Consider the following 144,179-nt stretch of genomic DNA (forward strand, 5'->3'; position numbering starts at 1 on the left):
CAGCAAACACCTTGACAGCTTTCAGCTACTCATTTTTGGTGAATAGTATGCCCTCCACCATGTAAAGTATTACCAGCCTTTCAGAATGGCCATGTTGCCTAACAAAGCAACTATGAGGGAGGGAGTCCTTTGCATGAAACTTTTGTTGAAGCAAAATATCGTTTCAAAGACTTCCATAGCCCCGGTAGACATCACTATAGTATCGTCCAGTATTACATTGGACTTTCAGCTTCTAAAATCTGAAAAGACTTACAAAATGTTTGGCACACTGAAATCTACTGCTACAAGTTTTCAAACATTTTCTGTTTCCCAACTTGTAAATTCTGCCAAGATAGAAGTTTAGAAAAGGTAAAATATTTCATTTGTTTTTTTTTCTAGTTCTTTTATTGATTAATCATGGTGTGCATCTAAATTGTTTCTTGTAAAATATCTAGCTTTATTACTCCAAATTGCTATTTTGTTATTTTCAGAGGAAAGTGGTAACAATTCCAGAAGATGATACTGGAGATGACTTTGCTTTTGACATTTATCAGATAGTTTATACTGCAAGGTATCAGTATGCAAAGGATATGTTGCTCCCTTATCTTTTACCTAATATTACTGAATAAATTTTGGGCTGGTTATTGGAAATTGGTGAATGCTAACAAGATAAAACTTCAACCCAATGGAGACAAATAATACATTCATTTCTTAATCTTTCACAAAGGAGTTAGGGGTTTTCCTGGACCACAATGCAGGCATCATTGATGACCAAGAATACATTTTCCATCTTTAATTGACTCACTAGTTTTCATCTTCTCTGGAGAACACATCTTGCTTCGGTAGCTATATCATCATCATCATCATCATCATTTTTTTTTGGTCACTTACCAACAAAGTTACATTCAATGTTAAAATTAAAATCATTCTTTTTGCCAATGATCTAATCTACATATTACAGGAATTAATAAAATTAAAATTCTAGGTGCTATCACAAATATAAAAAGCAATACTTTTAAGATTATATATGGGTATTCTTCAACTTACAATCATAACTGAGTCCAAAATTTCCAGTGTTACACAAGACAGTTGTTAAATGAATTCTGCCCCATTTTATAACCTTTCTTGCAACAATTAAGTAAATCATTGTAATTGTTAAGTTAGTAACATTGTTAAGTGAATCTGGCTCCACCGTTGACTTTGTCAGAAGGTCACAAGAGATTATCATATGACATCGAAACACTGCAACTGTTATAAATACATGCCAGTTGCCAAGTATCCAAATTTTGATCATGTGACTATAGGGATGCTGCAATGGTCATGCGAAAAATGATCATCAATCATTTTGCTGGTCTCTAAACAAATGGTTGTAAGTGAAGAACTACCAGTAACCGGGATTACAAAAATATACCTAGTGACTATATCTGAACTAGATTGCTATAAACACTCAATATGAAACTGCCTTAAGATAATTAGGGGACTGGAGGCTAAAACATATAAAGAACATTTGCTGGAATTGGGTACGTCTCATTTAATGAAAAGAAGGATTAGGAGGTGACATGATAGCAGTGTTACAATATCTCAGGGTTTGCCACAAAGAAGAGGGAGTCAAACTATTCTCCAAAGTACCTGAGGGCAGGACAAAAAGCAATGGATGGAAACTAATCAAAGAGAGAAGCAACCTAGAACTAAGAAGAAATTTCCTAGTAGTTAGAACAAACTTGCCTCCAGAAGTTGTGAATGCTCCAGCACTGGAAGCTTTTAAGAACAGACTGGACAACCATTTGACAATTATTTGAAATGGTATAGGGATTGGAATAGAAGACCTCCAAGGTCTATTCCAACTCTGTTATTCTGTTCTAAATTTCAAACAATCCAAATATGATAGCAAGAATACTCAAGGGTATAATATCAATTATCTTCTTGTAATGAAGACTCCCTGTTTATTTCTCCACATATGATAAAACATTTATCTTTGGCTTTGCAGGCCTTAATAATGAAGCATTTCCATGAAATGCATGAACATTTGTTTATTACATCTTGATCAAAATGCATTGTTCATTTAAAGTTGTGTAATATGCATATTAAATTGATTGTTTTCTTATACATTCTACATATTTTAGTGGCAGTTGCTCTGAAAGTAGCTTAACCCTTTTAATTAAAAATAAATAAAATGAATACATGTATATAATGTTCAGGTAAATTGCTAATTTGCTTCAATTAATGGAAAAATAGTCCACAGGCAGCACAATTGCCTACAACTCTGGCATTGGGTAGATTTGCCCCTTTGAGAAAATAAAATGAAACTTGACCAACAGTATAAAATGAATACCATTGTTTGAATGTTTATTTCTAAACATTTATGTATAAGAAATATAACCAGTCCCATTTTGTACAAAAATACCTGAAGGATAACAATTAAGTTCACTAGTCAAAAAAACAAAACAAAACTATTTACAATATGAAGCAATGCATATTGAATAAGAGGTTGTGTCCCTTAAGTTAATAATTTTTGCATTCCCTGATAAGTTTTATTTCATTTTACAGACACAATAAAGTCTTGTGGTATGATAATATAGTTTATGCTAAGCAAGTCTTGCCACTGGAAAGGTGCATTGATTGGTCAAAATAGTCAGGTACTTAGTGCAGAAAAGTTAAGACAAAACAATCTAAAAATAGAGGCACATTTTTCTTCAAGATTAATACAACAAATAAAAAGCTGTACTTTTAAAAAACACAAATAATATAATGTATCTATTTTTTTAAAAAAAATTACCAAATGGTTTGGCATTTTCCTTCTTAACACATTACAAGATGCTATATGACATATTTTATTTACAAAACAATCACAGGCAAAAATAAAATAAAATCAACAGGCTCCAGAAACAACCCTGAGCATCCCTCTTTACATTCATGTCATTTAAATATTTTTTTAATCAAATTTCCTTCAACCCTTATTTCCTAAATTGTCAGATAGCTGTATCTGTTAGTACTTTTAAGATGGATTAGATTGTACATTTCTAACAAAGGGAAGAAATGCAATATGTGCTCAAGTAATTCTGAAGATAGTACAAAACAGTCTGCCCTCTTCATTCAAATTTATAATAAGAACTTATATTGTCAAATTCAATTAAATGCATTTTTATAACATGAAACTATTACTAAGAAACTGAATGATTGGAGCCAAGATACTGAAAAATAACTTAATTTCTAATAAACTCAAACAACTTCACTTAAATTTGAAAATCAGTATTTTGGCGAGGAAATCTGTTTAAATCCATTTTAGGAAAATGCAATACTAAGTAAACTCATATTACTTTACCTATAGATGTTTACAAAATATGTAAAATGTAATAATCAAAATATGTCTAACAAAAATCAAGTTTCTTCATTGTATATATAGAAATTTCATGGAAAAACCCCTATTAGATTTGTTCTGTAAACTAAAATACAGTGTTTTTATCTGCTATAGATACTCAAGCTGGTTATATTGATTTAAGCTATTCTCAACAGTATATGATTACCTTGTGAATAAATAACTGTACTCAATTTCAACTTTTCAGATTGCTATTAGTCACATGCAATAATTAATATTAATTAGTATCAATATAAAGGTTCAAGATTCCCGGAGCAAGTGAGAAAATATTTCACTTGCAAGTAATTCTGAACATTCATAGGCTGGAACATACTTCTTGATACATAAAGCAAAAAGCACTTCCTATATGCACTTAACCATCATCCCTAAAACTCGATAATCGTAATCATTGACCTTATTTAAGTGCAAGCTATCAATGAAAGAAACGTTGCTATGGAAACATGAAAAGCTGAAATATTAAGAAGCATTGCCTTGATTCCACTATTATTAAGTTGTCCACATGGTATATCTCTATGCACACAGTTATGCAGAATTAGAAAACATGAGTCAGTATCATTACATTGACAGATATCTCACTTTTGTGACATATAATTTTATTTGCCACATTGAGAGCTAGAAAGCTGTGCCTTTCAAGAGAAATAAAACATTATTTGTTCTGCATAGCTATGTACAAATTAACATTCTATGTCTTTGCTTTTAGGAAGCCTAAACCAGGACTCATAGTATGATGATGAACTAGGACTTGAAGCAAGGTTTCTCTAATTGCTACAGATACTGGCATGCAAATTTTAGTGCACAAATCCCAACTAAATCAATTGTCTGAACTGTCAATGGCATGTCTTTCGGTGGCAGAGACAGCTGAGCATATAATTTCCAAATAAAAATGATTTATCCAGTTATTACACTGCTGCATATATATTGCTATCTTTTACAGCTAGACTGAAATAGATGGAGAGAATGTGAAGCAATGCTTCGGGACGATTTCCACAGTTTGACCAAGTTTTGACCAGCAGCATGTAATCAGACTGCATTTCTCACATTTACTTTACTGAAAATCTTATTTATCATGTCCTCATTTAGGAAAAGTCTATTCATGCTGCTGAAGGACTCCTCAATATCTAGCTGTTATTAGAAGATCAAGAATGCTACACAAACACTTCTCTTTGTTTTCACTTTTGATTCTTTCTATTTATAATTTGTGTAAGCCCAACAATAGTATTTTCATTAAGCAAAGAAACATAAAATCAGAATTGTGCTTCGGTTATTAGAAAATACACATCCAGAAAAAAAAAATTGGAAGGAAAATGCAGACTTACAGAGCACTCTTAAAGTCCTAACCATGGTTAGAAGACTAGGCAGTGTTATATGTGCAATGGAGCTATAGCATACATTCTGAAGAGTGAAGGAAATAATGCTAAAAATAGCAAACACTGATTTGTTTTATACCAAATATACTACATAAATGACAATCTATTCACTCCCAATTAAAACATAATAATAAGAAAAGCCAGATGATTCCAAATACATATATTATCATTCGACTGCGAAACTGGCTAATGACAGTGGATTTTCCCCTGGCATCTGTGCAGAAAGAGGACCTCCAGCAGATTGGGAAGGAGAGGGATAATCAAAACAATTCAAACCATCTGTGCATAGAAGGAGAATCCTCTTTCAGATACACAGTCATTACATTAAAAAGCATACACTAGTGGGATATTTTTCCTTCCCAGAATTGTTCTCCATGTTGTTTCTTCAAAACAAATGGTGGACCACTTAATTTCAAAAGGGAGAAGCTATTTTTTGATTTCAGATTATAATAAGACTGAAGTAAATTACTCAATATATGATTTAGAACATCCAAATCAGGTATCAATTTAAAAACCATATCATCTAGTATAGGATAAATATAATTTTCAAAACGAGTGCAAAAAAAGAGGGAGGAGGAAGGAGGGGGAAGGAGAAATATAAAGAAAGCAAACAATAAAAAAAGAAAATATTCAGTTTTAAATTGTCAAGATTTATCCAGGGCAAGAGTTCATTTCAATAATTTTGCTTCACAAACCCGACTCTGTTACATGGCAAGCCAAGGGACAATTTCCAGTTTTGTTTAGTGTTTTTACATAATTTTTCCCAGTTTTGGGGGAGGGGCAGTTGCTGGGACACTCAGCAGAATCAAGCATAGGATTTAGACAAAAGAGCCAAATCTTGGACTGTTGGCACCAGCTCAAGCATCCCTTTCCAAGTCCCCTAATTTTAATGATACATTTTGTTCCTCAAAAACAACTACAAGTTGGCTTAATGTCCCAGGGTCAACTTTCTTCAACAAAATTTCTCTTCCATCTCCAGTCTTGGAACAAACCAGTCATCTGCATGGACTGGTACAGAGGTCACAAGGCCACCCGGATGCAGTGATGTTTGAGTTTACAAGGCAAAACTCCCTTGTTTAATTGATAGAATTCAACAAGTTGTATTAGGTCAGTGAATTTGGTGCTGCCATCATCTAGACTGAAAAATATCTGTCCGTCATCTTCACACTTGAAAAATGAAAATGAAACAAAAATAAAATACTAAAGACAGAAAACAAATTATTCAAAAAGGAGTGTTAAAATATCTCATCCAGTATGTGTATCCTCCTATTCATTTCATTACCTTTACCTCCTAGCTTTCTTTCCTACATAGTGCAGGCCCTGACGCTACATGAATTCCACAATTCTCAGATTTCTGTGGAATTACAGTTAAGTCAGACAAATCAGAGTTCTCAATCAAGGCACACTTGACCAGACTCAAACTGACCTACTTTGAACACGTTATGCAAAGATCTATGAAATTTCAAATCCTTTTTTTTTTTTAAATTATGATGAAAAAGTTCAACCTCAATCTCATCAGCCCACGGCACAATTGTCTAGAGAAGACTCTTATGCTGGGAAAGGTGGAAAGAAAGAGAAGTAGAGGATGAACAGCAGCCAGGTAGAAGGATTCAGTTACAGCAACAGTGGGTGCCTTCTTGGAACACTTGGAAGAACCACGTTAAGAAAAGATCATCATGGAGAAAATCCATCTGTGTGGACACTGAGAGTTGACAGTAAGTTGATGGCACAAAATCAATTAAAATGATATATTTCCAAAGTATTAACAGATTAAGCAATTTAAGATTAAAAAGTTCTAGTAAAGGGCCATCAATGTAGCATTTAAAGTTAAGAAATAAAAGACATCCCCTGATAAAATGCCAGGTTTTTGAACTGTAAGAAAGATTAAGGTAAATCACTTCAGAATTCTTTCCACCTTTAATATACCAAATAAATTGTGCAATTCATTTGAAAAACGAACTGAAAGATCTGAAAGGAAAAATTAACAATAAAAACTTACAATAATGAGGTTGCATAAGTGTGTATACCCTTACATTAACACTTTGCTGAAGCACCTTTTCATTTTATGACACATTCAGCCTTTGTGAGAAGGAGCCTATCACAGCATGGCACAGCTTGCCTTAGGAATTTTTGCCCATGCTTCCTTGCAAAAGTGCTTCAAAACTGTCAGATTGCAAAGGCACCTTCTGTGCTCAGATTTCTTCAGGTCAGCCCACAGATTTTCCATTGGACTGAGACCTGGACTCTGGCTGGGCCATTCTGGAACTTTGATCTTCTTCTGGTGAAGTTGTGTTGGAAGGTGAAATTCCTCTTTATCTTCAGCATTTTAGCAGAGGCTTGAAGGTTTTGGGCCAAAATTGACTGATATTTGGAACTGATTACAATATGCTCCAGCTTAATTAAAGCCCCATTTCTAGCTGAAGAAATGCAGCCCTAAAGCATAATGCTGCCATCAACATGCTTCACAGTGGGTTCATAGTATTGTTTTTGCACAAAACATACTTTTTGGAATTATGTTGAAAAAGCTCAAGCTCAGTCTCATCAGACCACATTTTCCCACATGCCTTTGTCAGATTTAATGTACATTTTTGCAAAATGAAACCAGGATGGGGTATAATATATTGAAGACAGGTCAATAATTTACAAATAGATTTATAGTTTAAAAAATTTGGGAGGGCGTGTTTCGCATGGGAGGGGGAGAACTAACATCACAGTAATGTATTGATCAGTATTCAATTAGAGGTGTGTGTTTGTGTTGGTCATAGCCCTGACATACGATCAATACAGGAGATTATTGTCACACATAGTACACAACCTATATCTGACATATTTTCTCCACTTGTTTATGAGTTTGTTCCATGGCTTAGAAATTGCTTTGTATCCTTTTTCTGACTGATACTTTCCAAGAGTGATATCCCTTTGATGCTCTGAAAGCTCTCTGCAGACCATGGCTGTTGTTGTAAAAGGCAACTAAGTAAATAACCAGAAAAATCCTACCTGAACTTCATGTGGGCTTGATCAGAGTCAATTTAATTAAGGACAAGTATGTACAGACTACTATTCACCATACATTTGAATGTGATTGGTTAATTCTAAAAACAACCACATCCCCACTTATAAGAAGAGAGTAGAAACACTTATGCAGCCACATTATTCTAGTTTTTTTTAATCCCTCACTAAACATTTAACTTTGCTTTTCAATATCTATTGTATACACTGATATAAGAAATTGTACAGCATAAACACACACACGTGTATGTGTGAGTGTGTATATATATATATATATACACACACACATAAATATGAACACACACATATGCATACACACACACGTGTGTGTGTGTGTGTGTGTGTGTCTGTGTCTGTGTCCGTGTCCGTGTCCGTGTCTGTGTCCCTGTCCGTTATACAATTTCTTTTATCAGCATATTGTCAGGCTACAGAACTTTTCCCATTCACTCAACTAAAAGGAACTTCTGAAAACGTATCCAAACTTATCACAAAGGAATTCTTTATTGAGATGAGATAATTCCTGTAGGAGTTCAAAGCAGCGTATGAGGTCTCTCAGGCATTCAGGGATACATAAGGGAGTTTAGAACCCTTCCCCTTATCTCGATGTGTATTTAGTGAAACAAAAGCCAGTATGTTAATTCCTCCCCACCCCTCTTGTAAGGAACGATCTTTTCACAGTTTCCCAGGGCATACCTAATTCCCCCCCCCCCATCCTCTTTTTAGAACAAACTATTTATGACCTTCTCATCTCCTGGTTGTGCCTCTCAGAGGTGATAGTTCTGGCCATCTGGCTTTTCTCCCTCCATCGTATCATGTGTAGGTTATACAAATTCGATATAAGATTAAATATATTCAGGTTACATCAAGAAAGGATTTCTTTATCAGCCTCCCCCGCCCTGCCCTTTTCTTCTTCCACTGAAGAAATGACAGATACACGGATCTGACACATATACAGTGCAGGGGTCTCCAACTTTAGCAACTTTAAGACTTGTGGATTTCAACTCCCAGAATTCCTCAACCAGCTTTGCTGGGAATTGAAGTCCACAAGTCTTAAAGTTGCCAAGGTTGGAGATTCCTGATACAGTGGATATTGAAAAGCAAAGTTAAAAAAATATGTTTTGTACAGAATAAATCATATATCTGAGACTGTCAATCCTACACTTAAGTAGGCAATTTTCAATTTAATACTTTAGAAAAATTAAGGGAACAGAAATAAATGCACATTCTGAAAGATAACACCACCCAGTACTGCCTGGGTGGAATATTATACTTACTGGTAAAATCTGAAAATGTTTAATTTTTTGATGATGACACAATGTAAGTACAAATGCCTTTGGATTACTCTGGCTGTCCCGAAGAAGAAATAATCTATAAAATAACATTGTATGTTACTACCAGATTGATTATATATTTCTTATAAACAAACAATTCTACTGTTTTATGATATCATAACATACTTCATGTCTATACATAAATAATCTGATATTTCATTGATGCTAATAATAATATAAAGAATAACTATATGTAAGATGCTGATATTCTATGTATGTCAATGTTACAATATTAACTATTTGATTTCTTGGGATCTGAGCATTAAAGTGATTTTTGAGTATTCCAACTGAATAAGCAAGCACATGGTTCATGCAAAGGGCTTAGTTTCAGTCTTGAAACCTGTGGTATAAAAGATCTGAATTGGCAAAGGACAGTTATTACTATTTGTTTTTCCAAGTACCTATCCTATAGGCATCTCAAGATGAGAATTATATGAATTTATTAGCGCACTCATTTCAGGGCTTCTACCAGGATTTATAGGCCATAGAATAAATAGTACATGATTAAAAAATACATACCCATCCACAAGACCTTGTTGTTTAATAATCCTGTGTGATTCTTCTCTTGAAATCCTGCCATGAAACCAGTGTTGTGTCCTATGAATAACTGATGAAAAAATGAATGGTTACAGCTAATGTATTAAAATATGTGTGCATAAAACCAGTATAGGTTTTATCATCATTTATTATGTTCCTAACTGCAAGATTCAAACTATGATTTCTGATCGTATATACTACAAAAACAGAACAAGACAAAAACATAGCATTAATAAAATAAAATTAAAAAATATCACAATGCAGTAATACAAGGTTCCAAATTGCTTCTGAACAATGAAGCTGTTCATTTAACTTTAGAGGGAGAGTATTCTCAAATGTGAGGCACTGTAACTCAGGAACAAACCTTTTGAACTTTAGAACCTCTGGCATCATTGGCTCAGATGTCATTAGCTGATGATGGTGGGCAATAAGTTCTTGGAAGTTTTTTTGTATAGGAAAAGTAGTCCTCTAGTTACTTTGCCTGCCAAGCCACAAATGACTTGTGAAAATGTAATCTATAATGAATTGCATTGAAATGTGTCTCTAACTTGCATATATATAACATGTGTTTTGCAGAGTTACTTTCAGTGAGATGGTGATTATATAAATTTGACAGATAGATACACAAATAGAACAGATATGAGAATCACATAACATCTTTAATCCCATCTCCCACTTAACCACTGTTCTTGTTATGTTCTTCTGGCCTACCCTGTTTTATACTTTTAGAAGTACTATGTATCTTTTTCTAAGTGTCAAAAATGTATGTATTTAAGGAATTTAAATGATTGACCAATTCAAACTTTGCAAATACAGGTGGCATGCCACAGACTAAAAACAAAACAAAACAAAACAAACAATTTCAATTGATTTTTGAATTGATTTTTGTTTTAATTTATATTAATTTTCTTTAATATAAGTGGAGTTTTGCACATCTTCATTTATTTGTTTTATTTATTTATCTAGTCAATCTGCTGGTCTCACCACTGTAATAAAGATGGAATATAACAGATTTTTTTCTAAAATGACATGAAATAATTCAGAAATACTTCCACATAAGGAAGGTTTCTGTATTTGGATCTGTTGAATCTGACCAAGGTAAAAATCATAAGCCAGAAAGTATAAGTTTCAGCAGAACAAATAACTATGTAAATGATGGATATCAAATGCAACAGGCTCTTATAAATTAATGTTTCTATGTAATTTTTTAAAATGAAGTAACATTTTTCTTCTTAGTACATAACCATAAGCCAACATGATGAATTACTCCGGGTGTTTTTTCTGTCCATAACCTTAGCATTTTAAGAACCATTAAAAGGAGAACTGAAATCAAGACAAGATCTAAAAGAACAAGGGGTGGAACTGGATTGGTGGACCTATCTACAAGTCCAATCAAGATATGGAAAAGACATGAAAAAAATGGGGGATCAGTAGACAGGCAATGACACTAAATGAAATATTACTTGGATAAGAGGATAAATTGATAAGAAAAAATTACAGATTTTTATTGGACTACAAATTAGATGAGGAATAGGTAAAAGAAACGATGTTGGTGTAGGCTAAAAATTTTGGACATGATATTAATCTGGATAAATGACAAACTTTATGGGAGAGAAATAAAAAAATAGCATTGGCCACATTGTATAAGGAAAACCTATATAAAATGTATCTCCGGCAGCAAAATTGGCCAAAATCACCCAACTGCTGGAAATGTACTCAGGAATATGGATCATATTATCACACATGGTGGAAATGTAGAAAAACCCAGGAGTTTTGGCATAGGATCCAGAGGGAGTGAGAGGAGATGGTTGGGCATAAAACGGAGTATAAACCGGAATTTTTCTTACTCAGAATTATAACAGAAAGATACAAAAAAGAGATGATTTATTTAATAATACATGTGATCATGGCAGCACTTGTAAGCTGTAACAATCATGGCAGTATTTGTAAGCTGAATTTGTAAGCTGTAACAGTTTTATCATATAATATTGTATAAGTAAAATTGAATGTTTTGCTCAAAAATGGAAAGACAAAGAAATTCCTGGAATTGGAAGGACAAAGAAATTCCTGATGAAATGGAAAGACAAAGAAATTCCTGATGAAATTTTCCTGATGAAAATTTTTTGCTCAAAAATGGAAAGACAAAGAAATTCCTGATGAAAGCGAAGTAATAAAAAAGATATGCGCTGAGATGGATAAATTAACTTTGGAAATGAAAAACAATGATGAGACAGAATATTATAAAGTGTGGGGGGGAAAGGAAGGATCCAGAATCAAAATAAAGCAACGTTGGCAGAACGAATGATTATAAATATAAAATATTGTATAAATGTATACAAAACATGAATTCTATGATATAATATGTATGACAAACAGGAATGTCAGGACGATCACACCATGTCCAATGTTTTTAACACTTTATTCAATAAAACTTAATAAAAATAAAAACATAAAAAAGAATCATTAAAATTACACACACACATACAAAATATAAAGCACGGTATATCATTAAACAGAATAAAACCTGTTTAGTAATCAACCCGACCAGAACCTAAAGCCTTAAAGTTGGAAAAGCCATTTAGTGTATATAGGTAGTCCCCAGTTTAAGAACAAGTTCTCTTCCCAAAACCTGTCCTTAATTGAATTTGTAAGCTGTAACCATTTTATCATATAATACTGTATAAGTAAAATTGAATTCAAACCATTGTGTATTTAACTCAAATTTTGCTACAATAGATATTCTTAATTATGGGTCATCCTTACATCGGAGTATTCTTAACTCAGGAATTTGCCCTACTATCATGTTTACTATTGATTCATGAGGCTAAGTTTAGATTAGTCAGGTGTAAAGTAAATTTACTGATAGTCAGTTAAAATATAAAGGTGTCCTCAATACCTGGTGATTATGTTACCCTATCTATGTAATCTTCTTGACAATAAGGTTGAAATAGTTGGTCACCACCTTTTTGCAGATGTTTCAACATCTCAGTGTAGCTTGTTATCCTTAGATTTTGTGGTGTCTATGATCCAATCTCCTGCTTAGTTTTTTTGTTAGCAGACTGCACATTGAAAATTAAGGACACTGTATGCACAATTATTAGGCAAATAATGATTTCAACCATATCATCAATTTTATGCATATTTTCCACCTCCAAGTTGTATAGTGGTATAAACATAGCTGTATTTGGGTAATAAGGGAGGGTGTGGCCCAAGGAGATCAACACCTTATATTAAGATGTGCATAATTATTAGGCAGCTTCTTTTCCTCAAATTGGGGGCAAAATTTTGCTGGACCAGATGGATGAACCCATGGCTGCACCAGGAAGGTGCACAGAGCTCCACTTCGACTCAGATGCCAGCAAACTGAAGGTACTGATATGGGCTGGTATTATTGAAGATGAGCTAGTTGGACCTTTTCAGGTTGAAGATGGACTCAAAATCAACTCCAAAGCTTACTGCCAGTTTTTAGAAAACATTTTCTGCAAGTAGTGATACAGGAAAAAGTCTGCATGTTTCAAGAAACCCATGATTTTTATGGGGGACAATGCTACATCACATGCATTGAAGTACACTACTGTGTGGCTATCCAGTAAAGGTCTTAAAGATGAAAAAATAATGACATGGCCCCCTACCTCACCTGACCTACAACCTATTGAGAACTTGTAAACCCTTCTTAAATGGGAGATTTATGGTGAAGAAAAACAATACACTTTTCTGATCAGTGTCTGGGAGGCTGTGGTTGCTGCTGCACAAAAAGTTGATCATCAACAGATCAAGAAATTGACAGACTCTATGAATGGAAAGCTTATGACTATTATTGACAAAAATGGTGGCTATATTGGTCACCATTTTTTGAAATATCAGAAATGTTTATTTGTAAATTTTGAATTGTTTATTATTCTCACTTTAACAGATGAGTGTGATAGGCAAATTTTCATTTTTCATTTAGCTGCATAATTCTGCACATTAATAATTGCCCAATAATACATACATACATAGATAGCACACACAGATATTCTCCTAAGAAAGCCAAAACTTCACTTTTACTTTCTTTAATATCCAGGTTTGAGGTTTATTAACGTTTTTGATTGACTGGGAGCATTGTAGTTGTTCAATAATAAAATTAATCCTCCAAAATATAACTTGCCTAATAATTGTGCATGCAGTGTAATTTACATTAAATTACTTAAAAGTCAGTTGATTTTGGTGGGTATACCCTATGTTTAAAAAGTGAATATTAGGTCTACAATGTAAAGAACTTAAAGCTCAAACATTGCCTGCTAGGAATTACCTCTTTTTGAATGGGAGGGGGAGGCAAATAATAAAGATGATCTATCTGACTTTAACAGCACAATTATTGGTTTGAGTCAAGTTAAATGTGAAACCAAAATGCAGGGACTCAACTTTCACATCAAAATAAAAAGTTTAAACTTAGTAGTTGCCATTCTTCTTACTTGTGCTCAGCAAGGAAGGATGAAGTGGGCTTTGATTCCCCAAAATGTTCATTCTTGTGCTACGTTTCTGCAGAACAAAGCATACAATTATTAAGTATTAGCAGCTGTACGGAGCACAAAAGCACAAAGTCTGACTTGGTTCCCTTGAGTGGAAAAAGAAACCCAGGTGCAAACCTATGAAGCTCACTGAAGTGGGATGTGGACCACGAACAACATCCTGAGGACTCTGGCAGGATAAAACCAACAATATTATTTTGAATATCCATTGTATGAATTGTGAAAATGGTGATTCTGCAATTATTTATAGGAAAAATAGTGTATGAGGCAATTTTCACAATATATATATATGTGAAAATATTTATATTTCATATATAACACCTAAGTATGTTGATATATAAGATTATATTATACATTAATTAATAATTTAAGAGTAAATTTGGTTTAATGATAAAAGTGCTGTCCCAGAAACCTGTTCTAGGCCTGCCTGAGGCAAACTTTCTCAACCCAATTCACAAGATCGATGTAGAGAAAATGTGAGAAAGGAGTATAAGGTGTATTTCTGCATTGAGCTGATCAAAAATAAATATATAAAAAGTCAGGACAATACAATAATTTTCTCCCATTCCCAAAATCTGTCTATTGTTTCACTAAGAAACCAAGGAGCAGAGCATTAGACATTCACTAACTAAGAATGGAGATATGGTAAGTAGGTTGAAAAAAAAGCCTCTCAACGATATAATCAATGAATGAAGAACAGAATAAAAATATCTGTACCTATCTGTATCTATTGCCCCTTCATTCAATTAATGCATGTCATCTCATCCTTAGATAGTAGATTCAGCCCACATATATCTTCTTAACATGAAAACTTTGAATGAAAGGCATGTGTAAAATGCCACTCAAATGACTGTGATGATTTTCCTAATAAACATTCCCACATCAGAGGAATCTCATCCTGAAATGTCATTACCATCCCATTACTAATGGACATTTGAAGAACATTTGTCATTAACAATGACATAGCAAATAATGTATTTTTTCAATCAAATTTCAAATTCCTTTAAAAACATGACAGCAGCACCTGTCCCATAGCCAATAACTACATTTTTAAATTAAATTTGTTCTCCACTTATTTTGCAGTGCCATGACTTGGGACTGCTTATAATCTGAGATATAAGAGATGTTATAAGAGATTAAAACAACAATGAAGTGCTCATCTAACCTGTGGTTACAGAGAAAGATTTGGCAATTGGCAAAGCAGAATGCAATCTCTTACCCTCCATGCATGGCCTTCTTCCAAAGCTGCACACTGTGCTTCTTCTGGATTTTCAATCACTCTTCCTATTTGTCCAGAAAAATCCATTGCTACTAATGAATTTTCAGAAACACTTCTCTGAAAGATGTTTGAAAGGATTATTAAACTAAAAATAAAATCAAAACTGAAATCCTAGAAAAATAACACCTGGGCAGAATACATAAAATAACTGCTGATATGACCGCTATCACTCAATTAAAGGAAAATTTGATGAAATAATTCAAGCAGATATTAAACCATGGATATGGGAACTATGGTTTCCAATGGCCCCAACACCATGTCATGGTGAGGTATGTTGGGTCCCTGTAATTCAGAACAGAGTTGAGTCCAACTTAATTTAAAATAAATTCCAAAGGACAACAAATGGAACAGTGTTTCTCAATCTCAGAACTTAGTTATATGGACTTTTAACTCTCAAAATTCTCTAGCCAAATATACTGAAATGAAACCCTGTCCTAATCACTCTCTGACAAGACACAATAAAATTCTGAGATAAATAGCAGAGTAGAACTTCCAGCGATCTCATTTATTAGTATATAACTGAGTAGTAGTTAGGATTTACATTACAACCCCATCCTTTAGTGAATTTTGCATATTATTTCATTTATCAAATTAGTGATATTCTTTTTTTACTTTTTTGGTTTCCTTATGATTAAAATTACTGAGAGTGCAATTTTCATTCTGACTCTATAAGAATAAAGAGAGTGTTTCTCAACCTTGGCAATGTTATGATGAGTGAATTTCAATTTCATGCCGGCTGGGCAACACTGGGAATTGAAATCCAGACACTCTGAAATCCACACATCCTAATATTGCCACGGTTGAGGAAAAAAATGGTGTAGGGAATGTCAGAACTGAGTAGTTAAAAGCTAATTTCTATCATTCAATGAGCTATTTCAACTCCTGGTTATATATTAGAGCTACTTGAACTCCTGGTTATATATTAGACGAATAATCTTTGTACTTCAATTAACTTACCGCAGGAGTGGCAAAGTGAGGAAGCAGATTGTTCCTCTGTTGTGGAATTCTGTAATTTTGGTACAGCAACATCCCATACTGAAAAGTTGAAGAGAGAAAAATTCAAATTGTTGTTGTTGTTGTTATCATCATCATCATCATCATCATCATCATCATCATCATCATCATCTTGGTTTGGGTTGGCTTAAATCAGTGGCCCCAAACCTTTTTTGTGCCACAGCCCGGTACCGGCATCACAAAATGATCCGCGGCCCGGTACCGGCATCAGCACGCATGACAAGGCAAGGCGAGCCGAGCAACCGGCCAGCCAGCCATCCCCCGCTTCTCCCCGCCACCTACAACTCCTCCTTTGTACCTTTGTCAATGGGCTTCGCTTCGGGACGGCTTCGGGATGGTCGCTCAGCTCGCCTTGCTTTGGGTGCTGAAAGAATCCTCACGCCTTAGTTTCGTTCAAAGCCCCCCGCCTTCGATTAAACTAAGGCACAAGGATTCTTTCAGCACCCAAATGCCACTTTCCAACCAGAAAAGCTCACCCGGAAGCACTTTCTTGTCAAACAAGATGGCGGTACCCAGCAAACCGGTGGCCCGGTAGGAAATGTTCCACAGACCGGTACCGGTCCACGGCCTGGTGGTTGGGGACCCCTGCCTTAAATAACAGACTTTGGCTTAAGAATTCTGTTCCACTTTCATTTTCTTCTGAGCAAGGCAACTGCAGTAAAAGAATAACCCTTCTATTTCTACAGAGGTAGCAGAGTAGAGCATTCATGCTGAAATCTGCAGTATTTTACACTGAATACATAGAAAATCATTCTAGCATAGAAAAAACACCCTACTATATTTATTAGATTTATAGAACTTAAACAGTGAGGCATATAACAAAATAAATAACTACAAACAAACAAAAACAAGTATATAATTTTTTAAAAATACCCACTATCTAAAATACAACATGGCTACCAAACATAATAACAATCAAAAGTGGACTCCATTCACTTAGAACCAAATGCTTGAGTATTCTCAATTATTCTCTTTTGTGACAGTGTATAAAGTTCATAAATTGGAATAGACATGGTAACAGGTCAGCCAATGGGAACTGTTTGGTGACTAAGAAACAGCACCTGTTGTGAGCCAGACAGCTTGGAGATTGGGCATGGCTTAGGGTTACTGGTCTGTATATAAGAGTTAGTTTGTCCTTGGATCTTTGCTCCTCTGTATGATATTGCTTCTGTGATTATTGATTCTGTACTTCTGGGTTCTGAGTTCTGGTTCTGGCTTCTGCTGTGTGGTATTGTATATAAAGAAGTTTCTTATATAAATGAATCGTGCTGAATTAGTTACATGTGTGCTGATTGGATTGCTGCAAACTCTAACGTTTTGTTTCTAGCTCTTGTCTTTTGTTTAAAAGATTTGCAGTTCCAAAATTAAACCAATCAGTTGAATGGCTTGCCATAAGAAGTTATAGATGCTCTGTCAGCAGAGACTTTTAAGAAGAGACTGGAGAGCCATTTGTCTGGATTGGTATAGGGCAAGTGTTGGCAACCCGCAGCTCCAGAGTCATATGCAGCTCTTTGGGCCCACTGCTACGGCTCCCTGTCCCATAAATGACTGGCCCCACCCCTCACACTCCCCTCCCTTGCCTGGCCTCAGAAGGTAAGGGCGATGGCGGGGGATGGAGAAGTGGCCGGAGCTGATTCTCTAGCACCTCACTCTTGCTGGAGCTTGTTCCGGCCCTTGTTAGTGCTGGACATACTTCGGTTGCTTGGGGCAACACGCAACCTGCTCTCCACCCCGAGACACTTCTTGGATGAAAAGAGAAACATTTTCTTTTTCTTCGTCAAGGAAATACAGTCCAATTGCTTTTTGAAAAAGTACATTTGAGACAACTCTGACCTAGATAACTGAGAATCTCCACAGACATTTTGTGACAAATATTTTTTCTTTTCACTCTGTTAGGCCTTTTAATGTATTATTTAAATTTAAATTTTTCCCCTGAGCAGACCATTTGTCAATTAACAAGGACAATTTCAGTGCTAAAACTCTGCAATTTGATTGAAACAGTTCTGGAGAATAAACTTCAATGCACAAAACTTGCTGTCCACTACTTTCATAAATATTTTGACCAAAATGGGAATACGCATAATAGAGCATCTGCTCTGAACTATCTCTAGATCTTTAGAACCCACACTAACCTTTTGAAGCCATTCTACACTGAAGCATCTTGCATCCCCTAAATTGATTGAATAAACTCCCTCCACTTGATCTACAGCAAGGATGGTTCTTCAATGATATACAGCTTTGGCTAGACTGCTGCAGGCATCCTGGAAATTGTTCGTTCTTGTTCCAGTTGTTTTGTAACTATTATTTATAATTCTACCAGTTTCACTTCTGTCATCCTTATTTTAGAATAAGGGAACTTCATTTGATCCAACCCCTGGATTTTTCCTACCTGCCGGCCCTTTATTGCAAAGATAATAATTTATTAAATCTAAATAAATAAAGAAAATGGTTTCTTAAAAAGAACCTTAATTCACACACAGGCTACCATAAATATGAACTAGCCTCATCGTTATTCAGTACCTTGAGCAGTCTAAAGGCAGTCATCCAACATGTTCTGCTTTGTTCATCCTCAGCACACAGCAATCTTAATTCTTTAATTTCATTCCTTATTCTGTTGGGCTAAAGAAGAAACCACAAAATATTAATTCTGTCTTTGATCCAAAAATTAATTTATAGTTTAAGTGCGATATACAAATCCTAAGCATTTGCTATATTGTAGAACATTTCGGAGTGCTCATATAAATTGAAAATTTCTGAATAGGCATATATAGGCATTCTCTCCTTAAAAAAATATAAAATCCAGGCAAAATCTGAAAGAACAACAGGTAGTCTAATGAATTTACTGCTTTGGTAAAAATGTAAAATTATGTCAATTTAATAGCTAATAACTGCCTGCCACACCCATTTGACAGGAGTCAATTTTGAATTGTTTTTCTCTATCTGTAATAGAATTTAGCATAAAATTAAAATCAATTATTTTAAATATGATATAAAAATCTGTAAATTTAATATCATAAACCACAAATCTTGTAAGATTTAAAGCTGTTACCTTTATACAAAAGCCATAGTCAGTCGGTGCACTGTACATTTTTTTGCATGCTATTAATGAAAAGATATTGCTGTCCTCAAGATCAGCTAGCAATTGCAGGTGTCTTGGTTCCTGGGGAAATAGAGTTGTAATAATTAAACAAAAGTATTAAACCATTATTTTATATTATCTAAAAATAAAAGGAAGAACCACTAAAGGGCAATAAAAGCTCACTAAAAAATTCTTAACTATTACCTCTAGCAGTAATAAATTTGATTAGTAATACTATCTTCCATATATTCAAAATCCTAGTATGTGCTTAAAGACATAGGATTTCTTCTATATCAAATGTTAAAATTCCTATCAAATACTTTTAAAAATTGACTAATCCCACACAATTTCAATTTATATTTGGGAACACGTTTTTCTGATTAACTTTTTAGAACATTCAATCATGCTCCTCTACATGTTCAAGGTTTCAGGGAAGACTTCAAACTGATGGCAAATGGGAGGAAGGTAAGCTTCATTACAAAATGCTCATCTTTTAATAAAAAGACAATGGCAAAATCAGTTTAATTATATTTCAGATCTTCTTATGGGTTTGCTCTGTCATATTTCTGCAGATACTTTGTATTTCCATGCTGTTTTGCTCTTATAAACCTATTTCTTTAAATAACTTCCAAGCCTATTTTGAATCATAGAATCATATGGTTGAAAAGGACTCTGGAGGACTTCTAATCCTAAAGCAGGAATTCTTATTCTATCCTGACAAATGCCTGTTCAATCTTTTCTTGAAGACCTCCAATAATGGAGCACCCTCAATTCCAGGAATCAAATTGATGTTGACCTTTATTCTACCTTAACTGCCTTTTAAACTAGTCTTTCTGACATAGCAAATTTGCTTGCACAGTAGGGAAGCAAAAAAAAAAAAAACTTAGAGAAGAGACCAATTATTGACTGAATTATCTCACCTACACCTCCTATACATGAAAGACAAATATGCTGCATATTGCCCAGCATTCAAAATGTCATATATACTATCTGATTGGAATCGTATAACATACATGAAGTTTTTAAATATTTGGAATTGGTCATTTTGTGAAGGTATTTTTTTTAATTTGCAACTGAGAATGCTCAAAGAGACACTGCTATTTTCTTGTGCAAAGGGAAAGACAATACAGATGATCAGCCACAGGATTTTTCATGTGAAGTTATAACTCAATAATGGTACTCAACACTGTAATTATAAAGATCACAACTCATTAGAAGGATCTAATCTAAATCTCAAGAACCCCTTTACTGGCATTAAATTATGCTCCAAAACTAAACTTACAATGAAATCCAGAGCACAGAGTAATTGAAATTTATACTCTAACATATTACTGACAATGATATCAGTGCCTTCAAAGTCTTATTGGTTATCTTTATTAAACTAGTCTAACTAACAAGTACCTTTGAAGACCCTTTTGTAGAGCAATAAAGTCCAGATTTCCTCAGACAACCATACAGCTTCTTCCATGATTTTCTTCCCAATTCTTTCACATGTAAAAACCCCTGAATTTCTGGACAACTATTTGAATTTAAAAATTTCTGTTGAAGATAAATGGAAATGTTGAATTCTACAATTACAAAGAAATAGGTACATGCAAGAGCTATTACTTACTAATTGGTTATTGTACGAGTGCAAATATTCATGCTGAAATGTTTTTAAAAATTATGCCACTTAACATGACTACCAGATACTTCAACAGAGAAGAGGTTTTTCAATTTATTTCCCCAGCAAAATACTATCATATAATAAATAATTCTAAAATCTACTGATAATAAAATCACCATATTATAATCAGAAGCTACTTGGGTTGTAAGTATAGGGGCATAATACCATTCCAGAGATGGCCAATGACATAACTCCCTAGAATGGAAACAATAGTAGCAAGTTGTTATTCTATAATGAGCAAATCTATATAATCTATGTTAATCCCATTTCTTCCTCATTTTCTTTTTTTTAAAGCAACAAACATGTTGACAAGGCATGTACTGTTCATACATCATTAGCTTCCCCAGCCTTATGTCTACAAGTATTACTAACATTTAATCTCCAAAATATCTAGTACACAAATAAAACTATCTAGAAATTCTGAGAGTTCTATATCTTGGCAGAACCAGACTTGAAAAAGCTAAACTTTGCTAGGGTTCACAAAAAAACATGTATATGAGACTTTGAACAGTCTCATATTAACATTTCCACAGGGTTACTGAGAACCAGTTTGATGTAGTTATCAGGCATCTGATTAGAATCTGAAATATCGTGAGTTCTAATCCCACTTTGGGCACCCACAGTGGGTGACCTTGGACCAATTAGTTTTCTCAACCATAAGAAGGAGGCAATGGCAAATCACTTCCAACAGACCTGGAAAAAAACCCTCCACCTCCGAAAACTGGACACCATTGAGCGCACAGGTGCGCATGCACATACACATACACATGAGCCACTTTTAAGACATGAGGCTAGAAATTGGGAAACTGTGAGTTCTAATCCTGCCTTAGGCACCAATTCAGCTGGTAACCTTGTGCCACTTACTCTCTCTCACTGCCTTTGAAGGGAGGCAATAGCAAACCACTTCTGAAACTAGAACTAAAAGTGGATGCCAGGAGGCACCAAAAATACAGAGGACAGAATATCAAACATATGTAATATAGCAAATATTTAATTATTTTTTTAATTTGTAAATTGTAAAAAAAAAACGTACATATACATTCATATATATATACATACCCATTTTATCTATATTGTTACCAATTTTTCCCCAAGGAAAACATTATTTTACACAATTTATATAATTTCTTCTTATAGAATTTCTTCTTTTAGAATTCATTCTGGGAATGAATTAAAGATATGATAATTGTATCTTTTTAACTGAAATTTTATTAGCTGACATGTAGTTTATTCTTCTTTGCAAAGTCTTAGACTTAGAGAAAAGAGTAACATCTCACAATTAAAAGTAGCTTTCAACAACATTTTCCTTTTACTCTTTTTTCCAATGGATATGTCCTGCTTTAACAACTTTACTTTGAATGAGATGGCACTGTTTCTGAAGAAGAAGCTTCATTGCCAGGAAAAGGTTTCACCCTGATTCATTGGTGTACCAAATTGCCTTCATTTCTTGCCAACCATTACTCCTGCACATATTACTTCACAGCTAGATTAATGCAATCTGTTTTATGCAAGGCTACTCTTGAAGACAATTTAGAATTTATAGCTGGTACAAAAAAATGCAGATACATAATACTAACTAGTTGACACCTATATAGTGTCATATGTTCCTAACTGGGTACATGAAAAGAGTCCTCTTGAAAAGTACAATTAAAATGAAACCTTCAGTAGTCAGCCATACCGCAGTTAACACTGGAAATACTACCAGTGGCAAATTCTTCCAGTGGTACAGTCAAATTAAAGTGCTTTTCTTTGTATCTTCTATAAGAAAAATAATATTTGGCTACAAATTGTACATTGAAAAGCCACAAAGTATTTTAAATCAAAATTCAGAAAGCTTGTGCTATAATAATTTAAACTGAACACTATGCTAGTTCAGTGCTTGCCTATAGTCTAAATATACTCCTTTTATTCAATCTATTCTGTCATGTACTGATTAATATATTTGTTATCTCCTTTGCTCAATTGGAAGACAACTGCATTCTCTTAAAGGCTTACCTGTAAAAGTTGTGATTGTGGAATAGAACCATTTGATTGCTGACACCAAGCAATCATCTGTTCCGGAAAAAAATTCTGGAACGGAGAGAAACAGAAATATCTGTTGGCAAAAATTTGCTGTTAACATACATTTAGCACATAATTCTAGATATTAACTTTTTCTGAGTTATTTTTATTGTTTGATATATACTTTGCCATTGTGTTCTAATAAGCACTCGAAACAGCTAATGCAGATGTATATTTTCAATCATAGTAGCATGGTCCATTTGTACATATCTTTCTTTTTACTTTTATTTTTAATTTACTTTTATTTTTAATTGTATCGAGTCACATATTTATTTTGCGGATAATAATAAATATGTTAAACCTTCCTGGTTGCCACCTTAGCTTTAGATCCTCTAACTACATCTTTTCCATCAAACACATTTGAAAAACTATTTATTGATATAAAGTGCAATACATATCTTTCTAAAAATAAGCTGTCTAGTTGAAACTAAACTGAACAAGCCATATCTTGGGTATCATGAAAATGGTTTTGAAACACATCACCAGAGCAATAACATAGGTTGAGTCATGATGTACACATTTAATACGAGAGAATCTACAACAGACACTGTAATCATATGCAAATGGGATGATTTAGATACAGATTAAGTCAATTTGCTTTCCACTTTTGAAGTACAGTAATAAGTTACTGGGTAATTTTTAAGGATGAGATACTATTTCTTTTCATTTTATTAAGGGAAATTTTATTGCATCTTTTAACAGACACTTCATTCACTGTGAACCATATATTCTTAGAGATCTGGTGCAACTATTTAAATTTCTTGCACAGTATATTCTAATTGCTAAGGTTCTTTAAATGTTCCTAGCCATTATTAACTAAACTTAAATAGAAACCCCCAAGATGTACAATCTAAGAGTATACAGCTCTATAAAATAGTAATGATCTCTTCTCCAAATGGATACTTGTTGGTAAGACTGGCTTATAGTTAATATATCAACTGAAGGCAAAGGGTTTCTGCAAAAAATGGGAAGTAACTATCTTTCAAAAGCAAATCTTTTTTTAGGTTAGCAAATTGCGACTACATAAAGGGAAATTATAGAATGCTTACCACAGGATTCTTAAAGAATTCATATTTTGCATAGTTCTTCCTGAATAAAAATTTACTTTCATTTCCCATGGTAGACTCAACTTGAACAATCAATTCATGATCTTCCAGACATCTCTCTATAGACAGAAGATAAAACAGATATTTTTCATTATCTTCATTACCAAATATATCATATTTTTCGGGGTATAAGATGCACTCCCTCCCCTGGAAAAAAGTGGGTGGAAAAGTCTGTGCATCTTATAGGCCTAATGTTGCTGAAGCCCCACCCATCCACCATCACTCAGATTTCGACCTGTTTCCCAGCAATTTACCTCCTACAAACAGCCTGGTCAGTTTCAGCACTGCCTAATTTAGCACGAGCAGCTGATTGGTGATTGGATCGGCCTACCAGAATACGATCAGTTGTTCCAGGCTGCAGGGATCACCATCGCTATTGCCGCCTCCACACACCCCATTTTCAGCCTCCACGTGCTCCGTTTTCGGTCTCCACACTCCTCATTTTCAGCCCATTCCAGGCAGTGGGGCTAGGCAGCGCCAGCAATCCCCACCACCTGGAATGGGCCAAAAACAGGATGTGTGGAGGCTGAAAATGGCATGCGTGGAGGCAGAGATAGGCAATGGTGATCCCTACAGCCTGGAACAGCTGATTGTTGATATGCACAGAGGCAGATACAACCGCCAATCAGCTGCTAGTGTTAAATCAGGCTGTGCTGAAGCTGACCAGGCTGTTTGCTGCAAGAAGGCAAATTGCTGGGAGGCAGAGGCAGATTTTTTTTTCTTGTTTTCCTTCCTAAAAGCCTTATAATTCAGAGCGTCTTATAGTCTGAAAAATACAGCAATATATATTCCATATATATTGGAATATATAAATACATAGAATATAGGATAACAGGGTTAGAAAGGGCCTTGGAGGTCTTCTAATCTAACCCCCAACTGAAATAAAGACCCTTTCCTCTTCTCGACAAATGGTTATCCAATCTCTTTCTCAAAGTCTCCAATGATGAAGCATCCACAACTTCTAAAGGTAAACCATCCCACTGATTAATTGTTCTCATTGTTGATAAATTTCTCCTTAGTTCTAGGTTGGATCATTTGTTAATGATCTTCCACCTGTTACTTCTTGTCCTACCCTCAGGTGCTTTGGAGAACAGCTTCCAAATATTAGAAGACTATCAAGTCACCCCAGTCCTTCTCTTTGTTAGACCAGACATACCTCCATACTACAACCATTCATTGTATGGTTTATCCTCTAAACCAGGAGTGTCAAACTCATGTTGTCACAGCAGTATCACATGACATATTGGGATGTTTTTTCCCCTTTGCTAAACTGGACATGGGAGTGGCCAGTGTGTGATACATCCAGCCTACAGCAACACTACTCTAGACCCTTATCAGCTTTGTTGCTGTTCTCTGTACTCTTTCTAGACTCTCAGCAATTTTTTGTATTGTGTTGACCAGAACTGGACACAGTATTCCAAGTGTGATTTCACAAGTACAGTATAAAGCGGCATTAATACTTCATATGATCTTGACACTATCCCTCTGTTGATGCAGCTAAGAACTGCATTGGTTTTTTGACAGCTGCAGCACACTGCTGGCTCATATTTAAGGATAAGTCCCCGCTAGGACACCTAGTTTCTCAGCCATTTCTGCTGAGTCCTGTACCACTTATTCTATACTACTGCATTTGTTTTTTCCTGCCTTAATCTAAGGCTTTACTTTTCTAACAACCAGATTTATTTTTGTTGGATAGGGCCCAGAGTACCAGTCTACCAAGACCCTTCTGTATCTCGAATCTATCTCCCTATCTATCCTCCTTCTATTTTCCTGTCTGTCTGTCTGTCTGTCTGTCTATCTATCATCATTAGCAACTCTCCCAGCTTCGTGTTGCCAGGAAATCTGATATATTTTCCACCCATCCCCTTTCTTCCATTCCCATCTTTTATGAAGATGTCAAAGAGTACTGGGCCTAAGACAGAGCCTTGGCGTACCAGGTTGCATTCTTCCCTTCATTTAGAGGTGGTTCCATTGAAGAATTACATCTTGAGTACAGTTACTTTACTTTCTTGTCATTGCACTTCATAGAACGAAATTAAATACCATCTTCAGTGTACAATTTATGACTATGAAAATAAACATAAACACACATCCCTCATACTCCACCCATTGAATTGAAAATCCCTGATATTGCATTAATATTGCACTATACAGTAGAATTCAACAGAGTTACTGCCCTGGGATAGAAGCTGTTTTTCAGCCTATTTATCATTGTTTTTATTATCCTGTACCATCTGCCAGATGGTAGTAGTTCAAAAAAAGGGTGCCCAGGATGAGCTGGATCTTTGAGAATGTTTTGAACTTTCTTAAGGCAGCAGGAGTTATAAAGCGATTCCAAAGAGGGGAGAGGGCAACCAATGATCTTCTGGGCAATGATGTTAAACTACTGGAGTGCTATTCTATCTGCTACCGTGCAACTGGCAAACCATATAGTACTGCAGTAAGTTAAAATACTTTATATGGTGCAGTGGTAGAAGGTCAACAGCAGTTTTTCATTCAGTTGTTTTCTGAGAAGTCTCAGGTAGCATAATCTCTGCTGGGCCCTTTTGACCAGTGCTGCAATGTGAGTACCCCAAGTCAGGTCCTTCTTTATGGTGACACCCAGAAACTTAAAACTGGCCACTTGCTCCACTCAATTTCCATTGATAAGCAAGGCTGGATGTCTGAACTCTTGATCAGCAAGTTGAATCCATCTGTGGTAATGCTATCTATCCATATTGTGGTCTACTTTTAGACTTATTGAAGTCTAAGTAAATTATGCCTACAGCATTTCCCTGATCCATTGCTTTAGTCACTTTGTCAAAGAGGGCAATAAGTTTGTTTGGCATGATCTGTTTTTAACAAACCCATGTTACTTCAAGTAATCAATTTGATTATTTCTAGCTGAAAAGCTACTGCTTGGCTATCTTTTCCAGGATTTTCCCAGATATTGATATCAAACTGATTGTATTTTCCAGGAACTATAAAAAAAAAGTACATTCTCAATTGCTTTGAGCCGTTGCAAAGCAGTTTCTTGTTTTTAACAGTATTTCTAATTCTAATTTAGTGGTCTCTATGTGCCTTCTTTCTTTTAAAATTTTTAAAAGATTTAGAAATTTTTTAAAAAGAAATTGAAGAAAAAAAAGTCTCTCAGCTCATAGTTATAGTAAAAGGATATATACAAATAGTAAGTTCTCAATTGTTTTGAGAAGTGCCAAAGCAGAATCTAGTTTTTAATAGTATTTTTTAATATTGTCTAATTTAGATTTGGATCGCTTCTTTTAAAATTTTTTTAAAAAACCTGAAAGATTTAGATTTTTTTAAAACAATAAATTTTTAAATATTTTTTTAATCTTTGGATTTTTGTCTTTTAAAGGTTTAATAATTCTAAAAATTAAAGAACATTTTTAAAAAATGAAATGTAATTTAAAATTTATTTATTTATAAAATTGGGTTTATGAAGGGTTTTATTTTTAACAATATTTGAATTCCTTCCATCCTTTGGAAATTGATCTTTTGCTCTCTCTTGAGACTAACATGTAATAATACTTTAAAAAAATTAATCCTCTGCTCCCTCTTGTGGCTAAAATAAAACAATTTATAAGCCACAAAAGAAAAAAATGCAAAGAAAAAAGTTACTGTAAGAGCGTAAAGAATTAATAAATTGTCCTTCTATTCTCCTTCCTGCATTGCCAACCTCCTTTTCAATTTCTTCTCTCAATTGTTTCACTAATTTATTTTAGCTTTCGCATTGTGGGTTTATGTTATGGTGCTTTTTACCGTACCAATGTGGTTGCTGCCATTTTCAGCCATAGCTTTTCACATCCCACTGCCATCCTGATGCCATTCCTTCTTCTTCCTTTGCTTTTTTTAACTTTAATTCTACTTTTCCTCCTCTTTCTTCTCCTTCTTCTCTACTCTAAGGGCTTTGTTGCATCCACTGGCACAGTGGTGGGTTTCAACGTAGTTTACCATCAGTTCAGTGGGTGTGGCTTTGCGCACACGCACACACTTTACGCTTCAAAAGCAGGGAATAAAGGTCAGTATGGGAGCCCAGGCAGGCGAGCCCAACAGCAGCTCCTAAGAGATAACTGGTTCGGTCTTTGCTGATCTTCGGCGCTACCAGTAGCCACAACTGGGCCGACTGGTAGAATAGCACCACTGCACTGGCACTGCTGCTACCGGTCAGCTGCTGCCACTGTTGGCTGTTGTTGCCAATACTATTACTGGTTGAGCCTGCTGCCACTGTTGCCAACTGTGGCCACTGATTGTGCCCAACACTGATACTACTGATTGTACTTACTGCCATCTTTGCACCCATCTTCCTTTTCCTTTCCTTCTCCCCTCTTCTTTCTTTTTTTCTCTTTCTTTTACTTCTTTAATTTTTTTAAAGTTTACTTCTACTTATTCTCCTTCTCCTCTTCTGAAGAACTGTACTATGCCACTGCTTTCTTCCTTTGTGCAACATTTTTCCAGCTCCACTTCTTTTCCTTCCTTCTCCCTCCATTTACTTTTTTAATTTTACTTAACTTTGCTTGAACTTTAACTCTATTCCTTCTCCACCTCTTTCTCCCATGGTGGGCTGCTGTTTTTATCTGCTGTGATGGAGTGCTGTTTCCATTACCACCATCTTTACTCATATGATAGAACACTCATATAACATATTCCAAGTGTGTGTGTGTGTATCATTCAAGTCCTGATTACTGCCTAGACTAGTCCCTGCAGTTTTCTTGACTTCAAAAATGGCTTGCCATTACCTTCTTCATAGGGCTCAGAAAACATGACTGGCCCAAGATCACCTAGTTGGCTTTGTGCCTAAGTTGGGACCAGAACTCATGGTCTCCTAGTTTCCAGCCAAGTGTCTTAATACTGCACCAAACTGACTTTATATTCGAAAAACTTACAAGCTCAAGTTGAATTGTAGAGTCCTTGGAGCTAGAAGCACTAGAAGACAATGAGGTTTGTTCTAAGTTTATACAGGCAGTCTCGATTTACAACCATTCATTTAGTGACCATTCAAAGTTACAATGGCATTAAAAAGCGACTTATCACCTTTTGTGACCTTCTAACAAGCAACACACTTTCATACTTACATTTTTCACACTTACAACCAGCAGCAACCCATGGTCACATGATCAAAACTCAAATGCTTGGCAATTGGCTCATATTTATGATAGCTGCAGTGTTCCAAGGTCACGTGATCACCTTTTGCAACCTTCTAACAAGCAAGATCAATGGGGAAACCAGATTCACTTAACAACCATGTTATTAACTTAGCAACTGCCACAAGAGATGGGATAAAACTCACTTACCAAATGACTCATTTAGCAATAGAAAATTTGGGTTCAATTGTGGTGATAAGTCAAGGACTAATAAATACATTAATTTGCCCAATCAGTGTGGTTGGCTAAAGACAATTACAGTGATCCCTGAGTTACAACAGTTCACTTAGCAACCATTCAAAGTTACAATGTAACTCCTCCCCAAGTACCTAAGACACGGTCCCAAGGTTACAAATGTTGCAGCACCACGGCAGTAGTTCACATTTACAAATGACCGCAACATTCACCCTGCCTATTCCCTCCCTCCCACCCAGCCCATCAGGTCTCCATAGGCAGGCCAGTGGAGACTCACTTGCCTTTCAAAGATCTAGCAATCTCCACCTTCTGTTTCTTTCCCTGCTGCAGCCAACGATAAGAGCAGAGTGAGGGTAGGACCAGTGTGCCCTCCACAGCTTCTCTGACTCAGTAAGGTTGCCTGCCTCTTCTGGAGTGGCTGGTAGCCTCGGTGAGTCTCCTCCAAAGGCTTCCAATCTCGGCACAGAAAAGATTTGCATGCTGATGGGAGATTTTGGGCAGCGAAATCGTATTGCTTCAGGCCTCTCATTGGCGTGCAAATGATTTTCACATGCAGATTGGAAGCTTCTGAGTTTGATTTTGCGGGACTTCAGGCACCCATTCTCTGCAACAGCAGAGATAGGATGGAGAGGAGACAGCTTGCTAGATCTTCTAAAGATGAGTCTTCACAGGCCTGCCTATGGAGATCCAATGTGGCAGGATGTGGAGGGGAAGCAATTATGGAGAGCATGAGGTATCTCAGTGGGTCAGGGAAGGCCTTAAGTAGTCTTAAGCAGGTGACCTCTTCCATCACTAATTCCCCCCCATGACCTACCCCACCTGGAGATACCTCATATATACTTAATGACCCGCACATTCAATTAGTGAATGTGTGGGCGAAAGAAGGGAATAATCGCAGTCAAGTTATGTGATTCACTCCTATGAATCCTCAGGTTACAAATGTAATTGGCAAGCTCCATTACATTTGTAACTTGAAGACTACCTGTATATTGTCAGTGAGATATATATATAATAATCAGCAGCATATAATTATCAAGCAATATTGAGATGTCTGAGGAATAGTGGTAAATAAAAAACTAAGACTAGGGTTTAATGAATTCTATTTAACATTCCTATGTTTATTTAAACTAGTATTATGCCTTACCAGGTATCTAAGCAACATGTATAGAAGAGCAAACTAAATGCAAATAGGTTAAGAAACAGTCATGTGAAAAAGTTTACAATAAACACATACCATTAATGTACAAATGGCTGTCACTAGCAGAAATCACCATATCCTCTGAACCTGGATGAATAAGGTATTTTTCTCCATTATACCAAAATTGGTATAATGTTGTTTGTTAATAATTCCTTTTTATTTCAGGTCCTTTCCCACAATCAATTCCCAGTAAGAAAAAAAGAAAAGTGGAGGCATGGTTAGATGTATCTTACTGAGACAAAAGTCATGTATACCAAACTTGCCCTTCCCTTTCTCTCTCAACATTCAGTCAAGCCAAGATCCTTGCTTTTTTCCTTCTCTTCTTTCCTCCCTCTCTGAACTAATTCCTCAGAAAAATCATGTTTCAATGCATGCATAAATTAAAAGAGCTCCTCTTTGTGCATTCCATGGACCATACTCTTTGGAACAGAAATCCTTTAGAAACAAGAAAAAATAAAAATAAACCAAAAAAAAGTAAACAGTTACTTCCAAACTGTTTCTAATGCTTCAGGTTGCATGGATGATGGAAGTGTGAGAGTAGACACTAAAATATTGCAGGCTATGTTACCCTACTAGTTGAAGCTGACACTTCCTATAAGTTTAGCTTCATTGATATTAGAAGGTAGATTTCAAAGTGGATATAAACAAGCTTTTTACAACAAGCTCTCCCACTAGGATTTCCCCCCACTTATTATTTTTGGATTATGAGCAAAAAGACTCACACTTAAGCAACGTCTATTTGACACAGACTGACACTTGGATGCTGGTAATACAACTCAGGTTTCTATGGCAGATAGCATAAGATACATTAGCTATCTATTTTATACAACTTAACATTTCTCTCGCACCAGCTATGTATCTTCCAAGTAATCAACCAATGGAATAGCTTGTCTCCAGAAGTTGTGGGTGCTCCATCACCGGAGGCTTTCAGAAAGAGTTTAGACAACCATTTGTCTGAAACAATACCAGGTCTCCTGCTTCAGCAGTGAGTTGGACTAGAAGATCTCCAGGATCTCTTCCAACACTATTATGCTATGGTCTATGTTCAAAATTAGCAGAGAACATTGGATATCACAGTTATGTGACTGCAGCTTACTATGTGGCTTACATATTTTAAAAAACATTCAAAAATTAGACTCAAAACTTCGATTACTAACCTATGTTAATCCATTTGTGTCTAAACACCAAAACAAAACAAAAAACCCATTGCAATGTATCTCTGAAATTAAAGTTGTTGGGTAATCTTGAGTAAGGTGGTTCTCACTTAATGATGATAATTGGGAACAGCAACTGTTGTATGGTCATAAAATATAATATCATGTGACTACACTGACTTACAATAACCATGTTATTTGAATCTTGCACAGTTGCAATATCCTATGGTCATATGATCCCCATTTGTAACCTGCAAGTTTTCCCATTGACTTTGCTTTTCAGAAGCTGGCAGTGAAGGTTGTAAATGACAACCAATGACAGTGGGATTTTGCGAATGATGTAATTAAAAACAGGTTTCGAAACTTCTAAATGGCAGACATGTCACTGCAGAGAAGATTCAACAACTACAACTGTGGGTCTGTCCACTAAAGAGAGAAGACGGCAAGGAAGTAACAGGCAACAGAGAGAAAACAGAACTGCTTAACTCATTCTTTGCCTCTGTCTTCACACAAAAAGAAGCTATAGCTCAACCCACCAAAAATATAACTGTAAAAGACAGACCAGAAATAAAAGTTAAAATAAGCAAAAAAAAATAGTAAGAGAACACCTGTCTGATCTTGATGAAAACAAATCACCGGGGCCTGATGGATTACATCCCAGAGTTTTAAAGGAGCTGGCAGAGGTCATCTCAGAACCACTGCACCATATCTTTCAAAAATCCTGGAGCACCAGGGAACTACCAGAGGACTGGAAAAGAGCTGATGTGGTTCCCATCTTCAAAAAAGGAAAAAAAATGGACCAGGAAACTATAGCCTAACATCAATACCCAGGAAGATACTAGAAAAGATAATAAAAAACAGATCTGTCAACATCTAGAAACAAGTAAAGTAAGAACTAGCAGTCGGCACAGGTTTTGTTAAAAACAGATCATGCCAAACCAATCTTATTTCATTCTTCAACATAGTGACTAAATTAGTAGACCAGCGAAATACTGTGGACATAATATATTTAGATTTCAGCAAGGCATTCGACAAAGTAGACCATAACCTACTTCTTGGCAAGTTAGAAAAATGTGGAATAGATAGCACCATCACTAGAGGGACTCGCAACTGGCTGACAAACAGTACTCAATGAGTAGTCCTTAATGGGTCTAAGTCTACATGGAGGGAAGTAAGGAGTGAGGTGCCACAAGGTTCTGTCTTAGGCTCAGTACTCTTAAATATCTTCATTAATGACCTAGATGAGTGAATAGAAGGGGAACTTACCAAATTTGCCGATGATACTAAGCTGGCAGGAATAGCTAACACCCAAGAAGATAGGCTCAAGATCCAGATGGATCTTGACAGACTACAACACTGGGTCATATCTAACAAAATGAAATTCAATGTATAGAAAAGTAAAGTCCTACACTTAGGCAAGAAAAACCAAAAGTACACATATAGACTGGGTGAAACCAGGCTCAATAGCAGTAACTGTGACAGGGATCTTGGAGTCTTAGTGGACAACCAGCTAAATATGAGCCAGCAGTGTGCAGCAGCAGCCAAAAAAGCTAATGCAATCCTAAGTAGCATTAACAGAGGGATACAATTGAGATCAAGTGAGGTACTAACACCACTCTATAAAGCCTTAGTAAGACCACACCTAGAGTACTGCATCCAGTTTTGGTCACCACATTATAAAAAAGATGTTGAGACTCTAGAAAAAGTACAGAGAAGAGCAACCAGGATGATTAGGGGACTGGAGACTAAAACATATGAAGAATGGTTACAAGAACTGGGCCTGGCTAGTCTACTGAAGAGAAGGACCAGGGGAGACATGATAGCAGTCTTCCAATATCTGAAGGGCTGCCACAGAGAGGAAGGGGTCATGCAGAGAGAAAGGTTTATGCACCTGAAGGCCAGACTATTTATGTACCCGAAGGCCAGACAAGAAATAATAGATGGAAACTGAACAAGGAGAAATTTAACCTGGAAATAAGGAGAAACTTTCTGACAGTGAGAACAATCAACCAATGGAACACCTTGTGGGAGTGTCATCACTTGAGACTTTCAAGAGGAGATTGGACAGCTATTTGTCAGAAATGGTGTAGAGCAGGGGTCTTCAAACTTGACAACTTTAAGACTTGTGGACTTCAACTCCCAGAATTCCTTCTCCAGTCATGTTAGCTCAGGAATTCTGGGAGTTAAGTCCACAAGTCTTAAACTTGCCAAGTTTGAAGACCCTTGGTGTAGAGTCTCACGCTTGGGCAGTGGGGATTGGACTAAATGACCTACAAGGTCCCTCCCAACTCTGATGATCTGTTAAATGGTCATTAATTGCCCATCATTCAGCATCATTACAACTTTGAACAGCCACTGAACAAGTGATTGTTCAACAAGCACTGTTTTTTTTTAATTGCATCAAACAGAACTGCACCAAATATTCTATCTATATCATATGGAAGAGTTCCAGCCATATTATGAAAGATATGTGAGGTTAGTACTCAAAGGAGAGCAGTAATTTCTGTATCTTTGGGGTTGAAAACTACTTTTTAAACCCATTCCTTCCCAGAGGCTGAATAAAACTAATACGAGATTTACAATAATATGAAGCTGAGGACAACTCAGGTTGGTAGAGTGGGGTCTAAAAACAAAATAAATTAGTTGTGGGAAAAGAAAGTGGATTAAATATGTCACACAGCTTCCCTTAGAGAAGTGAATAAAGTTTGCCAGAATTCACAGAAATAGCTATGCTGCCTGGACATCTCTGGAATTTGAACTGTTGGGTTCTTATACCAGAATAAGGACAATTTGAGTTTTATTTCTTTACACTGGAACACAAATTATGTATCTTTTTTAAAGGTATGCAGAATAGCATTTAAGGAAATCCCCACTTCAAAAGTTGACCCTAGTAAATTCATTAAATGGACCCAAGCAAATAATTGTATTTTAGCCTTAGACTTCCCATCTGTAACACAAAAATAGTAATGTTCAGTTATATTATAGGATTTTACCAGATAATGTTGTTTGAATATGTTAAATTATTTACATATATTATATGTATGCAAATCTGATCAAAATGGCCTTAGGGCAACTCAAAACAAACAGCTTGGATGTTAACTTATACAGTACTAAATTGGTGTTTGGCATTACAACCAAACATGCTGTCGAATTGACCTTTTACTTTTCATAGTGAGACCCAGCAGATCAGCAGCTTTCACGAACATTGTTTAGCTAACTACAAATTAGTAGCATGCACAAATTTTGAAAAACCAAGAGAATGATTTATTGAAGCATCCAATTTCAAACCAGAGATTATGAAGCCTGACTCAATAATCCATGATAATTCAGTTTGAATATCATGCCAAACTATGATTAAATAGAAAATGGAACTTGAATTTGTACAGCTTTGCTATGATCAGAGACTACAACAAAAATCGAGGATGCAGTCGACAGTGACTTAAACATCAATCATTGCTAAATACAAACTTATTGTTGAATAAACAAAAGCTTTTGGTTTTCTAATCAACTTCTTCTAGGATTCATTCAAAATATCACACAAATAGAATCTGATGATACTATTAATCACCATGGAGACTATTGTGATGTCACAGAAATTGAATTAGGGCATCACTGGATAAATGTGGAAAAAATACTGAATACAAAGGATCAAAGCTTCAGTGTGAATAATGCCTTGGTAATTTTGAATGAGCAAAAGACTTGTAAAAGAAATCTTGAATTTTTAGTTTTTAATTTGAGATATAATGAGAGAAAAAATTACTATCAGTGCAACTATTATCATCATGTTCATTTTATCAGGATCTGGTGCAGGGTACATCCATTTTACACAATTTTCTAAAAGTCTTACTAAGCATTTTTATCAAGTACAATTTAAGAAGCTGGTTGAATAATACTAGTCCACTGCTATATTTGAAAGAATGCAAAAAAAGAAAGATCATTATCCTATGGTATTTTCCAAGTATAAGGCATTAAAATTATTCTTCTTAATTGTTGTTTTTTTTCCTGTAACCATGGTACCTTAAGTTCACTACATGCAAGAACAGCTGCTTAAAAGCAGAATTCCAAATCTATGCAAGATTCCCATATAATGCAATATGAAATCTACTGCCATTTCCACTTCCATAAAATAAATCCTAGCTAATGTTAGACTAATCTTGTGGACTTTAATGATGTTCAAACAAGCAAGTTATTTCCACTAGTTATTGGTTTACATGGAAATATATATATATACATATATATGATCAAATTTCCATTAATGTCATGGAAGAAGTTGGATATACAATACTTATTTCCACTTAAAAGATTGGCAGCATACAAATCCAAATATTTAACTGCATATATATGTTCATAAAATATGTTTACTAGAACTATCATGCATGTATCAATATGATTATATTGTAGCAGTTTTGTTATTTATGAAACACATATCTCCTACGTTACTTAAATGCCTGTTAAATGTTTATATTTTTATTATATTTTTACTGTAGGAATTCTTCTCTTATGATCATAATATACAAGCATAATATAATATAAACATGTATAATGATATTATACATATTACGATAATAATTCATAAAATAAGCAGATTACCCCAACAAGGCTAACCTATTTCATTATTATTGGAAATTCAGGTTTTTAATATAATTTCCTTTCTGTATTCCTTCATACCTAATCCTATGAGAGGGTGATGCTCCACTAAGGCCCAGCTGTTGTCATCCACACAATGACTTTTGTAAACGAGCAACTGGCAGAGGTCCCGGGCTGTTGTATCTGCTAAGATCTCAACTACCTTGCAAGTCCCATCTTCACTAAAAACTTTTATATCCTGCAATACAAAAAAAAATGACACACTTTATTGATAGCAGCACTATATTCCCAAAAACATTAAAAGAAGAAGTAGAAAAAAACCCAAATACTATACATAATTGATATTGGGCACAATGTGGGGTTATGATGATGAAGCTATATGTACCCTGAAAAGCTGCCTCTTAGGCACTGTTCAGATTAAGTTATTTGAATAATTTATCTAATTTTGGGGTCATAGGAAAGAAAACTATAAAAAACACACATTACATACAATATATCTTTGCATCTTTTCTAGAAGACCAACAAGCTAGGCGTCTCAGAAAAATGAGTTCTACAACTATGTTAATATGAATCCCTAATACTGAGGATTCAAACAACTGGCAGAGGTAGGGAGTGGGCAAGATTAATAACATATTCTGCACTTCAAGATTTTTTGCCCTGGAGTGTTTTAACACTCAAAAACATGAAATTAAAAAATCAATTTAAAACACATCTCTCTTGATTAGTATTAAGTTTGTCTAATTTAGAACGGAATTTAAGACAGTTGCAAGCACCAGTTACACTTCTTCCATGCTCGTATCACAAAATCCCATCCTTTCTTGCAACTAAATATACTAATAATTGACAAGAATAAAAATAGAAAATAAATAAATTTATTATCTTTAATCATTAATTAAGATGAGACTGTAGTCTACTGGCAACCTGTGAATCTTCATTAAAATAGGTAATTTCCATTACTAATTAATATTGTTTTAATCAATAATAATAAATAGCATTAACCCTGCAAAAAGTATCCCATTCACAACTTTAATCTTACATTAAGATTTAGAACAGATTTAACCCTGTGTTAACTTTATATTCTGATTTGGGGAAGAGGAAAAGAAAGCATTTTACCTCACCAGTATGCACAAAGCAGCAGTCAGGAGAACAAGATGGCATTTTAAAATATAGATTTCTTGTTCAGAAAGATTGTTCTCTGCCCCTTCCAGCCCTTTGAAATTCTAAGCTCAAGCAATTCAGGTTATTTCAATGGTTATTTCAGTATCAGCAAGTCCTGGTGGTGTGTGCACCATTTTCTGGAGGAAGCAAAACTTCCCTCAAAGGGTTACACACAATCTTTTAGGTAGTGAATCAAACCACACTGTACAGACCAATCATAGCCCTTTTGGTGACTGATGTAATCATTTCCACAGAACTCGCAGACATCCAAATTATGACCCCAGGAAGAATTTTCTTCCTTTATGGCCACCCACATGCATTTAAAAAAAGAACAGCACACAGCCCAGAAATCATTCACCAGGATCACCAAAGTTTTAAATAGCCAAACTCTGCAGCCCAAACCCGACTGGCTCCTTGAACTGCTGGTCTGTTTGCCAAATTCCTCTCCATTCTCCACCTTGTGGAAGCAGCTGATGTCATCTGTTTGCAAGTTAAGCCCTTGAACTTCTCCAAAGCGTTTAATGCCACCACTTCCCCCCCTCCTCCCCCCCCACACACACCAGGCAGGATAGTTCCCTCCCTCTCTGCTTCTCTGAAGCTTAAGAAAGGCTTTTAAAGAGAGCTGAGGATCTATCATAAATTCAAAAGCTTCATCTGTCCATTCTTGTGTCTTATGCTGAATATTTAAGAAAGGGACTCCACAGTGTCGTATTACTGTAATACCAATTCTCCATTCACTTTGGAATCAGCAGTACAGAGCATGGAAAGGCACGATTAGGGATGAGTTAAAATTTAAATATGAAAGAAAAAAACAAGACTCAAAGCTTGTGCATTCAGGAAACAGCATCTTTTGACAAACAGGATGAGCCATTTCTTTCTGAAGAAGAGGGGGAAAGGGAATCCTTATTAATGAAACTGTAAAAAGTGATCTAGCTTCATAAAATTCCTACATATACCCCCCCCCCAAAAAAAACTCTCTTAGCTTACAAATAAAGGTGGACCTCAAAGTTTTATGGTTTAGCCTCTTTTTAAAACCAGGATCTTGGGGACTTTATTTTCCACAGTCTAAAGGTAGTATATTTCATACTCAACTGGTTACAACCCCAGTAATACAGGTTCAACTGCTTCAATGAAATACATGCATTATGTCATTTGCTGTGGGCAGCTAAAGAACAAATGTGTTTCCTGAAAAAAAATCTGTTCATTAGCAGCAGCAGCAGCAACAACAACAAAAAAGATCAGTAGCCTCCTTTTAAGTCCCCTTCTGTCCCAGGTTGCAGGTTTTGCTTCATCTATTGCACAGGAAGTAGGCAGTACATGAAGCTCACATTCAGGCTTAATAGCATCAGTGAAGAGATTATCAGTTCAGAATCCTAAACTATATCATAACAAGGCAGAGAGGACCAGGAATAGAGGTTAACCTCCAATGCCATTTGTCATCCCACCAAGCAATGTAAAAGCCTCCCTCCTTACCAGTTCCTAATTATTATACAGGAATGAGGTTCAGATATAAAGTATATGTGAGTAAATATGAGCATTATGGGATTATATATGAATATGTGGCAGAAACAAATGCATAAAAAAATGGGGTAGCCTTGACTTTTCTTCTTTTTGTTTACATGATGTACCCATCTTTGGCATTTACCCCCCAATTTTGTGGAAGTTCAGTATAGTGGTTAAAGCACCAAGCTACAAAGCAGGGAACCATGAGTTCAAATCTCGCCTTAACCATGAAAGTCAGTCCCTGTTGATTGGCTGTTGGGGGGAAAATTGGAGAAAGATGTGTTCAATATGATCACTGTTTTATCTGTAAAAATCATCTGTAAAAATAATAAAGGCAGGATAAAAACAAATAAATAGGTTCCAGAGGCTTAAAAACATTCTTCACCTCTCATATAAGATAGATGTCATTGTTATTTATAAAATGCAGGTATTATGTGTTAGTAACTTACAAGTGAACCGACTATTCATAATTCTCAATATAGGAAAGCTTGGGTTATTGGAGGAAAAGAAAGAAATGCAAAGCATCCAGATTTTATTTCAAAAAATCCTGGAGTTTCTTGCAACATATAGGTAATTAATTCCAGATTCATTTAAACAAAGATACAATCTGTTTCACAAGTAATTGCAGTTTATTCCAAATGATAACCTTTACAATCCTCTTCCTCTCCAGGTATACAGGATGGAAGCAGAAAACCCACAACTCATCAGAGCATATTTTCATTAGCCTGCACTACTGCATTCTAACCATTGCACCACCAGGGCTCTTGTTAGTTAATTAATGACTACAATCTCACTTTTAGTATGCCAATCTCTCTGCATTGAAAGGTCTTTTTTTTTTTTTTAAGGCTCTTGATCATTTTAAACTAGGAATGTATTAATCACACAGGATTCTGTCCTGTGCACTGAGAGTAGTTTTCTGGGGCTCTCATTAACAAACCATGACCATGTTTTCTAATATTTTATTCCTTTGGAAAATAGGCAATGCCATTTTGCATAATCCACAAGATAGCTCTGGATGCTGCAAATTATAGTCATGATGGAGTGCTTTACTGAGATATTTGGAAGGTAATTGACAAGGGTTCTGCCAGTTTCGTCTTCTGGTCCAAGTGACAGGAAGGCCAGTAAGTCTTCCAGAATCTCAAATCAGAAGGATCAGTGGAATAGAGGATAGACCACTGGACCAGGATGAAGTAAGGAGCTCTCTCAATGCACCATATAAGCTGCCTCCTGCTTCAACCTATTCTGCTCCTCCCTCCTCCAATTGGCATCTGGGTTATTTGGGGACAGAGGTTAGTCTTCAGGTCAGCCTTTGGAAATAATTCAAATGACAGATTACCAGTGCAAAACTTCTACTGAAGCATTCTGTACTCAGACAACTTGAAAGGTAATTAAAGTCTCTATTCCAGGCGCCTGCTCAAATTCACCCAAGTCTACCCCATCCTACCTCAGGGAGAATGTTTGGTGATAACTTTTCCTATCAGTAAGTGTGCTTGGCAGAAGTGGGGAAAGAACCAGGAGAATCTACCAATCATTACCCTTAAATTGTCCACCATAACATTATAAGGACAGTACCACTCACAACTCTTCTTACTAAAGCAATTGGAACATCAGGGCTGCACAGATTATGTTGAGATATTTTTATCCACTTTAAGAGGAATTCACATTAAAAACAATCCTATGAAAAGCCCACAGCCGTTCACTATAAATGGAAGATAAGGAAAGCTAATGTGGCACATATATAATAAAGATGTGATTAAATAGAATGAAGATCATTTTCAAATCAGATTAGTTTCAAAGCATACTAAAAATAAAAGTGACAGAAATATAAAACGCTTCTGTATAGTTAAACTGGTCAGGGAGTAATTATTTTTAGTCACATTTTTCTTTAAATGAAGGCAAACATAAACTTTGTTTTTGTGCATTGCTTTCCTAAATTCAACTATTGAAATCTCAGATTAACCCTGTTTGCTTGTTTTAGTTCCACTCTGGCAAATTCTGTGAGTGTATAATTATTTGCATCTTGAAATTATTCTTGAAACTACAAATTACTTGGTGACAGCAAATATATCAATTCATCTTTTTCTTCTTTCAATTTTTTTACCTGAATTAAGCAAAATTAATGTTATTTGAGAATACAGGGATAGTGTGCATTAAATTTTACTACTGAAAATACAGACTTTTCTCCCTCCCATTTATATTTAATTTTAATTGGCTTTTTTGTTGTTGATTTATGGGATCTTTTGGTATCTGATTTTCTATCTTACATCTATTAATAGAGTGCAATACATCTTATTGCACTCTATTGTAATAATCTTAATAAAGTAAAATTACAAGGATTAAATTTCCTATTAAGCTAACACAAATACTGTTTATGTTAAGAAAGTATGGTCTAAAATTATTTTTTCTTTTTAATAGAAAGCAAGAGTTCTATCAAAAGCTTTAGCAGAAAAGCTGGTTAAGGATGTTTACATATAATTGACAACTCCATACTCCAAAATACCATACTCCAAATATAGTACTAACTTAGTTGGTAATCTTCAAAGCTGATTAAGACGTGTCCAATTAATGTGGCTATTCTTAATACTTTCAGCTATATCAGGAGATCAGTCTTTAAAATAAATTAATTTTATAGTTTGTGTTTTTTAAAGAAACACTATTTTATCCACATAGGGGGGAGAGACAGAGAGAGAGTTTATATTATATCACATAATAAATAAATTGGACCTGAACCAAACATTAAATCCTTTTTAAAATTACAATAATCCTTATGTTTATATTATAATCTTACGATTTTACAGACAGGAATTTAACTTAATAAATTTAAATATTTCTGCATTTCAGTGGGTACGTACTAGTTTTCATATAATCATAACATTGGAAGAATCTGGATAATCTAGTCCAACTTAATACAGAAGTCATCAAACATCTAGCCTATATTTGAAGATCTGAAATAAAGTTCACGTGACCACTTGTTACACTGTGTGACAGCTCATCCAGGTGGGATGTTCTTTGTGACAGCTAGCCTTCCCTTCCTTTCTTGTAATTTTAATGTTTAAGTTCTGATGATGGGTAATAAGAAGTAAGTCTATATGACAAATATTTAGATATTTAAAGACTCTTCAAATAAGTTTCTTCAATTGTGTTGCTGTAAGCTAAACATATCCAGATCTTATAACCGTTTTTTAAATGGTTTGGTTTATCAATTATCAGAAATTGGCAGATGAATGTGTTCTACTGTAGGTTTGAGAGATCTTTGTCAAGTATCGCTACCTCTCCCCATTTCAGATACAGTACAACCTCTGGTCATGACCATAATTCATTCCATAAATTTGGTCACAACCCGATTTGGTCGTGATTTGAACCTAATTGCACTTACAAAAAAAATGTTGTGGAAGGAGAAATTGGCCACACACAAGAATTGTTAGTTTTTTGGTCAGAACCCGATTTGGTTGTGGTCAGAAGCACTGATGACCAGAGGTTCTACTGTACACCAATGATAGCTAAATCTCCTACATCCCTTTGACCCCCACATCTCTGGTGGAGATGAAGAAGATGTTCAGTGTTTATTTCATAAGCCCAAGGTCAGAAAAGTATCAGGCCCAGAAGCATTGGTTCAGGGGCCACCGAGCCCATCAGTTTGACAAATTGGCCTCTAGCTCAGTGAGGTCAAAATCTTGAAGCTGGCCAGACTGGAAGCTGGTTGTGATGCCAGCTGCCCCAACCCCTTAAAATAATCTGTGCAGGTTGGAGGAGCTAAGGATGGCCCATGTTTTTCAGAAGGCAGCAGCCACAACCCCTGTTGTGTCTTGCCTGAACCCGGTCTGCACCCAGCCCTCCTTGCAATGCTGGAGCATCTCAAATCTGGGTGCAGAGCAGAGCCAAGTAGGAACTCAACAGGCGGCAGTGGCAGATGCCACAGGGTGCAGATATGTGACTATCTGCCCTGTACCTATTTGCCAGGGACAACTGTCTCTCTGAAAATTAGCCTGGATGAGAGTATGGTGAGCTACCAGTGTCAGGGAAAAACACCAGCAGAGGGCTAGCAGACAATAAATGGGCCGCGGTAAAGTAGAAGACAGCAAAAATCTGTTCCTTAAAAATGTATACATTTTAGGGCTATCTTTCTTAATCCTGGGAACTTTAAGAAATTTAAGATAATTCTCTATAGTTGTGCTATATTTTTAGAAAGCATTTATCCAATCTAGTAGAAAATCAGGATGATATGAAACATTCCCAGGGTGCATTTTTAAGGCTATCAAAACATTTTTTCCTATCAATTTCAAGTGCTAGCCTAAATATATAGCTCTTCAATTCTTGCAGCAGGAAAGAAAAGCATTTTTAATAAAATCTCTGCCCACTCCTTCCACTGGTGCTAATCTAATAGGAGACAGGGATTTGGGGGAAGCAAAAGCTTGCATGACTCCTATGTTAATACTACTTACTTACAAGAATAATTTCCATAAAATAATCATATTTTTGAAAAGATCGTTCTTTATTAGGCATTTAAATGCTACTGCCCTTTAGAATTGAAAGCATTGGACTGAAAAGTCCAGTTCTGGTTGCACTCTGATTTTGGCAGTTCATTAGGGATACAAAACCTGTCAGAGTATATTCATGAACTGGAATAGAGCTTGGTAACAAGGTCAGCCAATGAATAAGCATAGCAACTAAATCAGCCAATGAGGACAGTTTGGAAACTGAAACTAGAAGTAGCCTAGGCTGGAAACTGAAACTAAAATAGCTAAGGCGTGGTAGCCATGTTAAGCTCTGCAGCTATGTTGAGTTCTGAGTCTGTCTATTGAAAATGAAAATGCTTCTCTCCTCTGCTGTGGATAATGCTTGCCTGCTGAACTAAAGAGAAACTAATGTTTGTTTCTGAGCTGCTGACGTTGCAGCTATAGCTCTGAATTTGTGACATGTTTGCTGCTGTTTGAGTTTGCTCCATGTTGGAGAAATCTACAACTGGTTTCTAAAATCTACTTATTATGTTTATAAAGATGTTAAATGAAGCATCATCCATCTGTGTTTATTTTTCTGCGCTGAATTAATGCTGCAAAACTCCTGAATAAACCAATTCAGAAGCAAAAACTTCTTCACTTCATAATCCTGAGCAATAGCAATTTTACTGCATGTGGGTATACTTATGCTAAAAATAAGATGCTCTTTCATCAACTACAGCATACCATGATTCCTCCTTGTGATCAGTGATCGTAAGGAAATTTAATAAAAATATCCATGTTAAAACCAGTTGTTTTCTAAAACACAAAGAAAGTCTCACTCACTTGCTTATTCATAGGTTGACTCTGAGGTAGAGATCCTGGTGCCAATACAGGTGAATTTGTGGGGCTGCAAAGTTCAGGGAAAGGATTTGGAATAGCAGGCAAAGAGGATGTTCTGAATTGTTGTTCTTCCTCCTGAAGACGTCTATAGTCAAATCAAACCCATATTATGATCAAGGTCCAACATAAGGAGACTGGGATACAGTCAATTTAAAAAGCAGTAAAAATACAGGTAGTCTTCGATTTACAAGTTGATTTAGTGACTATTCGAAGTTACAACAGCCCTGAAAAAAAACTTGTAAGTGTGAAAAAAAACATTTCTCACACTTACAACCACTGCAGTATCCCCATAGTCACATGATCAAAATTCAGATGCTTGGCAACTGACTCATATTTATGACAGTTGCAGTGTCTCGGGGTCATGAAATTACCTTTTGTGAACTTTTGATAGCAAAGTCAAAATACACGTGTCATTAACTTAACAACTGTGGTGATTCACTTAACAGCAGTGGCAAGAAAGGTCGTACATTGGGGCAAAATTCACTTAAAAACTGTCTCCCTTAGCAACAGAAATTTTGGGTTCAGTTGTCATCGGGGATTAACTGTACATCAGTGTAATGATAAAAAGCTAAAAAATGCAAAATAAAAAGTACATATAAAATAAAAGTGTAAAAGGAATTTAAACTGTTTTATAGAAAATACAGATATTTTCAAATGGTACTCTGATGAGGCTAGTTAGCATAAGTACATAAGTACAAAATAAAAACCATGGTTATGGGGCCATTTCCCAAGATGCTATGCTGAATGGTAATTATTTTTAATAAACTTTATTGTTCTTTTACATTTTAAAAAAGAGAAATTAATCATAACATTAACAACACTGTAGCGTCAGTATTATACATAATTATCTCTTATGCATATTTACATTTATAAACATAGTTATACGATTATATACATTTGTCTATAGTTTGCTTATCTTTATTTTCTATTTACCTAATTTCCAGACAATTATACCATATATCCCAAATTTTATGATATTCAGACTCTTCTTTATCTTTTAGTTTTAGGATCAATTTGTCCATTTCAGCACAATCCAATATTTTTTGAATTACCAATTCGTCAGGAGGGATGTTATTGTGCTTCCAACATTGTGCGTACGATATTCTAGCTGCCATTAATATGTGTAATACAATATATTTAACCTTTTTCTTATGTTTCTTTTTAAATATTCCTAGCATAAATAACTCCGGTTCAAATTCTATTTGTTCTTTAACAATTTCTTGCAACCGTTGCCTTATTTTGGTCCAATATCTTTTAGCTTCTGGGCAGGACCACTACATGTGGTAGAAAGTAGCTTGTATCTTTCTACACTTTTTATTTTATTTTTTATTTGTCAATTGCTTACAAGAAAATAGGTATAAGTAAAAATATAGTTATGAATACATGGATACATATAAGAAAAATAAAAGAAACAATAGGACAGGGATGGTAGGCACGTTGGTGCGCTTATGTACGCCCCCTACAGATCTCTTAGGAAAGTGGTGAGGTCAATAGTAGACAATCTAAGGTTAAAGTTTTTGGGGTTTGGAGAAAGGACCACAGAATCAGGTAGAGTATTCCAGACATTGACCACTCTGTTGCTGAAGTCGTATTTCCTGCAATCAAGTTTGGTGCAATTAACCTTGAGTTTGTATCTATTGTTTGCTCTTGTGTTTTTCCAGCATGCCGGATTCATGTTGGGTACATTTTGGCTAATCTCATTGGAGGTAGGTGCCATCGATAGAACATCTTGTATATATTTTCTTTGTATGCCGATGATCTTGTTAATTTATAATTCCAATTCCAAATTTTTTCCCATTCTGCTAGATTTATAGTGTCCTATATTTTTGGCCCATGCTATCATACAGCCTTTTACAATTTCTTCTTCTAAATCAACTTCTATTAAGTATTCATAAAATTTTGCAATATTTTTCTCATCAGGGCCTGTTCGAATTTTATCTAAATGTTGCAGTTCTGTATAGATTCCATATTCTTCTATGTCTTTTTTATGTCTATTTTGCAATTGGAGATATGGCCACCCATCTATGGATATTCCTTGTTCCTTAAGATCCTGAGTGGTAATTTTTGATGGATTTTCTTTCTTTTTTCTTTTTCTTTTTTTCATCCTTCTTTATTGTTGTCTATATTGAGAAATATTATCGCAACATTAACTGTGGCAACTTTATCTAACTCCCCTGTTCTTGAAAGGAACTATTTATGTCTGGTTATGAATGTCCTTGACAAGGCTGAAAGGGAAATGGAGTCTACAGATTAACAGAATTGATGAGTGATGAAATGTATTTTCTTAAGAAGATTGATGGCAATCGGGGAATGGACTTACTATATCTATCTCAAAAACAATTTCAAATGGCTTTTTTGGGGAAGATGGATTTACCACACAGGTTTATGATTCTGGGGAATCAGGTACAATTGTTGGGAAAGTTTTCAATCAAAATTTTAAAGAAAAGTTTATTAAGAAGTAAATGAGGATATTAAGAAGTAAATGAGGATATTTGATCCTGCACACATCAGAGATAATGTTTGTGATCATTTGTGATAGATAAGAAGCTGTGGTATTTTTCTATGAGTTAAATACAATAATAGATTATTAGCAGAGGGCTTTGAAGTTTAACTTTGCTGTTGATTCATTTGTTAACTACCTTGTTTTTATGTATAGTAGATAGATGACAGGTCAATCTATTTGGCTGCTAATAGATGTAGAAGTTTATACTTATTTATACTACTATATTTATACTACTCAACGGCGGATGTGGGGACTAATATTGTTGCAATATATTTACCAGTATTCAATAAGAGAGGTAGTATATGTACTGTATATATGTTTCTTTTATCCTTTTTAATACATATTTTTTACCATTGGTTATGTTTTATCTAATTTTTTTTTCTTATAAAATTTCTCTGTATTTTATCTTAACTTTCTGAATAAAATAAAAATTATTCAAAAAACATGGTAAAGTTTACCAAAGCAAAAGGAATTTATTTGTGACCTAGAAATAACAGAAATCACATATCTTAACTCTTATTTTTAAATATCTAATTAGGCCTACCATATTTTCTAATATCTTGCTAATTCTGTTTAGCAGCATCATAATGATAGCTAATTCAATCACTGTATTTAAGCTGATGAAATACAATTTTGGAAGAAATGTTAAAAAATATTTTTAAAAATTCATGATTTCTAAGCATTTATCTATGTAGAAAAAATAGCACTTCTAGAAATTTACAAATACTGCTTTAGTCTCTCACAGAATAAAGCTAAATTTCTGCTGTAAAAACTTCTTCAGCAGCTATTTTTTCCCTTTCATATTCTACTTATTACTTTGACTTTGCTCATAATGAAGGTATTTTACACTATAATATTCTTTTATTGTTCAATTACCTATGTTTTGCCCTTGAATTTAATTTACTTAGACTCAAATCTATTTCTAATTGGATACAGTGGATATTAATTTTTTAAAATACTGAAGCACTGCAATATTAACATTTATTTCGGAACAAGGCTGTCTGAGTTCCATGAAATTTACTTCTTACCAATTATACTTAATCATTTCTAAATAGAATGCTGGGGCAAATAGTTGTTTTAAGAAAAGTGCTGTTATATATAGCCTAGAGTTGTTCCGGCAACTGAAAAGATCTATAAATTAATTAAACAGGCAAACAGGAAACTGCTTGTTGACCTAGCTTTGCATTCAACTTTCACTTTGAGCAGATAACCCTCTCCAGCCTTTGCTTGAGACATTCAACTCTCAGTACAGAGTTTCAGGAAGGGACATGCTTGAGCTATTCAGTAGATTCCCAGTCTTCTTTCTTCTTTCCTTCCAGAACTTCCAAAACTTATTTGTCAGTGTAAAAGAATGTTGCACTTTATTCTAAATAAACACAGTCTTAAAGAGAAAGCACATTCAGAATACTGACTCATACGGAAAGAAAAAGAATGCCTTTAAAGTTGTCAATGCTAAACATTTTTTAAAAATAACTCAACATTTAAAAAAACCATTAAAAAGTTTTCAGGAAAAAATGCATACTGTAACCAATAGACTCAAGAAACTGCTGCATTAAACAAATATGTTTATATATGATGAATTCTAGCACCCTGGATAATTCAAATAGTACCACTGAGATACCACCTTCAATTTACAGAAGCGTCCCTCAAGCTGAGAGATAATGCATCCTGCCAAGTTGTTGCTGTGAATCAGACTCCAAATTTTATGGTTACAATTGCATTCTGAATTGGATCTTTGTTGGTTATATACCTGACTGCCATAATGCGAACTGGTTGAGACCTCTGTATTTTCTGTCGTGGAGACACTGGATGCAGCGAACTAGTTCCTGAAGCTAACAGCTGGCTGCCATTCTGAAGGAGTGGTGTACTTTCTGAATGCATGCAGAAGGTGGAGCATAGACTTTCAAATGAGGAGTTCATATTGTTAACTAAAGCTTCCAAATCCACATCATCATCTGAAAGAATAGAAAGAGATGAACACTGAAGATCAGAAGCAAAATAGACATTAAAGAGCTACACATATTTGGACAGTTCTAATATAACAATTATCTACCATTTGGCATTAATTTCCCCAAGTTTGTTCAGAGATATAAAAATATTTGTTTGTTTATATTAATGCAGCTTCCCTTCTTGCTAAAAAAAACTTGAGGTTTATCAGTATAATGAGTAATAGAATAACTGAATAACAAAATTGAAAAGGACCTTGGAGATCTCCTAGTCCAGTGGTCGCCAACCAGTAGGCTGTGGACCACTGGTGGACTGTGAGAAATTTTGGTGGTCTGCAGAGAAATGCACCCCCAAAGCAATTATTCCAGGCTGCGTGGGAACATAAGGTGGTGCCATCCACATGGTCCGAGGGAACATAAGGCTTGCGTCACTTGCATTGTGAACAACACGAGGTAGTGAGGGGAGAGGGGAACTTTCCCCATTCACCCCATGTGCCTTGCCTGGCCACTAGGCTGCTTCTTTCCACTTCTTTCTTCTTCTGCTTTTGGCTCCACACAAGGAAAGCAGCAAGTCTTTCTTTCTCTCCTCCAAACTCCTCAAGAAATGAGTCTTTGGGGCCCTGCAGGGCATTTTGCTCCAAGAGGCTGAGCTGGCAAAGACTCATTTCTGGTGGAGTTTGGGGGAGAGAAAGAAAGACTTCTGCTGCTTTTGCTGCTTTCTTTGCATGAAGCCAAAAGTCTCTCCCCTTCCCCCAAGAACGGAGCTGGAGACAGTATCCTGCGATCCCAAATAAAGAATGATAAATCGGTAGGAAACAGGGTAGGGGATTTTCCTGCACACTTTTTGGGGATTTCCCAAGGTCTCTGTCTGCAGAGACCCTGGAAAAATCCCAAAAAGTCTACAGGAAAATTCCCCACCCCATTTTCCTACTGATCTCTCTCTCTCTCTCTCTCTCTCTCTCTCTCTCTCTCTCCACAACAACAGCAAACCACCATCAATCAAAATTCATATTAGTAGCCTGCAGGATTTAAAATTATGAGTTTGGTGGTCTCTAAGGTCAACAAGGTTGGCGACCCCTGTCCTAGTCCAACTAGTTCCAGCTCAAGCAGGAACTCTATATCATTTCAGGACGTCCTCCCTGGCAGTATGAAATGAGCTGTGCGACACCCCTCCCCACGTGCACCATTTCAGGCATGGATTTCTTTTCCACCACCCTGGCAGCCAAAATGGGGTGGGGGCAATGTCCCCTGTGCCCCATTTTGGGCCTGGACAGCCTCCTCACCACCCTAGCAACCAAAACAGGGCACCGGTGGGGCACGATGCCCCAGTGCCCAATTTTGGGTGTGGACAGTCCACTCTCACCACCCTTGCAACCAAAATGGGACAAGGGACTGTGCAACACACACACACACACACACACCATGCCCAGGGTGGAATTCAGCCAGTTTGGTGAACCGGATGTTAATTTTGTATCCAATTCGGCAAACTGGTAGTTCCGATGACCAGCTGGCCCTGCCCCGCCCTGCTCCTTCCAGGACTCCTCATGCACCATATTGTGGCTCCCAGGTAAGTGCAAGGAGGTCTCCTAGGCCCAAAGTGGGGTCAGGGGTGCAGTGTGGCTCCCCGGTGCCCCATTTTGACTTTCCTGGGGCTGCAGGGAGATCTCCTAGGTCCAAAATGTGGCACAGAGGGGCAGTGAAAGAAAGAAAAAGAAAGAAAGAAAGAAATGAAGAAAGAGGGAGATATGGGAGAAAGAAAGGGAGGAAAGAAAGAAAGAAAGAGAAAGAGGGAGGGAAGGGAGGAAGGAAGGAAGGAAGGAAGGAAGGAAGGAAGGAAGGAAGGAAGGAAGAAAGAAAGAAAGAAAGAAAGAAAGAAAGAAAGAAAGAAAGAAAGAAAGAAAGAAAGAAAGAAAGAAAGAAAGAAAGAAAGTAAGTAAGAAAGAGGAAGGAAGGAAGGGAAGGGCGAAAGAAAGAGAGGGAGGAAAGGGAGAAAGAAAAGGAGGGAAGGGATAAACAGGGAAGGGAAGGGAAAATGAATGAGATATGGAGGGAGGGAGGGAGGGAGAGAAAAGGGAGAAGAAGGAAAGACCACAAACTGGCACTAGACACAGCTTCAGAGGATGCTTTGAAACAGCACAACAATCCAGGGCTGGAAGGGACATCAGAAGTTATCTAGTCTAATCCCCTGCTCTAGCAGGAGACCTTATATCATCTTGGTTATTTTGTTTGTTTTTTAACCACAAAGCCACACCCACCCAGTCACATGACCACATATCCATGCCCACCAAGCCAGGCCCACAGAACAGGTAGTAAAACCATTTCAATTCCACCACTGCCTATGCCCCATTTTGGACATCAATGGCCTCCTCTACTACCCTGGCAGCCAAATCAGGGCACGGGGATGCCACATTTTGGCTCTTAGAGTCACTGCAGGCCAGTCATTTGCAATTTCCAGGCCTTGAGTTTGACCCCCCCTATTCTAGAGTCTCAACATCTGTTTTACATTATGGCAACCAAAACTAAAGGCAGTATTCTGAGTGTGCTCTTAGCACACTCTTAGCATTATAAAGCAGTACTAACATTCATGTGATCTTGATTCTATCCCTGTGTTAATGCAGTCTAGGACTATGTTGGCTTTTTTAATAGCTGCAGCACACTGCTGGACTCCAAGATCCCTCTCACAGTTACTACTGTGTTTCTCATAAAGCAAGGCTGGGCCTTAATTTTTTTTGACCCCTGAAAAAATGGCTAGATGCAAAATATTGTTGAAGAAACATGGTACTATTGGACCTGGAACCACCTATTCTATAACCATGCATTTGGTTTTTCTTATCTAAATGTTGAATTTTATTTTTCTTAACACTGATTTGCTTTTGTTAGGTAAGACCCAGTGCTCAAGTCTTTTGAGATCCATCTGGATCTTGAGCCTATCTTCTGGAGTGTTGGCTTCCAACTTGGTCTCATCTACAATTTGATGAATTCCCTTTCTATCGTCTCGTCTATCTTATTTATAAATATATTGATAGTGAACCTAAAACAGAGCCAGAGCCACTGCATACTTCCCACAATGTAGATGCAGTTCCATTAATGAGCATACGCTGAGTGTCATTGGTCAGCCAGTTATGAATCCATCTTGTGGTGATGCTCTCTAACCCACATTTTCTATCTTATTAAGTAATAGGTTGTGGTCTACTTTAATCAAATACTTTACTGAAGTTCAAGTAAATTATATCCACAGCATTTTGCTGCTCCTCTAATTTTGTCACATTGTCAAAGATTGCAATAAGATTTTTCTGGCATGATCTGTTTTTAACAAACCCATGTTGGCCTCTCGTTGTATAAAGTATAAAAATAAAAACTACCATTTATATAAAACACTTAGAACATACAATCTAAAAATGACAGTAGCCAAGAATACAAAGACCAGACATAATGTCTAACCACTGATCACTTTCTGACCCATTCCCAGTCAAACAACTAATTCTTCAGTGCTTTCCAGAAAGCCAGTCCAGTCTTAATCTAATCTTGCTACTGCTACCATAAAAGCATACTACCTGGGTCCTACAAGACGACATTCTTCAATTTAAAACTGAAGATTCCCCTCCTGCCATATATAACAGGATGGGTAGAGATACAAGTTTAAGATGAAAAGTCATAAGAGCATGTACAGAGAATGAAATACCAGTGTATAATTTCCATTTTTCCATGTATAATTTACCATTTTAGAATAAAATAGAATAGAATTCTTTATTGGCCAAGTGTGATTGGACACACAAGGAATTTGTCTTGATGCATATGCTCTCAGTGTACATAAAAGAAAAGATACATTCGTCAAGAGTCAAGAATCATACGGTACAACACTTAATAATAGTCATAGGGTACAATAAGCAATCAAATCATACTAGGAACAGTCAATATAAATCGTAACAATACAAGCAACAAAGTTACAGTCATACAAGTGGGAGGGGATGGATGATATGGAGTGATGAGAAGATTAATAGTAATGCCAATTTAGTAAAAAGTTGGATAATAATTGAGGGAATTATTTGTTTAGGAGAGTGATGGCATTCAGGAAAAAACTGTCTTTGTGTCTAGTTGTTCTGGTGTGCAGTGCTCTGTAGTGCCGTTTTGAGGGTAGGAGTTGAAACAGTTTATGTCCAGGATGTGAGAGGTCTGTAAATATTTTCACAGCCCTCTTTGACTCATGCAGTATACAGGTCCTTGATTGAAGGCAGGTTGGTAGTAATTGTTTTTTTCTTCAGCCCTAATTACTCTCTGAAGTCTGTGTCGTTATAGAGGTGCAGATGACAGACTCAATAATTCCTCTGAAGAACTGTATGTATTTTAAATTACCCCATTTATTCTAAAATAATAGCAACAACAGATACATAATGGAATATTGTTGCTGCTTCAATGCATTCTGTTTTGGAAAAAAGAACTTCAGTAAAGTATTTCATAAAGTAGACCACAACCTATTACATGATAAGATAGAAAAATGGGGTAGACAGCATTGTGATGCTATCTATCTGCTTTCTTGATATCATAAATACAATGAACTCAATGTGCACAAGAATACCCTGTTTTACCAAACATTAGGAGTCATATCACATTTAGATTAGCACATATGTTATGGAATGCATTTCATTTTCTTAGATAATGAAGCATTGTGTCATAATTTACACCAAGACGAATTCCTTGTGTGTCCAATCACACTTGGCCAATAAAGTATTCTATTCTATTCTATTCTATTCTATTCTATTCTATTCTATTCTATTCTTCCTAATGAATGATTATATATACGGTATACATATATGACAGTAAAGAAGGAATTTAGAAGAAATGGAATACAAGGACAGTGATAAACCACATTATTAGCAGTGGCCATTTTGTGGCCTTTTCTGTGCTTTTATGTAACACTAAATAAATCATAAAGTTTGTAAAATATTGATCAAATCTGAAAATAAAAAAAGAAAATGATTTACTCCATGAGGATAAACTTGGTGGAGAGATTTGAATCCAATGAGCTAATTGGAGTTAATTGGACTTATATTGATATGATATGTATAACTGAATTTTCGAAAGCTCTAGTTTTGGTTCTGCATTTAAAATGAAGTTTTTTTCCTTTATATATAATATTTTAGTATTTTTTTAAAGTTAGTAAAATATCAAAACTAGAAAAAGTGTTTTCTCACTTTAGGGTTAAAAAAATTGAAATAATGTAGGGGATTCTCTTCATATAAATTATGGTAAATATTAATGAATAAACAAAAGCATATATTATTCCCCATAGCAAGGCGAAGCAGAGATGTTAAAATTGATTCTTTTATCCACAGAAGAGAACATATTTAACCTTGTTTCTATTAAATTGCTCCGGATTTTGTGCTTGCAATGAAAAAAAATGAAACATTTATTTGTTTTTTTTTCTTTTTGCTAATTAGATATATTATAGAAATATATTTTGATAAATTAATAAAAATGTGAAACGTGAAACCACAAAAACAAATGGAAAAAAGGAATATTATCCATGATAATGCTACACTGATCTACCGAACTTTAACTTGTAATAAAAGTACAACTTTAACTTGTAATAAAAGTAATTTAATGGAGACACGGATTTTCAAATCAATGACACTGTCATGGGTATTATTATCACAAGGTCTGCTTTATATTATGATAAATGTCATGGCTGTTTTAATATAATACACTTATGTTTTCTAGTATCTGTTCTTGATGTGAGATTCTTAAAACATTATTGTAATCTGGATTCACAAATAGAAATAAAATAAAAAATATCCTTTTATTAACATGCAGGTCAGTGATCACTACAGCTAGATGAATCCATGAAACAAGTTTGCTGTCTGTACGTTCTTAAAAATATGGAATGGATATGAAAAAAACTACCTTATATGCAAATCCTCTTCTAGTCTAACCAAAACATAAATAGGCTGCCTACAACAGAAAATCAAATAACATCTTTAACACCATCAAACAACATCTGCCTATCCCAGGTTCTTGGAAAAGACTAGATAGGTGGATAAAACTGTCTGCTGTGTGATGATAATGTCTATATGTATAAAACCCATATCAGGGCAATAATAAGCAATTTTAAACATTTTATATGAGGTATTTCTCAATCTACAATGCCCATCAACAAGTGAAAACTCAAGTCAGCAGAACTAGATACCTATCTAAAAATAATCTGCTACAGGACAAACTCCAGTTTAAAAAAAACAACACTAACGCTCCTGGTTGACATAGACATTTACCAGTTCAAACTTCACAGGTATATTGTGGCAGATCCCAAAATGTTCTAAAATCTATATCATAATTTATAAGTAATATCAATATTACTTTTAAACAAAGAAATTCCCTTCAAAACCACAAAAATCCCAAGAAAGAGTTGCTATGTCAGTCATGTCTGATATGCACTGTAATCGGATCTCTACATCTGTTTCCTTTTCAGGGACAGTCACTTCTCACTAGTGACATTTAGGTTCTTTTTGCTTTCTCAGTATTAACTCTAGTTTTCCCACTTGATTTATTTATTTCTTTAATTCAATGCTCTTCTCAAGCAGACTTCTTTGTCTGAATTCCATCAACTCATAATAGAATACTGTGATGAAAAGAGAATGGGCAAAAGTTAACTTATTAATACTTTTTTTCAATCAGCGCATCCACAGTGGATTGTTTTAGTACTCCTGCTGGCCAAAGGACACCGTGATTCAACTGTAGGCAAACTGAAAGCCAAAAGTTTTAATATATAGCTGATCTACAGGATATGGAAACACGTACCATTGTTAGTTGTTTCAATTGCCTTTGTCCATTGTCTAGAAAACTCCACACTCCAACCTTGATGCTTTCCGTTACCAATTACAAAAATTTAAAGCCCATCCTGAATAAGATCTGGGGAATAGATAGGTCCTCAAACCCAGAACAGATACTCAGTAGCAACTAGATACAAACACAAGAACTAGACTGAAGACAGAAACCAATTCTGCCCCCCAGTTTTCTTCCATAGTTTCTTGCCTTGCTTTGGAAAATAGGTTCCCCTCCTCTTCTTTACATAAAGTAAATATAAATATATGCACTTTCCCTTTGCACTGATCTCATCACTTGTAATTTTCAAATTATTGATATATAAAGTTGCAATTCTGTATATTTTGTCCAACACTAAAATATATGTTGTAATAATTAATCTTTATCATGACTCTATTTGGCTAAATCATAACATAAAACCACCAGGTGGCACTGGTTCCTTTAAAACAAAGACTACGCCCCTCCCCATACTATCTATAATAAAAAACCAAGCATTTTTAAGTTAACTTTTCATAATTAGCTAAGGTTATGTTGAAACTCGTCTTCAATAAATACTACAAATTGATTTATACTGAACATTACTTAATCTGCCTTGCATTTACCAAAAATTAAGAGAAACTAAATTATTGAAACTCTGACAATATAGTAAAATTTGCTAACCAAACCTAAGTTGTGCAAGATAACTAAAGTTATATACTGTAAGTAAAAAAATAAAGTACCTGAGCATTTTTGACAAATTTATAAAAGTGATCTTTAGGATGTTTTACCTTTATTTTACCTGTATTATTAATGCATGGCTAACTCAAATGTACCCAATGTAACCATTAGAAGAAATAGCCTGCAAAAGAAATTTAAGTACTGTCAACTGATTGTCACTCATCTAAATTTCCTACAAACTACACAAAAAAGGGTTTCTAGGTTCTTCAGTTTAAATGCAGACTGGTGAAACATATCATACCATACAAAAATCCATTATAAATAATTCTGTCCTTAGACGTGCCATTAAAACATCTGATGGGTAATAATCTAAATCTGTTCAGAGCAAGGTCTTATATGGTGGAGAGTATTTGGGAAGAGAATATCAGAAAGTACTGATGTCCTGGAGTCAGTTCTTTCTGATTCACAAGAAGCAATTTTTAAATTTTCAGCAATGTTGCAAACCAGTTGTTAAAAGCAGACACTATTCAAACTTAATACTACATACAACCATTGAAATGTACATCTCAACCATCTTCCTTCAAGGCTTGTCCAGTTCAAATTGAATGTGAAATGGGGAAGAAATAGGAGGAAATGTGCACATGCAGAGAAGAACAGACAACATCACATGGGCCAGTTATGTTGACAATGTAGCTCAAAAAAAGAAGAGAACAGTCTTCTTGATAATAGGCAAGGCTTTCATTGTTGATTGATTATTAACTCTTCTGCCCCCTCTGTGACTTTACATATGCCAGGCTCACTTCAGGTTAGTCTGCTTCTCTTTTCTACAGTTAAGAATCACTGTTTGCAGGTAGGAAGTAATTTTAAAATAATTCTTGAAAGCTATGTTTTTATCAGTGAAACCTTAGTTCAGTGGCCTTTGTTTGATGGCCAGTTTTTGAGAATTCTGTTTAGCGATTATGAGGCTGTTTAACGAGAATTAATGTTGAAATCAGCACATGTTGAATCATTCACAAAGTACTATACTATATATTGAGGTTTGTATGCCAAAGGATTGTGAACATAATTGTGGCGAAGTCAAATGCAATTAATAAATATTTAAATATTTGTGTATTATAAATATACAAATACATAATTACATATTTGATACACAATTAAATCATGTTGTATGTGGAATTTTGCAATAAAAAGTACTGTAAATTTTTATTATTTATAAAATTTACAATAAACTTACATATATATATATGTGGGTGTATACAAATATTGTTTTTAATCTATTCTTTTATTGTTTTTAAAACACTGGTGAAAATAAATGAAGAAAAAGAACAAAGTACACAAATACATTATGCATTTTTAAAAAACTGAAGTAAAATATTCTGCAAAGTATTTGTGTATTTTAATTTATTTATTAAATTCATATGCCCATCTCCCTGATAGTGTTTTATACTATTTTCTTTTCTATGCAGACACAAGCAACTAATATGTAATATCAGTGTCTTTTTTTTAAAAAGAAATTAATAATATAAAAAACTAAACATACAGCCCATGATTCTTATTATGTTTTCATATAAGGATCATATGCTGTATATTAATTAGATGACTGAGTACACATAAACAACTGAGTTTTAGGAAAGAATGCTCTTAAGATATGCAAAAATTATTGGATTCCTCCCTAGGGCCTTTCTGCTTCAGTAATATGAATGATACCAATTTCTAAATCTTTATTTCGTTTATTTATTTATCATATTTTAAACTGTCCACCTCCCTCACATACGGACTCTGGGCAATATTCAGTAAAAGACTATATATTTCCTTATATATAGGAAATGAGATCTTCATAGATATAGAAGATGCCTTTGATGTTTGGTTTCCTTATTTCAGGATCTGGAAAATATAACATTTGGTGGGGGGGGGGGGAGAAATCATAAAATGAATAAGATCAATCTGCTTTACACAAAGCATACATAATTGCTAAGGGAGATCTTTAAAACTGTGAGATACAAAAATTAAGGAATGTCCACTATCCACTCTCTTTGTTTATTTTGGTTCTGAAAATACTGAATTAGAGTTATAACACAAGATTTGGGATTAAAGATAAAAAAAGAAATTTAGAAGTCAAGGACTTTTGCAGATGACTTGTTGATTCTAGAAGATCTTTTAAAGGAATTAGAATATTAATGGGCAAATTAAAACAATTTGTTCCATTTGCAGTTATTGATTAATAAACAAGAAGATACAGATGCTTATCCAAAAATGAAAATAGATCTAACAGAACTGATGAATGAAACAGGCTTTAAAACTAAAAAGGTATAGTAGTTGGGTATCATTGATGGATATGTATAGTATGTTATTTCATAATAATTAGGTTAGAAGATAAGGAATTAAATTTAAAAAGATACTTTTAAAAGATATTTTAAGATGGGAGAAATTACAATTGCCATTGTGAGGAGAATTACTGTGATAAAATTTAAAGTTTTAGGAATCAAAATGTTGTTTACCTGTTTTGACGACCATTTAAACAATAGCAGAAGCATTTATCTAAGTTTATGTGCGGGGGGGGGGAATCACAAGTTAAATTAAGGTGCTACAAGATGTAAATATAAAGTGCTACAAGATGCAAAAGAAAGAGGAATAGAAACCAATCCAGATAGCCAGCTACTGTAGCCCCATACCTAAGGAAAAGCATCTCAATTGCCATTTTAATACTCACATATATTGATTTATAGAACAGATTCTAAAACTTTGAAAGCTAGTTACATTTCTACTAACCCTTGTCAAAGGTTGAAGAGAAACTTTAACCAAAAAGCAATTCAGAAGTTTTTTTCTTTTTTTCTTTTCTGACTAGGTAATCTATACGTGGCAAACTGGGACAAATAGTGTAGACTCTTAACTTTGGGAATCATGAGACCTGCCTTTCCTTTTGATGCTATTCTGCTATTATCTTCGGTGTGGTTCACCGGCAGCCTGTGCAGACAGCAGTGGAATCAGACAGTGGGGAAGAACGGGGGACCAGTCCTCAAGTCTGGAGAGGATTCGGACGAGGGTCCTATGTCCGATTCAGAGATGGGGCCAGGACCATCTGGGCGTGGGGTGCTGACTCCAGAGCCTCCAGAGTCTGGCAGCAGTGAGGCAGAGGAACAAAGGGAGCCTGTTACCAGTGCAAGTGTGCGCAGAGCTGCTAGAAGGTAAGAGCAGCTGAGACAAAAGTGGTGACTTGGGAGTAAGGTTTGGAAGTGATTGCCACTCCCATAAAGTATAAAGGACAGGCAAAGGTGAAGAAACCTTTGTAGGAAGCAAAGTCATTCATTCTGTTCAGATTAATCCCTGAAGCTCTGTGTGTACTTTGTACTTCGGTTCGTTTTTTATAGTTCATTTGGCACTTTTGTTGTTGGTAGCAATTCAAAGGAGAGAAAGGTGGGTACGTATCTTGATGGACTATTTGGGACTTATTACAGGCAGGGAATGAAAATAATTCCCAGTATTGAAATAAAATAAGAGTTGTTTTAACTAAGTATGTGCTTAATTATGATCTTGGAAGCCTTGGTCAGAAAAATCTTGTTGCTTTACAACAAATGGCTATTCCCAATTGGAATCTAAAAACATCAGCCAAAGGAAGGAAATGATGACTGCTGCGATGATGATAATAATCAGTGATTCAGCTTCAAATACTGAAGCTTCAAATACTGAAGCTTTCTAAATGGATTGTGAAAGAGGTATAGAAATTATTAGAGAACTAATAATTGATTTGACATATTGGGAAGAGAATTATTCTGTTGTATTTCATGAAACTACTTCAATTCTATTTCATTTATTTGAACCATACAGCACTGTGTGAGCTTTAAAAATCCTTACATCTCTTCGTGCATATTAATTTCCTTTTAACATATAGCCTAAGAAAGATTTAAACCCAAAGTCAATCCTGGAAGGGTACAGAATGAAATGTTTCAAATTCAGGCTTGATACTAATTTGTTCTGAACATGGCCAAAAAAGTTTCAAGCTTAAACCTGGATGATCAACTGCAAACCTTTTGAATAAAAACAAAGTAACTGTTCTGAACTAGAATAATAGGACATTTCAACTACAAAGTATTTTGAACCCTTCTAGTTTACCATTTTCCTCAATGCTTTGCCAACTGGAAAATGTTATGATGTTTTAAATTGTATGCTGTTGTTATGTTACTGGTTTTTTCTTTTCCTTATATGCTTAATAAAGATGCCTGCATCCTATTTCCCTTACCTCCTTGGTGATTTAATGAAGTGCGACTTGATTGTTTTTGGTATCCAGGTTCCACTAGATCTCGACCTGTATGTGCCGACGTCTGATCAACAGAGTCCTAGAAATAAACATCAAAAAGAAGAAAATTATTATTGATCACTGCCATTCATGGTTATCACAGTATTCAAAAGTTGAAAGAGAATTCTTATTTAAGATTCCTCTATTTTGAAGGGGGGGACAAGGTCACAAGTTTAACCTTTGATAAACTTGGTTTATCAAGGTAACTACAATTCAATTTCCTTTTATTCATTTTCAGTAGAGAAAAGCTATCTTATGAAACCTGGCAACTAAATTCCAGCCAAGCAAAGCCAATATGCAACAGGCTTCATCACCCTTCAACCTGATTAATTGTTGCACAAGTATAGTCTCTCAAAATAACTCACAATCTAGTTGTTAAAAAGTGTAACAAATATAAATTTTCCCTCTAATGTAAGTTAAGATGCTTACATTTTCTAAAATATTTTCTGTTGGCCTAGATAATTGATGCATTTAATCTGCTGTCATAAATATATATGGCACATATAAATATTTCAATTTATCTCCTCTCAAAGTTCAAAGAAACTTAATATAAACAATATCAGAAAAGCATGAATGAAAATGACTCAGAATAAATCATATTCAAAACCAAGCTGGCTTATGGAAATACCGTTCTCTATTGTACTATTTATTACCATAAATAGTGCAGCACAAATAGTAAAGTATCTAAAATTATAGCAATATTCATTCTAATATGAAGAATGCTTACATGAAGAGTACCAAATATCCCTAAACAATATTGCAGCAGCTTGAATTAAATGTTGAATCAGACAGAGTTTTTTTCTATTCCCGGAATCAAAACAGAAATAAACATACATTATCCATTCTGGAGAAAGTATGGTACAATATAAGAACATGTGAAAGGCGATCCATAAATGTATAGGCTCTTCAGGAACTAGGAATTTACTGAGTTTAAAGAATGTTTGGGAGCTTGTTATTGGAAGATCTATTATTGGAAGACAACAATATATATAATAAAATATTGACTATGCAATTTATTTCTGACCGAATTAGAGAAGTTAACCTTAAAGCATTTCTTAAAGAGAATGTGTTTCCCATAAAAGTACAGTATATCTATAAAAAACTTAAAAACTTAAGATAGGTTAGACATATTATTATACACAGACAGATGGTCAAAAACACTTCTTTTAATAGCAAAGTTGAGAATTTTTTAAAAATTGACTCTTTAATCTCTTTATTCAGGGTAGAGTCTGGGCGACTGAATGGAGTTGAGTGTTTACTGGCCAGAGGGTCTTCCACTAGTGTCTATGTAGAATTCACACCATATATTTTCTCTTTGCACTCTTATAGAGAAACATCTGCTTCTGCCTAGATTTGAACTCTCAACCTTCCAGTGGGAGGAGATTTCCAGGCTGCCATGCCACTAATCAAAGCTGAGTATAAATGACAATGATAATTTATGGAATAGTCCGATCAGTATTCATGTATAAGCAGTTTGGTAATATTAATTGGTTAGTTATTAATTTTATGTAGTCTTAGAATGTTATATATTTTCTTTTTTATGATAATGGATGTTGGTTTGTTTATTGCATATTTCTTCTTTTAATATTTTGGTATGTCTATTAGGATGTTGATTGTATTTGTTTATAATAAGTTTGGAAGGGAAACATTTGTATATGAATCAAGCTTAATTTTAATTTTTGTAAATCTAAATTGTTAAAAGTGATATTAGACAAGAGGACCAATTAGCTCATTCTCCAAAATAAGATTTAATATTATGTTTCAATTATTATTACTATACTTCAGGTAGTGAAATCTCTAAAACAAATAAGGATCCTAAAACTTAGCAGAATTTCAGCAGGATCAAATAATAACTCTTGAAACTGAACCAAACACAATAGCCAAATTGTGAAACTCTAAAGTTTAATTAACAGAGATCAATTAGAAAGTACATTAATTCAAAAGATATTTATCAAAATTGGAAATAAATTCATCAATCAAGACTGTGTTCTATGAATAGAATAAAATAATGATATAAATTAAAATTTCAAGATATAAATACATAAAATTATAATTCAGATCTAATGGTACCAAGCCTGATTTATCATAATTCAGGAAATAACTAAACATCTTACATTCAAAATATAACATCAACAGAAATTTGTGATGTATACATGGAATATAATAATCTGCTAACACTGTCTACTATAAATCCTTTAATATTTTCAGGTTCACTTTAGAGAATGAATGAGATACTTAAACCATTAATAGCTTGGTCTTCCATGAATTTGTCTACTTCGATTTAAAAAATGTAAATCAATAGCTACCATATGTGATGGCAGTGAATATTTCCTTTTATCCTAAATATCTTTAGTTTCAATGAGCAAATGAACTTTTTAATATTTTGAGAAAGGCAGAACAATTCTAACCACACTGTCCTTCTATGCACAACTCTATTCACATCTAAGAGAAGTTTGAATATTTGCTTGAAGGTGCATTACTGAGATTACTAAGACCTGTTCACCCAGTTTAAGGGGATTGTTCTGGAGCTCCTTCCAGTGCCAGTTTATTGTCATTGGGATAATAAAATGCAATGGTATCAGCAGCAAACTTTCCTCATTACTGACACCAGACCATTTATAAACAAATTCAAAAGCAATACTTCATAAAAATGAACCCTGTCATGCCCTGTTTTCTATATAATTGCACAATGAAATTGTCCATTAAAATATTATTTAAAAGCTACATGTTCTGATGACAAAAATGAAGTTAATCCTGGTGGCTTTCAACAAATAGAAAACATAACACCGCTATATTACATACAGTGTATGAATAAGTGCTGATACTAAACCAACTTAGCAGACGTTGCTCGTGGAAAAGAAAGTTAAAGAGAATTAAGACCTTCCCTGAGGGTCTGTAAATGGGAGCCTCAATTGAAGAACTGTTCAGTTTTCCAAAGCTATCAGCCATTGGTGATAAAGCACCTTGTTTTATGTTAGTTAGCTTAATTGCTGATCAGTGAGCATTACTATCTGGATACTTCAAAGGGTAAGTGAGCAAATCGTGATGGTATGGGGGTGGAGAGGAGTATGTAGAAGCTGTTAGGATGGCAAAGTAAGCCCAGTGCCTCTGAGGACCTGACAGGGAAAGAATGTGGGTGGGTGTGTTGCAGATTCTCTGTGGTTGGTTGTCAGGGCAAATGACCATGGGGGCACTGCAGCATCATAACTTTGAAACTGTTTCATATGTAGCTTTGAGGGGTGTGGGGGATATAACTTTGAACAGTCACTGAAAGGTCTGTTGTATCTCAAGGACTACCGATTGTGTAGTTGCAGAGTGATACAATGTAGGTAATGGGTTCGCCTGATAAATATTGAAGCTTGCCAAATGGTCATTACAGTGTATGTACATAAAGTGTACAATTTCTGCAACATATGTTATAGAATGGGGATGTAAACATTTGCAAAGAGTTGGGGTTTTTTGTCTTAAAAGCAGTAACTTTTTTAATATCACATGTTTAGTTTTTAAGTAAGCATTTCCCATCTACACAAGATATTTTAATTGTTCACAAGTATACGTATTCTTTATAACATTAAGAAAAGAGAGAATCTAGTGCATTTATTTTGTTATTTATATAATTAGAATGACAGCAGAAAATCAATTTTGATCAATTCAAGTGGACTATTAATATAGGTTTCTATCAGTTTCTTCATGATTAATTGTTCTATTGGAATAAAAATCAGTGACTATATCACTAGAGAATAAAGTGTTCAAGTGACCGTGCTTGATTACTGCCGTGACTCCTGATTGCATAAGAATAGAAATGCACGCAGTTAGTCATCCTATTTTTCTGAGAAATTTTGGAACTACAATCTGAACTTCCAGGAACATAAGGTAAGCACTGCCAATTCTCACTGTTGTGCTTTTTAAAAAAAAAAAAACAGAGAAAAACAGAAGTTTAGAATAGTTTCCTGGAAACATTGGTAGTATAAGGCTCTTTTAGCATCACAAGATTAGGGATAGTTTCCAAGGGATGCACTTGAATGTTAAAGACATTAAAATATTATTATTTCTTTCAACATCAACATTTAAAATTCCAACTAAGTTCCAACTAAGTTAAAAAAATTTCTAACACTAAATGTAAAACAGAATGACAAAGAAATTAAAGCTCTCTGGGGAACGATATAATTCTTCAATATGAAAAAATACAAATTTCATACAGATATGGGATAGGCCTTAAATTTAGGCAGTGAACCAAAAAAAATAAGCAGAAATTGGACCAACCTTTTGACATCTACATGATATGCTGAAGATTAAAAACAGAATTTAACTGCAGAAAGATATGCACAAATCAGAACTAATGAAAGAAGCCTTTGATTACCAAAATAATAGAAATAGGATAATTAAGTCAAGTACTGGAAATGGCAACTTTGCTAGTTTCCAAAATGTGCGAGAACTAGGATAATGCAAGATTGTGGTATAATATCATATAAGATATACAGAAATCTGCCATGAACAATGCCCATGAACAATCAGTTCAAAGAGGCACATCCACAGGGTCATTCTCTATCTCAGAATAATCTATCCCATAAGTTTATTACAAGAGTAGTTACAATGAAAATACACATAGCAAAGTGAGAACTATGGGATTGTGAGTATCTCTAAAGAAACACCGAGTTCAAATACAATTCTAGACAACCAGACTCCAAGTCATTTCAGTTTATCACTTATATCTTATCCTTTCTTATAAGAATGCAAAGAACCAACACATGAAAGGGTCTAGGCAATCATTTAAGAGTTAGAATCCAACCAGCAGATATCAAATTAGATAGGCTGATTTAGGCCCTCTCCAACAAAATGCAATTCAAAAGTGAGAAAAATAAGGCCCTGCACTTAGGTAAGAAAAACTAAATGCACATGTAAAGGACAGACAATATCTGGCTCAACAGATGTTGTTACCTGTGAGAGGAATCTGGGTGTCTTAGTGGACCACAGCTTAAGCATGAACCAACAGTCTACTGCAACTGCCAAAAAGAAGCCAATGCAATCTAGAGCAGAGGTGTCAAACTCGAGGCCCAGAGGCCGGCCCAGGCTCCCACAGGATTCTTAGATCTGGCCCTAGGGGCCACCCTGGAAATAGTGAAGGACCAGCCCGCAGTGCCTCTGCCGGCGAAAACAGAGCTCTGTTTTCACTGGCAGTGGGTTGCAGAAGGCTATCCCAGCCGAAAAAGAGCTCGCGAAGGGTGTGCATGCCCCCCCCAAGTTCTGTTTTCACTGACAGAGGGTTGCAGGGGGGGGTCACAGCCAAAAATGGAGTTCAGGAACCCATTTTCACTGTCAGAGCAGTCGGACCACCACAGGTGTCCCGGACACAACAGACTTCATGCTGGACACACCACACACCACTGCACCCAAGGTCAAATGCAACCCTGATGTGGCCTTCAAAGAAACTGAGTTTGACACTCCTGATCGACAGGGATAGCATCAAAAACACAAAAAGTGACAGTACTGCTCTACTGTACTAGTAAGCCCATACTTGGAATACTGCATCCATCCCCACAATACAAAGATGCTGAAGTCCTAGAAAGAATGCAGAGAAGAGCATCAAAGATGATAAGGGGATTGAAGATAAATCACATAACGCAACAGGATATGTTTAGCTTAACAAAGAGAATATTTAGGGGTGACATGATAGTCTTCTTCCAATACTTGAAGAGCTATCACAGGGCAGGGAGGTTGATTTATTCTCCAAAGCACCTGAGGACGAGAAGCAATGGGTGGGAGGTAGTCAGAGAGATTTCCAGGAACTAAGGAGAAATTTCTTGACAGTGAGAACAATTAACTAATGGAACAGCTTATCTCCCACAATTGTGGATGTTTTATTGTTGTTTTTCAAGAAAAGATTGGATAACCATTTGTCTGGGATGGGATAAGAAGTCCTGCCTTGGAGACTTGACTAGAAGACCCCAAGGTCCCTTCAAGCTGCATGATTCCATGTTTCTAGGCAGAGACACTGCTGATTTGCTCCAGGACAAAGGAGATAATGCATTCCTTCACCTGAAGGAAAGAATACGGCATACACAATATACACATCTATAGTTAATTTAAGAGCTGTTATGTTGTATTCAATTGATACCACAGTTACAGAATGTGGAATGAACAATGGATAGAGAAGCTTAAGTGACAAAAATATAGAAACATTTTACAAGCAAATATTCTTTAGCAATATCTTTTCATTTTCTTGATCCTGAAATATAGCACAAAATGAAATTGAGCTTCATGAAATGTAAAACAATTTGACCATATCACTGTCCAAAGTAGGGATGACCACAGTGGCAATTGCTGGCTCCAAAAAAGTGGACAACCCAAACCTTGTTTAATATGTATTGTATGAACATAAGAGTTAATTTTGCAGTCGTGCCAGTAGTGACTGCTATTGCAGATATCCAGAGGATCCCAGAGGACCCCAGAAGATCAGTTGCTTTGTCTTGATCACCTCCACAAATCCATTCAACAATAAATGAAAAACTTGTTTTTTTAATTTTGTATTTTACTACATGGGTATTGTTATCAAGCTTAAAATAATGCTTCCCTTTTAAAAGATATTAAATTATTTCTAGGATGATTTCCCACAGGGAATCTGAAAATGCATTAAGGAAGCAAAAAATAAAATATTACTGGCCTAGTTTTTCTACAAAAAGGAGGGAATTTGGGGGGAGGGGGAATTCGGCCACAACTTAAGTGCCATCTAAATCCAATTCCATCTTTTTTACAGGTGCCACATACATGACTTTTGTTAAAAGTATGTTCTAGCCTGATGAAGAGAAAGAATTAACATTCAGATCTAGCACTAGTGTACTGCAACTTCTATATGTGTTCTAATATATAGATTAATATTTCTAATACATAGATTAACACATATTTCCCTATGATTTAAAATCAATATTAAATCTTTGCTTCATCCAAACACTTATTCCACAACTATATACAATATATATGATAATATCATATCAGAGTGAAACACATTCAAAGGAGATATGTATATATGTGTGTGTGTGTATGTGTGTGTGCGCGTGCGCGCGTGTGTGTGCACACACATACATATATCCTTATATATTAAGGAATTGTCACACTTTCTTTTCTTAATAATTTTTATTGAAAAATGTTAAAAACAACAACCACCAACATTATTTTAGCCATCGTTTAACCACTGCAGGATGACATCCCTTCTGCATGCTTCAACCAATACGGTCCAGATCTTTCTTTTGCCAGTTGGGTTCACAATACTTGCTGATGTCATCAATGTCAATCCACCTTGTTTTAGATCTCTTTCATAGACACTTTTTATTAAGTGGGATCCATTCTATGACATTTTGGTTCCCCTGCCATCAGTTCTTCTTCCTATGTGACCAGCCCATTTCCATTTTAATTCTTTTACTCTTTTGATGATATTGTATATTTTTGTTTGTTCTCTAATCCATGTGTGGATCTTTCTATTTTGTCCTGTAATGCCAAGCATGTATCTTTCCATGGCTCTTTGCATCACTCATAGCTTTTGTATCAATTGTGAGGCTAAGGTCCATGTTTCACTGGCATATGTTAGAGCAGGTAGCACACACTGATTGAAGACCTTTCTCTTTAGGCATGGGGGAGATTGTTCTTGAAAATTACACTTAGTTTGCTGAATGCCTGCCAGCCACATTTAACATGCCATTCAATTTCCTTTATTGTATTATCTTCGACTGAGATCTATTGGCCAATATATAGTGGCCTACAGATAGCGGTCTGCTATGTCTAGTTCTTCTCAAAAACATAATTTTCTTTCTTTATTAAATTTAACTCATCTCTTTTTCTAGTTTATTTTAAGCCAAATGATTCCCTTGCTTTGAAGCTCTTTGTTATTAAGGCAAATTGTCACCATTGTTTTTTTCATATATTGATTGTACTAAGTTTTTTTAAGCCTTGGTTGAGCAATGCATTAATTATTGTTTGCTGGAATACTGAGTCACAATTTCTTTTTGCAGACAATGAAAAGCATGTACAGAGGCATGATGTACTCATTGTGCCTTTCAATGACTTGCTAAACAACTTGGGTGTGATCCATTGTGCTGTAGCTACTTCTAAACCCTGCCTGCTCCTCTGGCTGTGCATCATTTAATGTTCTCCATATTCTTCTTGCTATTACTTGGTGAAAACTTGTAGATGACTGAAAGAAGGCTTACTGGGCAATAGTCCTTTAAATCATCTTGTGTCCTTTTCTTGTATAAAAGAATCACTTCAGGATTTTTCCATGCATTGGGTATTTTTTCTTCTCTGAGGCATCTTGAGTATAGTTTTGCTACTATCTTGTATAAACTGTGACCACCAGCGTTCAGCATTTCAACCATAACACAGTTGTTTCCATTTTCCATTTATTTTATGGCACTTGATACTTCCTCTACTAGGATCTCTGGCATTTCCTCTTTTGTCAGTGTTGTTACTTTTTTTTTTGTAAGTTTTATTTGAGCTTTCACAAAAAGAAAAGGAATACAAGTAAAACATCTTTTTTGAAAGCAGCATAATCCCGGGTTATATTTCTTCATACAGACGCAAATTCAGGTTCATGCTCATATTTATATTCTATTCCATATCTTATTACTATTTTACATTTTCTACATAGCTTCTCCCCTCTTTTCAAATCATTGTATTTATATTTTTTGTCTGTCCTGTTTCAATTATCTATTATCTTTTCTCATTAAACAAAATTTCTCCTGTAGTTACTGATTGGAGTATGACGCCTTTATATCTTTCCCCTAAAATTATAACACTCAATATAATATATAACTTCCATTCAGATTCTGCTTGGTACACTCTTAAACTACACACTGTATTCTTGAAAAAAGAAAAATATATAAATGTATAATATAATTAAAACAACAATCCATTCCAATTCAATTCTATCATTAATATTAATATTCATTAAAATCTTAACATTTTGCACGTTACTTTACAAATAGATCTCATACTTCTATGGGAACAATTATGAACTTTCCATAGTTAATTCCCTCCCCTCTTCACTTATATTTTATAAAACATTGACTGATTAAAATGTTCCCGTTCCTTCCCAATTCAATTTTCTCATTTATTTTATTTCATTTATTTTATTCACAAACATTTCACTAAATTACACTATTTTATCCCTCTTTTTAATCATATGTTCTTTCCAATTTTTAAAAGTTATTTCTATTATAAATATAACAATACAATCTTATGTACCTTTACAGAATCCCTTTTTCAGTTAGATTTTCACCCATTATCTCTAAATAGGTCCTGTTTCTTTATATCTTGCTCCGGACCTTTGTAACTTCTTTTCCTTTCCTTCTTCCCTCTCTTCTTCTCTCCCCTTTTTACCCCTTTGTCTCACTACCTCTATTTCCCTCTTCTGCATTCCCCTTTTCTGTTGCTTTCCAACACTATATTTATTTTTCAAATTATTTTTCTTTTCTTTGGTTGTTTTTTTAAGTCTTAAGTTCTCAATTTTCTTTCCCCCCTTTCCTTTTTCTTCCTCACATAGAGTTACTTGTACATTAAAGATGGCTTCTTCTTTGTCCCAGTCTTCTTGTTTTGCAGTCTTTTCTTGTTGTTTCTCATGGTTCCAGATCTCCATTTCTAAGAATTGGAAAATGAAGCCAAAAGAGCCCTTCCCTTCTTGTGCATCTTCTTTGTATTTTTTAAGTTCCATTTTCAATTCATCCAAAAGTGATGCGATTGTAAAAAATTTAAACAACCACCCAATTAGTTTTAGTCATTCAACTATAATAACCAAAAATCCAAAAGTCTTCAAGCAATCCAAATACACACAAGCTGTTTCTTTTTACACTTTCTTTTTTTCACTCTCTTCCTGGGGTTACTATTTAGTTGCAAAGTTTCAGTTAAAATGTATCTTTTAGAAGTCTTATTGAAATTTTACTTTAGATTCTTTTGAAGTCCAGGCAGTCTCCTCCCTCTTCCAGATCCTGCACTTATTCTTTTTCTCTCCCCTCCTGCTTATAGAAGAAAAAGTTTTTAATGTCCAGAAATCTTTATTGTCCCTTTGGCATTTAATTGTATTTTCAACTTAATTGCCTATTGATGCCAAAGCGGATTTTTCCGATTTCTTATTTAGGTCTCTTAGCTGTCAGTGTAAGGAAGGAGAAAGAAAAAAAAAGCCAAACCTCTCCCTTTTCACTTTCTTTCGCTGCTTCCGACTCTTCTTTGGGAACAATGTTATCTTTTGTAAAATTTAAGTTCCAGGGTATGTTAGTTATTGCTTTTTCAACTTAACCTGGTCAGCCAAAACTTTCACTTCTTATCTTCCTCCTGCATGTTCTTTTCCGGTTGAGTTCTTCTTTAAGGTGGCCATTTCTGACCACCACTCCTACCGCCTTCGGGAAAGGGAGTTTGGCCAGCTGAGGAGGAGAGATACAGCTCTCCTTGATCCTGTTGGCGGTCTCCCCCATCTTAGCCACCTCTACGGGGTGGCTTAGCCCTGAAACCAGCTGGCTTGGGGCGCTCCAGCGACAAGCCCAGGCAGAAACTATGCACGATCGCGGATTTCTGTCTGTCACTGAAGCCCTTCAAACCGGAAGTCCCGGTGTTGTTACTTTTGAGTGATCTTGATCTTTGTATAGCTCTGAATAAAATTTTCCAATTATTTCTAACATTTTCTGTTTTGTTCTACAAACAGAGCCATCTTAATAATAAAAAAACCTTCTTTTTTGTATTTATAAGCTTGCATTTTGCTCTATCAATCCCTTTGTTTTCTTCAATTGCTTTTTACACAAGCTTCACATTAAACTGACACATTTCTTCTTGGAAATGTTTTCTTATGGTCTTGCAAAGTTCAACATTACTCAAATTTATCAGTAAAATTTCCGGTATTTTTCATTGTCCATTGTTTTGCTTTTTTAATTAAATGAGTACTATCCTAAAAGATTTTTGACTGTACCAAGTGTTTTTCTGGCTATACTATACATATAGCAGATTCAAGGATGTTTTTGACTATTTGTTCATTTTGGTCTATAATATTCATCACTTTCAAATTTTGCAATAAAGCAAAGCAGTTTGACAGATTAACTCAAAAATGCTGTTCTCCTCTAACAGTTTATCATTTATTCTTTTATTTGTTTTTTGTGATGTATTTATCATTTTCATGATAAAACAATAAAAGATTGAAAAATAATCTCAGAAAGAAAAAGAATAAAGCAAGACAGAGTAGAAAATGTAAGAGAAAGAAGGAAAAAAGAAACAAAAATGAAGATAATAGAAATATTTAAACAATTACTTCAAAACTTCATCACAAATATAAACCAAGGACTGTGTTTCTAATGCTTCACTATGCATGGAACTGGAAGTGTGAGAGTAGACACTAGAATATGGCAGGCTATGTTACACTACTGGTTGAAGCTGACACTTCTGTATATGTTTAGCTCCACTGATATTATAATACATATTTCAGGGTGTATATAAACAAGCACTTTATGACAAGCTCTCTCACTAGGATTTTCCCCCACCTATTATTTTTGGATTATGAGCAAAAAGAGTCACATTTAAGTAATGTCTATTTGACACAGACTGACACTTGGATGTTGGTGATACAACTCAGGTTTCTTCAGCAGATAGCGGAAGATACACCAGCTGTGTACACAACTTAACTTCCCAAATCAGAGAATGACTTTTACCTAAACCCAATGCAATGCTCTCCCTTTAGCACATCTAGCTGGAAGATACAAAAAGAAACTATATACGCTATAAGCATGTCCTTACAAGTCAGGACAGGTAGAAAATATAAAACTTATTCTTTGGTATTACCATTTTTATACAGAAAATGAAAAGCTCTATCTTACACTTCATTAGGAAACAAGATATAATAAATGACAGATGAAATTCCTACTTTCTGATAGGAATAACATACAAGGTTACCAGGTTTGGTACCAGGTTAACTCCGAAATAACATACAAGGTTACCAGGTTTGTTATGATGGAATGCATCAGGCAAGAGAAGAAGAGTAATTGAACCTGTCTTAGTATGGAAAGCTATCTATAGGTAGTCCTCCCGTGACTTACATTTGTTCAGTGTCCATTCAACTACAACAGCACTGGAAAAATTAACATGACCATTTTTCACATTAACATTGTTGCAATATCCCCATGATCACTATGATCAAAATTTGGATGCTTGGCAACTGTCATGTATTTGGTCGCAAAATGGGGCAAAATTCAATAAAATGTCTCGCTTAACAACAGAAATTTTGATTAAGTTGTGGTTGTAAATCAAAGACAACCTTTGTACGTGGATGTATGCATATGTGTGTGCGTGCACATGTACATATATATTTATGTGTACAGTATTTGAATTTCACACTGCAATTTTAAATTTTATATTATTATTATATTTTATTATTGCTAATTTTAATTTCTTCTTGAATATATTCTGGGAGTTGAAGCTGAAACATTTTAAACTAGCCCTTACTGAGAAACACTGCCCTAAACAAAGCAGTCTGCTAAGAGAACATTCAATTGAAATATACAGAATTTAATTAAGCTATAACTTACTATCCGATAAGGATGATGCAAAAAGGAATCTGGGCAGCCAGCTAAAGCCATTTTACCGACAGTGCTCTTCAAAATTACATCTACTGTTTCTCAGTACCTGCAATAAAAAAAACAAGACTATGAGAAAATCATCCTAGAGGTATTTATTACCTATTTATTTTTAAAGCTAGTAATTCAGAATTTTGTGTTAATCCAGAACATTGGGCTAATTTAATAAAAATGGGTAAGGTATTCATGTTATCACAACATCTGCATACTAAATATGTTAATTTACAAGAATAAATTAAAAACTGTTTATCACTCAGCGTGGCAACTACATGAATAATTTGTCAATTGAAAAATGTCAGAAATTTATTTTGGACTTTGGAAAACATTTCCTAAGATTTCAGAGATTGCAGACTGAATAAAAGAAATCAATTGTTTCAATTTATGTTCCAGATGTAATAAAAATATTTTAATGAAGCCCACTTCTTGAAATGAATATAAAATATCAAATTTTGGGAGGTATGAGAAGGGATTTCCCCAAATGTAGATAGAATAGAATTCTTTATTGGCCAAATGTTATTGGATACACAAGGAACTTGTCTTGGTGCAAATGCTCTCAGTGTACATAAAAGAAAAGATACATTCATCAAGAATCATAAGGTACTTTGTAAATAGTTGGACAGTGTTGAGGGAATTATTTGTTTAGCAGAGTGATGGCATTCGGGAAAAAACTGTCCTTGTGTCTAATGTTCTGGTGTGCAGTGCTCTATAGCGTCATTTTGAGGGTAGTTGAAACAGTTTATGTCCAGGATGTGAGGGATCTGTAAATATTTTCAGAGCCCTCTTTTTGACTCATGCGGTATACAGGTCCTCAATGGAAGGCAGGTTGGTAGTAATTGTTTTTACTGCAGTCTTAACTGTTGGAGTCTATAGCTGCCCTGTTTAATTTCTGTATCAAATCAGACAGTTATAGAAGTGCAGATGACAGACTCAATAATTCCTCTGTAGAACTTTATCAGCAGCTCCTTGGGCAGTTTCAGCTTTCTGAGTTGGTGCAGAGAGAACATTCTTTGTTGTGCTTTTTTGGTGACATTTTTGATATTAGATGTCCATTTTAGGTCTTGTGATATGATAGAACCTAGAAATTTAAAATTTGGATTATCCAAAAGAATTTATAGTAAACTTCCAAATATGTTCTGGATAGAACAATCATTACCTTCCCTCTCAGACACATAGAGATAGAAACTCTTTTTAAAAAGTAATTTATTAATCTTTTGTTCATGAAACTTGCTCAATGATATATGTTAGATTTCCAGATGCTTGTTAATTATCTCTTCCCTTCAGCTGTTTGTTTTTTTAAGCACAACTAGATTTTAATTCAATTCTTTATAAAGCTTTTCTTAATTTCTGATCTACATTTGAACCAACTGCTTTAAGGGAACTGTATCCTAAAAATCCCTTGCTGGATTGACATGATCGTTTTTCACACTTATGACCTTTGCAGCATCCCCATGATCATGTGATCTAAATTCAGATGCTTGGCAACTGGTTCATACTTATGACCATTGTCATTCCTTTCAAGGTCATGTGATCACCTTTTGCAACCTTTTGACAAGCAAAATCAATGGAGAAGCCTGATTAACTTAACAACCATGATACTAATTTATCAACTGTGGTGATTCACTTAAAAACTGTGGCAAGAAAGGTCGTAAAATGGGGCAAAACTCACTTAACAAATGCCCTACTTAACATCAGAAATTCCGGGCTCAGTTGTGGTCATAATCCGAGGACTATCTGTACTTGATTCTACTATAAAGACTTCGTTTTTGTTCATTTTTCAAATGTTCAGGTCTTATTCTTTTTTTAAAACTGTTGATGGGAAAATTCCTTTTCTTATAATTACTTTTCATCCTAGGAAATTTTATCTCAACTTTTCGCTCTAGACATTTTGTTGTGGTATGTCTGTTTCTATTGTCCTTGAAAGAAAGAAATATTTGTCTTTAAAATGTCTATAAAAAGAAATAAAGCATTCTGGGAAATCTTTAAAAAGAAACGCCCTTGAATTTACAAGCCTTATTTGAAAATTTTAATAAAACATTCTTATTAGGTCGGCAACGATTATGAATCAATCCCAGAACTTACTCAAAGGCAGTAGATAACAGTTGGACTGGATTGCAGGCTGATGGACTGCAAATCAAATGGTTTCCCGCTGGGTCAAAAAGGGCATGAATACAAGAAATTCAAAGATAATGAAATTGATGAGTGGTGGACTGAACTTTCTTGTGTGTGTGTGTGTGTGTGTGTGTGTGTGTGTGTGTGTGTGTGTAGCAAGTCAAACTGGTTTCAAATAGATATTTATAATTTTTCAAAGATCTTATAAACAAAACCTTATACGTTTATAAATATTGGGCCTGATTCACAAGGGGAGACAGTTATCATTGTTGATAATGTATTCAATTGAATAGAATTCTTCATTGGCCAAGTGTTATTGGACACACAAGGAATTTGTCTTGGTGCAAATACTCTCAGCATACATAAAAGAAAAATTCGTCAAGAGTCAAGAATCATAACATACAACATTTAATGATAGTCATAGGGTACAACAAGCAATCAAATCATACTAGGAAACAGTCAATATAAATCATAAAGATACAAGTGACAAAGTTACAGTCATATAGCCACAAATGGGATGGGTGATAAGGAGTGATGAGAAGATTAACAGTAATAGTAGTGCAGACTTGTAATAGTTGAACAGTGTTGAGGGAATTATTTCCCTCAACACTGTTCAACTAGTGATGGCTTTGGGGGGAAAACTGTTCTTGTGTCTAGTTATTTTGGTGTGCAGTGCTCTATAGAGTCGTTTTGAGGGAAGGAGTTGAAACAGTTTATGTCTGAAATGTGAGAGGTCTGTAAATATTTTCACAGCCATTTTTTTGACTTGTGCAATATACAGGTCCTCGGTTGAAGGCAGGTTGGTAGTAATTGTTTTTTCTGCAGTCCTAATTATCCTCTGAAGTCTGTGGCTGTCTTGCTGGGTTGCAGAACCAAACCAGACAGTTATAGAGGTGCTGATGATAGATTCAGTACCTCCTCTGTAGAACTGTATCAGCGGCTCCTTGGGCAGTTTGAGCTTTCTGAGTTGGCGCAGAAAGAACATTCTTTGTTGTGCTTTTTTGATGACGTTTTTGATATTAGGTGTCCATTTTAAGTCATGTAATATAGTAAAACCTAGAAATGTGAAGGTCTCTACTGTTGATACTGTATTGTTTAGTACTATAAGAGGTGGTAGCATGGGAGGGATTTCTTCTAAAGTCTACCACCATTTCTATGGTTTGAGTGTGTTCCGGTTACACCACGAGGGAAGTTGTATAACCTCCTGTCTGTATACGGATTCGTCATTGTCTCGAATGAGACCAATCACTGTTGTGTCATCAGCAAACTTCAGTATTTTAACAGATGGATTATTTGAGATGCAGTCATTGGTATATTGGAAGAAGTGGAGAAAGTACACAGCCTTGGGGGGGCCTTACGCTAATTGTATAGGTATCAGATATGTTTCTGCCTACTTCGCCTTTTGCTTCCTGTCTGTTTGGAAGCTTATAATCCATTTACAAGTGTGTTCAGGTTTAGCTGGTTTAGTTTAGTTAGAAAAATGTCTGAAATGATGGTATTGAATGCTGAACTGAAGTCTACAAAGAGGACCCTTGCGTAGGTATTTGGGGATTCAGCGTGTTGTAGGATATAATGCAGAGCCATATTAACAGCATCATCTGTTGATCTATTTGCTCGGTATGCAAATTGCATGGGATCTAATAGTGGATCTGTGATGATCTTTAGGTGGGACAGCACAAGACTTTCAAATATTTTCATAACTACAGATGTTAGAGCAACTGGTCTGTAGTCATTCATTTACTTGGAGGGCTTCTTTGGCACTGGGATGATAGTAGAGCATTTGAAGCAGGAAGGAACATAGCACATCTCTAGTGATCTACTGAAGATTCAGGTGAAGATGGGAGCCAATTGGTCAGAACAGACTTTTAAGCAAGTAAGGGTTATCTTGTCTGGCCCTGATGCTTTTCCTGGCTTTTGTCTGTGAAATAGATCTTGCACTTCTTTTTCTGTGATCACCAGAGGTTGTGAACCCAATGGGTTGGGGCCAGTTGTAGGAGGCTTGACTGTTGGTGTGTTTGAGATGGTGATTATGGAGATAGATGGCTATACTTTCCTTTCAAACCTGCAGTAAAACACATTCAGGTCATTTGCTAGTTGTTGATTTCCTTCTGCCTGGGACGGAGGTTTGCTGTAGCCAGTGATGTTTTTAAGAATTTCCCACATGTTTGCTGGTTCATTTGTTGAGAACTGATTCCTTAACTTTTCAGAATAGCTTCTTTTTGCTGCTCTGAACTCTCTGGACTGATTATATAGCATTCTGTCACCTTTTCTGTAAGCTTCCTTTTTGGAACAACATAGCTTCTTAAATTTGGCTGTGAACCAAGGTTTACTGTTACTATATATTTGCAGGTTCCTAGTTGGTACATATAAGTCTTCGCAGAAGCTGACATATGATGTTACAGTATCTGTGAGCTCATCTAGGACTGCAGAGGTATCTTCAAAAACATTCCAATCAGTGCAATCAAGGCAAGCCTGGAGCTTCAGCTTTGCCTCATCAGACTAAGTCCTCACTGATTTAATTCTTGGTTTCATGGTTTTAAGTCTTAGTCTGTAGGCAGGTACAAGGTGAATCACGCAGTGGTCAGAGTGCCCCACAGCTGCTCATGGTAAAGACCCATACGCATCTTTTATTGTTGTATAGCATTAGTCTAAAGTATTTTTGCCTCTGGTGAGACAATTTACATGCTGGAAATATTTTGGGAGCTCTTTCTTTAAATTTGCTTGATTGAAATCTCCTAAAATGATGGGAAAAGAATCTGGGTGTTTGGCAGCCTCTATAATTTGATCAGCAAGAGTTCGCAGTTGGCTTATGGAGGAACATATACAGCTATTAGTAGAAATGAAGGGGACAATATATGTATTTTTGTTGTTTGTCTTTTTAATCCACATTTTAACCATGTTTTTGTCTAGTTTTGTTCTGTTTTTGTAAAATTTCTTTTCCTATTTTGGAGTTTATATTTAAACTTTTCGAATAAAAATAAATTTACAAGAAAAAAGCTTCTTATTAACCTTCTACTCATGAAACTTGCTCAATGATAGATAATATATGTTATATCTCCAGATGCATGTTAATTAAATTGATATATGTTAAAATTGCATCTCAAAGGAATCTTCAAATTGAGGTTAATGGTTTATTATTACTGCAATATTGTAGGTTATTTAGTTGTGATGCTAACATAAACTAAGCCATTTCCTCTAAACAATCTAATTCCTGATTTTCCTTTATTTGCAATATGGAATTCAAAATATTTAAGAAGACTTTATTTAGCATCAACCACAAAGAAAACCATATTAAAACAAATTAACACATTAATGAATGAATTGAAACAAGCAGAATTAAGACAAAGCAGAATCTATATTTTCACGACCAGCTAGATTTTCTCAAAATACTACAAAACCTTCATTGTGTAGTTATTGATCTATTGATAGAATCTGAATTAACCATGTCTGGATATGCAACTATATTTTTCTAATTATAATAATCTCCAACATGTAAAGTATTTGTGGAAAAGCTAGAGATGAAATTGTTGAGTTTATTATTCTCTTTGTTTATCAAACTTTGGATAATAATATGTACTTTTAAATTTTTATCCACTTTTACATTTCAACATCTTAAATATCTATGAGTTGGCTCTTTGCAGAATTGCCATTCAATTATTCAGTCATATGCAAGACAAGCAACTTGCTTTGTGATGCAATGTAAAGTTGGGAAGGGCAATAGAAGTGCTCTTTTAATTTTTTAAAAATATTCTAATTTAACTATGGGTCTTTTCCCATTCTGATTATATAAATATACATTTATAGATAGTTTCTTTTCATTTCTGTAAAGTTCTCTCTGAAATTCTGATTGGCACATGTGGAATAGTTTGGACAACACATTCATTGGATAACTACAATTGGTCCTAGATTCCTTCCCTTTCAAGGTCCCTTTTGAGCCCTTACAATATTTTACATTTATTAAATATATTTTTGACTGTTGCCTGTCAGCTGAAAATCAAAGTATTTCAAAAAGTGAGTTATCTGAGCTGCAAATTACTCCTCCCAAAGATTAATTACTCCTTGTGTCAAGTATATTGAATTATTTTTGTTTTTTCAAGATTGATTTTATATTCAGGGAATTCTCCAAAACCATTAACTATTTTCATCTACCATTTTATTGCCTTTTCTGGTTCTATAGTGATTACTTTAGTTTAGTTTAGTTTACTGTCATTGCACCTCGTACAACGAAATCAAACATCATCTTCAGTGCATATCATGACCATGAAAATAAATACAAACACACATCCTTCACACTCCACACACTGAATTGAAAACCCCCAACACAGCACCAACACTGCACTATACAGCAGATTTAAAAAGAGCTACTGCCCTGGGACAGAAGCTGTTTTTCAGCCTATTTGTCCTTGTTTTTATTATTCTGTACCGTCTGCCAGATGATAATAGTTTAAAAAAGGGATGCCCAGGATGAGATGGATCTTTGAGAATGTTTTGAACTTTCTTAAGGCAGCAGGAGCTATAAAGCTCTTCGAAAGAAGGGAGAAGGCAACCAATGATCTTCTGGGCAATGATGTTAACTCTCTGGAGTGCTTTCCTATCTGCCACTGTGCAACAGGCAAACCATACAGAGGTGCTGTAAGTTAAGATACTTTCTATGGTGCAGCAGTAGAAAGTCACCAGCAGTTTTTCATTCAGTTGTTATTTTCTGAGAAGTCTCAGGTAGTATAATCTCTGCTGGGCCCTTTTGACCAGGGCTGCAATGTGAGCACCCCAGGTCAAGTCCTCTTTTAGGGTAACACACAGAAACTTAAAACTGGCCACTTGCTCCACTTGGTTTCCACTGATAAGCAAGGGCTGGATGTCTGATCTGCTCCTTCTATAGTCCGCTATAAGCTCCTTGGTCTTATTGGTGTTGAGGACCAAGTTATTTTCTCCACACCACAAAAGCAACCGGTCCACCTCATCTTGGTAGGCAGACTCATCCTCTTCCCGAAGATGAGTCCCACCATTGTTGTATCATCTGCAAATTTAGTAATAGTATTACTAGCAAGAGTGGGTGTGCAGTCATGCACATAAAGAGTATAGAGTAAGGGACTCAATATGCAACCCTGTGGTGTACCAGTGTTAAGAATAAGGGCTGAAGAGGTATGATTACCTAATCTGACTCTCTGTGAGTGGCCAGACAGGAAATCCATAATCCAAAGGCAGATTGAATATGAGGGTCCAAGGTCCAGAAGTTTAGACACTAGTCTATGTGGAAGAATTGTGTTAAATGCAGAACTAAAATCTACAAAAAGCATCCTCACATAGCCCCACTCCTGCTGCTCTAGATGAGTCAGAGTAGTGTGAAGAGTGATGGCTATAGCGTCCTCTGTAGATCTATTTCTTCTGTATGCAATCTGGTGTTTATCAAATGTGTGCGGAAGACTAGAAATGATGTGCCGGCAGACCAATTTCTCAAAGCACTTCATGATGATAGGAGTGAGTGCCACTGGTCTGTAATCGTTGAGGTTATTGATAGGGAACTTCTCTGGCAGTGGCACAATGGTGGAAGCCTTCAAACAAGATGAAATAGTAGACTGGAATAAAGACTGATTGAAGATCTTGGTAAAGACTCCAGCCAACTGATCAGCACAGTCTTTAAGCACTCGGCCAGAGATACCGTTAGCACCAGCAGCCTTTCTAGGGTCCTCAGAATGCTCCTCACCTCCTGTTCATTCACAATGAGGTGGGGGCTACAATTGGCTGGTGGTTGCATTTAGCTGTCTCTGATGTCTCCACTTAAAAGTGAGCAAAGAAATGATTCAGTTCCTCTGTCAATGAAGCAACCCCCTCAGCAGGGATGACATTGGTCAGTTGATGGTTAGTAATTTGTTGAATCCCTCGCCACACTTGCCTCATGTTATTGCTATAAAAATTATCCTTAATCTTCCTCTTATAATCAGTCTTGGCCTTCCGAATACCTTTCTTCAGATTAGCTCTAGCAACACTGTATCTTGCCCCATCATCGGACCTAAAGGCCTCGGTCTTGTCATTCAAGAGGCGCTGGACTTCCTTGGTCATCCAGGGTTTCTGATTGGGATAGATCCTAATAGGTTTATCCACAGTGATAGTATCTCCTGCAGTGTTTGACATAGAACAGAGTAGTTGCAGTGTGCTCCTCTAGGTCAGGGTAAAATTTGTCCCAATTTGTGTTCTCAAAACAATCCTGAAGTTGTTGGGAAGCATCTTCTGGCCAAGATTTCACTGTCTTTATTATAGGCAGAGCCCTTCTCGTAAGGGGGATGTATGCTGGTGCTAAAAGCAGTGAGAAATAGTCTGATTGTCCCAAATGTGATAATTGTATGACATTATAGCCATGTTTGATGTTGATATATACTTTGTCCAATATGTTTGCTCCTATTTGTTTGCACATTTAACATGCTGATAGAATTTAGGGAGCACTGCGTTTAAATCAGCTTGATTAAAGTCCCGCACTATGATATGCACAACATCAGGATACTTATTCTGCTGATTACAAACAATATTATACAAGAATCCCAAAGCTATGGTAGTGTTGGCTTCAGGTGGGATATAGACTTCAGTAATCAAAACCACGCTGAATTCCCGTGGAAGATATATGGGTCTACATTTAAAAGTCAGGGAGCAGAGGCTGTCTAGTCTTTGTATTGATACACCAGCTTTTGTTCACATAAAGGCTTAAACCTCCCCTTTTGTTCTTGCCAGAATCTCTACTCCTGTCCTGCCGGTGAGCTATGTAGCCTTCTAGCTCAACAGCTGCATCTGGAATGAGTGAATGAAGCCAAGTTTCTGTGATTAGCAAAACATAGCAGTTCTTGATGAATTTAGCCTTCGCAATCTGTACCCTTAATTCATCCATTTTGTTAGTCAGAGTTCTTGCACTGGTAAAAAATATACTTGGAATTGAAGGCTTGTATGGAAACTTACTCAGCCTAAAGAAAACCCCAGCATGGCATCCTTTCTTTCTCTTCCTGTTTCTCTTTCTCCAACTCTTCCTCCTTCCTGCAGGAACAGTGATCCATGGCTCCCCCAGGGTCCTAGCTGCCTCCTTTGGTATGTTAGGAGAATGTATAAAATCATCCGTAATAGCCTTTTCACATTTCACTCCAATTTGTAACAAGGCTTGCCGACTGTAGATGCCCCTTGCCCCACAGGATTCAATCAAGGAAAGAATTCAAAACACACACAGAATCATACACACCATACACTGAATGAACGAACGGCCAGCCGCAGTATCCATGTGCACAGCCATCTTGAAAACTTGATTAGTACTATATGCAGCAGAGAGCTTAATGAGGTTAAAACTATAATCAACTTAAGAGCAAAATCTTTATTGGACAAAAATGTGTGTTGTATTGTTCAATATTTATTTCACAACAAGCACTTTGATGCAGTCTGTAGCAGTTTTCTAATATGTTCAGCAATAGTCAAGTTTAGATGAAAAAGTTTACTTGCAGAGGTAAGTAATTTGACCATGGGATTCTCCTGGGGTGGCTTCAGGGGATGGGAGTGGGAGGCCTTGTGCTGGCTTGGTTCACTTCCTTCCTCTGCAGCTTCTCTCAGTCAGTGTTGATAGGAGGGGAGAGATCCAGCCCTCGCTCACTGCTTTACGGGGTTCTGCAGGGCTCTGTACTCTCTCTGCTCCTGTTCAATATTTATATGAAGCTGCTGGGGTGAGATCATCCTTCACCATGGACTGAGGTATCACCAATATGCTGATGATACTCAGCTGTATATGCTGATGATACTCTGCAGTTATATGACAACACATTGCTCATAACCCTTATTTGTGAATGAAGTTTCTTGTCTGGCCAGGGGTAAGGTCTTTCTCAGTCGAATCCCTTCTCTAAGTTGATGGGTTGATATTAAGCAAATCAGAATGTTGAGCGTGTGGATAAAAGATAAAAATAGATTAAAGGGTACATCAAAAGATGTATAGTGCAATTTTTTATATCAATATTGCACAAGCACTGAGTTTACATCACAAACTGTCACTCAGAGCAAATATTACTTTTCAACTGAACTATTTATCTACGCTTTATACTCATGATAGCTTTGATCATATCCATAAGTTTAATTTCCAAACATTGCCTTGATAGTCTTCATTCAGCTTCAAATGTAAAAATCAAAACAGTTATGGCTACTTCCAGGGAGCTTTCTTACACAAACAAAAACAAAAAGGAGTTTTGTTGAATTCTGAAAAGTTTATTTTAAAAAAGATATAAATATTTGCTCCTTTGTTTTACTGGAATATCTGAATAACATATACTCAAACTTCTCCAATAGCCTCATACTCATCCCAACCACTTTTACAGGTTTTACGGCTTTCTTCATTCCACTAAAACCACTGCCTTATGCAGGCATCTTATATGCCAATATAAAATACTTTAATGTCAAAAATACAAATATATACAATTTGTTAAATTTGACTCTACAATGATTTGCCTTAAAAGAAGAGTATTTGCAATTAGATCAGTCATTATTATTCAAACCACAGAAAGTTCTAAGCACTGTTTTGTTCATGTAAAGCTCTCTATTAAACCCTGCTGTCTTAACAGAATAACAGAATTGGAAAAGATCCTGGAGGTCTTCTAGTCCAACCCCTTACTCCAGCAGGAGACTCTATACTATTTCAGAAAATGGTTGTCCAATCTCTTCTTAACAACTACTAGTTATGGAGCACCCACAACTTTTGAGGGAAACCCTTCAACTGATTAGTTGTTCTGTCAGGAAATTTTTTCGTACTTGTAGTTTAATTTTCTCCTAGATTAGTTTCTATGCACTGCTTCTTGTCCTGCCGTCAGGGCGCTTTGCAGAATATGCTAACCCCCTCTTCTTTGTGGCTGCCCCTGAAATATTGGAAGACTCTTTTTATACCACCCCTAATCCTTCTTTTCATTAGACTAGACATAACCAATTCCTGCAACCCTTCTTCATATCCTTTAGTCTCCAGTCCTCTTATTGTCATCTGTGCAGTCATCAGTGTTCTCTGTGCCACTCAAAGGATATTACTGTTATTTTTAAAAATCCTCCTTGCCTCCTGGAACCCATCCCTCTGCCCAAAAGCAGAACTAGACAAAAATATTGTACTCTTCTAGATCTCTGGAGTAAAGAGGGAGTCAATACATATAGTTAGCTCAAATTTAGCAGACAGGAAAGCCCAATCCTTGATTGTAGCATACTTCTTAAAACTGTGACCCTCCACATAGAGAAAGCAGCAGGAAACTTGTGGTATATAAAAAATGTTCAGAATGTTCCAGTGTGGAATGTTAACCAAGAAAGATATTCCTCCTAAATACAAAGCTAAAGCGCTAACAAAACTGGACAACTCTTGTCATGCAAGATTAGGAGATGGATGATGCCACTGTAGTGTGGTTTACCTGGAACTCAGTGGCACTGAATAGATATGATTACGAGCCTTATTTCAGGCACAGAGTGAACAATTCACAAAACAGTTCCCCTCTGATATCCATCATTTGTCTCTCTTTTACAAAGAGATTATAAAATTGGAGGTATAGATTGTAGGACAGAACTTTTATAATACAAAGCTGTTGTTTTGATAGTTCATTTTTGTTATGAAGTGCTACGAGAAGGTTGCTGCAATCCTAGTTTTGCTTACGCAACAATAATTTAGAAGGCTTTTGATAATTTGACCACAGGCTAGATAATTCCCTTAATGCTGCTTGCTTGTTTATAAAACAGCAACAAATTATAAGTCTGATATTCCTGGGAGAAAACTTATACAATCATAGGCCTGCAAGGGATTTTGAAGATCTTCTAATCTCCTCTGCCCAAGGCAGAAGACCCTTGCCCAAGGTAGAAGGATAAATGTCCAGGATGGATCCAAAAAATAAAATAATGTTATAGGTGTGTCCCAAAGGAAGGCATATTTTGTTGCATAGGACCTTGCAATTGGGGAAAAAAAAGCTTCTCCCTTGCCGTCTTTGTCCTAACTTTATTTAGTAGAAACATGAAAAAGACCTCAAGCTTCACTAATAAGCTTTTCAAGAACTTTTAATTGGACTGAGCACATCTTTTCTTCCACTAATTACAGACACTGTCCCACTTGCTTTATTTCCTTAATCAAAAATAATATCTGAATGCTGAGTTGAGAGAATAGTATGCAATATGTCAGCAGAGACTTTAAACTATTCTGAATATCCAGCTATATCGGACACACACTTCCAGAAATGCATTTAGAAGTGGACTTTTTCAGCTAAATTCATTCTTCCTGTTAAGGGGCAAGGGATGGGATGAATAGATGAAAGAGAACTGAAGCATGAAGTTCAATTGTGTAGTAGATCCTACCCTTGAGCTTTTATGACTTTGGTCCATTTGAAGTTTTAGAGAAGATTTATTTAGATCAAAGGAAATGTTTTTCTAGTTAAATTCTTATCCCTAGATTCTCTCCTATTCATGCCTGAAGATGTTCTTAATTAGGAGGGGATAAAAATAGAAATGTACACAAAAGCTCCTTTTCACGTGTTACTTTCATATAGGATACCCATTGTTTGAAACCCAAGTGAGGCCACTCACATTCCACACACACATTGTCACTAACTGAGGCTAGCGGCATGTATGTTCTATCGTCTGGAAAAGCATTCTATATGTGAAGATTTGCTCATATATGACAATTGTGGTTTGTGTTTTCTTATAGAGAATGACAACAAATGAAGGAGATAAAGCTAGAGTGTGATTGCACGTTATTTCTACCACTATTAATGCCTAGTTTGGGCAATAAATTTGCATAGGAAACTGGCCACATAAGCAATTATGAGCAATTTTACATTGTTACCTTGTTTGTCATTAAAATACAATGTGACTTCTACAAGACAGAATCTTTCACATGTACAATGCTATGTTCCCCATTAAAGACTGCACACGTGGATGATGATTTCATGATTTATAGAAGTAAGAGGAAGTCAATATTGTTTGTATGGCATGTTTTGAATAAAAAGGACTATTTTAGTAAAGCTTAAGTACACCTTACTAAATTACATGTGAAATGTTCCCAATGAAGGAATAATGCCCACCATCACCTTCTGTCAGATCTGCCATCTTCAGTTTGATGCCTTGCTGGCATTCTGTTACCAATCATTGGGGGTTGCGGGGTAGGCAATTGGCATATAGAAGTGATGACCTAAAAAGGGGGGAGTCAGGCTTGGTGGAAGCCAGAGGTGTGAAGATCCTGGGGGTCTGGAAGAAAGAAGATTGGGATGAGCAGCCCTCCAGGGTGACTTTCATACATGGAAGCCAAGAGGAAACTGCATGTAGAAATTGAGAAGGGAGTGACTCTGAGGGAAGCGGATCATGAAAACGTGATATTGGAGCAAGCCATAGAGTACCTGAGAGGAGCCTTTGATAACCTTAAGGCATGCAAGGCCCTGGCTCAAATGGTGCTGCCAGCTATCCATCAACACTGGTTCCAGCTGGCAATGACTTGGCCATGCCTACTGCCATGACCATGCCTGCTCCCTTGCCAACAGCACTGGCCCCAGCACCACAACCAGCAGATACCCTAGCAATCCAACCAGCACCACAATCTAGGCTATGGCATTGAGGAGAAATCATGACTAAACAACTGGCCCAAGTCTGAACCTACTTATGAAAGGTCAAAGTCAGAGGTGGTATTCAGCAGGTTCTGACCAGTTCTGGAGAACCAGTAGCAGAAATTTTGAGTACTTCAGAGAACTGGCAAATACCACCTCTGACTGGAGATTTTGCAGTATCCTTCACCTGCCACGCCCACCAAGCCACGCCCACAGAACCAGTAGTAAAAAAAATTGAATCCCACCACTGGTCAAAGTGTGATGTATACCCATGATGTTGGAGGGAACTGCCGTAGAGGGATGATCACTCTCAACAATGATTCCCCAGAGCTGCACATTTTGACTGCTTCAAGACAGTGCTCATGAACTGAAAACCCTTTGGCTATCTGCAAAGCCAGGACAAGGATCACGACCATAAACCAGGGTCTTGACCTGTCGCTGCTTACATCCAAGAGTTCCAAGACCTGGCTTTTAGGCTAACTGACTGGCCACAAAATATGCTGATCATGTGCTTCTAGGATGGGCTGAACAATGATGTCTACAACACCTGCATCTCCAGAAGTGCCTTGTGCGAGGTTGAGATCGATCTAACCCAATCCTATAACCAACCCATGAATGGCAGAGGTTCTGCTCAGAAAAGAAATAAGCCCACAAAGACACTTCACTGACTGTTTCAAGTCCAGGAAGGAAGGTCTCCAACCCACTGACTACCAAACTGCATGCCAGATCCAAGATTTCACCTCAGGACCCACTAAGAAACCATGAACTAGAGAAACAGTCCTGGAGGAAATGCAATCACCAAGCTCACTCCATCCCCCAATGATGGTGCAAGAACTCTGACCACTCTAATCCAAGAACCACTGGGGACCAAACAGACATGGATGATGTCCTCTTGATAAGTTGCCCTGTAATCCCTGTGACCATCCACTTAGAAATGATAGTACACTCTTCTGGGCATAAGAGAAGTCTAGTTGACCTCTTAGATTTGGGTTGTGCCAGAGGTTTGATCAACCCTGACAGAGAGAAACAGTGAACTGGCTTGCCTTCAGAAGTTGTGGGTGCTTCATCACTGGAGGCTTTTAAGAACAGACTGGGCAGCCACTTGTTTGGAATGGCATAGGGTCTCCTGTTTGAACAGAGGGTTGGATTAGAACAGCATTGCCCAGCCTTTCCAGCCTGGCGCAAGCAGGAGAGAGGATGGTTTTGTGCAAGGAACAGGCATGTGTGTGAGCAGTTTTATTCATGTGAGCAGCAGGTGTGCACACTGCTCACATGAGTGACACCAGGGCCCACTGTTCACTGCAAATACCAGCACCCGCTGTTCACACAAGTGGGGCTGTGAGAGTCTGTATCCTCCGCTTGAATGGAGCTACACATGTACTCATCTGCCACTGACACAGCCTGATTCCAAATGGACCGTGCTCAGCAGTGGGCCATAGCCCAGGGTTGGGGGACCCCTGTACTAGAAGACCTCCAAGGTCTCTTCCAACACTGTTGTTCTGTATAAATTCTGCTCCAGGTTTTAAATCTAGACTTTTTGATCCCAACTTTTTCAGTCAATGGAAATTGAACTATTTCTGGCTTTGAGAATCTGAAACATGTACTCAACATTTACAGCAGGGTTCTGTTTAGCTTCATCATGTGTCATTAATCTTCTGAGGTTCAGGAAGAGGGAATAAGCAGCTTCTGCCAGTCTGATGATAATAGGAGACAACAGTCTTAGCAATTTTAATAATGCATCAAGGCATGACATTTTCGTTTCCATTTCCTGGGACTGGAGTATAATTGTGTATCTAATTTGCATCATGACATTTTCCCTACATATCCAATTATGGTAGACCATCTGAGGAAAACAGTTTTAAGAATGGAAAGAGAAAAGTACTTGTATAAATGTTTCTTGATAAATATTATTTTACTTACTTACACAGGCTACCTCAGGAAATCAAACTACAGTCAAATATATGTTCAGGCTGAAAAAGATGCTGGAAGAAAGAAGTCTATTCAATTGTGCAATTCCTTCCCCTAAACTCAAATGTTCTGTCTGTAACTCCCTGTTAACTGAGAGGAAGAAGGGCATCTCCATTCCAAAGCTTTATTCCATTATTTCATGACTTTCAAGCACATGCTTTGATTACTGTGAAGATGATTTGGCTCTGAGGTAAAGGCCCATAGTCTTTCTCAAAAGCAGCAATAAGTCATACACTGAGGTGTCATGGCTGACGCACCCCTACTCCAACCAGACAACAGAAACAGGGATGGGGGAAGGAAAGTATTGTAATGCAAGGCAGACTTGGGAGGGAGTTGAAGAATTCAAGTGAGCCAACACAGTCTGGGATAGTCCAAACACCCCAAGATCAAAAGCTGGGAAAACTCCAAGCTGCTCAGAATGTTCCCAAAACAAAATGAATATAACTGATTTGGTGGACAATGAACTGTGTGGAGGTCCAGGGTAAAAAGGGAATTTTACTTACACTGATTGTCGCACAAAAACTTTAGAATTGGTTCTGATACTTCTATGTCTAATTATCTGTAAAGTTATACTCTTGGTAAAATAATGTCCCAGGAGTTTCTTTTGCTTCGTTTATCAAAGGGACAGTTGACATTAAGACAGTTCTCATAATAGTAAACTGCCTGGATCCCAACCCTGAGAAGTTGACAGCAGACAAAGATTTAGAGGAGAAGAAGCAGGGAAAAGGTCCTAGTCCAGGAAGCTTTGGTGCCACCCCAAACTGGAGCATGCCTGAAACTAAAGGCTGAGAGGTCTAAGCAACAATGTGTAGCCACAAGAGAGGGGGCAAAAGACATCCCATCAGGGACCGAAGACCTGCTAGGCTATAAATGTGGGCAAGGCAGCAGAGGTGGAAGAACCCTTCTGGAGATGGAAGTGGAAAGCAAGGTACCTGGCTGAGTGGAACAACCCTTCTGAGTGGAAGTTCCTGATCACTGCCCACAGCCCATTCATAGAGCAATTGATGGAGAAGTTCAGGGGAATGGAGATTCATGCAACGGCAACATGGGAACTACGGCCACGGTAACAAGGTCAGGAGGTGTGAAACCATGGGCTACCCCTTCTCCTCTCCTTCTGTGACCAGCAATACCAGTGCATATGGCTACAGTCAGAGACCAGACACATTGTCACAAACTGTTCTGGGAGACAATTTTGCAGATAGCCTGTTAGCAGAGAGAAGCAGCCAGAGTCACTCTTATGTCTTAAGAGCCCAGCCGTAGTTTCCTGTGCCACTCGCACTTCAGCACTTTGACTCCCAGGGACAGGAGTTCGGCCAGTCTACCTGCAAAATCGCTTGCGGAGAGAAGGAGCCGGAGTCACCCTCATCTCTCAAGAGCCCAGCCAAGTTTCCAACACTGCTTCTATGAGCACTCGTCGAGAGAGAGAGAGAGAGACGATTTTGCAGATAGCTTGGCCGAACTCCTGTCCCTGGGAGTCAAAGCGCTGAAGTGCGAGTGGCACAGGAAACTACAGCTGGGATCCTTGAGTGAAGGCAGAATGCTGATGCTGTGCAAATGCAAGTAGCACGGTGCTCCCGCACCTTCCAGCCATCTCCAACACCACTTCAGCCTGCCTGTGCTGCCGCCTCCCTCTTGCCACAACAGCACCATTACCTCATACTGGCCGGCAAGGGCTGCACTGTTTTTTGCATACAGCACCACCCATAAATTTGCACATTACACGTGCCACCCCCTATGGCAGAGATTTCCAACCCCACTATGGGCCAGTCCCATATTCCAGAGCTGCAGTAGTCACAAGACTGGCCCTTTTGTCATCCCGAAGCAACTCCTCCACTCCACGGCACCTGGATGGACAAGCAGCCAGTCCTGTGACTACTGTAGCTCTGGAATATGGGACTGACTTTCCCACCAATGTCAGCAAGCAACCGTCAGTCAAAATTCATATTAATGGTCTGCAGGATTTAAAATTATGAGGTTGGTGGTCACTGAGGTCCAAAAAGGTTGGTGACTCCTGATCTGGACTATCACAGGCTTGTTCTCCAAACAAGCCCCCCTTGATAGAATGCCCTACGTTTCCTTTGGACTGAACCCTAGCTAATTATTCATACAGCATATATACTGGCTCCATGGTGTCCCAAAGTGCATCATTTCAGATCAGAGAGTGCAATTCTCATCGAAGTTTTGGTGTGAATTCCTGAGCCTGATCGGCTTTGCCCAGGAACTTAGTTCCTACCATAATCCTCAACCAAATGGATTCTATGAATATACAACTTCAGTCCTAGAGCAGGTATTCCATGTTACAGGAACTATCATGTAATATTGAAGGTACTGCCCTAGGACTGAACCGTTACCTTTCGCTGAAGTGGCATATTATAATTCTGTACATAGTAGCACAGGTTTACCCCCTTTTGGGTGGCTACTGGGGTAGAATTTATGCCTATGCTAGAACACTCTCAAGAGACCCCCTTATTATCCTCATTGGCTGAGTAGGTAGATACTTTGAAAGCTACCAGGGTCATGGTGAACAAGACATTAGAGAAAGCAGGGAAGTGCAAAATAGACAAATAGATAAGAAGAGAAGGCCCAAAAAAGAATTTAGAGCAGGAGCCAATGTGTATCTATCCATTAACTTCCTGAATCTGAGGCACCCCTGCAGAAAGTTGAGCCCTAAGTATACATTCCTTTCCCCATTATCCAAATTGTGAATCTGGTGACAGTGGAGTTAGAACAGCTAAAAAAACCTCAGGTGCATCCACACAGTGTTTCACTTTTCTGGCTATTAAACCACTTCCTCCCCCTCTCATAGTAGAAGAATAACATTTCAAGATCAAGAAAATCCTTGACACCCGATACTATAAAAGGAAATTGTAGTTTTAGTGTTATGGAAGGGATTCCTTCTGGTAGACATTGGTAGCGGATGTTTGGGCACCTAGACTCATCCACAGCTTCCATGTTAAGTATCCAAACCGGCCTCGATAGGAGAAAAAAAGAAAAACATTTTTTGTTGTAAAGTAACATTGTCCACATTTGTTTCATTGAAGCATTGTCTTTCTTCTTGAAAGTCAACATGTCATAGCTGACTTGCCATTCACCCCTGCTCGCAACCCATCAACAGAAACAGGGAGCGGGAGGGAGAAAGGGAAACAGGGAGCGAAAGTATTGGAATGAAATAGAGGCTTGGGAGGGAATTGAGGAAATCAAGTGAGCTGACACAGCCCAGGACAGTCCAAACATTCCAAGATCAAATGCTGGGAAAACTCTGAGCTGGGCAGAATGTTCCCAAACAAAATGAATGTAATTGATTAGTGGACAATGAACCATGGGGAAGTCCAGGGGAAAGAGTGAATGTTGTTACCCATGCTGCTTTTCGCATGACAACTTTAGAACTGGCTGTGCTACTTATGTGCCTATATGGAATTTCCAATAAAGCTATGCTCTTGGTAAAATAATGTCCCAGGAATTTCTTTTGCTGTGTTTACCAATTGGACAGTTGACACTAAAGACTCCACCCAATAGCCCCAAATCACTTGTCTCAAATGGTAGTCATGGAAGTGCTGAAGCTAAAGGCTTCACAAGGTTACAAGTACAATAAACTTGTAAACTTTACAAGTACAATAATAGTCATTTTTTTTTCTCATAAAACACTTAAATCTGTCAAATTTCAAAATTATGTAATCTTGAAAAGTTTCCATTTTTATTAAGACAACTAAATGAAGAGTAACATTAGGATTATTGCTATTGGGGACTCAGATCCAAGCAAGAGGACACATTATTAAAATAGCTACATATATCTCCAGTTAGTGCAATGTAAAATTTCTTGAAAAAGCAACCAGTATGTTCAACTGAGAAAAAGAAAATGCAGAAAAATTAAAGCCATCAATTCTGTATAGTTAGGAGAAAGATTATGGCTCAATTCCCATGTTCAAACCCTGGCATTTCCTGTTCAAGATCTCATGCTGCAAGACTGTGAACAAACTGTGCTCAAATTACAGGAGTGCAGCTGCTAGCACAAAAAACAGTATTTGTCCACAAATTTGATTTCAGGTTAGGCACTTCATTTGACCCACTAACTGAAGATCTTTCAGTATAAACCTACAGGGCATAGTTTTGAACACACCAAATTGCCTCGTATTAATTTATGAAACTATAAGAGAATTGTAGATTGTGAAAGACCACTGCTAAAGTTTATATTTATATTAACCTTATCCCAATAAAAATATATTACTGCAGCTCTACTGGATTTTATTATCAATGAATCACAACCAAACAACGTATAAACAAATTAAAAGAGAAATATAATTGTTATGGAGTATATAACTGATTAGCTCCAATGCCAAAAATCTTCCTTCCAATCTAAGAAGATTCATGCAGATGTCTAAAAGAAGAAGAGTTTCCCATCTGAAACATTTTAAGCCTGTTTTTGAAATGGCATGTGAATAAATGGTTCACAGCCTGTCAGGGCCATACAAGTGAGTGAAGCCCCATCCACGCATGCTTAGGACCCAGGCAACATGCAAAAACACACCCACAGTGGAAAAACTGTCCTCCATGAAACTGGTTTTAGGCACCCATAAGATAGGGGACCGTGCATTACATATTACACAATAGGCTAACTCACAAAGCAAAATTGCTTTTTCTTTCAGCAGAGAATATAGGTTTAGAAATTATGGAATATTTTGTAGATAAAACTTATTTTACAAATTCCTCCTTTTCATTATTTAGAAGGAAACATCTAGTTTCAGGAGGTTCACCTGCATTTAAGTGCAACCCAGTCAAATAAAATCTAAATAAATGTATGCAATACTTCACTAATAGCTGCACAGAAGTCCTCTAGCAGAAGAGATCGACTTGTGACAAAGTACATTCACGACTTCTGTCGACTTGCCTCAGGGCTGGCTTCAGTACCTATTGGTCACCCACTTCAGAGAGGGACTGAATAAAGAGTTAACACCACACCCACCTGTACCAAGAGGTGCATGAACCCTGCAGGCATCATATTGTGGGGCAGAGATGGAGCTCAACTTAATGGCGTTTAACAAGTACACAGGACAGGAGAGTCGCAGTCATTGCCCAGCTGAGAGGCAAGGAATTCAGAGAGGGGAAGAGGGGGGCGTCCTCTATCAAAATGAGAAAGCCACATCCAAGCTCTACTGGATGTTAGCACTGTGGCAAGAAGGGCCACCAGGCAGTCGAGTGTCTTGTGCCATGCCCAATGTCTGCCCCCAGCCTTGTAGACAACCAAAGAGGCCTAAGAATCTCCCAAAGGCAAAAAGGTGTACCTGCACGGGACAAGTTGTAGGGTTCATCCCTCCATCCAGCAAGAAGGGAAATCCAACTCCTACCAAGATAATCCTTGTCATGCACAAGAGCAACAGTTAGGGAGAAGAGAACCCAATGACAAGTAGTCCCATCATCCCCATCACTGCTAGGGTCAAGGCCCCATTGCTCCACAGACTGTGCTATTGAAATTGTACCCAGGACCAAACTGCCACAGCCAAAGTTGTATTCAATGATGCCCAGGGAAATGGAGGAACTCTGAGCATTTGTGGATAAGAACCTGGCCCAGGGCTTTATTCAACCAGCGAAGTCACAAATGACGGTCCCAATATTCTTCAAAGAAAAGAATGATTTTGCGTAGATCATCAAGGGCGCTAAACAATATTTGCATAGAGAATGTGTGCCCCTCTCCTTGATAAAGGACATGTTGGGACACGTTGCAAAGGGAAGGATATTTACAAAATTGAGAGAGGATCAAAAGTGAGGATATGGAAGAGTGATGAATGGAAGATGGTATTCAACTGCCCATGGGGTGTTACCAGTTCTGAATGATGCTGGCTGGGCTGCATGGGAACTCGGCCATCTTCATGCAACTGATAAATGACGTTCTGCATGAACACCTGTATAAAGAAGTCCTCTGTATTCTTAGATGACATATTGATCTATAACAAAATGATGGAGGAGCATATAAAAATGGTCAGGGCGGTGCTCAAGATGCTCAAGAGGTGAAGTTTCCAAAGGACCAGATTGGATTACCTGAGATGTTGGATTTCACAAGAGAGTGTATAAATGGACTCGAGAAAGTGCAGGCAATCTTATAGTGAGGGACTCCTTGGAGGAGGAAGCAACTGCAGTTTCCTTGGCTTCGCCAACTTTTACCCGAAGTTCATTGCCCAGATTGCCTTGCCCATCATGAATTTACTAAGGATAAAAGGGGTAACCAAGTCCAGACCAGTCAACCCTTAAAGTGATCACTGGAGTACCAAGCAGTGTTCAAGAAATTAAAACGCCTTTTCACTGATGAGCCAATTTTAAAGCACCCCAATCCAGGCAAACCGCTCATAATTCAAGTGAATATCAGCAACGTGGCTGCTGGAGCAGTGTTTTTGTAGAAGGGTGCAAAGGGGGAAATATAGTCTTGTTCCTACACTTCTCATAAACTCTCTGAGATGGTGAGGCAATAGACTGCCTGGGAGAAGGAAGCCTATGCGGTCCACTGGGCTTTCCACAATTTGGAAGCTCTAAAACCCACCAAAAGCTATCTGCCAAGCAAGTTTGATGGGCTTGGTATTTCAATCGATTTGACTACACACTTCACTATCTACCCAGGGGAAGAACTTCCTTGCAGGCACCCTCTCCAGGATGCCACAGTACAACAGTGCCAGAGGAGTTGTCAACTCCATCATCCCCTCTAAGCAAGTAGCCATGCCAGCCCTCATGAGACAGCAGCGAGCTTCACTAATACCAGAAGTTGAAGATCTAGCACAAATTCTAAGACAGGCTTTAGTGGAAGATGAGTGGCTCCAGCAACATAGGGACAAACTCTGATTGAAAGATGGGTTGGTATGGATGGGGGTCAAATCATATACTCCAGCAAGCCAGTAGACCCTGCTATTACAGCACAACCATGATACGAAAGTGAAGAGATACTTTGCATTTGTGAAAACTTTCCACCTAGTAAATGAGTTTTGGTGGCCACATAAAAGAAAAAACATAGAGACCTATGTAGCCAGCTGCCCAATATGTGCATTGGCAAAAATGCTACCTAGAAGACCACCAGGGCTGCTACAGACTGTGGCCAGCCCTTCAAGCCTCTTAAAAGAAATATCAATGGATATTATTGTGGAATTGTCGGAGATTCTGTGAATACTCTGATTTGTAATGTTATGGACCTTTTCTCCAAATAAGCCCACTTTATTGCTTCTCCCAAGATCCCTCCACCCGGCCACTGGCTAAGCAGTTTGTGCAACACATGTACCAGATGCATTGTGCTCCTAAGCATATAATAACAGATCATGGGGTACAATTCACTTGAAAGTTTTGGTGTGAATTCCTCAATCTATTAGTCTCCTCCCAGAGTCCTAGCTCTGGGAGAATGCAAACAAATGGAACTTGTGAATGCGCGAATACCATACTAAGGGGAATCTTCCTTTTGGAGGGGCGACAAATTAAGTGATAATTCATAAATCCAGCACACAAGAGGGCTCCCCGTGCCACATTTTGGTGGGCAGGGTCCTGCAGGAGGCCATCCAGGTCAAAAATGGGGGACATGCAAGGCCCCCCCATGCCCCATTTTGGCTGGCAGGGTACTGGTTGGCTCATCAGCTCCTGAAATAAAAGGGGGTGAAGGCTCCACTCTGAATGATCTATCCTAGCTCTGCTGAGCCAGTCTGCTTGCACACTGTCTATACCTGAAATGTGCTCTGCCCAAATGGACAAGAGATTCCTCTCTGCCCAGCAGTCCAGGCATTCTGCTTCCAACATCAGAGACCTGGACCGTATCCCTCCTTGCTTGTTTATGTGGGCCTTGTTGGCCACATTGTCCATCATAATCAGGATGTGAGACTTTTGTACTAAAAGTCTGAAGCTTCTGAGAGCCAAGTGGACCGCCCTCAATTCTAACCAGTTGATATTCCGTCCCTGTTCTGGCCCTGACCATTGGCCTTGCGCCAACTGGGATTGAAGATGCACTCCCCATCCTAGGAGAGTGGCATCAGTTTTAATGACGAGCCGTAAAGGTGCCTTTTGTAAATAATTTGGGATTGCCACCACTGGAATGACTGTATCACTGATCTGGGGATCCTGACTTTAAACAAGGAGTGACTCCTGACCAGCTTTTGATAAGGCAAGAGGAACCACTGCAGTGTCCTTGAATGCAAACATGCCCAAGGCACAATGGAAATGCATGACACCATCTTCCCCAGAAGATGAGACAGAAGGACCAGAGGAACGGTCTCTTCCCTCTGAATCCTGCCTGCCAGGGTCTGTAAACTGTGCCATCGATCCTGGGAGAGAAAAACTTTGCAAGAGATAGTATCAGTATTAGCCCCTAAATGCAATAAACACATAGTAGGGATGAAGTGACTTTTCTTAGTATTGATGGAGAAGCCAGGCCTGTAATAGCGAGACTGTCATCTGAAGGTCTTGTAAGGTGCTCCAAAGATGATTGAATTAAAATATCATCCAGGTGACATTGCACCCTTACTGGAATAGCACATAAATATGCTGCTAGGCTGCTACACCTTAGTAAAATCCTAGGTACAGAGGAGAGCCCAAATGGCATGGCCCTGTATTGATAATGTCTCCCAGAATACAGAAATGCAGGAAACATCTATATGGCTGACATATCCGAATACAAAGATAAGCTTCAGTCAAATCAATTGATGTGAGGAAGTCATGCTCCCAAATGCTCTCTAAGATAGTCTGAAGTGATTGCATCTTAAAGCACTTGTACAAAAGGGGTTTATTATTTATTTAGATCCAATATCACATGCCACCACCATCCCGAAGTTTTGGGAATAACAAAAAGCCGGAAATAAAATCCCATTCCCTGTTGACTCTGAGGAATCTCCCGAATAGCTTTGATATCCAGCCAATGTTGGATAGCTGTCTCCATAAGTTTCCTCTGTGATGCCTCCCTAGATATGGGACAAGGCACAAGAAACCTAGGGGGTTGGGATCTAAAATCAAGAAAAATCTTACTGTACTAAGCACCCAAGTGTCAGATGTGGTCGCCTCCTATTGATCAGCAAAGCAGGATAACTTGCCTCCAATGGGAGGACTAGCATTGCAATTAACGAGAACACTGGAAAGGGCGACTTTCTCCTCCACAAAAGGGCCGCTTGCCTGAATACTGGATCCTGCCCCCGCTTACCCAGTCCTTTGGTTGCTCTTGGTAAGCGAGCTTGCCTCTGTGACCTTTGTGGCCCTGGGCTGGGTTCCGGCCTGAAAGAAGGTCTCTGGAAATATGGTGAAGTGCAATAGTCAGAACATCTGGACATGGAAGGTAGGAACTTCCTCTTCTCCTTGGTTTCCACTAAATGAGGATCCAAGGATTCCCCAAATAACTTCTCACCACGGACCAGAGCAGACACTACTGTCCACTTGCACCGGCCATCTGCCTGCCAATTCTTTAGCCAGAACATTCTGCAGGCAGCCATTGATGATGCTATGGGTTTGGGGGTGAATCAGAGTGGCATCCACCATGAACTCTGCTGCCACCACCAATTTATTGGGCCTGGACATCTGTGATTGGAATTCTATCTTGCAGCTGCCTGAGCCAATGCAAGGAGGCTCTTGTAAAAAAGGATGCTGCAGTTGAGGCTTTCACCATCCACACAGCTGCCTGATGGGTTCTCTGAAGAGATTGTTCAACCCTCTTGTCTTCCACTTTTAGGACCTCCTCCGGGTCCATTGGGTTTGAGGATGAAGACACCAAGGCCACCACAGGGCTATCTACCACCAGCACCTAAAGCGTCCTGGTAAGCTCAGGGCCCATGTTAAAATTCATTTGATGATAACATGGATGCTAACGCAGGGGAGTCTAATTACTTGGTGACTACATTCAGGAACAGTCGTGGAGATGGAACTACCTCTGTGTACAAAGTTGGCTCAGAGAAAAGCTGGTCTGGGGGAGCTGGAATATCTTCCACTGGTTCCCCAACATCTGCCTCAGGCCCTAATTGAGCTGTATTCTTTGCTTTAAATAACAAAGATCAAAATAAGGTAGGCTAGAACAGACCAGTTAAGACTGGTTGATCAGGAATTAATCCTTCATCCTCAGAGAGATCTGACTCTCTCCGATCCTCTTCTGCTGCCAGAGAAGACTGATTGTGCACTGATGGATCAGGAGAACCTGGATCCTGTAAGATCTGTCTGCTCCTGTGGTAAATAGATGGGTTAGGCCCTGAAATAATGGAATGTTCAGATGCCACAGATTCAGCCTCCCCTTAGCAAGTAGAGACTTTCAACTATACCTCTTCTAATAGCCTTGGATATGATGGCCTCCACATGAGCAAGAACTTCAGATTCATATAATTCTGAATGACAAATGCCTGCTGCTGTAGGAATAAATGTGGCCTCTACACTGGGCCTGGGCCTCTTTGGGGGGTGCTCCCATGGTTCTTCCTGAAAGGCTACCTGTGGAGCTCTCTCATAATCCCTGCCTAACGCTGTGCTGCAACCACACCCTGCCACACCCTTTCAGGCTTTGGGTGGGCTTTTGTTAGCACTTCACACCCAAAAAAGCCTCAGTAAGCTTAATGGAAGAGGCCTGGATCCACAGGAGATCTCCCAGGCATGCCACACAATCTCCAGCCTCAGCGGTGGGTCTTCCTCCCAGTGCAGGTACTAAGGGCTGATTTAGTGACAATCAACTGTTTCATAGGCCAATCCTGCTCGCTGATCGCGCAAACTGCTACCACACGATCACAGCCAGTGGGCTAGGGCTGAAGTCCCAGTGTTCTGCTGAGCTTGGCTAGGGTGTTAAAAACCCTTTCTGCCAAGCCACTTGGGCCATTCCCCACAGAACTATGGCCTGTGGCCCTGACCTCCTTTAGCTGAGAACTCAGAAATCACAATTGAAAAAACTCCATTCCCAGCAAAACTGACTCAGAAACACATGTCCGTCCTGTCTGAGACTGAGTTGAAAGCTGGGGCATGGCCAGCAACAGAAGGCGGAGCTTAATCAGCTTAGACAGTCAATCGGCGAGGGCAGGAGTCATCCCCACTCACTGGACTCTCGTAACCACAGAAAGAATAAGGCAGTTTAGGAACAATGCACTCAAAAATCACTTTCGAGATTGGCTGACACTATAAAAATGGATCTATTAGAGTTTTCAAAAAAAGGAACAGATTTTACTGAATAAAACATATAGGTTGAAGCTGATTTGAATGTGGATTTGAAAATGTTTGTTTTTTAAAAGAAGCTAGATTATAAGAGAAATGTGGAAAATGGTATGAATCTGAAAATGGATTTTAAAATGCCAGATTACAAATGTGATATGGAAAAAGATAAAGTAATGGATTTCCATGTGAATATTGCTAAGGTCTTAACAACTAAAGGGAACAAATAAAAAGTAAAAAAAAAGAGATCTGGAAATCCTGCTTAACTTAGCTTTATAAAAGGGATGTATTAAACTTGAAATTGTTCCTTTGGAGACAAAGAGAAAATGATATTAAATCAACTAGTGGGACATTATTTGTTGGGATTAAAGATAGCTCTTAATAGATTTTTGCTGATAAGGATAAATTATGTATTTTTACAATTTGATTATTCAAAAGGGATATGATATCTTTCTTATTGAAATACCAGAGAAGATGTTATATTACTGAAGTTGTTTATACTTGTCTAGAAGAAAGTGGGGTGATATATCTTTTATATGGTTTTTTTTTTTGCACATTTCATTTCTTTGCTTTTTGTATCTTTATTAGTCTGCATTAGTATTTTATCTTTGTATTTGTAATCTTTAAGCAACTTAATAAACTTCAATATAATTATTTTAAAAGTGAAGCTCTCATTTGAAGCTCTTCTTAGACCTACAATATGCCAAATTCAAGTATTAAAATAAGACAAGAAACTGAGCATTTTAACTGAACAATGAAAGAGAACAGCATTATATCTAGCCAACCTGCCATAATTTGGTTGATAGTTTCTAGTAAAATATTTAATACAAATTTTAATGATAAAAAGAGAGTGAGAAAGAAAGCAAAAAGTAAGAAAAACAAACAACTTTAGTAATTGCACAACTAAGTCATAATTAAAAGCTGAAGAAAATAGCTCACTCTAAAAAAAATTTTGGAGAAAAATGAAATCAACTACAACCTTTCAGAAACTTCCCAAAGAACATACAAACGGCTTCGTCAGCATCTAAAAACTTTGGCTGTTCGGTTTTTTTATGTATTGAGTTAAAGCAAGTACATCAATCGGAAACCTGATACCATCAGATCCTTGACAGTCTTGTATAAATTCAGCCCAAATTGCATGCACAATAGTCGGAAGAACAAAATGTAACCTGCAGGCCCAAGAAATTTACATTCTTGGCATCCACATTTATTAAGGAAGTAGGTCTATAATTGGAACACACAGAATTCCTGACCAATTTGTCTCAATGAAGCTAAAGAGTACAGACAGGGACAGTTGGAATTTAGTTGAAATAGTTTCATCATTAATTTCTAGTACAAAGAAAGAAGAACACCATTATTATGTGATCTAGAAAATCAGTGAGCTAGAAAATCATATAGGTAGAACTTTCCCTAATTTCATTAGATTAACTGCAGTTACAATTAAAGAAAGAAATCATGATCACATCTGTTAATAAGAAATCAAAACTACAGCTTGGAACACAAATTTTCAAAATGCATACATTAATATAGTTAGAATCTATATTTTTATATATAAATCAAATAGTACCACATTGCTAAAATTATTTAAATATAAAAGCCAGTGACAGAATTTTTCCCCCTTTGCCAATACTTTGGGGCCTTATATTAAATTGTTCATTTTTAGAAGAGATCTATACTTCTCAAAAGAAATACAGTTTCTTCTTCTGCATAAACTTTGCGTCAAGGGATTCAACTTTAAATCTTTTTTGCTCCTTTTATAAACTGCATATGAACTGGCATTCCATCAAATAAATATTTGTAATACCCCAGTAGTTTGAGATGAAACCAAGTCCAGGGTCATACCATCTCTGATTCTACCTGTTCAACAGAAAATATATTTTATGTATTACAGAAAGGAAAATATGTTCCTCCATCCTTGTTCAGAATAATCAATATATTTCTAAATATTCATTAAATTCATCAGTGCATATAACAATGAAAGAGCTGCAAATTCAGAAACATAGTACACATTGTCAGTATAAGAAGGTTTGATTCAGATTCCCTCCAACTATTATCTATTCTTAGTATACCGATTTGAAAACAATTATGTACTTATTCTGAATTATATAGATTCAGTAATTATAACACCAATCTTGCAATCAAACAGCAATTATTATCTCACTTAACTTTTGTTTCAAACATGAACTTTGAAAACTTTCTAAATTTCCTGAACACTTACGTTCGTTTCAGAATGAAGTCCACTTTCCCCAAATCCGTCCATGTGTTGCCAATCTAGCCAAGATATTATGAAAAATTATGTAGTATTGGGGGGGTGAAATTCCACACTCAGGGCAAACAGCTTTGAAGATGCCAGGGCCAGTGCAAACTGGATTCCAACCACCTCTGTTCTTCTTCAACTGTCAATCCCCTCCCACCTACGTTTCCGCCATAAAGGTATCCAGCAAATTGTCCATTTGTTTTCCCCTCCCTCTCCCTTTGATGATAGAATGCCAGCAAAGCGCCAAGCTGTTAACGAGTGGTTCTGAAACTCCATGTTTTCTGTAAAAAATGTGTCTTTTTAACAAATATATAAATTTTCTATGAAATTGCAATTCTGTTCCTTTAAAAATATGCATATAATACTTCTGCTTAAAAGATTACAAACCCTTGTTTCATGCTACTGCAAATTGCCACAAGACATAGTTATAGTAAATTGAAATCTGCAGAAGGCAGGCTTGGAGTAAATGGAGTAGGCTTATATGCATTCATTAATTGGTTATAATTATATTTTTTATTCTTGTTGTAATATTAATATAATTATTATTGATACTGCAAACACCAACAAGAAAAAAGATGAAAAATCCTACAAACTGACAACTTGAAAATTAATAGTTTCTACCATAATGCGAGATATGGAAACTAGGAAATTGATAGGACAGAATGATTGAAAAACAATGAATCAAGCCATAGCCCCTCAGAAGAATAAAGTTTGCTTATTATAACTCCAAGGACACTATATCAAACAAGCAAATATCAACTTAAAAACTTTTTAAAATGACAATTGGAAATTGGAAATGCACCCGGTGTCAAAGCATGAAGAATATTTAGTCCTGCAAAGAAATTTCATAACCAACTTAAAGCAGTGGATTTTTTTTCCCAGATTTGGACATTCTTTGGTGGGCTGCAGAAATGAAGGTCAGATCCTGAAGATCTGAGTTGCATTTCTGCACTCCTTCAACAAAGTTCCTCCCAATTAACAAAGGGGAAAAGAACTCTAAATGGCTGCTGAAAGGCAGAACAGATACCAACGATACTAGCACCATTACTTCAGCCTTCTGGAACAGTACCCTTCCATCCATTTAACAACCTGGGAGATCACTTAACAACTGCAACTAGAAGTGTTGCAATTGTAGCCATTGTAGTCACATGGGCTTCTCACTTCACTCACCAATTGAGATTCCCAATTGTGGTTTTTCATTGAAGATGTCTGGGATTCAAAGAAAGGATGAATTTTATTCACCCTTCTATGTTCTCAGATTCCTAAAGGCACAGCAGTATGCGGAAAACATAATGTGCAATTTTTATTTCCTATTCAATAATTCCAAAATATCTGACTTCCTGTGTCAGTTAACTTAAAATTTTCACAGTAGATGTAAAGCTTGATTTACAACTATTCATTTAGCACAGTGGTGGGATTCGGGTTTTTTTTACTACTGGTTCTGTGGGCATGGCTTGGTGGCAGTGGAAGGATACTGTAAAATCTCCGGTCAGAGGTGGTATGTGCCGGTTCTCCAAACTACTCAAATTTTCCGCTACCGGTTCTCCAGAACTGGTCAGAACCTGCTGAATACCACCTCTGATTTAACAGCAGTCTGGAATGACAACAGCTTTGGAAAAGGTGCTTTACAAATAGTTAATGTTTTGGTCACCACAAAATCTTACAACACCCCCCCACCATTTAATCAGGTGATTGCAATCTGAGTTCTTGTCAACTTGTTCACACTTAAATTAGTTGTCGAGTACTCCACCATTTGATTGCCATTTGCAATCTCCTCAGAAAGTCAATGGGAAAGCTGACAGGGAAGGTTGAAACTATAATCTGATTTGTTAAAACTACAAAAAATAGTTTAAGAATCTTTTATATTTCCCATATCTCCATAAGGACAAACAAAGCATCTTTCTTAGTCACTGCCAACCCGAAGAGGAAAAAACTGGTGGCAGAAACAATCAGTGAATAAAACAATAGCAAAACACAAGTCAAACATTCCTATCTTTAGTAAAGAATTTATGGCTTCCGTGCCCCCATCTCCCTTGAAATTTAATGTTCATCACAAAGTACCTGTCACTGCTTTGATTTCAATAGTTTTCAGGTGTATAATACACTTTTTTTTCCTATGATAGGCTAACAATATGTACTTCACACAGATAGGGAATTTAATAGAAATGATACACCTTAGAGCAGGGGTATGAAACTCAATTTAATTGAGGTCCACATCAGGGTTGTGTTTGACTTCGGGAGGGCAAGGGGGGGCATGGCCAGCATGACATCACTTGTGTTGGGTGGCACCTGTGGTGGCCTCACTGCTCTGCCAGGAAAAATGGGCTCCCGAGCTCCGTTTTTGGCTGCAACAGCCTCCTGCAATCCTCCGCCAGCAAAAAGGGAGCTCGGGAGAGCCGAGCTCCCTTTTTGCTGGCAGGGGCACCATGGACCGGTCCTTTGCTATTTCCAGGGCAGCCTCATGGGCCGGATCCAGTCTCGGGGCCTTGAGTTTGACACCCCTGCCTTATAGTTATCAAGTACATCAGAAATAAATGGTTAAAAATCTCCAATATTGTTTCTGGGGCTCAGAGCTAGGAGTTAGTAATTGCAATCAAGAATGAGGGTGCAAGTACATGACTTTCTAATACAGTATAGTTTTAAGTGTCATAAAGCATTTTAAATGACCAGCAAAAATTAAAGAGCACCTCAGAATCTCAAACACTTACTTTCTGGTTATGTCAAAATATTAACCTGCTCAGGAGCCAAAAATCCTTTTCATGTATGCAATAAAGATGTGAAGGAAAAGAAGTTAAGGAAAGTATGCAGCAATCTTTAATACTCTTTCAGCATTTGGGATAGCTGCCAGAACTTCGTTATTTACTATGGAGGAAGGGTAACCAAAAGGATGAAATAGGGGAACTTCTTTCCCTATCTCTAAAATTATTTCAGTCTTGTTCAACAAACTACGATAAAAATAAATCTCGGTTCAATGTTAAATTCAAACATAATCTATTTTATAAAATGCTTAGAAGATAGTATATGTTATCCTTATAGACTATACTATGAAAACTCTGTGTGTGTGTGTGTGTGTGTGTGTGTGTGTGTGTGTGTGTGAGAGAGAGAGAGAGAGAGAGAGAGAGAAACAGAGAAAAAACATTCAGTGTCCACCTAATAACTGAAATTAAATATTTTGTCCACATTATGATGTCTTGAATAAGCTTCTTTTATTACCTGAAAAAATAGGAATAATATGGAACAACCCTTCATATAGTTTTATTAAAAGTTTTAAAAAGAAGGATAACAATACAAATATATTATAGAGTAAAAAAAAGAAAAAAAATCAAAGAGTTTAAAATGCAAGAAAGAAAATTAGGGAAGAAAAAATACAAAAAGTAATTTTCAATTTTCTTTACAATAGTTTTAAGTACAATTATAAATTTATTCTTTCTCTGAAATTAATTTCATGATTCTCTTCCTGTTATAATCCACCCTATCTAATGATCAAAACTATAAACCATAACTTCATTTTTTTTCTGTTCTATGCAAACAATCCATAACCCTCCAGAGCAATGGCCCCCAATTTTTCCAGGTCTGTAGACCAGCAATGGAAGCAGGAGAGGCACTGCTTTCACATCCACTGCTTGCACAAATGCAGTTTCACATGCTCGTCCACCACCTGCCACTTGTGCAGTTCAGTTCCTAATTACGCAGGTGTGCCATGAAAATAACAAAGTCAACCACTTTTTTATTCCTCCATAAAGTCATTTTAAGGAACTTAATTAAAATATCTGCAACCTTCTCTCATATTATATTACAACCGCAAAAAGAGAATCATGATTACTTTACTCTTCATAAGGAAGCCTGGCAATTATTATGGGACACTAACTCAGCCTTATATTGATTTATCGTGCATCATCATGTTATTTTGTTAGTCTACCATGGCCCATCCCTAACTTGGTCTTTGGGGTCTTCCAATGGTGGATTAATTGCCACTGTAACTGAGTATGCCCCCAACTTGCTGCTGGTGATCCTCTACTCTTCCTTTCATCTTTCCCAGCACTAATGCTTTCTCCAGAAAGTTACCTTTTGCAGAATGTATCGAAAGTAGGATAATTTGAGCCACTTGTGCCTCAAGTGAAAACTCCAAACGTTCCTTAATATCTTTCTGGAGTTTACTTTTCTATTATTCTTTGCTTAGTAGTAATAAATAGTTCAAATTATTAATGGTAGCTTGTTGCCGTTGCACTCTTTTCATTCACAAAATCTCTGCTTCCTTAACTGCAACCACGTTGGCTAATCCCTCCCCTAATCTTGAGATTAGCCTTGGTGTAATTCTTAATACATTTAAAATTTCAATTAAGTAGCCCAGGAGAATATCGGAAGCCCTTCAGTTTATGTAATAACTTAAATGATAGTACGCAATGCATGAAAAAGACAATTTTCGTAACAATGAATCCATGCATCTAACCTAGACTTTTTACATGTTTACAATAATGGAACAGAGGAAGTGCTTCTCATATAGGTAGCCCATGACTTATGACCATAATTGTGTCCGAAATTTCAATTGCTAAGCAAGACAGTTATTGAGTTGTACCTCATTTTACAATGTTTCAGTTGTAAGTGAACCTGGCTTCCCCTGTTGACTTTGCTTGTTGGATGCCAGCCGGGAAGTCTGAAAATGGCAATCACATGACCCCAGGACATGACAACCACCAGAGATATGCCAGGTGTCAAGCACCTGAATTTTGATCATGTGACATGGGTATGCTGTCACAATCATGTGAGAACTGGTCATAAATCATTTTTTCAAATCTTATTGTAATATCTAATGGTTGCTAAATGAGTAATTGTTAAGTCGAGATTACCTGTACAGTACATATGTTTTTGCTGTAACCCACTGTTGGGAGTTGGGAGTTACAAAGTTACTTTTTAAAAGATATTATAGATGGATGGATAAAGAGAGAGACAGAGACAGAGAGAGAGACAGACGATAGATACTGTTTCTCTGAAAATAAGACCTATCCCAAAAATAAGCCCTAGCATGTTTTTACATGTGTCCCTAATATAATTCCTCCCCTCCCCCAAAAATAAACCCTACTTAAGAACCTGTACCTGGCATTCCATCTGGTTCCTTGTGGTGTCGGAGCCATGAGGCGAGGTGGGATGGAGCTGACCCATGCACCCTGCACCAGCTTACCTGAGGGTCCCCGCAGCCAGACCATGTATGCCCCAACACCTGCCTCACAGCAGCACCACAATCAGCCATGTGTAGCAATAGCCCACCTAGCCACCAGCCTACTTCTGCTTGCTTATAGCCCCAATGGAGCAGGAGGCCAAGCAGCATCCTGGTGCCACATCCACAAGGTGAGGCAGATGTTGGGCATGGGATGGCCTGCCTGCAGCAGTTCTGAGGTAAGTTGGTGCACCACCCCTGCCTCATGGCTGCAGCACCAGTGCGTCACTCAGTCTCCTGATCCATTACCATCATGAGCAAGCAAAAGAAGTGGGCTGGCAGCCACAGCGGGTTCTACTGGATGGGGCTGCCACAGGCACTGTACCAGGTGACGGAGGTGTCAATGCGTGGGTGATATGACTGTGGTGTGGGTGCATGGGGCAACTCCAATCCCCCACCTCGCAGCGACAGTGCTGGCTCATCACGTGGCTTTCTGCCCTGCCACGGGAAGCAGAAGCGGGCCTCTCATACCTGGAAAAAAAATAAGACACTCCCTAAAAATAAGCCTTAATGCTTATTGTGGGCTCCAAGAGAAAATAAGGCCCAGTCTTATTTTCAGGGAAACCTAGCTGTATGCATGTGTGTATGTGTGTGCATATGTGTCTATATATATGTGTGCGTGTGCGTGAGTGTGTGTGTGTGTATATATACCATGTTTCTCCAACAATACGGCCTCCACCAATAGGAAGGCCCAGCATGATTTCTAGTCCTGAGGTGAAATTAAACCCCCCCAATTTAAGTCCTATTTAATCCATGCATTTCCCCACCATTTCTCACATCGTTCGTTAAAACTACATGAGGTGAAGAGATATGGGGGGGAAGGGGAGGGAGAAAACTTGTCTTTAGGAACACCCTGCAGGTAGCCTAGGCTAGAATACCCCAATCTACTACCGATAGAACATCGGCCGATGGAAGCTCCCTGAAGTCACTTCTACCAACCAGTAAAAGCGGCCTCGGGGTGAGCGCCCATGCGCACTCCCCTCACCACGAAGCCATTTCTATTGGTCGATGGAAGCTCCCCAAAGACAGTGTCACCAGCTGCTTCTATTGGCCAGTAGAAGTGGCTTCGTGGCAAGGGGACTGTGCAAGGGGTGCTTGCCCTGAGGCTGCTTCTACCAGCCGATAGAAGCAGCTGGTGACTCTGCCTTTGGGGAGCTATCAGCCAATAGAAACAGCTTCATGGCGAGGGGAGTGCACGTGGGGAGGTCCTGTCAGGAACACTCCACGGGCAGCAATGCCTCGCCCTGAAGCGGCTGGTGACTGCCTTCGGGAAGCTTCCATTGGCTGATAGAAACAGCTTCATGGCAAGGGGACTGCGCATGGGTGCTCGCCCTGAGGCCGCTTCTACTAGCTGATAGAAGCGGCTGGTGATTCTGCCTTTGAGGAGCTTCCATCGGCCGATAGAAACGGCTTCATGGAGAGGGGAGTGCATGTGTGTGCTCTCTGTGAGGGCACTTCTACCAGCCAATAGATTTCCTCCCCCACGCACACCCCCACCTAGAGTGCCCCATGAGCACTCACCTCTTCACGACGCCACTTCTACCTGCCAATAGAAGCGGCTGGTGACTCTGCCTTAGGGGAGCTCCCATCGGCCGATAGAAGCAGCCTTGTGGAGAGGTGAGTGTGCATGGGGCGTCTAGGTTGGGGTGCATGTGGGGAAGGAAATTAAGTCACCCCCGAAAAGACATCCTAGCTGTTTTTTCAGGGCTCAAAAAAAAATAAGACACGGCGTTATTTTATGAGAAACACGATATGGGTATGTATATATGAGTGTGTATATATATGTGCATGTGTGTATGTATGTACGTACGTATGTGTGTGGGGGGGTATATATATATATATATATATATATATATATATATATATGGCATTCAGCTTTGTTCGGGTATTTTCCCACGTCATTGTAGTTGTGCTTTTAAAGTTGTAGCAACGTTTCGGCAGAATCTCATCTGCCATCATCAGGCTTTCCAGAAGTAAGTACCCGCAAAAACTTAAGAAAACACACACACACACTCACACACACACACTCACACGCACATACACATATATGTATATACTGGTAGTCCTCTATTAATGACCACAATTGAGCCCCGAATTTATGTTGCTAAGTGAAAAATTTGTTAAGTGAGGGTTGTCCTTTTTTATGACTTTTCTTGTTCCATTTGTAAAGTGAATCACTGCAGTTACTAAATTAGTAACATGGCTGTTAAGTAAATCTGGCTTCCTCATTGACTTTGTCAGAACAAAAGATTATCATATGACTGCAGGACACTGCAACCATCATAGATATGAATCAGTTGCCAAGCATCCGAATTTTTGATCATGTGACCGACCATTGGGATTCCGCAATAGTCATAAGTGTGAAAAATGATCATAAATCACTTTTTTCATTGTTGTTGTAACCTGAATGGCCGTTAAATGAATTGTTGTAAGTCGACAACTACATATCTATGATTTTGAAAAAAGTTACTTATGACCAATTCTTATATATATGAAACCTGTTAGTTTACCTTGGAGGTTTTCTAGTCTAACCCCCTACCCATGGCAGGAGATACTATACCATTCTGGACTTTCTTTTAGCTTGATGGGATAGATACACATAATCATAGAAAGAATAACAGAACAACCAAACAGAATAATAAAGTTGGAAGGGACGCCAGACGTCCTCCATTTCAATCCTCTATTCAAGCCGGAGATCCCATATCATTTCAGCCAAATGGCTGTCCAATGTCTTCTTCAAAACCTCCAGTGATGAAACACCCACAACTTCTGGATACAAGCTATACCACTGCTTAATTGTTCTCAATGTCGGGAAGTTTTTCCATGGTTCTAAGTTGCTTCTCTCCTTGATTATCTTCCATCGTTTCTTGTCCTGCTTTCGGTTGCGTTGGAGAATAGGTTGACATCTTTGTGGCATCTCTTCATAGCTATCATGTCACCCCAATCCTTATTTTCACTAGAGCAGTTCCTGCGGCCCTTCTTCATAAGTCTTGGCTTCCAAGCCCCTAATTATCTTTTTTGCTTTTCTCTTCATTCTTTCCAGAGTTCTCAATATCTTTTTTATATTGTGGCAACCAAAACATGATACAATACTTCAAGTGTGATCTTACCAAGCCATTATCAAGTTGATATTAGAAAGAATGCTACTAGCTTTAATTTATTTTTGGCAACCACATACTTTTTCCAGCCAGGATAATTAATGACCAACTATTCCAAATGCATACAACAGTGGTCTAATAGTTGAATCTGCAAGATCTTAAATTGTAGAATTTAGACTAAAATTCCAAATAAGCTTACGAATCAAAGCTAGAACAGAAGAACTCTGACACACTTCAGATTAACACACACACACACACACACACAAAGTTCACCTTGTTTGCCTATGGGAATAAAGGAGGGCTTGCATCTATTACAAAATATATTGCTGATATGATAACTCTTATTATATGAAAATAATTTGTTACCCCTTTAGCTTTACTACAAAAAGAAAAGGGAACCAGAGTTTTCCTTTACCTAATAATAAGCAGTCAGCAAGTGACAAGAATGTATTCCAAGAATGCCTTAACTATTGCTACGCATAACTATTTTTATAAAATCTCATGACACATAAATAAGTAGCATTAATTTTATGTGGTATCTGGTACACTTTAAGGACACCCTAAACCAGAAAAGAACCCAATACAGTGTTGCAAACATTTTGCTAATGCAAAATGTGCTTTGCTAAGGGTATGTTCAACTTCAGAGAAGTTTCCTGAGGTTCTGCATCAGTCCAAAAGCTTGGAAGACAAAACCTCTAGTACCAGTAACAGACCCAGATTGGATCCTGCAACATTATCCTGGGACTGGTATATTTGCTTTCATTCTTGAGAAAACTCTGGATTTAAATAGACATGTTCTCTGCCATTCCCTCCCCCCTTCTGTGGTTCTAAAGGAATTAACTGTTCCTTTAGTTTAGGTGCTATGATTCTTATTTAGGGAAAAGAGAAATAGAAAGTGTAACACTCTTCTGCAATTTTGAACAAGTAAATAGTTAGCAAATCAAAATTATATCACAGAGAGAATAAAGCCCATATTTATATCTTTCTGGATTACAGTTCAAAGACGTTGTTTTAGCAGGTTGTTGCTGGATTAGCTCCACAATTCTTTCACCTCCCTCTTAAATCTTCAGATGCATCCTCTCTTCCCAGCCCCAGCCCCCACCCCGATCCAATCTCTGGATTGACCGACTCCCCAAAGTGGGTGGGGCAAACAATAGACCGCACTACCAACCACAAGTGATTGGCATAACCGGACAAGCCCCTCAAATCTAGTTACTTAGGAGGGGAGGAGAATAGGAAGAGAAATATGAACTCCACCCTTGTTTTATGATGCAATGTGAAAAAGACAGAGATCCAGTCCTGAGAAACAAAGTTTCTAGCCCCAAAGCTTGTCGGCTTTTTTTCTTTTTCTTTTTCTTTTTTTCCTTTTTTTTAGTGAAATGAGCGAAGATTTGTGTCACCCGTTAAGAAACACAGCACGTTTTGGGTATTTCCAATGGGTTCTATAAACTTTTAATCCCTCCCCACTAAACCAGCGGTGCGCGTGCCAAAAAGAGAGGAAGAAAGGAGAAGGCGTGCTCATTAAACGCAAGGGAATTTACTTCCCAAAAGACAGCTCAAGCAGCCCAGCTACCCAATCGCAAGCGAAGGCCTCCCCGTTCCCGCTGTAAGGGAATTACTGCAAAAAGACCCCCGCCTTTCTCACAGAATCCCCGCTCGAGAAGGCGCCTTGTACTCAGTTGTTAGCCCGCTCCTCAACCACAGCAAAGAAACGGAAAGCGAGGCAGGACCCAACTCCTCACTTTTACAGGCAAGACTTACCTGCCAGGTTTCGAGCTCTCCTCCAATGGCCCCTCTTTTTATTCTGTTGCCTCCCTTTCCTCCTGGGCGACGGAGAACTCGAGCGAGCTGGGCGCCCCCGCCCCCTCTCCTTCCACACACTCTTTTGACCGTGCAGATCGGATCAAGTTTAGGGCGGACTAAGAACAGCTTGCAAAAAGAAAAAGAACCGGGGCAAGCAAGGAGGAGATCCTCTTGCATCAGCACCCGGAACTTTCTTGGAAGCGAGGGGAGACAAAAAAAGAAACTTCTGACGTCCACACGTACACAAAAACCCACGTACAAATAACCTAGTAAGTCCGGTAGGAGTAACAAGAGAAGTAAGAGTCTGAGGGTAGAGTCTTCTTGTTCTTTTTCGACGTATATTTACCGTTGTTTATTGGCTTTCCTCCTCAAGGTCCTTGGATTCAGGATTCTTTGCCCGAGCCGCCGCCGCCGCCGCCCGCTAACACTTACTTGGTTGCTCAGCTGACTCTTTCCAACTCACAGACGTTCCCCTCCCTCTCCCCTTAACTGGGCCTTAAGCCCTCCCATCACCGCGCCTCCCGCTGTCTGCTTTACGCAGTCGCAAGCGATAGTTCCTCGGCCATGTATGCTTCGGGAGTTCTCACAGCGGATTCTAAGAGCCTCTAACTTTTTCTGAGACTGAAGAGCTATTGCCGTTTTCCCACGTAGCCAAAGAGCGCGTGCTGAGGCGCGCGCACGCCTGGGCGCTGAAAGTGTAGCCGAGCACGCAGGATATTACAGGCTTCCTTAATATGGTTGGGTTTGGTGTGGAATATGAGCTTAACCTCATTTCGTTAAATTTGGAATGTTTTGCAGGCAAATCTGGGAGTCAAACCTCCTTGTGCGAAGCGGAAATCGTTTTCCAATAAGCGTATGTGGATTAGCTGCTAGCAAATACTCTTGGAACAAAATATAAAAGTCTTTTGTTTAATCACACTTAACTAGTAGTTAACTGTAAGTCGCATTGTTTTTCCGTTGAACAAATTTTTGATGCAGCAAAACAGCTAAAGCCTGCAACATACAATATATACAATGTATACTTTCCCCCACACATTTGTTGTTGGCACATATATAAAGGAAGATACTTAACGCAGGACCTAGATTCATTCTCTTATCTTTTGGCATCTTTAGATGGGCTAAGAAGTGCTCCTAAAAGCAGAAACAGATAACATGGAGGAATTAAAAAAATATTTATTTTTTATTTATTTTGATTTGTCAATCACGAGATAATAGATATAAGTATATACATAGATATGAATACATGAAATGGGTACATATAAGAAAAATAAACAATAGGACAGGGACGGTGGGCACATTGGTGTGCTTATGCACGCCCCCTACAGACCTCTTAGGAAAGGGGTGAGGTCACAGTAGACAGTCTAAGGTTAAAGTTTTTGGGGTTAATGTTGCCTGCTGAATCTATTACATCTAATCTGAAAATTCAAGCTAAACCAAATCATTGAGAAAAAGAAGTCTAATCCTTATGTTAGAAAGGACAACTATATAAAATATTGGGCATGGCTTCCCAGAGAGCACATTCATAATTCATACTCCCCAATTGAAAAAAAAAATCCTACAATCCCCTTTATAGGCAGCTGCTCAGTTCAGGCAAAAAACCAAAAATGCAGTGAAGAAGACCTGTGTATGTTCAAGCAGTTGCATTCAGGAGAAGTTATTTGAAACAATTTGTATAGAAAGAGAACTAGTTTCATGACCAAAGCCAACTACGAAATCCAATTTAGAAGGATAAAGTGGTTGGTAGTATTGAAAAGCTTCTGGCATACATGAAATCTCAGGCGGCTATGGACCTCTATCTCTGTTCAAAACCTTAGAAAGTACTTTGATCACCTCATGGTTTTTCTCACAAAATTTGCATAAACCAGACTGAAATAAGTCTATAAATCAAAATTCATTTAAAGAGTGTTTTCATTGTCTAGACTCTAGAGCAGGGGCCCCCAAACTTGGCAACTTTAAGACTTATAAACTTCACTCCCAGAATTCTCAGCCAGCTCTCCTCAGTAAAGCATGGGCACAGTTGGAAAAGATGAGTCAAGAGAGGCTACATGGGTGAAATCCTGTCTAAAGCATGGCCACCCTTAAATTGCAGTCTGGCTCCACAGCTTCAACAGCAGCAACACCTCTGGGATATCCCCCAATTCACTCTGGAACCCATCAGAGGCTGTCAGACATCAGGGGCAGACCAGTTAATAGCCAATATATAATACCAATAAATAGTCAATATCAAGAGATTATGAGAAATTAGGCAAGAAAGTTAAAGAGTTAGGAGCAAAGGTGGCGTTTTCATCTGTACTTCCAATGAAAGTCAGCATCCAACGAGAGAACAAAGGGTTTTAAAAATAAACCACTGCTTAAGGGATGATGCCACCAAGACTACTTCAGATTCCTAGATCACAATCTGCATTACACTACATGAAGGACCTCTGACAAGGGATGGGCTGCACCTCATAAGAACGAAGAAGAAAATATTTAGGAAATGGCTAGCATAGTTTATCCAAAGAGCTTTACATTAAAACTGAGGTGGGGAGGAGGTGACTAGGATCTATCCCGAAGCATAAATCCCAAGACAATAAAACAAGATAGTGCTGGGAAGGAAAAAAAAAACCTCAAGTGTAAAGTAGGAGATGTAGGAAGCATACCCATATCAGCCATAAAGTGCTCAGATGGTAAACGAAGAAGGTGAATTAGGGTGAACAGGAAAGGTATTGTTGCCATTGCTGAAAGTTGGTGGGATAAAACTCACAGCTGGAATGCACTGATGGGAGGATATAAACAGACTCACCAAAAGAGGAGGTAGAGTTGCATTATATTTTTAAAAAAATCATCATTTCATCTCTACAGAAATGTATAAAGTCAAAGATAAAATCTTTCTTGAATGCTTATGAGCTAATATAAAAGGAAAAAAGAATGACATTGCCATAGGTGCATACTACACTATAGGCCACCCAACCCAGCAGAAGAAATAGATAAACTTTTTGCTACTTGTGGTAGTGCAGTGGTTAGGCTACTTCTGCTGACTGCCGACTGCCAGCAATTCGACAGTTAGAGTCTCACTAGCTCAAGGTTGACTCAGCTTTCCATCCTTCCTAAGTCAATAAAATGAGGACCCAAATTGTTAAGGGCAATATGCTGACTCTGTAAATCACTTAAAGAGTGCTGTAAAGCACTGTGAAATGGTATACAGGTCTAAGTGCTATTGTTATTGCTAATCAGTTACCTAATGTACGTAGGAAATACACCAAAGTAGTAAGGGAGGGCTTTAACACCCTTACATCAACTTGGAAACAAACTCTGCATCAGGCTAGCTAACAACTTTGTCATCCAAAAGTAGAGAAAAGAACTAAAGCAGAGCCAAAGATCTAAAGATTAGCTAGAAAGCAAGAAATCCAATGATTTCCTGTTTTCTAGCTAATCTAAATCTCCCAGCGCAGCAGAACAGCTGATAGTTGGGGGGGAAAGGAAAAATAGCAACTTAGCAGGCAAGTTTGCCAGGTAAGGAGTGAGTGGGCAGGGAGAGTTCCTGCAGGCCATGTGGGTGGCGGTGCAGCCTTGTGTTGCCACGCAGCCTGGATTAATTGCTTTGGGGGGTGCTCTGGGAGTGACATTTCTCTGCAGACCACCAAAATTTTCTCATGGACCACCAGTGTGCCACGGATCACCGGTTGGCGACCACTGTCCTAGACTTTAAAAGAACTGATTTCAACAAACTTAGATTTCTTCTCAATATTTTCCACAATCTATGTTGTTTTTATGTTTATATTTTTCCCCAACAAATCTGCTACTTTGAAAACAAAATTTTATTGTGGGTTTTAAGTATTTAGTGTCTATTTTTTTCAAAACGTTTTCCATGATCTTTATAAGTTCATTAAACCTTTTAGAAAAAAATGTTAGCTAAAGATTCGTGTTGCTAGCCAGACTCGTTTTCCTCCTTGAATGTCAGCCATCTCCTCTCTGTAATCTGATTGTTGTTGTTCAAAGCAAGGAGCAAGTAGACAGAGAAGATTATTTCTAACTATTTTGATCAAAAAAGCTTTTGTATGTTAATAAAAGACAAATCCAGAGTCACATGCCATGTTTCCAAATGGAAGATAGAAATTGATAAGAGCAGACAGAATTGATAACAGCAGATAAAGAAAGCAAAAAAGAAAAAAGAAAGAATCCAGCTGGGGTTGAAATAAATCAGCATTCAGCCAGCTAATTAACCTTTAAAAATACATTTAGTAGTTTAATAGTTTTTTAAAAATACCTAGAACTAAGCAGAAACTTCCAATTGAGAACAATTAACCAGTGGAACGGGTTATCTCCAAAAGTTGTTGATGCTCCATCATAAGGTTTTTAAGAAGAGATTGGACAGCCATTTTTCTGAAATGATAAGGGTCTCCAGCTTGAATAGAAGATTGAAATTGAGAACTTCTGGTGTCTCTTCCAGCTCTATTATTCTTTTTATGTTATTATGTTATTCTTTCTATGATCATATGTATCCATCCCATCAAACCCAAAGAAGCCTGGAATGAGAGTGGTGGCTAACCTTTTTGGGCTCCTGTGCTGAAAATTGTTCTCAAATGTGCGCTCACGTGCCAGCACCCAGAAGGCAATGCACAATTCCCCCCCGCACTGTCTCCTTACCTGCACTGTGCATGTGCATGCCTCCCAGCTGATTTTCAGCCTCCCAGGGGCTCGAGGGAAGCCTCTGCAGCCTTTGGAGGCCAAAAAATGGGCCGGTTTCGTCACTTCCGGTATATCTGGAAATATCAGAAGTGCCAAAATGGGTCTGTTTTTTGGCCTCCAGAGGCTGTAGAGGCTTCCCTTGAGCCTCTGGGAGGCTGAAAAAGGCCTCAAATGGGCCAAAAATCAGCTGGGAGGTGTATGCATGCGCAGTGCAGGTAAGTTTGGCTGGGACTCGCATGCCTGCACAAAGAGCTCTGCGTGCCACCTGTGGCACGTGTGCCAAAGGTTCGCCATCACGGGTATAGGATCTCCTGCCATGGATAGGAGGTTGGACTAGAAGTCCTTCAAGGACCCTTCCAACCTTTTATGTTCTACTTAGAGTAATGTTACTCTCAGAATTGCTCACACCAGAGAAGTTGGCTATCTTTTCAGAATCCTTAACTGATAATCACTGATATGCCTAGCCTCTACTTTTTTTGTCTGGCTCAGTTGGCTTCAAATTTATAATCAAGTTAGCAGGTTATAAATCTGACACAGTAAAATATAAGTTTGCTCAGGCAGTTCTCAGTTAATAGAGAATAAGCAGCCTTATGAAAGAGAATCTCAAGGCTAAACTGGGCTTAAGATCAGGGACAGATCAATTAAACAAATAAACATAGAATCATAGGAGGTTTAGTCTAACCCTCTGCTCAAGGCAGAAGCCTTATACAACCCCAGTCAAATAGTTGTCCAGTCTATTTTTGAAAATCTCCCGTGATGGAGCACCACAACCCAGGAAGTAACTATTCCATTGATTAGTAGCACGCTGTCAGAAAATTTATCCTTACTTTTAGATTGGATCTTTTTATAATTATAATCCACCTATTATTTCTTGTTCTGCCCTCTGGTGCCTTAGATCAGGGGTCTTCAACCACTGGGCCGTGGACTGGTACCGGTCCGTGGAACATTTCCTACCGGGCCGCCGGTTTACTGGGCGCTGACATCTTGTTTGACGAGAAAGTGCTTCCGGGTGAGCTTTTCCGGTTACAAAGTGGCATTTGGGTCCTGAAGGAATCCTCGCGCCTTAGTTTCATCGAAGGGGGGAGCTTCGAACGAAACTAAGGCGCGAGGATTCTTTCAGCACCCAAGGCAAGGCGAGCCAAGCGGCTGTCCCGAAGTGAAGCCCATCGACAAAGGTACAAAGGAGGAGTTGAAGGTGGCGGGGAGAAGCGGGGGACGGCTGGCTGGCCGGTCGCTCGGCTCGCCTTGCCTTGTCATGCGTGCTGATGCCGGTACCGGGCCACGGATCATTTTGTGATGCCGGTACCGGGCCGCGGCACAAAAAAGGTTGGGGGCCACTGCCTTAGATAATAAATTGTCTCTTTTTTGTGACTGCCCTTCAAGTTAAGTTAACATGCCCCCCCTTCTCTTTGATAGGCTAGCTATACCTAGCTTCCTTGACCTTTCATCATACAATTTAGCCTCTGGAGCCTTTATAATCTTCATTGTTCTTCAATAAATTTAATCCAGGAGTGAATCTAGAGGAAAGGTAAGATACAAGGTGCAGAAAATTCAGGATTCAAGATACAGCAAAGCAGAAAGCATGCAAGTCGGAACTGAGTTAGAGTAGTTGTTCTTAGCTCTCTTCCCAGAGAGAAAGAGCAATACATTACTCGTGGGCCTGCAGACTATTTTTTCCAGTTAGTACTTCCAGGCCTTTTAGCTATATCACAGATCTATGAAATTCGGCACTCTGCTTCTGAATTTTGACTTTTTCCTAGAATCCAAAGTCTCTAGATGGCTGGAGACAAGGAATTCTGACAGTTTGTTGGTTCTCTACATACTAAAATGGGGTTGACGGCTCCAGCACTGCAGAAGCCTCCAGCATCAGATCTGCTATTACTAGATGGTTCTAACTCCATTTCTTCCTTTTTTTCCCCTTTTAAGGACATGTTAATCAGGAACTCCATTATTCTCTAATCTCTAATACCATTTCCCATCTCACCCAGTGGAACAAAGAGGTAGAGCTGGGGAGGAAAGAGCTATTTTTATTGCTCTTATCTTTGGGGCAACCTGGGTTTTTAAAAAACTCTCCATATATAGTATATATTGTGTACTGTGTCCTTCTACTCTATACTGTCATGAGAAAGAAGGATTTGCCAACAGGTGAACCTTACAGTCCAAGTCCCTTGGTAGTATAGCAGATTAATCTAGTTATCTTTCTAGATCTAAAGTAGATTTCTTTATACAAGAACGAGGCATTAATTAAATGATTGTTTAAATGCCATGGTCTGAATCTAGGAAGTTAAACTAAATTGATCTCCATTGTAGAGGGAATAAAATGTTACTGAATCAACTAGCAAGTTTAAAAAGTTTAAACTGGTAGATAGGTAAAGAATATAAGAATTCAAGTGTGTCCATTAAGTAATAGTGGCTGTTTGGCCTTTTCTTTTGAGCAGAAGGTCTAGTGAATTTCTCCTTGATAACAGCAAAATTTGATATAAAAGGAATAATATCAGTATCTTGGCAGGAGGAGGCACCAGCAGATTGGGCGCACAGAACATTATTGTATCCACTTTTTCTCCAGGTCTGGGAAAGGTATTATTTGGTCATATAACCATACTTGAGAGATTCCACATTAAGCCAATATGGCCAACTGAGTACATGCTAAGTATTTTAAGGACTTGACACAATTCATAGCCTTACTAACAGCAATAGCTGAAGAAAAGGCTTCACAGTTATATTACCCTAGTCAGAAAAGCATTTAAAACCAACTGTCATTCTGCAATCGCTACAAGGAATTTTGGCATTCAGCTGTCTTGTGTATTCCTGGGTTCAGTTTCTGTTCCATTCCTTGACCTCAGCTTGCTCCAGACTGCTATTTTGGCTTAATTCCAAGTATTAAGAAGATTGCTCTCTTCAAATTCCAATTCCTGACTGTGCTTCATGTTTTCTCTTACAGTTTCAGAAGAACTCAAGCACACAAACCTCACTCTTCAGTCCTCATTTTGTTCCTTGCTCTTTCTGCTGGTGAATCTATTCAGGCGTATACCAAATTACTTGCCTGACTCTTCCCATTTCTCCTGTCAGCATACAAATACATTATGCTTGACCCTTCATTGCTGGATCCTCTGGTATTTTCCATGGTTCAGCCAGCCAAATCATGAAACACATTTGCCATTCTTCCCACCCTAGCAGTGTTGAAAATAAATTGGATAAAAGAGCTTGGAATTTTGTTTTCATATTCATAAGTTTCTAAAAATTAGATAGAGTAGGACCAGGTTTGGCATGGAGAGAGAAGCCAGCCCACTAAAAAAAAAGGGGGGTGGAAAGAATGATTTCAAAATAGATAATCAGTGGAATAACCCTAAATGTCTCTAAAATGCTACTGGATCCCTCAGTCATTTTGACCAGGCTGAATGAACAGGCCCCCTCGAGGCAGTGGGGGCAACTACAAAGAATTCTAGGGCTAAGTGTAGCCTTAAATATCACTACAGACTTCCAAATAACAACAGCCCCATTCCTGCCTCGGAGTCACAGCTGGTACTACTACATTAAAAAACCAGGGAATATTTCCAGCAGAGGCTCTTCCTGTGCACAAGAAAGTTTCAGAGATACAGATCAGATCAGCTCTCTCATCTAGATCTAATTGATAAGGTAAGCTTTCAGTAATAATAGCCAGAGACCAGAGGCTCCAAGGTTTCAAATACTTAGCTACCCGATGCAGGAAGATATACTAAACCCAAATCCCTGGCATTACTGCCTGGGCTATGTCAGTAACTATTCTTTCTCCAATGTCTTCAATGTCACACACTGAATCTATCCCATTCAGGTTTCAGGGGAAAAGCCCTTGTTCACCAGGCTTGATAAGCAGGAGTCACCCCTCCATTCTACCTGTAAGCCAAAAGCAACAGGCCAGCCAAGCTCTCCCAAGCCCAAAATTCCAAAATAGTTTCTTCTGACAAGGTCATCTACAAGAGGCTCCATTGCACAAATATGTAATAAAAATATCCAGGTCTGCCTCAATGTCCTAATTCCCATGTACAATACAAACCATCCAAGTACTGAGTCCTGCAAAGAAGACAATGGAGATCACCAAAATGGCAAATTCTCCATGTGACCAATCAAGCAGCAGCACAAGAAACAGGTCAGCTCTGCCATGAGATCACTGGGTAGCCTTATTGCCAGGATATTCATGCAAAGATACCACCCTGGACATCACCCACAAATCCTCCTGGTCACTAACAAACCCAGTTGAGATCACAGTAAACTTCCCTATATCTTCTCCAAACCTCAGTGTGATGTCTTACTGATTTTGAATCTTTAAATCTTTCAAATTAATGAGAGAAGTCTGGGGAAGCCCTGCAAGAGTCAGTTTGTGGTGACTACAAAATTTCTGCAATGTAGTTGATATGATCCAAAACTTTTGTGAGTGGCCCTTTACAAGACTGCAATTTCTTCATTTGGGACTTCAGAGCTCTAATTTCTGTTATCTTCTGTCTTTCCCAAGAGAATGACTTCAGCCAGCACTTCATGAGATGGAAACAAGTGGTGTGGGAGATTCTACCAATTCAGACTGGTTCTATAGAACCGGTTGTTATGATTCTGCGCAGTTCAGAGAACTGGCAAATGATGCCCCTGGCTGGCCCTGGCCCTCTCCACCTACCACTCCCTTCCCCACCCAGTCAGTCCTTATCACGCATGCCCAACATTGCATGTATGCCCGACATCACTGACTGTATTCTCCCCAACCCAGCCACTCCTTAAGGTATTTTTCCCTCCCGATGATCGGCTATTCCAGTGATCAGCTGTTGCCAGGATCCCCCTCGCTGTCTTACTGCTTCACCCAGGAGGCTTCCCTGAGGCCCAGGAGGCACAAAGGGGTGCTGCCCCCCCCCCACCCGTGCTCCATTTTTTGCCTTCTTGGACCCCAGGGAAGCTTCCTCAGAGCAAAAATTTCCCCCAGGAGGCTTTCCTGAGGCCCAGGAGATTAAAAAGAACAGGGGGAGGGGGGATGAAAAAAAGCCACACCCACCCAGTCACATGGCCATGCCACCTAGCCATGCCCACCTAGCCACACCCCCAGAACCGGTTGTTAAAAAATTTAAATCCCACTCCTGGTCTCATGGAATATTGAACATCTTGTCGCATACTATGCCTCTGGCTTAGTTTTGACCTAAGATATCATATATAGGGAGACTGATTTTTGGAGTTTGATATTGTGGGTAGAATAACTGTAAAGATTCTGTGCAACTCTCTGTTTCCAGGGTGGCTCCAGGGGACAGATCTAAGTACCTTGTGTGCCGGATCTGGCCCATGGGCCTTGAGTTTGACACCCTGGCCAAAGCATATCTGATGAGCTTTAAACTAAAATGGGGGGGGGGTAACCGGCTTTAACATCTTTAGGACCTACCCAAGGCAACAATCAAACAAGCAGACAGGAATTTAATAAGAAGGATGAAAAACTAAGATATAAAACCAAGATACAAGGAAATTTGGGAAGCAAATCCAGAATCCACTATAAAGGTCTCAGATACCTATATACTAATGCTCAAAGTTTGGGGAACAAACCTGAAGTAGTAGTATATAAGGGCAAGTATGATATAGTTGCCTTTACCCAAACTTGTTAGAATGAAACTCATGAATGGAATATACTGCTGGAAGGATATAAACTATTCAAAAGAAACATACTTAATAAAAGAGGAGGTGGAGTTGCATTAATATAAGAAATCACCAAATTTCTACAGAAATGCATAAAACCAAGGATGACAATATCCTTGAAATCATATGAGAAGAGCAAATCTTCCTTCCCCCCATCCCCCAACTTTCTATAGAGGGACAGTTGTATTATATCATTGTGTGATTTGGAAGTATTACTATTTTGGACAGGAAGTGGTGAGGACAGCCAAAAAGATTATTGGAAGTTCACTTCCTTCTGTGTAGGACATAGCATATAAGCGATGCTTGACCAGGGTATCATTGTCAAGGATGCTACATATCATCTCCATGACTGGTTTTCTTCATTGCCTTCTGAAAGTAGGTTTCACAGTATCTGAAGCAGAACTATTAGATTCTGTAATAGCTTTGTACCATATAGTATCAACCTTGTTAACTCTCAAGATTCCTTTTTCTGCTATGTATTCAAAATGGGTTGTGGTGTGTGTGTGTGTGCACGCGCGCGCGCGTGCACGCATAGAGCACATTTATATGTATGTGCATGTATGGGTATGGGTAAGTGCTGATGCTCTTTCTTTTGAGAGCGGGTATCAGAATTTCATTTTTTTTAATGTGTCCCAGTGTATTCACAGAAAAAAAAATGACAATGAAGGTTATCTTTTATATCATCTTATCTCATTTCGTACCATATCATCTCATCATCTCATTTTATCATCTTAGTTTATATGGATTAATTTAAAAAGAAAAAAGAAAAATAAATCCATAGGTATAATGATATTAAGAGCCATGGTGGTGTAGTGGTTAGAAGGCAATATGGCAAGCTAATCCTCTGATTGTCAGCAGTTCAATCCTGACTGACCGAGGTTTAATCAGCCTTTCATCTTCCAGTTAAATGAGGAACCAGATTGTTGTGGAGAGTAGGTTGACTCTGTAAACCGCTTAGAAGTGGCTGTAAAGCACTATGAAATGATATATAAGTCTAAGTGCTATTGCTATAGACCACTAGAAGAAATAGGTGACATTGTTGCTAATGTATGCAAGAAATACTTTACAGTAGTAATGGGTGACTTTAAATATCCTGACATCAGTTGAGAGATAAAATCTAAATCAAACAGGTTCCTGACAAGCCTAGCTGATAACTTTGTCCCTAAAAAAGTTAGAGATGAAATGAAAGTGGGGGTTAAAATTGTGGAATCTTTGGGAGAAACTGACCATGTCATATTGTAATTCAATATAATGCAGACGAGTAAGTCAACAAAATCAAATTAGTGTCTTAACTTTAAGAGAGCTGGTTTCAACAGAGTGAGTTCGAGAAGGATGCCATGGATGAAAATCTTAAAGGGAAAAACAACTCAAGAAGCTTTGGAAACTCTAAAACATGTTATTATAAAATCACTGAAAAGGGGGGTGGGGAGAAATCAAAGAAGAAATCAGCATGGTTCCCTAAAGAACTTTCTGATAAACTAAAACACAAAACAGGGACAAATATAAAAAAATGGAAAGATGGACACCTAACTAAGTCAGAATATCAGCATACAGTTCGATTCTGCAAAAAAGAAGTCAGGAAAACTAAGGCTCAGAATAAAGTATAACTTGCAACAAATAATTTTAAAAGTTTCATTCAACATGACAAGAAAAAAGTTCAAGAAACTGATTGGTCCACTGATGAAAGAAGATGGTAAGGAAGTGAAGGGCACCAAGGAGAATGCAGAAAATTCATTTTTTGAATCTATCTTCATGCAAAAGGATAAAATAGTCCAATCTCCCAAAAGTAAAAGACAGATTAGAAATATAAATTAAAGCAGATAAGAAAATGGTAAGACAATACCTGTCTACCCCGAATGATCAGAAGACCTACATCCCAGAGTTTTGAAGGAGCTGGCCGACATGAATTTGAAAACACTGAACCATATCTTTCAAAGATCTTGATCAATTAGCCTGACATTAATACCTGGAAGCATCCTGGAAAATATAATAAAGCAATGGGTCTGTAAATATGTGGAAATAAGCAAATCTATTACTAGAAGTAATATTTGTCAAAAACAGATCATGCCAAACAAATCTTACTGCATTCTTTGACACAGTGACTAAATTTGTGGACCAGCCAATGCTGTGGACCTGGTCTAGGATGTTTCTGCACAGACCTTTGGCCTCCTTTGCCCCTAGTCGTCTGCCTCAGCCCATTTACAGCCAGCTTTCTTCCTCTGCTGGCCCCAGTTATTTTCCATGGCCAATGGGCCCCTGGCCCTCTGCCCCAGCCCTTTGTCCCTGCCCATTTGCCCAGACACTGTTTGACCTGGGCTTTGGCTACATGAGACAAATAGCCACCAGCCAATTGGATGGCAGGCAGAAGTAATGGTGCTACAGAAGCAGCGTCTGATTGGCGATGGGCAATTGCAGGGGAAGTGGGGAGGCAGCGTGCGATGAAATATTTTTTTAAAAAAATACAAAAGCACCCTGCTGCTCAGAGCCTTGCAGATCTGTCACAAGGACTGAAGGGTAGGGGGACTGGTGGTGAAAGTCGCAACCACAGAGCCACTGAGGGGGGCAGACAAGTGAAACTGTGCTGCAGGGGACCAAGATTCTTAAGACTAGTACTCTTCAACATCTTTATAAATGATGGGTCCTAATCTATAAAATGCAAACAAGGGTGAAAATAGTTGCAGTTATTATCTTTTGCACTTTACCTATTTCCATCTTTCATTAATGATTTTAAGTCCTGATATCATGAATGCTGAAACCAGATCAAGCCAAAAAGGTTTGGTTGATGTTTGGTTGATGAGAATGATCTCTCTCTATATGACCTAACACTTTCAATCTAGTTTATCCTTTGCTAGATATTTGCAAAATACTTGAATCCTTTCCTCCAGCAGATAAACATTAGAGGTGCCAACCATGTTCTACATATGTCAGATCAGATGCTGTAATTCAATTTTATTTACTCTTCCAATAGTCACGGTTGCAGTAAAAACTGGATTTCATACAGACACAAATACTAGTAATCTCCAATTCCATGATACTGAAGTTTGTCTTGTAGCTACTTAATGTTTTCTAATAGACAGTGTCTTTGAACAGGAGGTCTGGATGTGGTAAAGGCATTGGCTGGAGCATCCTCTCTCATTTACTCAATGAACATGATTAAGTTAATCAGACAATGGAAAAGGCTGAGTTTAAAAACTATAGCTGTTGATCTTGCCTGTACTTCTCACAGAAATTGTCATCAGTCTTTCAATCCAGTTGAATATGACCTGAACCTAAAAATGTTGACTGAGTTTACATGTCACCCTAAACCTGTAGTTTTCTGAATTGTATATGAGAATCCAGCCAGTGTATAAACCTTAAAATAAATGGTAATATCACTATATATAAACCTACAAATGGTTTGGAAGCTGTACCTTATCTCTTGGACTGATATAATAAAAAATATCAATATGTCAAATTAATTAGAGGATTTTGAGAAGTACATATATTTCCTGAAACCTTTTCCTTACATTTTTATTTAGCTTTTGTATAAATGTGAGGCCATCAAAGAGATTAATATTTTTTGATGTAAGAGATAAGAACTTTGGGCACCATAATTTCTCTTACTCCTTGAGAATGGCAGAATACGCTTATCTGGTGTAAGAAAGAAGGAAAAATCCAAATCCCCAAAGGTTAAAGCATACTACAGAACTGATCAATCCAAAATAAACCTGTCAATTTGACAAGGAGACAGAGAGTAATAAAACCTGGGAAACAACTTTTAGGAAATCATCATCAACAGGATGATTTATCTCTGGAAAGGTGGTCTTTTAAAAAGAAACAAATTCCATTTTGTTTTTATTCTTTTGGCTCTCCTGCCCCCTACCCCCAAACCCCAACTTACAGAGTGGTACCAGGGGAGTTTAGGTATGAATCCAACTCAAAGTTTAGCTAAAAGTTAAAGCCTGCAAGGTTCTCTCATGATCTGTAACCCGCAATTGAATAATAAGAACAACTTGCATTTTTTTTTATATTAGTCTTGTTCTGAAAGGGTATTTAGCCCCAAACACAACTTGGCCATTTTACCAGCTATTGAAAAGAGGCAGCAATAGTGGTAAAATCAATATCAGTGTACATTTTTTTCAATGTACACTGAGGAATTTATCTGTAAATTAATGAGTAGTGGTACTGCTCCTGGGAATGTGGACAGAGCAGCAGTAAGAAATGGGAGGTAACCTAAGAAACCCCTGCTTGATAAAGCCATAGGCAACACCGTATTCCTTCTTCCCATAATGACTATGAGTATACACAATATGTCAGCCTGTTTGCGCTCATGAAGCCCATTTTGATTTGAGTACGTATTCTAAGTGTGACATGAAGTAAATATTCCAGGAATTTTGCTTTCAGTGAAGCACTGAACATGCTGTTCTCTTTTGCCTGAAGGACAAAACTCAGCTGCTTCAAACAGCATTGTTTGAGCGTTCCATGATGTTTGTGGGGCCATTGTTTGTGCAAGGTCTGGCTTATAGTAGTAGTAATTGTAGTAATTATCTTTTACAAGAGTTCTATAGAAGTAAACACTGATCAGTAAACATTGACAATGCCACTTCTGCAGTTAACTTATTTTATATGGGAGAACTAGAAGGAAGAGTACTGAGCAAAACAGCTAGTACTTAAGCAGTACATGCCCAGTGGATGGGCTGTTGCTACAAAGAGAGAAATCAAATTGTTCAACTGAGCGAATGTGTCAGGCCTGCCATCTTCGGCTTGGCACCTTACTAGCATCCTGCCATTAAAGGCTAGGAAGGAGAAGGGGGATATGGGGGGATGACAAATAGGCAATCAACCTACTTGCACACATGATGGGAAAGGGGGAAGGGGAGATGTCAGCTTAATGAAGAGGAGAGATCAGAACCTGTTTGTGCCAGCACCAAAGGCTATGCACCCTAAACAGTTCAGTGTTCTCAAAACAACTAGACAACTTCTTCTTATTGTCTGATGAAGGATTGGTTATGGGGGGAGGGTTGGGATTTGAGGGGAACTTTCTGTATCTTTTGGTAGTGGGAAATTTAGTTCTAACCTGACTTTGCTGTAGCCAGCATTTTTTAGTAAAAGAACCTATCACTTCAACCAAATGGAGTTGAGATTCTTTCCCTCCTAAATGATTAGACTGAGACTGACATTAGGTTAGAATTGCAGTTGTGATTAACCCAGAGAGAAAGTCACCTCTACCGTGAGGACTATGCAAACAGTGTTGGCTCAAGGGAGGGACCAGGAGGAGATCAAAGCCCGGGGGAAAGAGTCCTCGAAATCCCCTGGAGGGGTGGATCTATCTGAATGGCTGGGAGAAGATAACCCACCAAGATCCCAATGGTCCTTCAGGGTTGGGAAAAAGAAAGAGTGGGAGAAGAAGCCATGGGAATGATATTCACTCATTGGAGCTGCAACAGCTGCTGACAGGAGATGCAAGTGGAACTGGAGGAGCTGGAGGAAGAACTGATTGCAGATAGATTGAGAAGACTGGATACTGGACCAAGCCATAACATTCCTGAAGGGGGCTTTTGGCAAACTCAAAGCACAAGAAGCCCTAAAACAGGTAGCACAGCCTACTGACTAGCCAACTCCAGCCATGGTGAGCAATGGGGAAACCTCTGCAGCTGTGACTGCAGCAGCAGGGGATCCCATGGCAACAAAGACTCTGAGCTTTATTGTGGGTTCTGGCATAGAGAGACCATTGGTGTTAGGAATGTGTTGGTTTTTGAAATGGAACCCATAGTTGTTCTAGAGGAGTGGATTGCTAAAGATCCAATGGGATAGCCATGAAAGGGGATGTGAGAAGGACTGTAAGAAGCTACCACTAAGCTGCCATAGGTGAAGCCAAGAAGGGAGATGGGAGCAGCTACCAAAGATTGGCTCCAAGGCAATCATCAGATTCCCAAAGAATATTGGGACTTATGGGACGTTTTAGAAAAAAGAGGTCAGACCCCATCAGACAACTGACTGTTCCATATAAATCCTACTGGGAACCAAACTAGCCAAACCTAAGTTGTATTCCATAATCCCTAAGGAATTGGAGGAATGATGGACTTTTATAGACAAAAACTTGAACTGTGGCTTCATCCAGCCTGCCAGACCTAGGGAAGCTGCTCTGGTACTGTTCAGGGAAAAGAAGGGTGTGTTCCTTTGTCTATACATGTACTATTGGGGGTTTAATGTTGTCTGCATGGAGAATGTCTACCCCCTCCCCTTGATGAAGGACCTGCTAGCCCATTTAGCCAACATGAGAATTTTCACCAAGTTAGATTTGCAGGAGGCTTACTATGGGTTAGGATCAAGGAAGGTGATGAGTGGAAAACATCTTTTAATTGCAAGAGCTCCCAATGTGTTCGTGCAATTGATAAATGAAGTGCAACATGAGCACCTCTGTAAGGGAGTATTAATTTATCTAGATGACATTGTAATCTATACTGATTATAGCAGAACATGTAAAACTGGTCAGAGCTGTGCTCAGAAAAATCAAGCAGCCCAACTATATACCAAATTGGGCTGTAAAACTGACTATCTGGGCTACCACATTTCCCACAAAGGGGTAGAGATGGACCTTGAAAAGTTGCAGGCAATACTAGAGTGGGCTCCTCCCTGCACTCGGAAGCAACAGCAATGCTTCCTGGGTTCATAAACTTTTACCATTATTTGCCCAAATTGGCCTCCCATTACCATCCTGCTAAAGATGAAAGGGGAGGGGAAGACCAAGCCCAGGCAGCCACTGAAATGGACAGTCGCATGTCAAGCGGCATTTAAGAAACTTAAGCACCTATTCACAGAAGAGCCAATACTGAAACACTCGGACCCCAATGGCCACTTTGTCATTCAAGCAGATGCCAATGATGTAGCAATGCAAACAACCCTGCTCCTAATGAAAAATAAATAGGAGACCCTGCAATCATGTGCCTATACTTCCAAAAAGCTTACCAAGTGTAGTTAGGCAGTTTGGAAAAAGGAAGCCTAGGTGGTTCGCTGCACATTCCTAACATGGAGACATTTCTTAGAAAAGGGTAAAACCCCTTTCCAAGTGTGTCCAACTGTCCATAAAAACCTGGAGGCTCTGAAAAACCCCTGGAGATTATTGCCCAAACAAATTTGTTGGGCTCAGAACTTTAACCATTTAAACTTCATACTGCAATATCTCCCAGAGAGGAAAAAACTTCCCAGCTGATGCTTTGTCCCAGCTGCTACAATACAACAGTTCAAAGCTGGAAATAATCAGATCAGTGATCCTCTCCAAGCAGCTAGCAGTCCCAGCACCACTAGGGCACAAGCCAAACTAAAAACCCAAGTAGCCCAGGACTTGAGCCCTGAAAGAAGTATTGGAGGAGGACAAGTGGTTCCAAGCTCATAAAGATGAATACAGGATGGTCTAGCTTGGGTGGGAGCAAAATTGTACATCTTGGAAAGCCAATGGCTAATGGTTTTTGTTATGATATGTACAGAATAACCCTTGAGTAACAAGGATATGCACGTGGAAATGTTTATGAGAATAGTTATGAATAATTAGTCAGCCACACACAGATACACTAAATTGAGTTAAAGTTTACTTTAAGAAATAGCACAGTCCAATAAACAGTCCAGGTCACATACGCTTAACAGTCCAAAGAATATCCAATTACAAAGTCGTCATACCGGTTGCCTTTGTCATTTACAGTAAATAAAGATATCAAAGTATAAGCACAGTATAAACACAACAGAGAACCTTAGATAGCAACAGAATGTCAGAGAGACAGAATGTCAGAGAGAGCAAGCTATGATCTCTAGCTCCCTCTTATGGTAATTTGCAATATAATCAACCAATCGGAATATAGTATAAATCAATACAGTGGTTTTGTCTTAAAGCTACAAACATACATTGTTGGTTTATACAGGCCAACCCAACTAATTGATGGACAGATTCCTAACAGTTTTACAAAAAAGCCATGATGCTAAAGTGGTGGGACACTCTGACATTATCAAAACTCCACACTTAGTTAAGCAGCAATTTTGGTGTCCATTGCTAAAGAAGAACATAGAAAGCCATGTAGCTAGCTGCCCACTCTGTGCTTCAGTCAAAAGACGACAAGGAAAACCCCCAGGGCAACTGGTGGCAGAGCTTAATGCCCCCTCAAAGAAGATTTCAAAGGACTTCACAGTGGAACTGCCCCAAAGCTCAGGCACAACAGTGATTTGGGTAATAATTGATTTGTTTTCAAAACAAATACACCTTGTGCCCTGCCAAAAAATCCTTCTGTTCACACTTTAGCCAAGCTATTTGTGTAGCAAACCAAGTTGTTTGTGCAGCTGCATGGATCCCCAGAGAGAATAATCACAGATCACACTTAATTCAGTTGCAGTTTTGGCAAGAGTTTTTAAACCATTCAAGGGCTTAACTCTTTGCATCATCTGGAAATGAATGATGTCTGTGAATGTATAAATGGGTCCTCATTTGGTGTTACATTAATTATCAGCAAGACAATTGGCCAGACTTCCTTCACTGAAGTTGCCTACAACTCAGTGCAGTAGAACTGGTTTCACCCCTTTTAAATTATTCACAGGGCAGGACTTTGTATCTATTCCTGAATTGCACCAGACCACCTCATCAACTCCCTTTTTTAAGGAATAGGTTTAGTCGTACCCTGATTTTACTTCAGCCAGCATCTTTTAGCAAAAGAATCTATCATTTCAATCTAACAGAGTTAAGGGTCTTTCTTTCCTAGGGAAGCAGACTTCTTGATCACTTAGGAATTATGCTTCTTGAGTGGACTAGTGCTGCTACTGTACTGGGAGTATCTTGTGGCCTATCACAAACAATCTGGTATTTTCTCCATCACTACAAAGCGGTAGTGAGGGTTTTTTTCTTTGATTTAAATCTTTAATCAGTCTAATATGGGTACTAGTTGTGGGTAAAAAAGTGATCCCTTCTTCTCAGAAAAGGTGTTGTGGGATGCTACAGGTCAGAAAAGAACCATTTACTGCACTATAGACTTTCTGTTCAGTGAAGGTGGGCTATAAATATCATGTTCTCTTACTCTGCACTGGTAAATCAGGATAAAATATTGAGAGAGATCCAAGTATCCTGGTGGACAATGACTTATGCATGAGATAGCCATGTGCTGCAACTGTCCAAAGGAAAAAAAACTCCAGAGAAGTTCCTGAGACAGGAAGTTTAGTTCTGCCAAGTATGTAATAAGGGTTAACGGAGAGGCAGTTTCTGTAAGCAACACCAGAATGTTTCCTGCCTGCCTGCCTTACAGGATTAGGCCAGCAATTTCTTCTAACAACCGGTTCTCCAAACTGCTTAGAATGTTAACAACCGGTTCTAGCGAATAGGTGCAAACCTGTAGAATCCCACCCCTGGTAAAGAGGATATACTACAAGCTCTCCTGAGAGATGATCACGATGACAAGCATTTGTCCACACAGCCATCAGTTACCGCAATCAATTTATAACATCAAATAAACATGCTGAATTGAAGGTGGATAGATTTGTAAGTTCCTTTGTACTTATATCACAGCACATATTTCATCCTTTCTCCCTCCTGTCTACCTTGTGTCCCTCTGAACAGTAAGACAAAAGCTACTGCCTTCTTTTTCTCATCAAAATCAGAAGCACTTCTTTTCCTTTATATTAAACTATGCCACAGTATATGATAAATATACTACATATATTTTATATAGTTCTAATAGGGTACAAGAAAACAAATCTGCACAAAAATCTGCTATAAACCAAATCAGGGCCTGAAAACAATTTAGATTATAACCCACAAAAACTGCAAATAAATAATTTTTAAAATCTCACCCCAGCACAAACAGAAATGGTAATATATTCTGGTGTTTTCAGAAATATTGTATTATTTGCTTGCAACGTTGTCAGTTATCAAGCTTGTTTCTTTTTCCTTTAATGCTTATCTCAGGCAATTTCTATTTTTGCCTTGTTATATCTAGTAACAACAACAAAGACTAAAGAAGCCTGTTTCCTGTGGGATACTTAGAGGTGAATGAACTCTTCTGGATTTATGGCTGGTCCTTCAGGAAAACTTGATCTCTTGGAGCAAGTTTTGCTGCCTTGGGGTTCTAAAAGATGGATTTAAAAAGATGGATTTAATTGTCAACATGTGCCAGTTGCCTACAGTATATTCAGTATAACTCAGCATGGGTCCATTCATTCCACTAATTTCAGTGTTACTTACTCACAGGCAAGTAGCCATTCAAATTATTCATGTGTCAGCCAATGGACAATATGATCATATAACCTGCATCAATCAGAATACAAATCTGCATTAATAATATTTTTCTTGTATATTTTATTTTACAGCACATTAGATTAGATTAGGCAGACAGACATAAAAAAGAAGAGGGGAGGATACAGACCAATCGAATCAGACTGATCACTAGAAATAGAGTATTCCTATTTCCTAATGCAGTATGTCACTGAAATGGACCAAAATTTTATTTGGAGATCTATTTCCTATAGAATAAATAGACGTAATGCATTTGTGTTAGAATAGATATGTTATAGATCTCAGTAATGCAAACAACTATATTGTAGACAAGTAATTATTATTATCTGAATTACTGCTCTTATTTCCTGTGGCTCTCCTTTTATTATTTTCCTTACTTATGGATGTATATATACCTCTCATTTTAGATATAATTTAAATATTGTTGTATTGTTGAAGTTTTTTATAATATGAATCACTATCAAACAGCCTATATGTTGTCTTTAAAAAGAAAATATGCATATTAGAAAACTGTGGTACTTTAAAAATACTATTTATCAGTAGACATTAACATTACTGATACTATTTATGATAAATAGTATTTTTTAAAGTATCCATATTTTCAAAAGGTCAATTCTATTCAAAAGAAACAGACATAACAAAAGAAGAGGTTATATATAAAAGACCATTACATTGCTACAGCATTATACATAAAAGATCCCTGTATCTCTACAGAAATACAAAAAACAAGGATGGAAACCTCCTAGATTCCTTATGGGTCAATATAAAGGGGGGTAGATGACATTGCTATAGGCATATACTACAGGCTACCCAACCAAGCAGAAGAAATAAACAAACTCTTTGCTAATCAATTAACAAATGTATGTAGGAAACATACTAGAGTTGGTATTCAGCAGGTTCTGACCAGTTCCAGAGAACCGGTAGCAGAAATTTTGAGTAGTTCGGACAACCGGCAAATAGCACCTCTGACTGGAAATGGTACAGTATCCTTCCCCTGCCACGCCCACCAAGCCATGCCCACAGAACTGGTATTTAAAAAAATTTGAATCCCACCACTGAAACATACCACAGTACTAATGGGAGTGTTAAGCTTCATTTGTAAGGCATTTTTTTCTGCTTGCAGCTTGACAAAGAAGCTATGGGAGGAGGGGATGGATATTATTGGAATGTGTTGGAGAAGGGAGGGAGAAAAGGAATTTATGTGAACCATTTGCAGTCTGATAAAATCTTGCAACTTTAAGATCAGACGCTGAATACTTTCAGAATGTGCAGACTGTTTCACAAAACAGTTCCACAAAAGTGGGAGATCGAACAGATCCTAATCAACCTACATGACAACTTTGTCATCCAAATGGTAGGGGAGGGAACTAGAGGAAAAGCTCTACTGGGGTAATTCTTACTGATAGAGGAAAAAATGATAGAGGAAATTGCTGGAACCTTGGGCGAGAATGACTATGTCTTATTGGAATTCAATATAATGCAAACACAAGCAATACCAACCAGGTCTTAATCTTTAAAAAAGCTGATTTTAACAAACTCAGAGACAGCCTAAGAAAAATTCCATGGTTAAAAATCCTAAAGGGGAAAATAACTCAAGAAGCATTGGAAACTTTGAACAATATGATCATAAAAGCCCAGTCCAACACAATAACACTGAAAAAGAAACATTCAAAAAGAAACCAGCATGGTTGCACAAAGATCTCTCTGATAAACTGAAAGATAAAAAGGATAAGTACAAAAAATGGAAAGGACACATAACTAAGGCAGAATATCAGCAGATTGCCCTAATCTTCAAAGATTAAGTCAGGAAAGCAAAACTCAGAATGAAAAAAGATTTGCAACAAAAGTCAAAGATACAATCTTTCTTCAGGTGGAACTCCATGGTTAAGCCATTTATATGATTGATCTGAGTTTAGTGGACTTCTGATACAGTGGATCATTGTATCATTTTTTCATATAGCACTTTCAGTTAATATATTAAGTCTATTGTTTCTGAACTAGTCCAAAACTTTAATCATTTTCATCCATTTGTGATGCTTTTATCCAAATGATGCAAATGATAAAATTCAATTTGCATAATCACATTGGTACACAAAAAACAGATTTGATTTAACTTACACTCTTTATAAGAATAATAGTCTGTTAATTGCCTTGTTTACCTATTAATTTCCATGCTTAGTTTAATGTACTAATTATTGATATATGCATAGGGCTTTCTTAATGTTCCAAATATTTAAACCAAACTTACCAAGATATGCTATCAAAATGTATTTCAATGGAAGGTAGATATTGAATGGAAAGTCACATTTAATTTAAGTATGTAATTATTAATTCCATGTGTCAGATCATAGATATCAGTGGGATCTTTGAAGTTGTCCAGTCCAATATACTACTTAATGCAAAATCTAAAATGTGGGATGCAGCTGCAACATTCCCCCCCAAAAGATGTCTGATATTAAATATTTTCAGTGAGTGAAAACACTACAACCTCCTAAGACGGTTATTTCCACTGTTGAGTAGCTTTTTCTTATTAAAATTCTTATTTTAGCTTGGGTGAAGCAGTAAGTAAGCGAGTGGAATCCTGGCACAGCTGATCGTAGGAACAGCTGATTGACGGGAGGGGGAAAAAAGAAATACCTTAAGGAGTGACTGGGTGGGCTAGGATCAGGTGGGTGGGGTGAGCGAGTCAAAGATCTTGAACGGAATAAATAAATAAAAGAATTATAGCTGAAATGAAAAGTTGTGAGGCAGTAGTAAACCACAATCCTTAATAGGCTTGCAACTTCGATTTTTTTAAAATAACTTCTTCTAATATTTTCTTTATCTCTTTAAGTGTAATATGATGAGAAGCAGAAAATGGAAGTTTAAACCAGAGACAAGATGTGGTATTTTTTGGTATTTTTGTACTTTGTACTGTTTTTGTACTTTGTACTTTTATGCTTTTGTAGTAAGCAGAACAATGACAACTATCCATTTATAGTCAAACAGATAAAACCAATAATTTCAAACCCTCAGTTTTGTATGTGTATGAAAGGAGGAGATAAATTATTTCTCTCTTATTTTATGATGTTAATATCAGCAAATCCACTTTTTATTTTGTTCCTTAACTTAATTGCTATGGTACTTTGAGGGGTTTTTTTTTCCACTAACTTTTATTTTGAGGTAAAACATAAAAATGTTCAATTTTTGGAATGCCCATGTTGCTGCTTCACATAAAATGCAGGTGCTAGGTTTCCCCTCATGTTAAAATTACTATTAATATAAGTCAATGTCCATGGAATTTTAGAAGGTTTCACTAGAAAAAAAGAGAAATGATTAGCCTGCAAAGATATAGATGGGCACAGAAGAACAAAATATACCAGTAGCTGCTAAAAATCCTAAAATCATTATATGAAGAGAACAGCCTCCCTGTGGTATAAACTGTTAACATATAATACTGAGGTTTCCTATATAAGAATGCAGTGATCTATATTTAACCACTGATATAATTAGCCTTTTTTAAATGAGTAGCAATTGGGACATTTTATTTGCAAGGTCAGCAGGAGATGAAGGTACTGTGAAGGCGAAGGAGTTGGGAAAAGCTTGTGCAGGAGAAGTTAATTCCATAAAACATTCAGCAAAAAAAGGAAGATAAGCAGACAGGAAGATTTTGTAATACACACATAGAGAGAGAGATACACACACACTTACAAAAACCAGGGTAGTCACCACTTCTCTTTTCTTGTTATAAAAAAAAAACGTGTGTCTACATGTCCTAATACTGTTCTACCATAAGCTAGAAAGGTACAAAAAGAAAGGACAACAACATAGAATTCTCCATTTTTTATCTAAAATTTCAAAAAAAGATAAGAAAAGGATCTTACAGCCAAGATATAAGAGATATAAAAAAGATAGCGAGGAATACGGAATTGACATTGAGCCACAAAAATTAGACAAACTGTTAACTGGCCCAGGTGAGAAATTATTATCCAAAATATATAATCACTTACTAGAATTTGACAGAGCAAAGGAAATAGTTAAGGGATCAATAATAGCATGGGCCAAAAATTTTGGGCATAACATTGAGTTAGAGGAGTGGGAAAAATATGGAATATAAATTATAAGATAACAAAATTGGTGGCCTATAAAGAAAATCAATATAAAATGTTTTATTGCTGGCACTTGGTACCCACAAGATTGGCTAAGATTTACTCTAATTTAGATCCAAAACGTTAGAAATGTGGACAAAAACAAGGTGCCTCCTATCACACATGGTGGTTATACCCTGAAGCGAAAAAATACTGGAAGAAAATACAAAAATGGATACAGGATTTAATTGGAAATCAGATAGAATTTACCCCAGAATTATTCTTCCTTAAAGGTAAATATAATAAAAGGATAAAATATTTAATGCTACATATAACAACAGCAGCCAGAATAGCCTTTGCTCAATGTTGGAAGAAAGAACATACACCATCTGAAGGCCTAGTAATCAAAAAAAAAATTTGAGTGTGCAGAAATGGATAGGATGACTATAGAATTAAAAGGAAAAGAAGATTCTGAATTCTATGCAATATGGGAAAATGGTATGACTGGATAAAGGAAAGAAATAAGAAAAGAAAATGTATTATATAGTTGTAAAAAGTATAGAAATAGAATGTATAGATAATATTGATATGGAAAGTAGTTGTATAAAAATGTGTCACAGTACTGTTTATTATTGATTGAGATATGTAAAAAAGAAAAATGAATAAAAACAATTTTTTTAAAAAAGAATTTTTTTCACAGGTAGACACCATAACTGTTTGCTTAGTGCCATAAGCTTCAGACTGCTTTAGGCCATGATAATTCATCAGAATAAGCTGCAAAAGGTAGAGAAGTTAGCTAAAGATACATTTAAGAAAGCAACAGCAGTATTTAATTCTTATAGTAGTCTCTATCTATTCATATGGTCAAGGAAATGTTCAGGAAATAAAGCATAATTTTGAGGAGGTGGGGCAATCTGACAGAAGAGACCCATCCCCTCAACAATAATCAGATAGCTTATTAAAATCAAGATATGCCATCATGGAAGAAATTGTTTTATAGGTCTTGTTACAATATAAATTGTCTACTTAGAGCAAAGACTGTAAATATCAGCAATAGTTTTTACACAATATTTTCCAGAAAAAATAGATAAATGCTTTAATCAGAATGGAATTATATTTAAAAAGTAAAATACTTGCTTCTCTAGTGAGTTGGATTAAGGAAATTACTGATTAGACTTGCCTCAGCGAGAATCTAAGATGATAAAGTCTCACCATCTTATTGGGTAGGTTCTCTTCCAACCTAAGAAAGCGATTCAATGAGGATTTGTCTTATTGAAGTCTTATTTTATCTGCACTACCCTTTTTAGAACTTGATAAAACTCCAGCTGAAGTAAAGGAGTTGGGCCTCAGTACATATAAATAACAGAGCCACAGACTGCCAGCGTCTCTATAATACCACTATTCCTCCTTCTGATCTTATCTCTAGATATTCCTATAATATATGTCAGATTATATTCTTGAACTGGAATAGAGTTTAGTAACAAGGTCAGCCAATGAGAGCTGAGTTGGGGTTGAAACTTAAAGAGAGAATCTGGGCGTGGTTTATCTCTGTTCCGTGTTCAGCTTTAAAATGAAAGAGAAACTAACTTGCTTGCTTGTCTGCTGAAGTTGAGTTGCTTGTAATATGTCTGCTTCTGTTTGAGTTTGCTCCATGTTGGAGAAATCTACAACTGGTATTGTAAAATTTACTTAATATGTTTAAAAAGACGTTAAATGAAGCATCAGCCATCTGTGTTTACTTTTCAGGTGCTGAATTTATGCTGCAAAACTCTGAACAATATATGCTCCACATATAAAACTAATTACTTTGGCATGAATTGGTACTATCTATCAGAGCAATAACTGGTAGATATATAAACTTCCTATATGAAAACTGATCTTGTTTGTTCAGACTTGGAGGTAGAATCTGTCTCAGCTGGGTTGTTAAAATGCCAGTTGTATACTCAATGGCAATCAAATTTAATACTTTTAATTGTTAATCATTCCAATGGCTATTGTGGCCAGGAAGCTGTTATTTTTCTCCTGGGTAACCCGTTTTCTGAAATCTTTTAAGAAAATAAATTCTTTATCAATAGCTACAGCTATCAGAAACTGTCTTTTTTATATATATAAAAAAATTATTTGGGTTTTCACAAAACGTAATACAAGTAAAATTTCTTTTTTTGAGAATAGCATGGTCCAGGGTTATCACTTCTCCATACAGACACAAATTCAATTTCATATTCATCTTTGTGTCCTATTCCATATCTTATTACTATTTTAACATTTTCTCAATAATTTTTCCCTTCCCTTAGTTTTCTCAACCTTACTTTTAATTATCTCATTCCTTTCTAAATTCAGTTATATATATATATATCTTTTTCTAAGTTTCAATACCTTTCTAGTCATCATATTTATACTTTTGTCTGTCCTGTTTCAATTTCATATTTTCTTTTCTCATTATACAAAATTTTCCCCTGTAGTTACTAATTGGAGTATGACACCTTTGTATCTTTTAATTTTTATCCATTCAACTCTTATTTAAACTTCAATTTATGCCTTTACAATTATAACATTCAATATAACACATAACTTCCAGTCAAATTCTGCTTGGTACATTCTTAAAATACACACTAAGTTCTTAAAGAGAAAATATACATATAACAATAATAAATAAAATACTTATTATATTCCAGTTGAGCTCTATCATTAATGTTAGTCATAATCTTTAACATCTTTAACATTCCTTTTCAATAGGATATCATACTTCTAGGAACAGTAATAATATTTCCATATTTTTTCCTGTTTCTTTCATATTCCTCTTCACTTAAATTTTTATAACACATTTATAATAATTAAAATGTTCCCCTCCTTTCCTAATTTCATTCTCTCATTCTCTTTATTTCATTTATTTATTAAATATTCCATTCCATTACAATGAGTATTTTATCTATCATTTTAATCACACTTGTTTCATATTTTCAAAGTTCATTTCTATTTCTAATATAACAATACTATCTTATGTACCCTTGCAGAATCCCCCTTTCAATTAAGTTGTCACTCAATTAAGTGATACCATTTTAAAAACTTTTAAACAACCACCCGATTAATTTTAGTCCTTTAGATCCAATAGCCAAAAATCCAAAAATCACCAAGTAATCCAAATAATCCAAAGCTGTTTCTTCTTGCTTCTTTTTTCTACTTCCTCTTCCTGGGGTTCTCTTATCTTGTTACAAAGTTTCAATTAAAATGTATCTTTTAGGAATCTTGTTAAAGTTTCACTGTTAATTCCTTTCAATTCCAGGTGGTCTCCTCCCTTTTTCCAGATCCCACCCTTTTGTTTTTTTCCTTCTTTTAAAAGTTTTTAAGAATCCAGAAATCTTTATTCTCCCTTTTATTTTCAGCTTACATACCTGTTAATGTCAAAGTGGATTTTGCCAATTTCTTGCTTAAATCTCTTAGTTGTCAATATAGGGAAGAAAAGAAAAAAAAACTAAATCCTTTCCCTTCCCTCTCTCATTCACAGCTTCAAAGTCTTCTTTGGAAACAATGTTGTTCTTTATAATTCAAATTCCAGGGCACTTTGCATTGTTTTTCCAGTTCGACCCAGTCAGCCAAAAACTTTCTCTTCTTATCTTCCTCCTGAACAATCTTTTCTGGTCAAGTTCTTCTTTGAGGTGGCCATTTCTGACCACCGCTGCAACTGCCTTTGGGAAAGGGAGTAATGGCCAGCTGGGGAGGAGAGATGTGGCTCTCCTCGACCCTGCTGGCAGTCTCCCCCCTCTTCACCACCTCTATGGGGTGGCTTAGCCCTGAAACCAGCCAGCTCGGGACGCTCCAGTGGCGAGCACAGATCAAAGCTGCGCACAATCGCAGATTTCGGTCTGTCGCCAAAGAAGCTCAAACCGGAGTTCAAGAAACTGTCTTGTTCTACTTCAGTGCTATTAACTATTAGCTCTTAAAAGTTTTATAATTTTCTCGCAATTTTTACAATTTTCTTTAACTCTATATGGGTCTTTTATTACGTCTAACTTTGAACTGTAAAAACATTTTGATTTGATCTTGCCATGCGTTATTTTCACTCTATGTCATTAGTCCTATTTAATGCATAGTATAAAACTAATCAGATGTCAGGTCCACTGTCTTCGACTTGGTGCCTCATTGCTGTCCCACCATCAAAGCACTGGGAAAGGGAGGGGGAATACATGGGCAATAAATCTGTAGCTGCCTATGGTGGAAATTAGGGAGGGAGCAACAGTTGAAGAAGAGCAGAGCATTTTGGAATCCGGTTTGTGCCAGGCATCTTCAAGGCCATTTGCCCTGAGAGTGGAATTTCACCATACTCAACATCTTAGCATTTCCCCAACATCTTGGTGTTGTCAGATTGACTAAAGATGGACTAGTCATGGGGGTGGGGATGGGGAACCAAGGGGCATAGTTCTGTGTTGTTGCACAGGAACCTTAGATTCTGTCTGGCTTTACTGCAACCAGCATCTCTTAGTAAAAGTACTTTTCATTTCAACCAAATGGAGTCGAGAGTTTTCCTTCCATAAAGGATTAGGTGGGCAGATCTGACATCACAGCTTTTATATTTCACAATACTGGGGGGGTGAGGCAGAGTTCGGATTATTCACCTGTGCTTCAGAAACTAAAGGTTCTTAAAAAGATTTTGCAAAAAGTTTTGATCTGAAGCCTGATGCTCCATTAACCTGATGCTGTTTCATGATGTTTTTGAGATTTGTAAGAACCTTTGTTCAAGGATGAGTATATGCATAATACTAAAAGAATACAAAGTAACCGTGGGTTGCTTTCAAAAATTCATAATACAGTTTTCTTAGCATGGAGCATAGACTTAGACCACATTTCTATCCATGTTAACAGACAATTAATTATATATGAAGTAAAAATAGATATAGTAAAAATTATAGGAAAGACTCATTTCTGTCTAAATTACATTTTGAAGAGAGGAGACAGGAAATTCCATAATCTCTGAAAGCCGGATATTAATTTAACTAACAATAGGCCAGGAAAGAGAGGGGGGAGGGAGGGAGGGAGGATGGAAGGAAGGAAGACTGACTCAGGATCTTCTGAACCTTTTCCTTATCTATTTCTGTCTAAGTATGATGTCCAGTTGTCGAATAGAAGTAATCTGTGTGCTTTTTCAACGGCTTATTCAATAAGATAAAAAAGGCTGCCTGAAATGCAAAAAGATCAACCTTATACAGGATGAAAGAAATATTGAAAAGCTTGATGAAAAAAAGTAGGCATCACAAAAGAGAAGCAACTGAATCTACCAAGTGGGGATGAAAGCAACTGAAGTTTATGATGAAATTTCAGAAATGCAGAATGAAATGTAGAATGTAAGACTTTTATAACAAAACAACATTTTCTTGCATGTTTTTCAAAATGTTGAATATTTTTGAAGAGTGGAAAAAGTTTTCTTTTCTTTACATTTCTGTAAAGCTAAACATGTAAATGTTCTCTTCTTTAACAACATTAATTTGAGCAAAAGCCATTTTTTTAAAAAAATATTGTTTTCTATGGTCCTTAAAATGAATTAAGAAACAATTTAATGTCTAAAATGATAGAAGCAAAAGTTTATGTTGGCCATTAAATTAAATAACCGATAATTAAATGTTATTAAAATTACTGTATTTTCAAATAATTGCTTTGATTTTCTAGAAATAATGGCTATTGACGGGTTGATTATTATTATTGATTAGTTTGGCTTCCCATCTCGCCACAAGGTGATTCTTGTATTTTTCTAGTTTGTTTCTATTTTCTGTTTTCGTTCTGGTTGTAAATTTGACTGTTCTATGAATGGTAAGAGTAAATATATTGTTTTTTATTATTATTTTGAAAGCATAAGAAAATAAATTTTGTACCAGTCAAAGTAAATTTTAGATCTGGATAACACAAGTTAACTTGGATTAGATAAATTACTAAGATAAAGATTTATTGTTTCAATTTTCAAAAAATTCAAAAAATTCATGCAAAATGAATATGTTACTGACATTGTTAACTATAATGACAGATTTTGCATATCTATGCAACATAAACAGATAACAGATAATCAGAGTTGGAAGGGACCTTGTAGGTCATCTAGTCCAACCCCCTGCCCAAGCGGGAGACCCTACACCATTTCTGACAAATGGCAGTCGAATCTCTTCTTGAAAGTCTCAAGTGATGGCACTCCCACAACTTCCGAGGGCAAGCTGTTCCATGGGTTGATTGTTCTCACTGTCAGAAAGTTTCTCCTTATTTCCAGGTTAAATCTCTCCTTGTTCAGTTTCCATCCATTATTCCTTGTCTGGCCTACAGGCGCTTCAGAAAATAACTTGACCCCTCCCTCCCTGTGGCAGCCCCTCAAATATTGGAAGACCTCTATCATGCCCCCCCTGGTCCGTCTCTTTACTAGACTAGCCAAGCCCACTTCCTGCAACCGCTCATTGTATATAAACAAATATTATTTAAACAAATAACAAGCTGTAGCCAATTATTACTAAAGATATGAACTATAAATGCTATAAATACATTGAACTGGTTTTTTCTCTCATATCAGCATTCCAAATGAAAACATTATAATGTTTCTATCGTTACTGAAGATGAGAAAGCATTTTAGCATGATCCACTATATTTGTAGTTGGCCCATAGAAAGGTTCCTATGGTTCCCATGAATTCTTCAATACTTATTACCTAAGAAATATTCTCAGAATATTTTGATTCCTGAAATCCTGACAAAGAAAAAAATGGTAGAATTCATTAATGTCCATGATGATGGTGCAGATTATAAGATCTGCCTCAGCTGTCCAATGGGACCTAGCCAGACTCATTGAGTAATTAGATATTGCTCAGAATTACATTTCCAGGAAGCTTAATCATAATTTAAATTTGGAAGTAGGTTTTGAAAGAGGTAAACATGCTGTCCACTTGAAAAGTTATTCTTAGCATCAATAAACTGCCTGCATCTACTTTGGAAAGATAAAGAAAGGCATGTGAAATTACTTTCAAGAAAGTGGAAAACATGTACTTCTGA

At 37.3% G+C, this 144,179-nt stretch overlaps 2 protein-coding genes and 1 long non-coding RNA gene across 9 annotated transcripts in view; 2 read left to right on the top strand and 1 right to left on the bottom strand.

Moving 5' to 3' along the window:
• Positions 1–2,299: 2,299 nt before the first annotated feature.
• Positions 2,300–113,004, bottom strand: GRB10 (growth factor receptor bound protein 10). 3 transcript variants are annotated; one of them, XM_026702342.2, is made up of 17 exons: positions 112,890–113,004; positions 73,358–73,454; positions 60,750–60,846; positions 48,844–49,048; positions 44,534–44,675; positions 36,672–36,828; positions 24,259–24,374; positions 23,144–23,218; positions 20,884–21,021; positions 19,453–19,563; positions 18,924–19,022; positions 16,347–16,424; positions 15,330–15,446; positions 14,054–14,120; positions 9,582–9,669; positions 9,006–9,099; positions 2,300–5,889 (listed from the first exon to the last, which is right to left on the bottom strand). In XM_026702342.2, exons 2-17 carry the CDS (start codon positions 73,406–73,408, stop codon positions 5,743–5,745), a joined length of 1,782 nt encoding a protein of 593 aa, XP_026558127.1. In that variant the 5' UTR covers positions 73,409–73,454; positions 112,890–113,004; the 3' UTR covers positions 2,300–5,742. The 3 variants fall into 3 exon arrangements, with proteins under 3 accessions (XP_026558127.1, XP_087772210.1, XP_087772211.1); XM_087916084.1 differs by having other exon boundaries at positions 112,502–113,004; XM_087916085.1 differs by lacking the exon at positions 112,890–113,004 and adding an exon at positions 75,485–75,503.
• Positions 57,282–62,278, top strand: LOC148124102 (uncharacterized). 5 transcript variants are annotated; one of them, XM_087916087.1, is made up of 4 exons: positions 57,282–57,317; positions 58,724–58,819; positions 59,358–59,697; positions 62,136–62,278. In XM_087916087.1, the coding sequence occupies exons 3-4, from the start codon at positions 59,414–59,416 to the stop codon at positions 62,155–62,157; spliced, it is 306 nt and encodes a 101-aa protein (XP_087772213.1). In that variant the 5' UTR covers positions 57,282–57,317; positions 58,724–58,819; positions 59,358–59,413; the 3' UTR covers positions 62,158–62,278. The 5 variants fall into 5 exon arrangements, with proteins under 5 accessions (XP_087772213.1, XP_087772217.1, XP_087772215.1 ...); XM_087916091.1 differs by lacking the exon at positions 62,136–62,278 and adding an exon at positions 60,798–60,924 and having other exon boundaries at positions 59,476–59,697; XM_087916089.1 differs by lacking the exon at positions 62,136–62,278 and adding an exon at positions 60,798–61,311 and having other exon boundaries at positions 57,296–57,362; positions 59,476–59,697.
• A 31,091-nt stretch (positions 113,005–144,095) lies between the features above and the next one.
• The window catches only part of LOC148124103 (uncharacterized), a 2,715-nt gene continuing 2,631 nt past the window's right edge, over positions 144,096–144,179 (top strand). The window contains exon 1 of the long non-coding RNA XR_015739931.1: positions 144,096–144,179. This exon is cut by the window's right edge and continues 18 nt beyond it. This is a non-coding gene — a long non-coding RNA (uncharacterized LOC148124103).

The sequence above is a fragment of the Pseudonaja textilis genome, chromosome Z, assembly GCF_049901715.1.
Source record: "Pseudonaja textilis isolate UNSWEBS1 chromosome Z, rPseTex1.2, whole genome shotgun sequence".
Taxonomy (NCBI): domain Eukaryota; kingdom Metazoa; phylum Chordata; class Lepidosauria; order Squamata; family Elapidae; genus Pseudonaja; species Pseudonaja textilis.

Bases quoted from the DNA above. Each gene is read 5' to 3' on its own strand.
- LOC148124102 (XM_087916087.1), top strand. From the start codon at position 59,414: ATGAGACCTGCCTTTCCTTTTGATGCTATTCTGCTATTATCTTCGGTG. The intron at 59,698-62,135 runs GTAAGAGCAGCT...GCACTCTTATAG, and splicing joins GTGCGCAGAGCTGCTAGAAG to AGAAACATCTGCTTCTGCCT.
- GRB10 (XM_026702342.2), bottom strand. From the start codon at position 73,408: ATGGCTTTAGCTGGCTGCCCAGATTCCTTTTTGCATCATCCTTATCGG. The intron at 15,447-16,346 runs GTAAGTTAATTG...AACATCTTTCAG, and splicing joins CTCACTTTGCCACTCCTGCG to AGAAGTGTTTCTGAAAATTC. The intron at 5,890-9,005 runs GTAAGTATAATA...TCATTTTTCAAG, and splicing joins AACATTTTCAGATTTTACCA to TGTGAAGATGACGGACAGAT.